The 109,592-nt window shown below is 30.7% G+C and overlaps 13 protein-coding genes, 1 long non-coding RNA gene and 2 other non-coding genes across 28 annotated transcripts; 9 read left to right on the top strand and 7 right to left on the bottom strand.

The window, feature by feature from the left end:
* Positions 1–965: 965 nt before the first annotated feature.
* Positions 966–6,137, bottom strand: LOC122523007 (proton-coupled folate transporter). Of its 4 annotated transcripts, none has more exons than XM_043644517.1 (9): positions 5,895–6,137; positions 4,269–4,365; positions 3,729–3,959; positions 3,287–3,638; positions 2,794–3,186; positions 2,565–2,702; positions 2,413–2,496; positions 2,185–2,341; positions 966–2,107 (listed from the first exon to the last, which is right to left on the bottom strand). In XM_043644517.1, the coding sequence occupies exons 2-9, from the start codon at positions 4,287–4,289 to the stop codon at positions 1,978–1,980; spliced, it is 1,506 nt and encodes a 501-aa protein (XP_043500452.1). In that variant the 5' UTR covers positions 4,290–4,365; positions 5,895–6,137; the 3' UTR covers positions 966–1,977. The 4 variants fall into 4 exon arrangements, with proteins under 4 accessions (XP_043500452.1, XP_043500453.1, XP_043500450.1 ...); XM_043644518.1 differs by lacking the exon at positions 5,895–6,137 and adding an exon at positions 5,125–5,441 and having other exon boundaries at positions 2,185–2,245; positions 4,269–5,050; XM_043644515.1 differs by lacking the exon at positions 5,895–6,137 and adding an exon at positions 5,125–5,440 and having other exon boundaries at positions 4,269–5,050.
* A 6,451-nt stretch (positions 6,138–12,588) lies between these two features.
* On the top strand, positions 12,589–16,827 carry LOC122523006 (cytochrome P450 4C1-like). The gene is made up of 13 exons (XM_043644514.1): positions 12,589–13,171; positions 13,787–13,945; positions 14,050–14,159; positions 14,242–14,332; positions 14,416–14,616; positions 14,693–14,786; positions 14,876–14,978; positions 15,077–15,194; positions 15,278–15,393; positions 15,465–15,533; positions 15,626–15,797; positions 15,862–16,041; positions 16,123–16,827. Exons 2-13 carry the CDS (start codon positions 13,792–13,794, stop codon positions 16,278–16,280), a joined length of 1,566 nt encoding a protein of 521 aa, XP_043500449.1. The 5' UTR covers positions 12,589–13,171; positions 13,787–13,791; the 3' UTR covers positions 16,281–16,827.
* A 10,451-nt stretch (positions 16,828–27,278) lies between these two features.
* LOC122522992 (histone-lysine N-methyltransferase EHMT2) lies at positions 27,279–32,808 on the bottom strand. The gene is made up of 11 exons (XM_043644480.1): positions 31,035–32,808; positions 30,403–30,959; positions 30,283–30,333; positions 30,108–30,211; positions 29,380–30,022; positions 28,954–29,286; positions 28,622–28,850; positions 28,307–28,513; positions 27,977–28,233; positions 27,639–27,889; positions 27,279–27,560 (listed from the first exon to the last, which is right to left on the bottom strand). The coding sequence occupies exons 1-11, from the start codon at positions 32,165–32,167 to the stop codon at positions 27,330–27,332; spliced, it is 3,996 nt and encodes a 1,331-aa protein (XP_043500415.1). The 5' UTR covers positions 32,168–32,808; the 3' UTR covers positions 27,279–27,329.
* Positions 32,809–33,532: 724 nt separating this feature from the next.
* Positions 33,533–39,417, bottom strand: LOC122522997 (dual specificity mitogen-activated protein kinase kinase 7-like). Its single transcript, XM_043644491.1, has 8 exons — positions 39,112–39,417; positions 38,144–38,634; positions 37,889–38,068; positions 37,668–37,802; positions 37,330–37,580; positions 35,505–36,200; positions 35,134–35,418; positions 33,533–35,031 (listed from the first exon to the last, which is right to left on the bottom strand). The coding sequence occupies exons 1-8, from the start codon at positions 39,278–39,280 to the stop codon at positions 34,896–34,898; spliced, it is 2,343 nt and encodes a 780-aa protein (XP_043500426.1). The 5' UTR covers positions 39,281–39,417; the 3' UTR covers positions 33,533–34,895.
* Positions 39,418–39,665: 248 nt separating this feature from the next.
* LOC122523001 (ATP-binding cassette sub-family F member 1) lies at positions 39,666–47,960 on the bottom strand. Its single transcript, XM_043644498.1, has 8 exons — positions 47,871–47,960; positions 47,245–47,492; positions 46,792–47,041; positions 41,710–42,168; positions 41,392–41,617; positions 40,677–41,322; positions 40,434–40,612; positions 39,666–40,359 (listed from the first exon to the last, which is right to left on the bottom strand). Exons 4-8 carry the CDS (start codon positions 42,060–42,062, stop codon positions 39,862–39,864), a joined length of 1,902 nt encoding a protein of 633 aa, XP_043500433.1. The 5' UTR covers positions 42,063–42,168; positions 46,792–47,041; positions 47,245–47,492; positions 47,871–47,960; the 3' UTR covers positions 39,666–39,861.
* Positions 42,211–44,804, top strand: LOC122523008 (adenylate kinase 8). Of its 2 annotated transcripts, none has more exons than XM_043644520.1 (10): positions 42,211–42,316; positions 42,608–42,734; positions 42,795–42,883; positions 42,955–43,051; positions 43,140–43,366; positions 43,426–43,603; positions 43,698–43,816; positions 44,103–44,212; positions 44,273–44,447; positions 44,525–44,804. In XM_043644520.1, exons 2-10 carry the CDS (start codon positions 42,659–42,661, stop codon positions 44,789–44,791), a joined length of 1,338 nt encoding a protein of 445 aa, XP_043500455.1. In that variant the 5' UTR covers positions 42,211–42,316; positions 42,608–42,658; the 3' UTR covers positions 44,792–44,804. The 2 variants fall into 2 exon arrangements, with proteins under 2 accessions (XP_043500455.1, XP_043500454.1); XM_043644519.1 differs by having other exon boundaries at positions 42,211–42,547.
* Positions 47,961–53,521: 5,561 nt separating the features above from the next.
* Positions 53,522–53,628, top strand: LOC122523710. Its single transcript, XR_006305359.1, has one exon. It is a non-coding gene; the product is annotated as a U6 spliceosomal RNA (small nuclear RNA).
* Positions 53,629–53,673: 45 nt separating this feature from the next.
* Positions 53,674–54,229, bottom strand: LOC122523049. Its single transcript, XR_006305236.1, has 3 exons — positions 54,168–54,229; positions 53,904–54,069; positions 53,674–53,711 (listed from the first exon to the last, which is right to left on the bottom strand). It is a non-coding gene; the product is annotated as an uncharacterized LOC122523049 (long non-coding RNA).
* Positions 54,230–56,049: 1,820 nt separating this feature from the next.
* LOC122523034 (barH-like 2 homeobox protein) lies at positions 56,050–58,805 on the top strand. 2 transcript variants are annotated; one of them, XM_043644559.1, is made up of 3 exons: positions 56,050–56,531; positions 57,202–57,529; positions 57,616–58,805. In XM_043644559.1, exons 1-3 carry the CDS (start codon positions 56,462–56,464, stop codon positions 57,884–57,886), a joined length of 669 nt encoding a protein of 222 aa, XP_043500494.1. In that variant the 5' UTR covers positions 56,050–56,461; the 3' UTR covers positions 57,887–58,805. The 2 variants fall into 2 exon arrangements, with proteins under 2 accessions (XP_043500494.1, XP_043500493.1); XM_043644558.1 differs by having other exon boundaries at positions 56,053–56,531; positions 57,199–57,529.
* A 3,525-nt stretch (positions 58,806–62,330) lies between these two features.
* On the bottom strand, positions 62,331–62,403 carry Trnam-cau. The gene has a single exon. It is a non-coding gene; the product is annotated as a tRNA-Met (tRNA).
* A 231-nt stretch (positions 62,404–62,634) lies between these two features.
* Positions 62,635–65,314, top strand: LOC122523003 (zinc finger CCCH-type with G patch domain-containing protein). The gene is made up of 9 exons (XM_043644503.1): positions 62,635–62,874; positions 62,979–63,209; positions 63,269–63,349; positions 63,417–63,557; positions 63,756–63,898; positions 63,965–64,143; positions 64,233–64,502; positions 64,585–64,773; positions 64,855–65,314. Exons 1-9 carry the CDS (start codon positions 62,824–62,826, stop codon positions 65,151–65,153), a joined length of 1,584 nt encoding a protein of 527 aa, XP_043500438.1. The 5' UTR covers positions 62,635–62,823; the 3' UTR covers positions 65,154–65,314.
* Positions 65,315–65,659: 345 nt separating this feature from the next.
* Positions 65,660–67,571, top strand: LOC122523020 (box C/D snoRNA protein 1). Its single transcript, XM_043644538.1, has 7 exons — positions 65,660–65,708; positions 65,811–65,992; positions 66,073–66,164; positions 66,235–66,413; positions 66,496–66,693; positions 66,784–66,908; positions 67,000–67,571. Exons 1-7 carry the CDS (start codon positions 65,689–65,691, stop codon positions 67,239–67,241), a joined length of 1,038 nt encoding a protein of 345 aa, XP_043500473.1. The 5' UTR covers positions 65,660–65,688; the 3' UTR covers positions 67,242–67,571.
* A 222-nt stretch (positions 67,572–67,793) lies between these two features.
* LOC122523035 (vesicle-trafficking protein SEC22b) lies at positions 67,794–69,189 on the bottom strand. The gene is made up of 5 exons (XM_043644560.1): positions 68,945–69,189; positions 68,644–68,753; positions 68,400–68,560; positions 68,171–68,317; positions 67,794–68,094 (listed from the first exon to the last, which is right to left on the bottom strand). Exons 1-5 carry the CDS (start codon positions 69,017–69,019, stop codon positions 67,946–67,948), a joined length of 642 nt encoding a protein of 213 aa, XP_043500495.1. The 5' UTR covers positions 69,020–69,189; the 3' UTR covers positions 67,794–67,945.
* Positions 69,190–69,902: 713 nt separating this feature from the next.
* LOC122522990 (protein transport protein Sec16A) lies at positions 69,903–84,290 on the top strand. Of its 8 annotated transcripts, none has more exons than XM_043644471.1 (19): positions 69,905–71,020; positions 71,124–71,802; positions 71,898–72,120; positions 72,204–72,632; positions 72,739–72,824; positions 72,902–73,112; positions 73,764–73,870; positions 73,982–74,138; positions 74,265–74,403; positions 74,474–74,738; positions 74,837–75,006; positions 75,087–75,671; positions 75,764–76,216; positions 76,467–76,499; positions 78,015–78,260; positions 78,620–79,001; positions 79,093–79,184; positions 80,734–80,820; positions 81,554–84,290. In XM_043644471.1, exons 1-19 carry the CDS (start codon positions 70,355–70,357, stop codon positions 81,560–81,562), a joined length of 5,019 nt encoding a protein of 1,672 aa, XP_043500406.1. In that variant the 5' UTR covers positions 69,905–70,354; the 3' UTR covers positions 81,563–84,290. The 8 variants fall into 8 exon arrangements, with proteins under 8 accessions (XP_043500405.1, XP_043500404.1, XP_043500406.1 ...); XM_043644473.1 differs by lacking the exon at positions 80,734–80,820 and adding an exon at positions 80,026–80,070 and having other exon boundaries at positions 69,906–71,020; XM_043644474.1 differs by lacking the exon at positions 81,554–84,290 and adding an exon at positions 80,026–80,070 and having other exon boundaries at positions 69,906–71,020; positions 80,734–80,819.
* On the top strand, positions 82,542–85,831 carry LOC122523204 (thymidylate kinase). The gene is made up of 4 exons (XM_043644859.1): positions 82,542–82,611; positions 84,278–84,595; positions 85,097–85,256; positions 85,329–85,831. The coding sequence occupies exons 1-4, from the start codon at positions 82,542–82,544 to the stop codon at positions 85,657–85,659; spliced, it is 879 nt and encodes a 292-aa protein (XP_043500794.1). The 3' UTR covers positions 85,660–85,831.
* Positions 85,832–86,619: 788 nt separating this feature from the next.
* Positions 86,620–90,068, top strand: LOC122523014 (gustatory receptor 68a-like). The gene is made up of 8 exons (XM_043644530.1): positions 86,620–87,180; positions 87,385–87,608; positions 87,711–88,033; positions 88,249–88,653; positions 88,757–89,011; positions 89,076–89,141; positions 89,550–89,642; positions 89,757–90,068. The coding sequence occupies exons 2-8, from the start codon at positions 87,575–87,577 to the stop codon at positions 89,805–89,807; spliced, it is 1,227 nt and encodes a 408-aa protein (XP_043500465.1). The 5' UTR covers positions 86,620–87,180; positions 87,385–87,574; the 3' UTR covers positions 89,808–90,068.
* Positions 90,069–109,592: the final 19,524 nt, after the last annotated feature.

Here is a 109,592-nt window from a genome sequence, read left to right as displayed (position 1 = left end):
TTCGTATTTTGCAGTTGCAATATATTTATCACACGCTTAATGAAACAAAATAAAAGTAACAAATGTTTATTGTAACCGTTAGTAAATATACATATATATATACGTATCGTTAAAGTGTATTTATCGAATTTAAAATTCTTCGAAGATACACACGATAGATGCAACTTGAATAATGTATTAATTTTTATACGCGTATTTTACCATGGTAATTTTTGTCTTCTCCGGAAGAAACTTTTCTTAGTAAGCAGACGTTGAACAAATTCTTCAATTTGTTCTTCTTCTTCTTTTTCTTCTCTTTTTTTTTATTTTCTTTTCTTCTCTATGATTACTTCTTCGAATATTTGTTACGAACGAATTTTACAAGACTTTTATACCTGCAATATAATCAGTTGATTTTTTGGGAGGTAGAAGACTCCTATTTAGGTCAATACCAATACTTTTGAAGGAATATATTATGTATATTTATTACATACATTGAAAAATAATCAAAGTGGGAGGTTGTTTATGCGTAGAAAAAAAAATAGATACGCCGATACTTTCATTTACATTGTAATCAGAGAAATGGTAAATACTATTGTCTCTCTAATGAATTTAAACGATCTATTATTGATATAAATAAAAATTTATATTCCAAAATTATTTTAAAAAAAAAATAGAAAAAAGAAAAGTAACATTTGATGTATAAAATGAACAGAAAAATTAGGCAAATGTTTTTTTTAATTTCGTTTGCATCGTTGTGATAGCTCAAAATAAAATTATGTATTTATTGTTAAATCGTTAAAACGCATTCAAGAAATCGTATGTTCGCGTGAATATATCATTTATGCAACGCGCGCTTTTCAATACGTCGATTGAATATGAAAATGTGCTATGATGAGGATTACCAAAATATATTTACTTTTCGAATAGTATTTTTATTAACACTGCTTTCAATTTCACTTGTAATATTAACATTTTATTCGATATTCACAATAAAATTTTTCTTTATTTTATGCAACCAAAAGAATTACTAAAATCTTAACATTTTATTTAACATTATTTACGCAATTTTTTCATTTTTTTTTTCAAAGTAAACTTGTTTGATGAATAATAAAGAACAAGTATATATAAATAATAACAATAATATTTTTTCTTATTTGTTACCGCAAAAATTTGGCAATCTAGAGAATAATATCTAAACAATAAAATATTGATGATGCCTTGACATACTTGAAATATATGAGACGCATGATGTATACAAATCGACTTCTTGATTTTACTTTTAATAATCGATAAGTAAAAAATAAATTTTTTATAAAATCGATGATACCAATGAACGTGTGTTGAAAAGGCAAAATCAAATTTCCAGATAAATCATCGTTCTTTGAATTACCGCTAATATCTTATTTTTTATCTCGAAACCATTTAATATTCACTAATGACATATGTATGTTGTTTCTTGTTACGGCGTTTACGTTAAATGTTTTTGCTCATTCTTCTGATTCATCCTAATCATTATTATGCGATTTGTTAAAACACTTTAAATCGATGATTCACATTTTACCGTAAATTAAATATCAATACGTGATGTATAATTAAGAATTATACCTACATAAAATTTATTAAGAAATCTTCCATTCATCTGGAATATTTGTCTGTTGTAATTTACAATTGATATCGTTATATTAATTAATTAATTGCTAAAAAATATATTCTACAGTTCAACGCTTTTCTTCTTAAAAAATTGTACATATTCATTATTCAACAAATCAACAATTAGTATTTAATAAAAATATAAGAGAAAACTTGCATTTTTACAATTTTTTTTCTTTTTTCGTGTTATATTAAATTTGATTTTTAATATATAAAAATAATATGATTCTCCGACTATATTAATCGAGACGTCAATGAAAAATTAAAAAGTCTCTTTATAATAGAAACATAATATATTAGGTAATATATCGAGACTCTAAAATCTATTTTTTATTGGAAAAATACTTATCGTAAATGAATGTTATGATTCAATACATCATTAGGAGACCTATCGACTTCTAAATCACTTTGAACAGTTGTTTCTTCGTCATTTTTTTCTTGTACATGTTCGTTTGTAGATGAAAAATGTATTATACTATATAAAAATAAAAAAAGTTAGTAATATAACCGATAATTCCAAGTGAAAGAAACGTGAATATTAATTTTACTTACGAGATCAATAAAAGCACCATAATTTGAGTAGTAAATGTTAACCAATAAATGGAACTAGGAACTGTGTTAATTGTTAAATTATAAAGTTGAGAATATAAAACACCACTGAAGAGAGGTACTGCATTATCGCAAACAGATAACATAGCGAATACTTTACCTAAATCACATGTTTCCGATTACAAATATATCACTATATTTTAATAAAATATATATTACAATTATAAGTACCTCTTTCTTCTACAGGAACAAGTTTAGAAGTCATTGATCTTAATACCGGTGCAACGATAGGTCCTAAAGCTGCAACAGCCGCTCCTAAAGAAAAGATCAGTATTTAATCTTAAATTATTCAAATATAAAAACATTTTATAAATATCACATACCAACATAAAATAATTGTGGTATAGTGGCTAAAGCAAAAATAATTCTGGCACTTGCATGCGCTATAGCACCAACTGCAACGATTAAAGTATCCCTCATTCCAATTAATTTACTCATCGTAGGAACACCAATAAGCATAGCTAGAAATAAATAATATGTTTCTCATTAAGATTTCTTGAAAAACCAAAGAATTAATAAATATTAATTACTATTAAAATTTATGTGACTAACCTATTACAAAAAGTGTAGATAGAAATGTTTTGAATTTACTGAAGTCTGTGACACCCCATTTAAATTTTAATTGAGTATAAAGATAGCTCATAGGTTTCTCATCTCTTTGGAAAGTGTATAGAGCCATTGCTAATAGTAAAATCCAAAGATAAGCTCTTCCATGATTTTCTCTTTTTCTCGTTAGCGTTTTAAATGTTTCTTCTACGTGTTTTTTGTCAAAGAAATCTATAAAAGGATTATCGTTCGATATCTGTTGGCGTTGTTGTGTTTGCCATTCAAGATTTAGAAAAGAGTAGATAATAGCAATGACGAGTAGAGTAGCATTTATTGAAAACATTATTCCATGAGAGGAATTTACGACGTTTGTGAATAGATAAGAACCCAAAGCTACGCCTAGAAAAGTAAACAAAAATAGTATAATGCAAAAATTGTTTTCTACGGGAAAAGGAATAAAATAAAAAATAAAATAAAATGATTTTTAATTTATTCTTACCGGTAGGCATAGTGCTAAGATAAATAACATCGAGTATAGTGATCCTTAGAGTCCTCTTTTCAACTGTTGTTATATCCGATATGTATGAAAAACAACTGGCAAATATAGCAACGTCTCCTCCAAGCATTCCCATAGGTAAACTCGCAGTATATATCACCATGTTTAAATTCCAAGAACTAATAAACGAATTAACGATCACCATAAAAGAATATAGAAATTTTCCGATCAATCCTATAATCAATGGTAATTTTCTACCGTGTCTGTCACTCCAATTTCCGAAAAACAATGCTAAAATGATCGGTACTACGTGACCAGCAATATTGTTCCATTGATGAAATTCCGATACGGTCACCTAAAATAATGACACGATTTAATTAATTAATAATATAGATTTTTCTATCATTTGATTAATTTGTATTTTTTTTTTAAAATAATAACTTACTTGAACTTCAGTTTTTAAAGTATCGTTAGACTTCAAATTTGCACATATCTCTTCTGATAAATTATGATCTACTCTGCAGGCTTTGTATATAAAAAAATCTTGCTCCACTACCGAAGTTATCATAAAAGCCATCATATAAAGCCACATTGTTGGTTCTACCGAAATTAACTTTATCCATTGGAAATATTTTCTGCAAAATTTGCAACTGTACTTCGAATTCGTCGACACCATCTATAAAAATTTCGATTTAAATTTAAAAAACCCGGGAAAATATTAGTTTTTGATTTCGTTTGAATTTGTGGATGTATTCATCTATGAAACTTGCACGATATATTGATTTCATAACATTTTTATCTCTACTCTTCATATTTTTATCTTTAATTAGTTTTACAAGATAATACTTAGATTAAAACATGTGCATAAACATTGAAACAATAATTTGATTCGAAATAAAGTGAGATCATTATTATTATAATAAATATAAAAAAAATATATATATATATAATAAATATTAATTATTAAAAAAATATAAATCCTTACTTTGAATTCTATGTCTTCCATGTTCACTCTTCCATTTATTTATACACCTAAACCAAAGGACAATATCAAAGATTCACGTACTGGTACATATCCAATTCTGCAAATATAGCTGTTTTAAGCAAATAGTTTAATTCTCCAGTTACATCCACATTCTTCGTCCGTCCAAATGAAAATTATTCGCTCGTATGATTCATTCACATTTATGTTGCTTATCATATTTCTTTAATGTCTTATTATGTGGCCGATTTTGTACTACTTTTAAAAAGACTTTTTATTCTTCAATCAACAACTCTTATCACTACTGTCAAGTATATGGCAATCGATAAATAAAAGAAAAACATGTAATAACAATATTTTTTCATAATCTTTAATTTTTCTTTTTTGCTCTTATTATTTGTCTGACAAACTTGTATGTATAGTATCATGAGAAGTTTTACATTATTACCCGATATCATATGTTTGATATTTCTTTTTGAACGTTATCCAATTCATTAATAAATATAATTAATATTTGCAAATAATTACACATTATTGAGAAATCTACTTATTTAGGAAGTGTTTCAGATTTATCTTAAGTAGTCTTTTCTTTCTTCGCACCGACATTGCAATTACTATTATTGCTAGCATTGTTTTAATTTATGTATTATATATTATTATCTATTCTCTTCGTCGTAGCAGAATTTTTAAAAGCTGCTAGTATAATAGACTTTCTTTTGCTATTTGTCTTTACCATTTTTTCTTCATAAGATTTATACACAGGTACACATGTTTTTTACAATTTTCTAGGAAAATAATAAATTGGTAAAAATGTGTATCTATTCTTAACGATTTAACAAATTAATCTTTTTTTACGTACATTTTTGTGTGAGCTATTTAATTCATTCTGTTCATACAATGATGTAATAAAGCAAGTTAAGATGAAAAACATTAAATGCAATATGGCATTATGTAGATATAAATGAATCAACAACAAGATAAAATAATCTATTTACGCAATTGAATCGTGTATGATAATAGAAATAAGTTTTCTCACAGATTCATTTTTCTACCACTTAGAAAACTATTTGATGATAATGTTAATACTGTTTAAGATTGAGGTTATGATTAGCAGCTGAGTGCTGCCATCCAAGATTGATAAAAACTTTCTGGAAATAGAAAGCACGAGGAATGCAAGCAAGTTTTTTGGCGGGAAAAACGTTATTAAATGTTAAATAATTACTACAAATAAATGATATATAATATATATAGATAAATTAATATATCATTTTTCTCAATCACTATAATCTGTAAATAGAATTATTTTGTTAATGGATTATTAAAAATATATTATTTAGAATGATTTTCTTTTATTATTGTTAATTGAAACTGAAGTTCATAATCTCTAAATAGAAACTAAAGTTCATAGATTTTAAATAGAACTTAATTTAAACTTTAAGCTCAATAAATTATCACGTAATTTATGTTACTCTTAAAAAACAAATATTGCACTCTAATAACCACACAAATAAATCATCCTTTATCATTTCTAACCTCTTCAAATGAAGTCAATTCATAGCGTGGATGTACAAAAAATACTACAAATGTATACAAAAGTACATATGTATAAATATATGCATATACACATACCTATAGTAATATACGTAGTTCGTTTATAATTCAATTAAGTTGATAAAAATCCCAAATCACCATATTCTCTGATCAATTTATTTACAGGAGGAAATGTTTAATCTTATTACATCATTTCTCTCGTCGATAATTATTATTACTTATCCTTTTATAATCGATCGTTAGCACGCATATACTACAAAAATTTCACTAAATGATTCAATATGATTTATATTTTCTATATATTACAGCGATCAATATTTCAGAGTTTTTATTAATAGATTATTCTAAAGAAAAATAAAATTGTCAACCACTTATCCATTTAAGGATTATTGACTGTTTTTTTAAATTTCTCATTAGAAAGTTAAAAAGTTTAATAATGTAGGTGGCGACATCTGTTTACAGATATGTATTCATCAATTGAAATGTTTTGTTAAATAAGATTGAATAAAATAAAAGTTATGTAAAGTATATACTTGATAAAATGTAATAAAAATATTGATGAATATATATTAACAAAATTCGAAGTACATAAATTTAGATTTTGTATAAATCATGATTTTTTTCAAGTCTTTATTTGACCGTAAAGTAGTTCATCAGCCCGTCGCGAAAAATTTAAAAATTATAAAAAAGAAAATCCTTGTGAGATTTAATTTTAATAATAATTTAAATCTTAAGCAACCGTTACACTATTTCTTCCTTTCTTATATTCATTCAGTTTTTACGTGTCAATCGATTTATTTCTCTATTTATTTTTTACATTTTTTCTCATGTCAAAGAATACAGAAGTACATAAAAGCTCACAAGTCCACTTTTTTCCTAATCAGATTCATCTTAGTTACTACCCTGACCACCAGTAGGCGATAGTATATACTTAACGCAATGACAGTACAATACTATCAAAGAACGGTACAATACTATCAAAGAATACAGTATTCTACCTACTACCTCCTATATGAATCTGGTTAGGAAAAAAGTAGACTTGTGAGCTTTTATATAATTCTGTATTCTTTGCTCATGTATTCTACCGATCTTTTCATACACTATGTCAATATCTATTTCATAGATATATGATACTTATTTTTAATATTATAAAATAACACGTGATCGCATAGGTGATATATGTTCATTTTTTATGATTAATTGCATAAATTATTATGTACATATTTCTTCTCCCAATAATACATATTCATGATTTTTGTATTAAGAATTCAGATTTACGAGAGTATTCTCAGCATTAATTAATCTTTAACATTACATACAAACAATGTAGAAATCGAATGATAATTATATAAAAAATGCTCTATGAGTAGGTGTGTTGTGTGTGCGTGTGTGTATGTGTATGTATGATTTATCCATTTTTTATTGATATAAGTAAATTACTATATGCAGAGCAATTCAAAATTTATGGGAAGATAAACGAATAGGAAATAGACAGGAGACAAGATATTCATGAAATAAATAAACCGGTTCGCAAGTTGATTGAAATGGAAATAAGATTAAAAAAAACGAAAAAATTAAAAGCATAGAGAAGTTGAAAGTATAAAGTGTCTATATTACTTTGTTACATCGGATATAACAGTTCTTCATAAAGAGTTCAAGTTCTTAAATTTTTATATATTGTGTAAAATTTGATATAAATGTTCGTAAAATTTAATGTTGATAAAACAGTTTACAATTTCGATATTGTTGTATAATTAAAGTGTGAGTTATAATCTCTCGGTTGGACATAAATATACGCATCAAACTAATTTATTACCTATTAGAAAGTTGTGTACTTGTCAACGCAGATTTAAAAAATAGATAAGTAAGTCTAATCGTTGCTATATACATTTTTTCGAATCGATATATGTGCCCATAATTATGAAAGTGGTCCAAGTCATATATCTCTTGTTTCGAGATGTTTGAAAAATTACATTTGAACACTGAATGAATTCCATATAATGTTGAAATAACAACCACTATCTAATAATTCATTTTTGACAATATCGTGCAAATTACATTGAATTAATTGATTTTAAAATAATGTGGTGTGAAATAATTAATAAACTTATTTTTTTTTTAATTTTCATTTAGACCACTTTCATAATAATGGGCACATATATATCAATTCAAAATATTATTGATTTTATTACAAAAAAATTAAATCAAATACACTCCCCAAGGTTCCTCGCATTTCAAACAAAAATTACGGTAAGATGTCGATGATATTCAGTGGTGATTTCAATGCAAATTATTCATCGGAAAGGTCAAAACGCCTCTAACTGCTTTATTATTTATAAAATACGTTCTCAACCTAATAATATTTAATAATTTCGTTAAAGCAACAACGTGATCAGAGTACAATAATCGATATGCGATACCTATTCCAAAAATATCCTGATCGAATTAAAACTAAGGTTTTTGTATTATATTTTACAAGGGCTTATCACACCTCGCGATCCTTATTAGATTTTTTTCGAAACTTTACACATTTGTGGGAGTTCCATTAGAACTGTACATTGTACCCCAGGAGTAGATACAAAGGTTCAATCTTTTTACAAGATATCGAACAAAGAATTTTAATAAACATTTTTATCTACCAATTCTTTTCAGCAGTCAGTACAAAGTATCAATAGCATAACTGCGCAAATTCGTTATCGCGATATCGCTTAAGTTATCGTTAATCATATTTTATTGGAGTTTACTCCTTAAGAATCGATTGTCATTTAAGGTGCCCGGTATGAAAAATGTAAAAAAAAAAGGTAGAAAGAATAATGAAATCATAAATCAAATGTCCTTGTTACATTTTTTCTGCGCGACCTATCGTGCGCATCTTTCACTTTTTTGCAATGTGTGTGTATAACTTGTATACTTGTGTGCCGCCGACGTACACAGGGATGCTGCGATGCAGCTGACACATGTAAGTATATGTATATGTGTATATACCTATATGATTTATATATATGTGGGATTGGGGAAAATTCGAGAAGTGTGCGTATTGAGGTTTTTAGAATGATTAATTGAGGATTTTTTTTATAAGTATCACCAAGTAAATGTTATTCTTTATTTGTCATATGTGTAAAAAAAATCCGAACTTAATTTGGATTTTGTTTCTGGTAGAACACTGGGGACGACGAGATATCAGACAACAATTGATGTGGTGTTTTCACGATTCGTAAACCACGTATCTACCGGCACACACACACACACACACACATGCGTTCATGTGTCGTATTTTAGTTACCATAAACTTCTTGTCACAGTAATTAATAATGACGACACTATTGATCTAATTAATATTATAATTAAATAAATAGAATAAAAATATATACATTCTTTAAGGATTTTAATGGATGCGTTTATTTACTCTTTTTACCTACTGCACAGAAAAAAAAAACGTTTAATTCAATCTGGAACAAAATTTTTAATTCAAGAAAACTTACAGAAAGACAGGTTTTTCTAGCTTCAATATGATATCGGTCTTTTTTTTAATCTAGTAAGTCTTTTTTCTGTATCTGTTCAAAGACAATCGTTCTGAAGGAGTAAACTCCATTCGTGCGTTGGAACTGACACACACACACTTTATAAATCATCAGCCGTATATAAATAAAGTTCGTATATGCTTTACGTAAAGATTCCTTAATAATTAAATTATAATTTTTCTTAAAAATATATTGTATATATATATATATTTAAATTTCAACATTTCACTTAAATATGAATGACTATGTTGACGATTATTTAATTCAAACAGTGAACAAGTAAGCTACTCGAGTGAGCCACTATAGTGGCTCATCGACCTGGAAAAAATAATCGCAAAAGCCACTTTAGTGGCAGGCCGGCTAAGGCCTATATCGGTAATTGCAGTGCTCTTCCTTTATCTTTTCGACCATCGGTAACTGCCACCGTCGGTAACTGCCACTGTCGGTAACTTCCACCGTCGGTAACTGCTACCGTCGGTAACTTCCACCGTCGGTAACTTCCACCGTCGGTAATAGTATATTCCTATTTATAAAACATCGACCGTTTTTAATGAGAGTTTGTACTTTAATAATATTGACCGTCAGGAACCTAAATTCAAAATATTACCGACGTAGAGTAAAAAAAACTTTAAGTTTACTATTACCGACGATGGCATTTACCGACGGTGGTAGTTACCGACGGTAGCAGTTACCGACAGTGGCAGTTACCGACAGTGGCAGTTACCGACGGTCGAAAAGTTAAAGGTAGAGCACTGCAATTACCGATATAGGCCTTAGCCGGCCTGCCACTAAAGTGGCTTTTGCGATTATTTTTTCCAGGTCGATGAGCCACTATAGTGGCTCACTCGAGTAGCTTACTTGTTCACTGTTTGAATTAAATAATCGTCAACATAGTCATTCATATTTAAGTGAAATGTTGAAATTTAAATATATATATATACAATATATTTTTAAGAAAAATTATAATTTAATTATTAAGGAATCTTTACGTAAAACATATACGAACTTTATTTATATACGGCTGATGATTTTAAAACATTTAGATAGTAAAGTACTGCTTTTATATACGGTAACTGTTTAATAACAGACTTCGCACATTAACTTCTATTATATTTTATTATTATTATATCGCGACAGTTGAATAATCTTTCTGAAGAAGATATACATACAAAATAAAGCGAATAAGAAGATGTTAATAACAGCTTATTTTAAATAGCACAAACATCAACTTTTGTGCTTGGGTGTTTTGTAATTGGTTCCTATAATTAGTATATCCAATGTATGTAAATTTAAAGGAAATTTCGATAATTTATCTTGTTTTTCATTTTTGTTTTTTTTTCCAATCTTTCTATACAATATGTTGTACTATTTTTATGAGAAATATAAAGAAAAATATGATACACTTGTATGACAGAGAGGGGACGTGTGCATATATATTTTATAAGATATAATAGCTTCACAATTACAACTTAGGGGCCGCTACTGTTGATATTAATATGTTACTTAATACTATACGCATTTGTTCAAACTATATTGTACCGGTAATACTAAAGTTCAGTATTCTGTTCGCAAACGAGTGATTTCTACGTTACCTCTCTGCTTCTGTCTGTCTGTCTGTCTGTCTCTCTGTCTGTCTGTCTGTCTGTCTGTCTGTCTGTCTGTCTGTCTCTCTCTCTCTTTCTCTCTCTCTCTCTCTCTCTATCACTTTGTTTCGTTGAATTATAGAAGATCAAGAAGATAACAAATATAAAAAATAATTTATTTACGAACGTATTTGAAAAAGCTTCGAAAAAATTATACTCAGATACGTTGAAAAGTACGTTACATAATCGTAAGTTTAAACAAAGATTGCATATATTATTCGTATTGTACTTTTATAATGTTCATTTTATCCTTTAAAGCATAAAATATCATATTTTTCCGAAATATGTGTTTTTCACTCCAGTAATTATTAATAATAAATCATTTTAAAAATTGTCTCCAAATAAATTGTCAACAAAAAAAAAAACAATATAGATTTACACGATTATAGATACTAACTATTTTATTCTATATCTCATCTCGTTATATCAAATAATTAAACCTTATTAAACATTATTAATTATTAAATATTAAAGAAATAAAATAAATGAAAAGAATGTACGTAATATACAACTTACTTACAATTGAGGACTCTCGTCCGGGATAGAATTGAAGTAACGAGCTTGTAAGTATCTTTAAGTGCAGTGGAAATGATTGATTAAATGCATCATGCAGTCGAGAAGTTCATTCCAAGAATATCTTGCAAATGCGACAATAGTTGCAGCCGAATCCAGATATCAGTGATATGAAGTAGGTATCTGGAATTGAAAATCAAATTTTCGTAAAAGAGGTGGGTTAAAGCACGAATGGTAAAATGAAGAAGCTAGCGAAATGCCTACGAGCAGCTAGCTAGCTAGCAAAAAGAAATTACGACGATTACGAAGACGAAAAATCGGAAAGTAGTGAAAACGAAATCCCTATAAGAACAATGCAAACGTTTACTTTTAACGAAGTAAAAAAATCGTTGCAAAACATTTATTGGGGACGGTACGTTCAACGTCAAATGTTGGATGAAGAAATTCGAGGATATGTTAGAAATATGTGCCAACGGATTAACAACACGAATAATTAATTGCAAACAGCTAAAAAAAAAGTTAGCGTTGTATGAGATGCCGAAGGAAAGAGTGAAACAAAAATTCGAAATTGTTGAAAGTGCATAAAAGTAAGGACAACTACTATTGTAAAAGATTGAATCATCGGAATCAAAAGTGTCCATCGAAAATCAATAGTATAAAATATTTGCTATACAACGAATTCGGCCACATCTCGAAGAACTGTCAGGAGAATACAAGATAACAAGACGTGTCAAAAGAAACGTGTTTAATGTAAAAGCAGAAATTACTCATTCAATTAAATGTTATCTTAAAAAGTTTTAAAAGATAAGATTTTCATCATCTGATATCCGAAACAATTGATCAGAAAGATAACAAAAAGACCTGTTATGCACCGTTTTCTGACATCGGTAAGAAAACTAAAATCTGATATCCAAAAGTTTAACATTAATAAGATGGAATTTGCGAGGTTATTCAAAAATTTGCATTTTTTTTTTCGTTTTTAATTGAATAAAGTAAAAAAATATCATATTTTATATTAATTTTATTTTTGTTTATAGTTAATACATTAATAGAATAACATATACATTGAAATCGAATAATTATTATAATTAAATGCAAAAATATGTAATGAAAATAAAAAGAATTCTGTTAATTTATAATTGGCATAAATAAATTTGAATTTTTTGACTTTAATTTGATGCGGTCACCAGTATGTTGGAACCACGATTTTATCACCGCTTCAATAGAAGCTTTATTATCCCATTCCATCGTTATGGATGAAAATCTAAATAAATCTAAAATAAATATGTAAAATATTTTGAATCTCATGTTAAAGGCGATAAAGATAATTCTAATATTCGGTCTCCTTAAAAGGAATGGTCTGGTGCTTGTTCCTCCATTATTGTAAATAAATGCAAGTTTGAACGTGTAAAATTTCTAGAACTGTGGAAGATATTCTCTCGCTAAGACGTTACAGGTGGTAAAAGAAAGAACTATCGATGACCAATAAAGATTCTGGATACTTCAGATACTTCAATAAGGATAAGAAACGCCCACTAAGATAAAAAGAGTCCTTCCCCTCCCACTATAAACGGAGTATAAAAGACGGACACCAGACCAGAGAAGAAGTCTTAAAACCAGATAAAAAGTCTTAATATACATGAGGTCTCAAGTCGTAACGTGTTATAATATTAAAAAGGTTTGGATTCCCATTTCAAAAGTAAAAGATAGAAGAGTTTTTTCTTATTTTAAGTATAACGCAGGGAGTTTTGTATTTTTGTTCTATTTTCTCGTGTTTAGTTAAAATATATGATCCATATTTTGTATTACTTCGTCTCAACTGTTATTCACCCCGACCTTTAATCGAACAGCTGAGTGCGAGGGTAAAAGAAACAAAATTCGATAGAAAAGAAACTTAATACGGAAATAACGAAGAGTGTTTAGTATTTAAAAGTGTGTGTATGTGTGCATCGATATTTTTTTTAAAGATATTTTATAGAAAATATATATTCTATATACAAAAATATAATATATATATTCTAAAGAAAAAATTCTATGAAAATTGTAAAAAGTTATTCTATCTAATTACAAATACGACTGGCAAAATTGCCACAGATAATTACAGATAATTATTAGATGTTGCGTTAGATAAAAATTGACGATTTTTTGCTCGTTTTGCGTAACATTCGTGGTATCAAGTTTCTCGTAATATGAAATTACTCGTCTACGACAATATCTACTTATTCTAATTATACTTACGTAATTATATACTACAAGAAATTTATTCAAATATTATTACTATTTCTTTTTACAGATACAATGTTTCTTACGATCTTGACAAGTTTGATTATATTTTTATGTATATTACACTGTTTCATAAGATACAGAAGAGAAGGTCGACTTCTCAATCAATTTCCAGGACCAAAAGAATATCCCATAATTGGAAATATGCATCATTTTCAAGTTTCCAATGGTAAACTATTTCAAAATGAAAATTTGTTTAATCGTTTAATAATTTTTAATTCATTTTTTATTCTATACAGTTATATAAATCTTCTCATTTTATTTTTACTTTAGAAGAATTAATGAAGAAATATTGGCAACTTGGCGAAGAATTTTATCCTATATTTAAAATGTGGTCCTTCTTTTTCTCGTCTATAATTTTACTTGATCCGGAAGATATTAAGGTTAGTAATTAATTAAATAAAATGTCACGGTTGAATCATTTAAATGAAGGAAGAAGAGGATAAATATTTTTTACGATTTTAGATATTTATGAAAAGTAAAGAACTTACGACAAAATATATCCCATACAATTATATGCAGAGTTGGCTTGCTACTGGATTGCTTACCAGTGGAGGTAACAGATTGAATTGAAAAAAATTGTTGGATCTTGAATATATTTATTATATAATATTCGTATATTCAATTTTTATTGAACAGGTGAAAAATGGCAACAACGTAGAAAAATATTGACACCTACCTTTCACGTCGATATAATTCAACATTTTCTCGTTACATTTAACGAGGAAGCCCAATTTCTCGTAAGATCTTTACGAGAACAAGCACAAGAACAAGATGATGGCTCTATCGTTCAAGATTTGCTACAACTTATTACGAAACATTCTTTAAATATAATATGTGGTAAATGAAATGGATTCAATTAAAAATTTGTTATTTGGATACTATGAAAAATCAATTAACATAAACTTATTTGTAGAAACGATTTTGGGTATCTCATTAAAAGAAAAGGGTCAACTAGAATCTGAATATCGTAATGCCGTTCATGGTTACGGAAAAATAATACCGTTTAGGTAATTAATCATTTTTAATATTAATAATTTATTTAATATCGTATAATAAAGAGAATTTATTTTATAAAGAAGTAATTATCGTTCGTTAGATTTGCGAGACCTTGGTACCATCTCGATAGATTATTTGCCCTCTCGCCAACAGGCCGACTGGAAAAGAAACTGTTGAAAACGTTACACAGTTTTTCCAAAAATGTATGTCACTCGTTTTATTTGCATGATATCTCCCCCTTTTATTTGATATTTTACGAGGAAATCTATAGATTTTAATAATTATTACTTTTATATTTTAGATAATTGCAGAAAGAATGCGTTATCACGAGCAAACGAATTATAAATATTTACGAAACTTAAATCAAATTAACGAAGAAAATGAGAAAATTGCTGAAAAATTAGAGAAAAATAATAAAAGTATTTTCACGGACAATTTTTTTAATCGTAATTATATACAAATAATGAAAGTATATCGATTAAAATAATAAATTTGATTACAGGAACGGGATTGAAAAAAAAACTTTGTTTGTTAGATCTACTTATAGTTTCTTATTTGGATAATAAACAGATCGACTATGATGGAATTCGAGAGGAAGTTGATACATTTATGTTCGAGGTAATATAATTCTAATATAATTCACCATTTGTTCTTAATGATGAAATATTTTCAAAGAAATATCTTTAAAGGGTCACGACACTACAGCTATGGTATTGTGCTTTGCATTGAGTCTTTTTGCAAAACACCAAAATGTTCAGGTAATATATTCAATATGTAAAAAAAATCAAACTAACGCGAGATGTATTTTGCATTTAATAAATCAATAATTATTAATTGATTTCATTTATAGGAAAATATAAGAAGCGAAGTGGACATGGTCATGCAACGAGAAGGTTGTTGTCAACTGACGACTTCGATGCTTCGAGATTGTTCATATTTGGAAAGATGCGTAAAAGAATCACTTCGTTTATATCCAAGCGTTCATACTATATTTCGTTATTTAAATGAAGATTTGCAACTAAGTATGTAACATTTTATAATTATTTATAATTTCGTTTTAATTATTATTTTTTTTATCATTTTTAGCTAAGTACGTAGTTCCTGCTGGGTCAAATTGTCAAGTGAGTATCTACAATGTACACAGAAATCCAATATATTGGCCAAATCCGGAGGTTTTTGATCCGGATAGATTTTTACCGGAAAATATAAAAGTACGTCATCCTTACTCGTTCATACCGTTTAGTGCAGGAATGAGGAACTGTATTGGTAAATGTTACATACAAAGAGAGAAGAAGAAAAAGAAAAAAGAATTATCGAATTAATTGATCTTTTTTTTCTTTTTAATAGGTCAAAAATTTGCCATGTTTGAACTGAAAGTATTAATAGCTCATATTTTGCATAATTTTCGTCTGGAACCGGTGGACGAAGTCGACGACGTCATAATAAGTGCTGATATAACTCTGACTCCTTCCAAACCACTTCACGTTAGGTTTATTCCAATATAATGGATATCTAGGATAGGAAAAAGAATGATATGTGATTATGAATTTTTACTTTTTAATATCTTGTAATAAAATAAATGAAATAAAAGTAATTAAGAATTTTTAAGAGTATTCCTGTACAAGGAATATTTAGGGGAAAATAAAACATTAAAAGGTGTAATAACATTAATCTCAGGAAGTTGCAAGAATTTAATTATTACCTTTATAATATTTATGGTAAGCGGGGGAGGGAAGGGTCTTTGGCTGAATTTCATTTGCCATGGAATGTATAGCATATAAAATATGATAAAAATTACATGAAAAATAAAATATCATTGCCCGGGTCTAACCATGTAACCGTAGTCTAACCAACCTGGTCTAACCAAGGTAACCGCTTCTGAAGACCCACAAGGGATGTGCATCCTGAAGATGTCTACATCCGAATTAAACTAAAATGAAAGAAAATGATCTAACAGAGAACGGTTTTTAAGGAACTCCATTCTTAGGCTCTGTCCTATTATTCTAGGACTGTAAAAATGCAATGAATAAATCCAATGCAATCTCTTTTATACATCGTAACTTTAATTTCAATAATTTTGGGCTACTCCCTGGTATGTTACCTGGTATCTGTAAATACATAAAAGTTATCAAAAAACATTATAAAGTAATTAGTTTCTGTATATTAAATGGATAAAAGGAACCCAGGAAAGGGGAGTAAAGAAATATGGTATTAATAAGGATGTTAAAAGAAACTAATTACTATTATAATGTTTATGGTAAGCGGTCTTTGGCTAGATTTTACTTGCAATGGAATGTATAACATATAAAATATGTTATACATTATATTGAAAGTAAAATACCATTGCCCAGGTCTAACCACGTGGAGGTAACCGCTTTTGAAGACCCGGGATGTGCATCCTGAAGATGTCCCCATCCGAATTAAATTGAAACCATAGAAAATGAAAGCCCCGAGAACGTTTTTTAATGAGCCCCACTCTTAGGCCTAACCCTAAGAGTTTTATTCGGAAAATCCTTTCAATTATTATCGCAAATGAAGAAAAAAGTGGAATACCAAATATCAAAATGATAAAGGAGGAGTGAAACATAAATAGAATCGAAAAAAAATGAAACCTATGAACAAATAAAATACATTAAAAATACATTAAAAATAATTATTTCATGCCTGCGATGCTAAGAGGAGAAAAATAAATAGATTAAAATTATTCATTTAATTATCTTATATTATACTTTATTATAACTAAGTCCTCTTGGTCCTCCTTTTGGCCCTCCTCTGGTCCTCGTGTGAGTCCTCGTATGGTCTTCGTGTAGTCCTCGTGTGGTCCTCGTGTGGTCCTCCTCCTATTGAACATGCAACAAAAAAAAACAAACGAGTATGGAAGAAGAAGAAAAGTGGGCCTGGAAACGAACCTGAAAAAGAAAAAGAAAAGATTATTTTAGATTTGCAAAGATGCAATGAATGATCCATGGTATCTGTAAAAATTTGGACTGATCCATGGTACCTGTAAAACATGAAAGTGCATTAACAGTGATTTTTCTTACGAGAGAAAGCGATGCAATATTAAAGTAATTAACATAATAAAATACTGCTGTCTACCATAATTCAGTCGCCTTCTGGTCCCTGTTTCACATAATTCATCCTACCAACAAAATATTAAAAATAGGATCGTTTGGTGTGGGTGGAATTTTAGGTAAGGACATGATTCTATCCTTGGGAGTAAGATAGAATCAAGGCTCGCGTGGGCAGGGTCGCATCCCTGAAGTAGACCTTTCTTCGAAAAGAAAGAATCTACCCGCTACCCATTGAAAAAAATACTGGAAACGAACCTGAAACAGAAAACAGAAAGATTAGTTTAGATTTGCGAAGAACCAATGAATGCATCGAAAGCATATTCCTTTTCTAGATCAAAATCCAATACTTACAAATGCATTGGAATTAATCATATCCTGAAACAAAATAAAACGAAAATTAATTAAATATATAATATAATAATTGAATAAATCTTGATACCTAAAACAATAAAAGAGACATTAAAAAACATTATAAGATAATTAGTTTCTACGAATGAAATGAAGAATGAAAAGTGGGGAAATTGTGTGTAATAGGAAATTAGAAAATGATATGATATTGGAGCGGGAATTCGGGAATGGTATTGTACTCTATCATGATTTTAAAGTATTTTCTATCTTTTTAATGAAATATCATTTATAAAATCAAATTTTCTTAATACTCGATTTATTTTAAGGAAAAATTATGTTTGGTCTTTGGTGGGTGGCATGGCAAATCCAACGATGGTCACCTGTAACAAAAAGCAAACTATTTTAATTATTACCATTCTTAATAACCATTATAAATTATTGACGAGCAAAACAAAAAAATAAAACAATAAAAATATCAAATGACCAACGAGCTATTCTCAAAAAATTCAACCATGCCGTTGAATTTGAAAATAACTCATTAAGTCTGTAGTTGCCCTCTTGAGCCACAATTAAGTGGGGGCCTCTTCGGCTTTTAGCCTCTTCTTTCTTCAAGCCTACTGTCGGACATTCCCTACGTGCGAGCACGAAAAGAATCTTTGACCAAAAACGTCAATCGTTCCAAAAAGTATTCGCATAATTTGGCATATTACAACGATTAATGATATAGAATTAGAATCGTCCCTGATTCTATATAATAAAAAAAACCTAACCGACCCTAACACAACCCTGAAAAAGAAAAATGTGATTAGTAAAACATCCTGAGCTTTTTACATTGAAAATAATTATTACCTTTTGGTCGAGAGATATCTCATCGCCGAAAGGAATATTATTAACTATGTAAAGTATCGATTCTATTCTAATACCAAACCGTTATAATATGCCAAATTATGGTCGTACAATTTAGAAACGACTTCAAGACATTTTCACCCAATTACTCTCAACTGCTTATAACACTAATATAAATGAAATACATTTCACATTACAATATATATGAAATAATTCCATTTATTTTCTTTCATCATACATCTTATGCAAATAATTCCGATGTTCGTTAAGGGGGTGACTCTATTTATTAATTATTACAAAATGCATTCGCGTTTCCCGTTAGCTATCCTAGCTCGTGGACAATCAACGAACTTAAAAGTTCATCGACTGTGCACATATTACACGAGCACATTTAATCGAATGTCCGAGCAGTTAATTATGCTAATCGATGACCTAATAACACTTCGCACTTTTACTATCGAGTAATATAATCGAATTGAAATAAAAATAATACTAAAAATGCAATGCATTTCTTTGCAATATTTTTATTTAAATTATTCTTTAATTAAATTATATGAAACATTTCAAAGATTAAATCGCGATAGTGCGAAGTGCTAGTTATAATACTTAAAACTAAGTATCAATTCATCAAAGGTTTTGCGGATTTGATTTCGACTCTATCTCGTTCGAGATAGAATCGAAATAGAAATGAATTTTTAAATGGTTGCAAATCCCTTTGAATCATGATACATAATGCATATTACAGAATTGTCACAAAAAAGATTTACAAGTCAAGCAAGATAGAATAAAAAGATAGAATTTTGTGACAATTCCGTATAAAACCCGGAGGTGGGGACTCGCACTGAAAAGTGCAAGTATGCCACGTGCCATTCCGGGGTCCTACCTACTTATAATTAAAGTTTCACATTCTCTCAAAAATACCCATCCACACACTCCACGGTTCTCACACATACCACCAGGGTGCAAAAGCCTAAACTAGAGAGAATGCCCCGGGGCACCTCCGACACCCTAGTTCAAACGCGTTTTTCTAAATTTATGGGAGTACGTACCAATTGCTGTAATCGTCTGTCAAGGCTAGTGATTATTGCATAAATGACTAATGCAAAAATACAAGTATAAACTAGTATATTTGCATACTAGTTATATACGAGTATATCATAGTTTCCGCAAATAAATGCGGTACTCTACTATGCAAAACGATTGTTAAAAAAAAAATTTCGTATCGTACGCGTGACTCTACAAGTTATTTTTATTCAATAACTTTAAAAAATAATAAGCGCGGTATTACGTATCGCGAAACGATGTACAATGCACATTCCTAACCGCACACACATGTGCAATGTACACCGTGCAATCACTAGCACAATGACAGACGCCAATGGGGGGGAAAAACTTAAAACTAAACCCATACTAACCGTTTCTCACCCATACGTGTAACACCTGGGCACACGCATAAATGAGAACGCAGAAAGTATAGGGGGGAGAAACGGGGATTAGTAAATTATTGCTGAAAATCCTAATCTAAATTTGATTATTATATAAAAATGTTCTCTCATTAAACTAAGCGGGCTATGACTCTACAAGTCATTTATAATGACTTTCAAAAAGATTTTAAGAATTTAAAAAAACTAAAAAAATCTCGGACGACTCTTTCGTTAAATGGCTGTTCTAATGAAAGAACTGGGCTTTGAGCCACCATATAACAGCCAGAGTCTATCCGTCGCGAATGGGTTTGTCTTCTTGCTCATTTTTTGATTATATCGAAAAATAAAATCGCGATTAAATAAACTAAGTACGAAGCAATGCATGTAAGACATTTATTACATGCTTTATTGGACGAAATCGAGTAAATTAATACTCGATTTCACCACTACTAAACGCGAACGAAACACGTAATAAAAAAGAAAAGTGCATTAATTAATTGCACTGTTAATTAAATGAATTTAATCGATGAGACAAGAAGACCTATCCTGATCTAATAATATAACACAATAAAATATACAGTTTCATGAGCAATTTCAAAAAAGGACTAATCCTTTTTTAAAATCACTCATGTGCTCGTCAATAATTTTTTGGAATAATTACAACCAGTAACTCGTGCCGATTGGGACCTTTCATCCTCGGCATGATTGAGCACCGGAGGGACTTTAAATTTTAACTCACGACTTGCTAAATGTTATATTACATATATATGGCATTTTAAAATAAAATGACACATGTATGCAATATGAACAATTAGCATTAGAAGTTCTGCGGTGGCTCCAAAACACTCCTACTTCGTAGCAAATGGTCCAGCTGCATCCCTCGTCCATCAGATCCATCGGAGAATTCCTCGATGCACTTTTTCCCGCACTCCCGTGACTCTAATATCGCGGTAAACGAATATAAGAAACTATAAAAAGTTTCTTATCGCGAAACCGAAATTTTTCTTATACGGCGAACAACACTGAATCTACATACGCGATACGATTTAATTTAATTTACGCCCGGTCACTGACTCTACTTCGCGATTAAAATGTTACTTTAATTATTCGTACAAACACTGATTCTACAATCTAATTCAAAGACTGCATTGCACGCAGTCAATGCAAACACAAAAATTCACTCCCGATAGGCAGTCACTTCACTGATGCACTTCACTGACTCTACTTCGCGAACAGTCTGTACGACTGTTTTAAAATTAAAAAACTATAATTTTATACGAACAAACTCTAATGCAATTAACTGCATTGCTCGCAGTTAATTTAATATATAAATCTCAAAAATAACGCGAACGCGAACGCGAAACGCGACCGAATTTATTATTAACGAGCGAACGTGCTTCTAATCCGTGATTTAATTAATTAAAACGATCAAACACTCCCGTTACATTGCTTCGCGCACGAATTGCAATGACGTTCTGAAACAGAAAATGAAAAAGAACGATTAATATCGTCGTCGTAATCAAAAACTATTGAAAATTTATCATAGAAAATGTTTCATAGAAAAATATACTTACTTCTAATCTTCATTGATGAATGCACGATGGGTCTCCTACCCTTAGGGTGACGATGACCGAATGCACTGACTCTACTTCGCGATAAAAATTATATTTTAATTATTCGAACAAACATGACTCTACTTCGCGATAAAAATTTTATTTTAATTATCGTACGAAAATGCTTCTACTTCGCGATAAAAATTGTATTTTAATTATTCGTACAAACGTGACTCTACTTCGCGATAAAAATTGTATTTTTAATTATTCGTACAAACACTGACTCTACTTCGCGATAAAAATTGTATTTTTTAATTATTCGCACAAACACTGACTCTACTTCGCGATAAAAATTGTATTTTTTAATTATTCGCACAAACACTGACTCTAATTTTTACAACTGCATTGCGCGCAGTTCAAAAATCAAACACCAACACTTGCTTACCTTTCTGAAAAGAAAGAAAATAAGAAAACTATTAGTATCATTGTTACCATTTAAAAATTACAAGTAATTATTAAAGAAATGTTTAATAGAAAAATGAATTTACCTTCTATCTTGATTGATGAATGCCCGATGGGTCTCCTACCCTTAAGATGACGATGCCGTAGACGGTTCCAACGAAAATCAGAAACTTACGTGTTTCTTATCGCGACCACGACACTGATTCTAATTTTTACAACTGCATTGCGCGCAATTCAAATATCAAACACTAACACAAACACTTAGCCTTCTGAAAAGAGAGAAAAGAACAAAACGATTAGAATCATTGTTATAGTTTAAAAATTATAAGTAATTATTAAGGAAATATATTTAATAGAAAAATTAATTTACCTTTTATCTTCAGTGATGAATGCCCGATGGGTCTCCTACCCTTAGGATGACGATGGCACACGTATAAACCGAATAAAAGAAACTTTCGGAGTTTCTTTACCCGAAAAATTTCCGATTTTTGTTTAACGATGCAAACACTCGAGTACCTCATTGCCTACGCGCTCGATTGCAATGATGTTCTGAAACAGAAAATGAAAAAGAACGATTAATATCTTCGTCGTAATCGAAAACTATTGAAAATTTATCATAGAAAATATTTCATAGAAAAATTATACTTACTTTTAATCTTCAGTGATGAATGCCCGATGGGTCTCCTACCCTTAGGATGACGGTGGGTGGATGGTAACATAAATAAAAAACTATAAAAAAGTTTTTTATCGCGAACGCGACCGAGACGTGCTTTACCGACCGCACTGCACGTCAAAAACGTCTGAAAGAATGCACAAGATTAGTGTTCCTAGAAAATAAATCGAGTATTTTAATGTGGGATATAATATGAAGGTAGTATTAAAGGGAAAACAATGTAATGAATTGTAATATGATATTAATTAGGAAAATGAAAGAAACTAATTATCATTATAATGTTAATGGTAAGCGGTCTTTAGCTGGATTTTACTTGCAATGGAATGTATAACATATAAAATATGTTAAACATTATACTGAAAGTAAAATACCATTGCCCGGGTCTAACCACGAGGAGGTAACCGCTTCCGAAGACCCAAATTTCAATAAATATTCATTAAATTTGAATTGCCAATAATACAAATCGATTTTAACACGACAGTAAGTAAAGACAGTCATATAGAAAAATCATAAATTAATAACGTAACTAAATTGTTTTCTATTCGAAATACTTTAATAGGTATGTAATGTTAAAAACAATGTATATGCGTTTAAACTAATCTTAAATATAAGTACAGTGTATTAGAATATTAAAATAATTGTTAATTAATCGATAAAAATGTCTATCGTTGTTAAAAAGATCGGAGTATATGTTCTGTGATCCCTCCTCCTCGAAATTCACCGTTGATCTGAGTAATTATCCTCTGTTAAAGTTTTTTTGGTGAAAGTTGTTTATGTGACTTTCCGAAAATTGCGCATGTGTATAAAAGAAAATCAATAAAATTAATCAATAAAATTTAATATTATAACGCTCTCATTTTATTATTCTTTTATTTTTTGTATAATTGTTTAAACTAATGTACATTTGTTGTAATGTTCTTGCGCAGTGATGACTTCGTTGGGAAGGGGTAAAATTTTCATCTATTAAAACATAAAATCGCAATTAATTAATATTTAAAGTACGTCAAAAGTTAGGTAATATTTAAATAAATATATATGCGTTTAAACAATCTTAATTATAATAACAATTCATTAAAATATTAAAATATTTGTTAATTAATCGATGCAAACGTCTATTGTCGTCTAAAAGCTCGGAGTATATGTTCTGTGATCCCTCCTCCTCGAAATCCACCGTTGATCTGAGTCATTGTTCTCTGTTAATGTTCTTTTGGCGAAAGTTGTTTACAGGATCTTCCGAATGTTGAACACGTGTATAAAAACAATAATAAGCCTATTGATTAAAATTTAAGATTAAAACGTTATGATTTTCGTATTTTTATTTATTTTAAGTAAGTATTTTATTGCTTCTGCGCAGTGATGACTTCGAGGATAAAATACTGCTGTAACATAAAGAGAGTGCATTAATGCATTATAATAATTGTTAATTATTCGATGCAAGTGTCTATCGTTGCTTAAAAGATCGGAGTATATGTTTTGTCATCCCTCCTCCTCGAAATTCACCGTTGATCTGAGTCATTGTCCTCTATAAAATGTGTTTTATTAAATTTTATTTATATCACTTTCCTAACGTTGCGCATGTGTGTAACGAGAATTTTATTTGTAATAAAGAGAAATTAAGATTATAACGCTCTGATTTTAGCATTTTTTCATTTTTATGTAATTGTTTAAACAAATGTACATTTGTTGTAAAGTTTCTGCGTAATGGTGACTTCGAGGGAATAGGGTAAAAGTTTCATCTAATAATAGTTATTTAATATGCATGCAAATGTATATACCGTTAAACAATCTTAAATATACGTAGAATGCATTAGATTATTAAAATAATTGTTAATTAATCGAAAGGAATGTGAATTGTTAACAGAAAACACCGAGTATATGATCGGAGTACTGTTTTCCTCGAAGTTCCCCTTCAAACTGACACTTTATTCTCTGTGAAAATACTTTTATTAAATATTGTTTATATGACTTTCCGAAAGTTGCGCATGTCTATAAAAGGAATAATATACCTAATAAAGAGAATTAAAGATTATAACGTTCTGATTTTAGTATTTTCTTCATTTTTATGTAATTTAATTAAATTACCTTATTTGGAAAGTCATGTAAAAAATATTTAATAAAAGTATTTTCATAAAGGACAACGACTCAGTCTAACGATGAAATTCGGGGAAAATGGGGAAGTTTCTTTGTTTATTAATTAAAATTTTTATCATTTGTTAAATTAATCATTATTGAGACATTAATTAAATATTCTAAATACTATATACGTTATATGAATTTTATATATAAATTACTTAAATGTTTTCATTATTTTCTAACTACAATTTCGAGAAAAAATATTACTTCGATGATAATTTAATATATGACTATAGAAATATAGAATAATAAAATAATAATGAGAGAATTACCTGCAATGTGGAGAGATGATTACGTTTCGATTCAAACGTTTGCGTAGCCAACTATGATGTCTGGCGTAAATCCGAGAAAAAAGACGATCAACATGTGCACTTCGAATTATTATTATCTATTATACATTTTAAATTCATTAAAAATATATATAAATTTAAAATGAAAAATATTCATTTTATATAACTAAATACATATGTTAAATATTGTTCAGAAAAATATATTTTATTTTGTTACGATAAAGATAAAAAATTAAATGGAAAAGGACATATAAAAACGAATCAAAGCATATTTTACAAATATATTACGTATGCAGATGACACGTATTACGTAACAAATACGCCTATATACATGATTATAGAACGAACCTTTAAAATTAGTCTCATGAAGGACTACAACTTTTATTATACACAAAATGTATCTCATTTGTACAAAAAAGAGTGCAACCTTGTACATATATATATATATATTAGTTTATATATATGTATATACATATATATCAAGTTTTGCCAAAAACTCGTTAACAATTATTTCACAAAACTGTGCTCCTGGACGATACGATCCGCAATTTAACAACCAAAAATAAAATATTCTAGAGAATAGAGGTTTAATTTCACGGACGTCGTACAGTTACATTTGATTTATTTTAATAATAAAATTCGTTCACTTCTAATACTTCTCTCACACAACATATTTAATAATCTATTATAATTACAGTTGAAAAAAGTCGTATCTCTCTTCTTCTTATGATTCGTACAATATGTACGGCAATACGCTTATTAACGCTAATGCATCGTTATATCGCTTGTATTTTATTAAATAAAATTGATAAGTGGCACATTCACCAAAGGCATTTATTCTTTCAAAAAGTCGGCTTAATAGGAGAGTATGGCCAAACCTGAGGAAAATATCAATGAACTGAAATAAAATTCAGTTCGGTTCTATGCTCGAATGCGAGGTATAACTGGACCAGTTATCCTTATAAAATCTCTATATCCCATCACCATTTGTACTTGTACTCTTGGGAAAGGGAAAAACATTATCGAAATAAAAATAAAAGAGAAAGGTTCTCCGTTTATACATAAAGATTTAAAAAAATGAGAAAAAAATATATATATATATGTATTCAAAAGCGTAAAATATTATCTCATAATATAAGAATATAAAATCAACTAGATTTTATCGCCATAAAATTACGGCGCTTGACCGGAAAGCATTTCTTCTTGCTGTATTTTTCTCCGATAGTTATCCAACGTTACTTGTATAGTCTTCTCCGAATATCGGCAGTTTTCAGCTCCACAGGTACATGTGAAAGACTTGCATTTTATTATCCAGAATTTTTCCCCATAATCGAAGCTGAAGGCAAACAATGTCAATGAATATTGATCTTTATTTTAAAACGTACAAAATTTTATATCAATTCATATTTAATTTGAAAGAAAATAAAGTAATATTTCAAAGACAAAATATTGAATCACATCGCCTTATAATCGTCGATAACGTAACAACAGTGTTTTCAAAGAAAATTTTCAATCAAAGTATCTATGAAAAATACTTAAAACTTTAGTTATACAAATAATAATCTTAAAACGTAATATGTATACATGTGCAATGTATAAATTGATAAAAAATAATAAAACCAATGAAATATACCGAATTGGTTCCTCAAATTAAAGATGCCTAATATAAAAAGCAACAAAGGTAGAGGCTAAGCAACTAAAACCAAACTTGAAGAAAATTTATTAAAGAAGTTTATATGAGACAGTATCTAGTATTATATACAAAGCCGTTTTAAAATTCGTCGGATGAATCTAGTTTTTCTAACATACCCGAGCTCTTCGTCGGCTTCGATATCTCGATTAGCAAAGAAGGCTATCCTAGGAAAATGCAAATCTTGATGTTCAACAAACACTCGTACTGGTAATAAATTAGGTGCGCAAGAATGATTAATAAATCGTGCAATATTTCCATAACGTCTTGCATCAATGCAATATGTTTCCCCATCCTATAAATATATATATAAAAAATATATTAGATGTTATTTTAACAACAATTAATGTTGATAAAAATTCTTTATGCTCACCCTATTATCCAAATCAAATAAATATGAATCATCTTCTCGATGATCAGCTTCAGAATCCGATATAATTTCTCCCACATATTCACAAACATATGTACCCTTTGGAATATGGCGTAGAGTTCTAAGACCCCAACCTTTACCCTGTGTCCTAAATAACTGAAATCTCTGTGTCAAACCGTGCTGAACAACACGATTGTTACAAGTTATCCTGTTACAATCACAAGCTGGATTGCATTCAAATAACATGGGAGGATCTGGATTGAGTATAAATAATTATTTATATATATATAACTAATATATAAACCTCCGTTTATAATAACATATTATGAAAATATATTTACCAGTGTAATTAAATTCTGGAATAAGTTTACCTTCTTCATCATACCAACATCTTAAACTTATATTTCCACAAAGACATTTTTCAGAACTACAATTATCTTCGCATCGACATGACTGCAAAGATGTTATTGTACGATCAACTTGTATATTACTGGTAAAACAATTTTCAGTTACATAAAGAAAATCTGTTGGTTTATCTTCAGTATCATAACCATTAACACATTGTATTGGATTTGTTTCTTTACCACGTGAAATGTCACTATAAAGACAGATTACTTTGAGTTGAATATTTTCTTTGCACCTAATATTTTTTTATCAACAAACACACTTACTTTGTTAATATTTTAACGGTTTTTTCCCACATATGTTCAGACAATTCATTAACTTTAGCATTTAATCTTAATGCCGATATAGTATCGCCATCATTTATGCAACAATTAACAGCTGTCTCTCCAGCTGCATTTATTTCTCCTATTTTTGCTCCTCTAGCTAACAATAAAACACTAACTGCATACTGATCTTGTCTTGCAGCGATGTGCCTACAAAAATATATATCAATTTATTAAAATTCACCCTCTTCTTCCATATATCATATAAAATTATTTTCATAACTAGAAAAATAATTATTCTATCAGAATTCAACTTACAAAGGAGTATCCCCATGAACATTGACTGCATTTACATCACATCCTTCATTTAGAAGCATTTCGGTAATCTCTGCACTTCCACTATAAGCGCTCCAGTGTAGTGCTATATTCTGTTCTGCATCCCTGATTAATGGATCACATTTCTTATCTAATAGAAACCTTGCTACATCAGTATGGCAAAATTCACATGCCCAAATTAAGCTTGTCCATCCCCCATCATCGACAGAATCTAATGAATGAAATAATAAATTTAATATAATAACAACAACAACCAAATAAATTCCAATCCATTTAATTTTAAGACGTATAAAATTAAAAGATTATTTGATTACCTACTAAAGTTCTTGGAACTTTACATTCAGTTAAAATAATTTGACATACTTCTAAATGACCAGATTTTGCAGCCATATGTAAAGCAGTCATGCCATCTTCACCTTTCATAGTTACATCTGCACCTATCCTAACTAAATATTTTACCACGTCAGATTTTCCTTTACTAGCTGCTAACATCAGAGGCGTCAATTGATTTCTATCCATCACATCCAATTGAGCACCAGCTTGTACTAAGACATGCACACAAGACAAGTGACCCTTGTCTGCAGCAATGTGTAAACCACTACGATGAGCATACTCTTTAAATATATGATTTGCATTGTATCCACATGCTGAAAGTTTAAAATATTTATTATTATTATATTTTGTTTGTATATCAAATAATTTAAATATGTGCAGGAAACTAAATATTTTGAGAAACCGACCTAAAACATTAACCAACTTTTCTAAATCGCCATTTTTCACAGATGTATAAAGACTCATAATAGTATAACGTTCTGGTCTTTCTGCATTAATTGATGGTTCTGGTATTTTAATAATCTCAGGCTTTATTAAAGGACTAGGTGGACGTTCTGCTAATTTTGTATTATCTCCTTTACCAGGTAAGCTCATTTTCGCGGATGGTAATTTAGAAAATTTCTTTCGAGATGGTATAAATACAGGTCTTCGCATTCCACTGACTGTGACGATTACATCATAAATTGTACTTTCACTTCCACAATGTGGACAAGCTGCTTTTTTATTTGGATATACTTCACATTCTTTATGATATTGATGGCCATTAGTACATCGAACAAATCTACCTTGTGTACAAAATAATCCACAAGAAGGACAACAATTATGTCTTAAAAGTCTTTCCTTATGCATCCGACATAATATAATAAAAGGAACTCGAGTACTAGGTCTTCTCATTGCAACATCATTACTATCAACTTCATTACAACATCCTACTATTCTATTATCAATAGAATCTATAGCTGTACAATAAAGAGGTGCACCAGAGCCTGTTATTGTCACATAAAGTTGAGATCGTACTTGACATAAGCACAGCATAGATTGTCCATATGTCTGAAAAATGATGGTAATGATAATTATATCATTATTATTATTATTATTATTATGAGTAATTATAATAATAGTAATGTAAACTTACTTCACTAACAACAGCTGTAGATTCTGGTTTTGAAGCTTGTCCTTCTGCAGGACTTGGACTAGGAGCCATACTTCGACGAGTTCTTTTCGCGGGTACAGCACCTTCTAAAAAATAATCTAAATATTATTAAATATTTTACATCAATAATAATATAAATAATTGAAATCTGATTTACCCTCAGGGTAATCATTGTGTTTTCCTGCTTCTGCAACACTTGGTGAACCATCTGCAATTAATATTCTGTTAAAAAGATATCCAGAAAAAAAAGAAATATATATTTTATAGTTTACATTACCTTCAAACGAATCTGCTTTAGCTATTTTTCGAGCGGCTTGACTTCCACGAGGACGACCTCTCTCTTTTCTACGTTTACCAGTAGCAGGTTTTAAAAAAGGTTTTTCTATATCTGCTAAAGGTGTTTCATCGCTCAAAGGACTACCAATAGAACTACCTAATTTTGTTTGTACATCCGAACTTCTCGTCATAGGAGATAATTTAGGCATACCATCAAATTCAGAGGAATAACTTGGAGATTCGTCCAAACTCGTATCATTTATACTTCCATCTCCTAAGTTAGTACTTCTAAAAGTCTCTGAATTCATAATTACCTCAAAAGCATTATCTATTTCTGGAAGAGGTGGTTCTGATTCTTGACGAGCCTTCCCTTGAGATAATTTTTTTGGTCGTCCAGGCTTATTGTACTTTCTTTGCTTTTTTAAGTTCAAATGTTCCTCTGTATAATTAGACTTTTCTTTTATTGCCATTGCACTTTCTAAAACTGTACTTTTAAAGGATTTTTTGCACAATCTTCTTGCAGAACGTTTTGGACCAGGATTTTCTTCTGTTGAATCACTAAAAATGTCACGGAATGTTTACAAATATCATGAACATATATTTATAAATATAAAATAACAGAAAATAAAAAACCTAAGCGTTCTTAATCTAGGTCGTCCAACTCTTCTCTTTCTGGTTATTGGCGTAGTAGATAAAGGCGGTTCAGGAACGTTGTCCGAAGGAACAGGAGTTTCATCAGTAACAGCCATCTTTTCGTTGTTCTTTTCATCAACTACAGGTTGTTCCATATTCTCACTCTTTTCCGCTTCCTTAACTTGTTTCTGTTCTTCTTCTTCTACTTTTTCTCCTTGTATTTTATCTTTATCCTGTGTATCTTCTATTGGCTTCTCTTCGATTTTGCATTCTTCAGAATCAGACTTCTCTACGATATCAGAACTTTCATCTGGATTTTCTATCTTAACGGAAACACCACCAATCTGATCACAATTGGCCAATTCATCTGGTACTAAATTGAGGTTGGAACAACTGGATATTTTAGTTTTCTTTCCATGATCCGTATTCTCGTCAATAGTTCTAAATGTTAAAACTATACGTGGAATATTGTTATCTTTCTTGATTAATTCTTGTTTTAGAGTACCTTCATCATCACATCGATGATTTTCTTCGACTACCGGCTCCACGTTATTGTCCTCTTGAGCTGTTATTGTTGTTGTTGCGGTCGTTATTGTTGACGCCATCGCCACCGTTGCTACTGGCGTTGTCAACGTTGTCGTAGTCGTTATCATCGTCGTCGTCGCCGTCGTCGTTGTCGTTGTCGTTGTCGTTGTTGTCATCGACGTCATTGTCACCGTTGCCGGTGCCGTTGCCGCCGCTGTCATCGTCGTCGTCGTCGTTGTCATCGTCGTCATCGTCGTCATCGTCGTCGTAGGTATTGGCGCCGCCGTTGTTGTCTCCGTGGTCGTTGTAGTTGTAACATCCTCAGATTTGTCCAGGTTAGAATACCCATCAATACCATTTGATATTTCGTCAACAATTGTCGTCGTTGATGATTTTTGGAGATCCTCATGATCCACATTTTCAGAGGGTCGATTAACATCCACGCTTTTAACTGGATTTACACTTTTATTAAATTCATTGGTCATACCCTCGAGGATCTGCTGGATACTGAGTTTATCTTCGACACCACCGGCCATGTCCGAATCTTCGCCCTCTTCTTGACTACCCTCTTTCGTATTAGCGGCATCCTGACTTTTACACTCGGACATGGCACCGTATAAGAAAAGCCGCGTGGAAACACGATACAAGGTTCAAAAAAATTGTAGCAAGGAAATGTCAAAGTTAAGAAATAATAATTATTAATTAGAATATCTATGAACTATTATCATGGCACCGGGTAAACGTAAAACGGAAATGGATATCGGTCCAACGATGAATTACACACCGATCTAGATGCACATATCTATATACGCATACACGTACAGATATATGTATGTATGCATATGTGCATCATGTATTATATGTGTATGTTACGCATGCAATATCTTACGCGCTATGTTCACAAACTATAATCATTTGATATTTCTTTTTGACTGAACACTGTTACTCAATTACTTATTATCACTGCGAAAATGAGCTTTACCAAATCGGTTAGCGTCTTGGCTAATTTATTTTCAAGGTAACACGTTCCTATCGATGGTATTTCGAGAAAAACCTGCTCTGCACTGTTGGGCCCCGCGTAGAACTGGAGGCCATATTGATTGCTCAGGGACGCGCTGATCCAAGCGAGGAATTTATTTTTAAAACGATCCTAAAGCACGAGCCCTTATCTTATTAAATTACTCGTTAACGTTAGTTATTTCTCAAGACCAACAAAGACCGTTTATCTAAATCAATCGATTAATTAAACGAATATATACTTCCTTTAGATTATTACATTTTTTAAATACGTTAACTGTTGAAAACGCTTCCGTTGTAATTCATATCTTTAATTCTTATAGCTCGGAATATACTGTTCACTTTAATTATACATCATATAATTCTTTTAAGTTATGATGCTTTCTTTTAAACGTGGTTTTTTTATTTAAATACAAAAAAAGGAAGGAATATAATTATACAGCAATCAAGATTTTTTCGTTAACATCTTACGATCTATTTCTTTCAGAGATTATTTTTATATTTATTTTTCCGATATTTTTTGAACGCACGTATATTAGCATACGTACTAATTTATACTGCCGTAATAGATCATGTTTTATAATCAAATTCATGGTTATGTCTCGAAGAGAAAAATATGAACTGACGAATGACAATATATACGTTAAAATTGTTATATAATTAATGACGTTAATTTGTTCTTTAAAATAAATATATAGTAGTACTTGGGGAAATAAAAATAAAATATTTTTATAATTTCCGGTACTTATATATATATATATCGATATATATATATATATCGATTATATATATATAAATACTAATCGATATTGGTAATATAATTTATTCAAATTGATAAGAAATAGATAAATAAAATTATTTACAGAATGTAATTATAAGATAATAGTATGAAAAAGGAGAAGAGAAAAAGAAATTAAAAATAAAGAATGAAAGAAAGAAAGAAATACGACTGCGTGTGCCGACAATAAAACTTTATACGATTCATATAAATATAAGTTTATTTACATTGCAACAGATCCTCCATTGTCAAATAAGCGACAAAAGAGTAAAAATTACGCGTGTACGACTACACGAAGTTAATGAATAAATGTTAATTAAGAATAATTACAACGCGTCCTAGCCCAAAACACACGCCTCTCTTAAATAATATACATAGATTAGAAATTTTATAGTCTCAGAGGCGCGAAAATTGTGCCTTTCATTTTTTTACACGGGATACATATATATTTTTCTTTTATTTTTAATATATATATATATATATATATATACCCGTTTAGAACGATACTTATTCTTCTTCTTTATCTTCTTATTGCGATTTGGTTTGCGTTAGATCGTTCCTAACTACGGCCGCAGTTCATTTGGTATATTACAAACGATAACAAAACGTGGAAAAATTCGCTGAGGGTTGATTCGATTAAACGAGCATCGTTGCAAGGCCGTCTAGGGAAAAAGAGAGCGATTACGATTTTCGCATATCATCAGTCTTTCTCCCAAATAACGTATGTATCTTGTGGATCTTTTTTTATTTTATTATTGTTGTTTTGTTTTATTTTTTTATTGTTGTTATTTTTTAATTTTTTTTCCCCCAAAAAAGAAGCGTAAACGAAGAGCAATAGGAACGGTTTACGCGTTCGGTACGTAAATAGATTCAGCCGCAACCCCACCCCCTTACAACTCAATCCTAATCCCAATTCCCTTCCCCTTCCTTCTCTTCCTCTTATTTTCCCTCTCATGATTAATGATTTTAGAAAAATTTCGAGAGTAACTTACGTTTTCCCCTATTATTTCTTTTTTTTTCTCGTGTTTATACAAGCGATATAAAAAGTCGAACATCGTATTGCATTTCTATATAAATATATTATGTCGATAAGAGAATCATTGACGATTGAGAATAGTTCACACGTTACAACACGTCATGGTCATGAAAGCTGTGCAAAGATTAGTTTCACAGACCGTTCCCTTTATAACGAAAAAAGAGAGTTTATATATATATATATTTTTTTTTTATATATACACGAACGGTCCTTGACGCCGTATTATTGTAAACGTATGTATGACTCGAATAACAAGCCCCTTTTAAACCGTAGAAGTTTTTAATTAATTCGAGGTGCTCGAGTATTAAAGATTTTTCATTTCTTTAACTTTTATCCACACACTATGAAAGAACACCATAAAGACAAATTTGTTTTGTACGCGAATCCTCGTTGAAGTACGATTCCCACCCTCCCAATTCTCCCTATATTAGATGCACGTGATTGCTCGAACGACTCTTTTCGTGTATGGCACCAATAAGGGATCGATTTTAATATTAACGGTGGGTTATGGTGGCGGAGGTCTTCTTTGAGGTTCGGGAGTGTAGCGTAAACGAGCTCGAACGTGCTGAGGGCTGCCAGGTACTGAATTGCTTTCTGACAATCTCCTAGGTGGAGGTTGGGGTGGAGAAGGTGATATGTACCTACAACAAAATATATATATAAATAAATATATGTATATATATTTTTGAAGCGATCTGTTCCTGATTAGTTTATGTGTTAAATTTATTAGATTAATTCCACACCTTCTGGAGAACGAAGGAGATTGCTGATCTCCTATATTCCTTCTTAAAGCAAGGGGTGATTCGCCACGATTCAATCTCGGGGGTGGCTCCGGTGAAGGAGCACGATCACTTCCGAGCCTAAGACGAACGTATGACGCAAAACGTTTCTTTGCAGATTCCTTGGATCCACCTTGAGACGGTGGCATCGGGGGTGGTTCTTGTGTTAATTGATGCGCGAAACGTGATATTAATAATTGAGGACTGGTCGAACCATGAGAGCCTTGAGTAGGTGGTTCCGAAGGAAACCTAGATTTTGGTAATAAAAATATATATATATTAGATGTGATACGAGATTAATTTAATTTTAAATATATATTTAAGATTATACAAACCTCTTACGACTAATCATAGGACTTCCATATATATCCTGACTTTGTGGATGAGTTTGAGGTGCAGTTGGAATCTGACCGAGTCTTTGCTGTAAGAATGGAGAATATCGACCACTTTCGCAAGGTGGTTGTATTACACCCGGAGGATCAACATTCTCACGCCGCCAAGGAGAATAATCTCGTGCGAAAGGACTCAAAGATCGTGAGATGTTTTGCCATCGATCCTTGCTATTATCTCGTTCTTCGTAACGTCCGCCGTGATAAGGAGAATATGGTCTATTTCCTGAGTCTGTTATATTCGTGTCTTGTCTATATGGTGAAAATGGTCTTCCCTCTGATTTTCCTTGGCCATTGGAACAACGATTCAAAACGAAATCTTTATTTTGTTCAATCGATTGTCTATAGGGTGAAAATGATCGTTGATAGTTCAGTTCGCTTTGTTGAACTTCGTTGTTCATTGGCGGGGAGAACGGCCTGGAAATTTCTTTTCTTCTGAGCACATATGGACTACAGGATACATAAGCTGCACCATTTTCGCTACTAGATCTTTGATGAAATGGTAGAAAACTGGAATTCTGTGTCTCTTTGGTGCTATTAGATTTTAAGAAAGATGGTATTTCAGACTGTACCCTTAAATGAGCAGTTTGTTTCAGGGACACATGACCAGTAACTCGTTGCTGTCCCTTTGGAAACCTGAAACTGAATGATATGTTGTTAATTTTCTTCGTTTTTTACAATCTTTAATTCATCAATACACTGACTTCCGGGAGAATGACAAATGCCACTATCATATCCATGAAAATAGTATCATATATATATATATTTCATCTTGAAATCTGTAAAAGAACTAAGTCTATATAAAGTTAATAAAAGTTAGAGCATTAATCAAATTCATGCAACACAGATAAGGATGAAGGAATTTCCTATAAGGTTCCAAATTATATGGACTGTTTACGCTTTTCTCTATAGACCTGTAATTGGAGGATAAAAAAAACAAGAGAGGAAAAAAAAAGGGAAAAAAAGAAAAGAAAGAAAAACAAATCAAAATTTAAATAATTAAAATCATAATAATAAAATCTTTTTTAACATATTGACCGTATACAGGTAAAAATGATATGTGTGTCACATTATCAAAAATTCGTTAAATAATATAGAAATAAATAAAAAAGAATGCTTACCATGAGCGGGGGTTGAAGGGTGGGGTGTGTAACTGTTGCGTGCACAAACCAAACAACTCGAAATGAAAATTGGGCAGACATTTTGGGATTTTTGAGGTGTGTTTTTTTTAAGTTTTGGGGAATTTTTTGGTAATTTTTTGAGGAAAATGGAAGAAAGGGTAGGGACGAGAGAGCGGGGATGCTACGCTGCGCTGCCTCCCTCAAGCTCAACGCTGTAACACAATTTAACACGCACGCAAACTTTTAATCGTAACGTACGTCAAAGTTTTCAAATGTCGTTTGGTAAGACTCAAAGATAATCGTATAAATACTATTATCCAATGAATACCCAATTTTTTAAACACAGCATCATTTTTGAAGCTGTTTAAATACCTACCCACTAACTTTTAATCAATGCTAAGACATGTTAACATTTTTAAAAACCATATTATATGCAATATGCAATACCCGGTTATTTTCAAACCAAACCAAATAATTACTATATTAGTTGGGAAACTCATGCTATATTTAAAAATATTTCAAATTTTTATACGTAGCCTGTCTTTGAGTAAAATATTATCACATTATTTAAAAGAAAAATATTTGCTTTTATGTTTAATACTATGTCATTTAATCAATTTAAATACAATTTCTTAAATAATAATGCTAACCTTGGTTCCAGTTGTCGCATAACTCTACCAAACCACTGCTGGCAGCTAGCATTAGATAAAGAAGAATTTATATCCTCATCTTGTGGAACATCATACTTGCGGATGAAAGGATGTTCCATAAGTTTATGATATTTGGGTCGATGTTTATAGTTCTTTGTAAGGCAGCAACTGACAAAACTTCGAAACTCCTTAGAAAAAAATGCATCTGAAGGGAGGGACGGAGGATCATCCTGTACCACTCTGCTCAATACCTAGAAAGATATTCATAGAAATGTTAGAAAAAAATGTTCATTAACGTTTACTTTACCCAATTGAGAAATGTTTCTTTTTTTAAATACCTCAAAATCAGTCTTGCAATCTCGGTAGGGAAATACACCAGTAGCTAATTCAACTAGAGTAATACCCAAACTCCATACATCAGCTCGTATATCGTAATCTGGTTTAGTCGGATCTGGGGGATCTATTCTTTCAGGCTACAAGAAATAAATGATCAAATATACTTAATAAAATAATTCATATAATTATTAATTGATTTTAAAAAATAATGAATAATACTTACAGCCATATAAGCAGCACATCCTGCACTCCTAGTTTTTGCTTTACTATCAACTAATCGACCAGATATTCCAAAATCACATAATTTTACTCCTCCTGATTCATCAAGAAGAATATTACTAGGTTTTACATCTCTGTGAATGACACCATGCTTTTCCTTCAGGTACGAAAGGGCTTTCACTGTCTACAAAATAAATAATCTAATTAATAAAAAATGAATAGGATAATTTATATAATTACGATGATTTGATAAACTTACAGCAACTGTAACTTTTCCTAAGAAATCCTCCGGTATAGCCTGCCTACTTCTTTTTAATAATTTATCCAAGCACGTTGCCATTAATTCCATACAAATCCAAACATCAGATTCGGTAATAAAACAACCCAAACATTGTACAATATATGGACAATCATGTGATTTCAATACGACGTCTAAATCCATTATAATTCTTTTATTTTCTTCTGCATTACCAGAACGTCTCATTTGTTTGACAGCAATGACTACTCCACTAGGTTTATGCCTCATCTTCACAACATGTCCACAAGTACCATTACCTAACTCTCCTAGATGTTCTAAGTCTTTCATTTCTGTTAGATATTTTTCACCATTTATATTTAGAATACCATTCATTTTCATGATTTCTTGCAACTTAGATTCAAATTCACTGTCGTGCTTCTTTGGAGGTGCCATGTGCGATACTGGTAAATCCAGCTGCCTTCTTAATCGAGTAGGAGTACCCATTTCACCAACTAGATTAACAGAAATAATAATAATAATCATCAAAATAAATTTCCTGGTTAAAGCAACATACAATCTTTACATATGATTGCATAACAATTAAAATTAAACAATTGTAACAATATTTGAATAAAGTCCAAAAGTAAAATTAAATGTTTATACTATGACATACACTTTCATCTTATTCATATATTTTAGAGACTACTGGTATTGAATTTTCAAGCAGACGATTATGTGCAGATAAAATCTAATTTTTTACAATTCGAATTTTTAATAATTATTATCAAGGATAAAGGAAACATCAAAATAATTGATTTTGCATAATGTTCATTGAAAATACATCAGTCTCAAAGTCAACAGAAACGCAATGGTCAACATAACCTCTGTAAGGAAAACAGCACAGAGATGGAACTTTTAAACGACAACAATTTTTTGGAAAAAAACGAAAGCTATTATTATTCGAGTTATTAATCCTCGTTATAACTTACGTTGCTTTGGCCTGCGTACGGCAGGACTTGAAGTAGAACCAGACGATGACGGTTGCAGGCCCGTTCCTAAGCCAACCTCGCTGCTTTGCCTATCCCTATCTCTCGATTCATTTTCCGCTCGAAGGCGCTCTTGCAAATCTAATATTTTATTTTCTAGAGTGCTGGACATCGTTAAGATTCCTTTACACGCTTAATCTCACAGCGGTATATTATCTCGCACAAAATATTTGACAATTTTCACATCACTCGTCTGCCCTTTTTGGCAGCGAACATTGCGCCGCCGGTCGCACGCACTACGCCTACGCTATCTATTGGTAATTCTAATAACTACCGTAGGCGATGATTACATTTAAATATCAAAGAACATTATTTTTTCATTTAATTCAATAATTCATTTAATTGATAAACATATTTACTACGTAACTTTTGTATTTTAATAGAAAAAAATATAATAAGCAATTAATTGTTTATTTAATGATATTACGAAGATTAAAATTTGAAAAAAATATACGTAATCGTAAACAATCTTTATTTTTACATTAATCATGGAAGAAATTTATTTTGTACAAAAGTCCAGTTCTCGTACAGTAATTTTGTATTATACGAGCAAGCTTAGATTTATTTAAATGCTTCATTGTTTTATCGGAGCGAAAATTGTCTTGTGTTTTGCTAAAATTATTCAGACGATTCCGAAGATGCTTTTGACTTGGAAAATATTTTCTCCTCCATGACAAATGGAGTTTATTACAGTTAATCCTGCAAAACAGCAGCATTTGCAGCTATACTTGGATTGTTTACAACTTCTCCCAAACTTTCAAGCAATTCTTTTCTATAATCATCGAAGTCTCCATCAATTTCATTGATTTGTTGATTCTCTATTACATACAAGCAACATTCGGTATCTCTGATAAGGCGTTCGTCGTGAGATACGATAATAACACCTCCTTTGTAATGATTTATTGCATCAGCAAGTGCATCAATGGATTCAATATCTAAATTGTTCGTAGGTTCGTCAAGAATGACAACGTCAGGTGCATTAAGACAGAGTTCAGCAAGCGCTACGCGTGCTTTTTGTCCACCTGATAAATCTTTCATCTTAATTGTATGTGCGTGAGAACTAAGTCCGAATGTACCAAGCTGTTTCCTAGCTTTCTCATATGGTAAATCAAATAAGCGCATAAGATATTCAGATGGAGTTTCTTCAGCGGTAAGATGTTCTCCAGAATGTTGATCGAATCTTCCTATTCTCTATTAAAATAAGAAAGAATTATGTGAGATATAATAATTAAATAATATAAATATATTTTATTTTTTAAACTTACCAATCGATGATTTCTTATAAGTTCTCCATTATGCGGAGTTAATTCTCCAAATAATAATTTTAAAAATGTTGATTTACCAACACCATTTGGACCTACTATAGCTACCCTAGAGCTTAGATCTATACCAAAATCAACATTAATAAATAATGGTTTTTGTCCTTCATATGAAAATGTAACATCTGAAATAAAATATTGTAGATTAGAGATATGTGACTGGAAATATGATCATTATTATATACATACTATGAAGACCAAGAATTGGTGGTTGTAACGGTGGTGGATCGGGAAAACTGAATTTAACAATATATTCTCTGGGCCTCTGCAACAATTCTTGTGGACCAGTATCTTCCTCCTGCTTTTGCATTTTTGTTCTATTTTTTTCTTGTTTTCTAGTAAGCACTTCTTTTTGTTTCTTTTCAGCTTGTTTTTTACTTTGACCAGAAGCTTTAAGATCTTTAAGGCGTTTTTCTTGTTTTTCATAAGCTTTAATCATTTCTTTTTTTTTCTGTTCGTACATCTTTTTAAACATACTATAATTTCCTTTGTAATAATATAATTTTTGTTGATCCAAATGGATTATATCTGTACACACATTGTCTAAGAAGCTTTGATCGTGGGATACAATAAGTAACGTTTTCTTCCATCCTTGTAAATAATTATCTAACCAGATCACAGCATTCAAATCTAAATGATTTGTCGGTTCATCAAGTAACAATAAAGTAGGTTCTACAAACAACGCTCTTGCTAAAGAAACACGCATTCTCCATCCACCAGAAAAATTTTTAGTCGCACGGTCCTGCATGGAACGACTAAAACCTAAACCAGCTAAAATTCTTCTAGCACGTGGTTCTGCAGAATCAGCACCAATGGCTTTTAATTCTTCATATACCTTTAAAACATATATTATGTTATGCTTTAATAAACATACAATAGAATAACGAATAAAATAAACTACTACCTCTTGTAATCGGTCTTGAACCGTATTATCTCCTTGTTCAATTAATTCTTCTAATTTTTTACATTCAACCTGTAACTCTTTACATTTTACATCAGCATTCAAGACAACCTCTACGGCTGGAGTATTATCAGCTATAACTTCTTGTTCGCAATATAATACATCTATATTAGGAGGAATTGCGAAAGCTCTTTTAGCAATATGTCGAAGCAAAGTAGTCTTCCCATGCCTGCAAAAATGTTCATATTGTTCATAATAATTTATAAATGCAGATGCACACTAAAATTAAGTCTAATACATACATTAAGTCTAATTACATACCCATTTGGTCCTACTAAGCCATATCGTCTGCCTTGAGCTATTAGTAAACTGGCATTGGTAAATAATTCTTTACCCTTAGCAGCAATACTAAAATTTTCAACTTTGATATCTACCGCATTTTCTAATTGTTGATTACCACGTTGTTGCGTTTGACTTTGTGAAACAGTAAAATTTGATTCTAATTCACTATGACCCTGACCACCAGGTTTCGTCAACATTTCCACCGTTTTTTCATATTCTTGTTGCTTTTTTAATTTCTTTTTTTCCTTATGCGTTAACTTCTTACCCGTTTCCTCGATTTCCATGTTCGAAAGCTTTTTGCTGACATCAGAATCTTTATCGGCTTTTGACATACTGATCGACTTGCACGCACCGCGTGGATTTAACCTTACTTTTTTGCCCTACTTTCTACACTAGATGCAATAAAGTTAGCAGAAGGACAGTAGCGCCATCTAACACCTAAAAATATTTATCAGGATATTAGAAAAAAAAAAGAAGGAAGAATGCAATTGATCCAATTAAAATCTAATAAAAATGTTTTGTTTATAAATATATAAATAATTAAATAAATAACACACGAGAGATATATTACTGTGTGCACATTACTGTAATTATCGTTTTAACGAGATATTGCAATTTTCATTTGGTGTTACCCTTATATAGAAATTTAATTTAATCGTTTTTGGCATTAATTATTAAAAGTTTATTATTAGAATTTACATAAGATTAATATATTCTAATAATGTGTGACTTTGTGGATGCAATAAAAAGACCACTTTCTATACCTCCACGTTTTGTAGCTTATTTAGAAAAGCATAAAATATATGAATTATTTCAGGTAAATTCATCTGTTTTAATTTTTAAAAAATTTATTACATTCTATTGATGTATTTTACAGGAACTTGCTAAACAATTAATAATTGATCAACCAGAGGACCATATTCTTTATATGAAACAATGTTTAGAACATGCAGTAAGAAAACGAGATATTCCAAGAATTATTCTTCTAGCACCACCAATTTTTGGTAAGAAATAATCCTAATCATAAGAAATTGTATTAATTATTGGTTTAATTATGTTTATAGACAAAATGGCTTTGGCGGAAATTTTTCGAAAAGAATTAGGACTTCAACCGATCACTGTGGAAGATCTTCGTGAAAAAATTATTAATAAGGTAAAAAGTTAAGTATTTAAAGAATAGTTTGTTGTTGTTAAATCTCTCAATAGTATTCTAATCTAATTTAGAATGTATGTTTATGTAACGAATCCGAAGATCTGGCAATGAATATGTGGAAATTATTAAAGTCTGGAACTTTACACAGTTCTGGTTGGATTTTAGTTGGTATATACAAAATTGTTAACTTTAATTGAAAAATATTAATAGCAAAAAGACAATACAATATTTAGAAAATTAATTTTATTTTGCTTAGATGTGCCAAGAACAAAAAAAGAAGCTCGAGCTTTTCAACGACTTGGAATAATACCCACGCATGTTTTTCAAATCATAATGTCGAATGATTTAGGTGAAATATCCGAAAAGAATTCTAATTACACACTCGATAATAATGATATACGCCCTAATATTAATAACGAAGAAATGCGGACGTATAAACGAAATCTTCGTGGACTACGGGATGCTTATGCTAATTTTTTAATTGTAAATTATTATACTTTAAAAAACTAATGCAAATTTTATTATCAATACTTTGTATTTAGGAAATTGAAATAGGAATTAGATCGATCGAAGAATTAGGAAAGGATTGCATAGCATTAACTAAATTAAAAAAACATTCTGGTGCACCTTCTCTTTTCCGAATTGCCCTAATCGGTTCTCGAGGTTCGGGGTGTCGTACTTTAGCCAAATATCTTGTGAAAAGATTCGATCTTATAGATGGTATATTGTTTATAAAAAAACATTCGATAAATATGACTTATAAGTTATGTTTGACAATCTCTAATAACTTTGAAAAATAATAATTAATTTATAGTGGACTTTAATTACATCATGAAACAAGCAAGTCTCCAAGAAACACCTATAGGTGAAGTATTACGATTATTTGAACATAATTGGAACCAAAAACTTAAAAAGAGAATACAAGTAGTTGATGTAAATAATTTTTAAATATATTTACAACAATTACAGAGTGGGCTATAAGTTTTCAGATGAACTGGAAATACTTAAACGATTTTAAAAATCAATTATTTTTTCCCCAGATCTTTTAGACTAATTCTGTTTTCAAAATATTAAATTACAAATCTAGATTGTAAAATTACAAGCCTAACTATAGGTCTAAAAAATATCAAATAGGAATAATTGATTTTAAAAATTTTGGCCCACCTTATATAATATTTAATTCTTCCATAGTTTATAATCGATTTTGTCTTCATTCTAGAACTACGTAAAAAAGCCTGAATGTTTAAGCAAAGGATGGGTTTTAACGAATTATCCAGTTACTGTAGAAGATTTTAAACTCTTGGATATGATTGATACACCCCCAAATAAGTATACTTGAACGATAATATTCGAATTTCTGACTAACACTTACAATTAAAAACTTTTCAGAGTAATCTTTGTCCAAGTGAGCGAAGAAATACGTAAAGAGAGACTTTTAAATCGTCGATACAATATTATCACCGGAAGCAAGCATAATCTTATTTCGTGCAATGATTATAAAAAGAAATTTGACTGTGAATTAGGGGTACACCCTAACGATTATGTTAATGTCGTCGCAGAAGAAGTAAGAATAAATGCAATGAAAAAATATATCTTCATATTTTTAATCAATCGATACAAGGAATTCTTTTGCAAATTTAGATATGTAAATACGACTATAATGTCGGAGAAATGTTGGAATATGCCGGAGAATCAGTTTTCGTAATCGATGGAAATGCTGACGAACGATCAGTCAGAGAAAGTGTGGAGGGTTGTTTGATGCAATCAAAGATGTACAGTAAACCTAGAGTACCACAACCAACGTCAAAAATTGATCTACGTGATGTAGAATTTGATCCATATGATGAACCTGATATAAGTATTTTTGATACAATAATGCCACCTGAATATAAATATTCTTTTATATAAATTATACTTTTTTTTTCTATCAACTATAATAATAATATAAATTATATAAATATAATAAAAAAGAAAGAGAGAGAAAAATAAATTTTAAAGAATATAAATAATATTGCTTAAAAATTTTTAATTTGACGAATATAGCTTATAGAACTACCCTTTGGTAATGTCATTTGTCTATTCGTGTACACATTCTGAATACATGTAGAAAGAGGGTGCAGCAAGAGAATACGTTCCTTGGTGATTCTACTACCCTGGCAAACGAAGCATCCCGTTTTCGCAACGTCACTCGACGTTATATGTATATAGGTAAAAACCCTCGTAGTTGAAGGAAATATGAACGATAGTCTGTTTTCCTGTGATCTTTTCTTTTGATTGAAAGACAAAAGTACTTTTAGAATTAGATTTGAATTTCAATCCCTATATAATATTTCTATCATATCGTTCAAAGCAATATTATTTCTTTTTTCAAATAATTTAACGAATTATTTTCTCTCCAAATTATTATCCCAATTCATTTCTACGTTTATTAAATAATTTTCGTTGTTATTTTCATACTTGATATTATTTTTCATTAATTAATTAAGATTAATAGTATATAATTCTGAACATCTAGAGAATAATTTTATTGATAAAAATTCACACGTTAAATAAAAACGTAATCATTATTATTTCTATACTGATAGATATATTGGAACATACGATTAATGAATTTTTAAAATATACGAATAAGACTGTAGCATTAAATAAATAATATACATGCGCGCGAAGGAGTAAAATAAAATATTTAACTAAATTATATATCGTTTGTCATATGCATTTAATTGCCTCAAACGCGAGGCATATTTCTAGATCAAGGACTCATAGAATCCTGCTGGTTATTCTACTGTAAAACCTGCTCAATAGGATGTAATCCTAACAAATGCGCCCTCCGAACATTAGGATCACTGTTATACAACTTGACATTTGACCGAATGGAATATGGTGTTCAAGTTACTGGGAGAACATCAAAACAAAGAATATCCTTACATAGATAATACTCGTTCTAACGAAAATTCAAGCTATCTATATACACCTTGAAAGCAACACAACGTATGGTGTAGTACATAAGTGATGTGAATCAAACTCGAAACTAACACGTAGAGAATCAACACAAGATGTCAGGATACTAGCACTATTCAGAAGGCTACTGCTTCTCTATACTATCATCTTACCACTATATCACTTCTAATGCATATCGCCATAAATTAGATACTGAGCTTACTAATACTTAGAAATATAACATAACTTTTGATACATAAGTTTAGAAATATTTTAATAATATCAAAAAGCTAACGAGTGCAAGCCCGATTAATTGCATTACAGGATTGACAATTAGCATATAAAACGCATTAATTAACAGACTCGTTATAAGCTTTTCAACAGTACACTATACCAAAGTATGTGAGATTTCTAAAGTTATCAAAGGACTTCAAAAGCCATAGCAAACGTAGATACCAGGATACAATAAGGCGAATAGATTGATGGTGAAAACGTATCCTTGGTCCTTGATATGCATTCTACTAACGCTGCGCGCCTATCACCAACAAATGTCACGAGTATGCGTTTCCACGAGACATATCCTTTATAATTATCATATAAATAAAAAAACATATTTTTTTTTTACGTGTATCCCCGAAACCATTAGGCTTGTATGAATTAGCAACAACTCTTTCGTATAAGTAATTAGAACGAATACGTTACATCGATTCGATCGTATATTGCGCAGCTATAAAAAAAAGAAGAAAAAAAAAAGCAATTAACGCGTTGCTAAACATTGAATTTCCTATAACCTCGCATTTTATTGACGTTCTAGAATGAATTTATAGCCCAGAAATATTCGCCGTATCAGGATACCATAAGGAAGAATATTTTTTAACGTCGTAGAGAAGTAAAAACACCCTTGTCGTATGGAAAATATTCTCTAGACCAGGACCTCATGCAGGAAAAATCATTCTCTTATGACATACCACATCTTTCCACGCGATTATCTTGATTTCCTTCGTATCCTTCCCTTTCGTGCTCGTCAATGTCCTGTCATTCGTCAAGAGAGTGGCGCCAGAAGCATTTGCAACACCAGGCTGCTATAACTCAGAAACGTAACCTGGAGGATCTCTCCTCAGCTTTGTATCCTTCATACTCTGAAAACACCCCTGGCGTTTTCGCGACGACAGGGTAGCAGGACTTCCAGATGATTTATGGTTACTTGCTGATACACACCTGAAATGTATTCAATCCTGTCACTCTTAGAACTACCGAGGTGTCTCCGGTATTTTTCGTTAAAATAAAGATTAAGATATTTTACTTGGAAGATTATACGTGAAAACAACAAAAAAATAAATAAAGAATCGTTAGAAAACTGAATAGAAAGGAATAAGAAAAAGGATGGAAACCAAATGGAAACCTTGATTAATTCTATGTACCTTGATTGTTACATTCTGACGATATACCTCAACGTATTCTAAGTTATTTAAAATACCGATCACTTAAAGAAATCATCTAATGGTTTTATTTTATTGTATTGCACACTATCGACATGATTGCGTCTTCTGTACATCTTAATTCTAGTCGTGGATCACAGGCGATCATAAAGTAGAGCATATATCCTCCCGAAAAAAATTCCCAATATTCGTTTGGCTAACGGAAGGTTTGATTGGTAGTCGTGCGTATACTGCAACAAACATGTATGCAAAGCCAGTTATTTTTCTTTTTTCCTTGTCGTTCAATACTCCATTTCATTTTCCTATACAACCAAGCTCCCAGGTATCTATCTCAATATTCCCTTATAGAAAATAAAGATTTACTTTCTATATATCCTGTACGCAGAATATTTCCATGTTTAAAATATTTAATTACACACTCCATGCATACTTAATAATTGAAAGATGTTAATGATTTAATATTTTTTTGTTCATAATTAAATATCTCTTTCTTTGTAACAACAATAAAAGCAATATTTTTATCTTTCAAACCCAATTAATTACGTTCAAGATATATAAATTTAAAATAAATTAATTAACGACTAATTGTAAGTGTTAACATGATTTACCATATCTCGAGTTTCAAAGAACAAATTTGATTTTCAATCAAGACACCAAGCGTCAAATGGAGGAAATCCTGTTTTCGTTATTTATCGAGTTCACGTAAGAATACAGTACAAGAATTTGTATATCTCTAGGATATAAAATTGGTACAAATTGTCTTAGATAAAATCTGAAACGAGAAGATTTTTTAATTTATTTTTCCTTGCTTGAGAATAATTCTATTACTTCAACTACGTGCTAGAGAACAATGACAAAGTTTCAAATATATGAATATACACATAGATATTTGACAATACGTCATAACTTGCAGTAGTGAGTGGTAAGAGAGATGTCAGAACGTCTTTCACGCGCTTAGGGTATCGTTTGCATTATTGCTCGGAGAAACAATGCTTCCATGTCGACGTTACTGCATCCTTGCCTCTTAAAACCCGGCAGCCTCTGGGCGTTTAAGTCCTCAAACCGTTCTAATTGAGGTTCCTCCTCGTTACCGCGAAAGAGTTACCGGAAACAATGGCTGGAACAATGAGAAGACAATTGCACGTAGCGTACAACTTCGCTAACAAAAGGGCGAACCCGTCTTTCCCTTCCTTTCCTCTTACCTATCTCTTTCTCTCCCTTCCACCTCGTTTCTCTCACTTTATTTCCTTCTCAATTTTTTCGCTTTCATTGTTATGCCGACACTGTAGAGTAAACTAGGGGTCGTGAAAATGAAACACAACAAGCGAACCGGATGCAAAAGAATAGTGCTCCTGGATAGAAGAGTAGTAGTAATAATATTACTAAAAGTAATATTACTAGTTGTAGTAGTAGTCGTGTAGTAACAATTTCCAGTAGTTAATATCAACGCTTGACTCGACGAATTTATATGTTCCGTGTTTTACTATTGATAACTTTAACAAAAAACGAATCGTATTTATTCATTTCAATAGACGTTTTGTGTTTCACGAGAGAAGGATGGAACGAATAATTAATACGGCACAGAAAGATTCCAAATCTTGAAACGATGTGTTGGTAGGTGGTTGAATAGACTCGCGTTAAAATCGATGCCAAGTAGAGAATCGGGCGCGATGGAATTGCTTAAAAGGAAAAACGTAGCTCATCAAAGGAACTAGTACTTAATTCTGCGAAAAGGGCCGAAAGAATGGAAAGAAAAATGGAAAAATCGTGGCCGCCTATCCGTCGGTGAACGAAAAAAAAGAAAGAGAAAGAGAGAGAGAAAAAGGAAAGGAGTAACAAAAAGAAAAGAAAAAATGAAAAAGAAAGAGAGATAGAGATAGAGAGAGAGAGAGAAGAAGAAGAAGAAGAAAATATAGTCGAAGCTGTCTCAGCTGAGGCAGCACCCGCGTCTCATTTTGCTCGAGTGCCCTCGCGAACAGGGAAACATTTCAATTAATTACTGCGTAATTAAAATATGAAAAAGTAGTCATTATCCCGCGTTTCCGCGTCGGTTATCCAACAACTTTGGCTTTCAACTCTCTCCACTCGTATCGTCCATTCGAAAGAATCGTTCCTCCTTCCTCTCCTTCGCTGTAGTTTTCCGTATCCTCGCAACAGCCCGTCTCCGTCCCTTCCCTCTCTACCTTTTTCTCTTTTCCTCTCTCTCTCTCTTTTTCCCTTTCTCTTTCTCTGTAGTCGCGATTTCCACCTTTCGCCGTCTTTCTCCTCGTTCTCCATATCAACCCTCGTTTTTCATTTCTCTCTGACACAGATAATACGAATAGGATGTGCGCGTGTCTGTGCAACGCGAGAGTCGCACCCTCGTCAGAGGCATTAATTATGCACGTGTCAGGTAATTCCGGAGTGCCTGCCAGTCGGTAAGCAGCGTAGACGGGCGTCATGTGTACGCGGATGCAGAAATAAACATTTTCAGGTGCGTCCTCTCTCACACGCTTGACCCGTCACCGGCATCGCGTTGATTTTTTTCAGAACTTCGTTCTGAGAACGAATGAACGAACGAACGGCTATATCTTTTCTACAGATATTATTCATCTATCCATGTTGATTCTACGTTACTAAAACATATGTACAAATAATATTATTAATTTACAACATTACGAGCGTAAATATCTCTTAACGAGATAAATTCATTAATATGTCGTTATTCGTAAAGAATATGATCGTTCGTGGATGTTGTGGTAACGATAACGAAGCTATCGTCGATTGATTGTGAGAAACAAGCTCGAGTATGATATCCTATCGACGCGTCTATTCGAGTGTCTATCGACGAGAGAAGGTGAATCTTAATTCATCGTGTTTAGTTGATTCGGGGGAAAGCGACGCTCGAGGGGTTCGTTCCTTCGTGCCTCCCATCTATCAACGGAGTATAGACCGGATGGAGGCACGAAATCCTCCCCGCCCCACTTCTCCTTCAAACCGCACGTCGCTAACTTTTCAATCTCGGTCGAATAATTCGTCGGAAAGCCCCGCGGTTACCTCGGCAACGATCTGGCCTCTCATTGGCCGTTTCACATCTTCGTTTTCCTCCCTCTATCTCCTCTTTCTCTCTCTCACTCTCTTTCTCCAACCTCCCTCCAACTTTCCATCCCTCCAGCAGCAGGAGCGGCAACAGCAGAGTTCCCCTTTCAGCTTACCTAGCCTTTACTCTTCGTATTCTCCTTACCACGAGCGCCACCCCTCCCTCCTCCGCGCACTTAGCCCCGTGGTTAACTTCAATGAGCGGATAACAAGCCACCCCTCAACTACGGCTTGTAATATTCACTCGTATAAATGGACTCGCGGCTTTGTCAAATCAACTGTCGTTTGTAAACAAGTAATCCTCTCGACTTTGGCGACGCTGCGCTACGAAACATCCCTCGTCTTTGCTTTCCTGGGACGATTATCCCTCTTGGACCTAGCATCTTTGATCAACCTTGAAACCGAAAGTGGAACTTTCGTATATTTCGTCGTCGGTGTTAAAGTTTCCAAGCCGTATGAAATCCATTTATGTTGTTAAACAATCCAATCTTTTAACGTATATAATAATACTTGACGATATAATACAACTTGACAATTGGACGAATGATGAATCTATTAATGGATTTCTACTAATTCCATCAAAACGCTTCACTCGTTCGGTCCACTGCGGAGCGAGAAATTTTCATTTAATTCTATAACAAAAATACGACCGTTCTCGTGAAATCTCGTTAACGAGAATACAAGAGCCCTCCACTTATCGAGGGACTCTACTTTCCATCTCGTAGTGTCCCGAGTATTACCATAACATAAACGAGCCAATCAAGCAGCTTTGTGACAGCAATCGTCCCTTGATTACCCAACTCTTAGATCCAAACCAGGGATATGATTATATCGGATAATCGTTTCCCTTATAGAGATTCCAATGATAACACGCGCGTTAGTTTTATCTGTCATATCTATTCTGCTAAAATAATATTAATCATTAGTTAACTCGATCGAGATAATTATTATCGTATTGAAATAATTACTTCGTCGTGATAATTGTATAACGTATTTACCTCAAAAGATGAGAGATACTTTCTTAGATACATTTTTTAAAGATCCAAGAAAATTTATAAGACTGTTATCACGTAGAAATATTTTGTGGAAAGATAAGCAATGATCAAATCCAACGAAATGGCACCATTTGCCATGGAAACACGCGTGTCGAAACTCGAAAGTGGTCATGGGGGTAAGAGGGTACCCCGTACGAAGTCCTGAAGAGTCCGCAGTTATAGGAGACGAACGAACAGGGCCGCCTTTCACTCGTAATTGGAACCGCGGGAGTCTGACCAACGTCCGTGTTCAAGCACTCTTTTTCCCATAACCACCATCCTTCGAGAGTGTCTCCGCTTCCCTGTAAAGAAAGGAACACAATAGGCAACATACTTAGTCGATTCGTTCGAAGCGTGTCTCAGATATTTTCTTGTTTAACTTTCAATACCGCAAAAAATACTCGTTCGCGTAGAAATGCATAATCTTTTCAACGAGAAGTCAATGATACTTTTACGAAGTCAAAGTTTTTTCTTATTTTCTTTCTAATCATCTCTTACAACAGTGATATTAGAAGAACAAGTTGTCAACACACGTACTATAAAAAAAAAGAACACTGTGTCAATCGTGACTCGCTAGACTGCATTCATCAAGTGAATTCGTACTCTTAGCCATAAATTGACGGGATCGTAATTATTTTCTTTTCCAAAGCTAGAAAATAATAATAATAATAATGATAAGAATAAAAAAAAGGGAAGAAGAACCCCTACCCTTTGACGTCTTAAGGACGTTACATCGCGTTGTTAACCGGAGACATTGGAATAAGCAAAGGATAAAAGAGTGCCGTTCATAAACGTGGTAAAACAGTGAAAAGAAAAAAAAAGAAAATTCAAATGAATAACCGTATATAGAAGAAGAAGAAGAAGGGCGTGTATATGCGTCTTTTTTCTCACTTAATGCGTGGGATTTGTAGAAATGGACTGAACGAGGAACATGTCAATCTTTTTTTCTTGCTCTTCATTTTTCAAAGAGCATCCTACGGCTCGGATAATATCACGTTGGTTTGTTAATGAAAACTTGCAGCGCAATCGTATCACCGAAAATTATCTGTAAGAAAGAAATCGTTAGTATTATTAACAAATAATAATCTTTGTACAATATGTAAAATATAAAAACAATGAATTAATTGTTAAGTTTTAATTACTTCTTTGTTACCTCGTGTTTTCTTTTTCTTCTTTTTTTATATATAAAGGCCAAAGCAATATTGTGACATAGAGAAATTAGAGACAATGTTTACGAGGAAAAAATTTTACAAAGCTCTTGAATCACGAAAGAAAAATGCAAGTTGAAAAACGTGCACATGCATATTTAGAGACCGGAGGGTCCTGTTCATTACTACTATACAACACCGTACATTACAATCATCGACAAAATATTCGTGTATTCGCAGTTATATTCATACGCACGGTCGCACGTCAATGGATTTTATATTTGCTGTGATTGTTAACGGCTTCGAAGTTCTTTGCCTCGCGATTTGATCCCTGCTCTCTGCCCATCACTGTTCTAAATCGTTCCACCGTGATCCTCTTCACAGTCTTTTATCCGTATTTACCAATTCGTGGCAACGATCGCTATTATTATCGAGTCATCGATTTTTACAAGTCCTATTGGAGGAATGCTATCACCTTTTATAACATAAAAATGAAAACTACAAAATCATCAACTATCATATATTGCAATACAATAAAAAAATAAATGTAAATGCATACTTATATAATAAATGATTGTCTACTCGTCGTTATAGAATAAAACATAAAAGTCAAAAATTTTACAACACTATGAAATATTACAATATAATACAAAATTAATACAAATACATAGATATAAAACAAGTTTTTGTAAAATGTCTATCATGATTTGATAAAATGATAGAAAACAAAAATTCTTTTAATTCTAAAATGATAAGATAATGCATACTCTTATTTTCATTACTTTTTTATAAAATATAATTATAAAAATTATATATAATAAGAAAACGTTTATAGTATTTATACTTACAACATTTTTGTATCTGAATCTGCAGGTGTTATACTAAAATTCCGCTAGATGGCGCTTTAACGATATATCACATTATAAGTATATAAGCTTTCTCGCAAGTACTATTTATCGACTTAGTTTCTATATATATCTTCCTTTGAGCTACCCTGTCGTACTTGCTTCGGCAGTACATATACTAAAATTGGAACGATACAGAGAAGATTAGCATGGCCCCTGCGCAAGGATGACACGCAAAATCGTGAAGCGTTCCACATTTTTTGCAATTGTAAATTAAATTCTTAAAAAAATTCTGCATATGTTCTTCATCTTCTTATTCTTTTTCTCTTTACAATGGCGAATTTCTGAAAAACATTAATTTTACATTTTAAATTTTGTTTAAACTTCTATGATACGAATATTAACGTATTCATTTACGAAGAGAATACCAACAATTTTATTAGAATAGAAATAAAGAAAATTATCGATAATGATCATCCGAAAGAAAGGACGGTGATTCGAAACCAATTCTAACACAACAAACCCTCTTTTCTTACTTCCATCAATTTAGCTTCGTCCGGATCACGACAGATGCGATAATAAAACGAGCTTCACATACACGAAACACATCCCCTCGTAAAACATCCAATTTAAGGGTGCGATACTGTATATTAGATGGTATTAGGTGACCTGATTCAATCAAGGTATACATTGGTATTGGTTCTGTAAATACAAAATTGACAAGAAATGTACTATCCTTTAATCATTTGATAGAAACATAATTATTGATTATTCATTTTAATAAAAATAATTGAACGAACTATAATCATTTTTGTTAATTATTCTAAATAGCAGAATGACGATAAACGATATGGCCTTTCAACGATGACAGAGATACCCTTTGTTTTTTATTTTCGAAGTTGCTCAACTCTCTCACTCGTTCTTATCTTATCTTCTATCACTCATTTATTCCCCTCTTTTCAGTGTTCTCGGCGCCCTTTTCTGCGCCCGGTAAGAAGACGCCTAGCCGCTTTGCCGCCCCTTGAATTAATCTCTTGCATACGTTAATCCTAATGAATTCAGAAAGGCGTTCCGATCCATCGCATTCACTGCTCAACATCGTAAAGAAAACTTTACAGGTGTCGATATGGTATAACGATGCCCTATAAAGAATAATTTAAATAAATACATTTTAAAGTAAGAATCTTGTTGTAGAAAACAAGATCATTTTTACGTGTAGTAGTGGAATAAATTTTCTAATAAAACAAACCTACACAATATTTAACAGAAAAGTAGAATACGTCAATATACTGTTAAATAATCGATACGTTTGAGATAAATCAATATAAGCGTATATTACATAAGCATTTGTACACCCCATTGACTTTATCGTCATATTTTTATATTTTATAGTTGATGGTGAATACAATTTCGTAAAAAATATAAAATATATCTACTTATAGGAGAGCAAATCTATGTATAAGATGTATCCTATGTGTAGGTGCTTACAAAAGCTAAGTAGTGTAGTGTAGTGAATAGACTAACAGGGTGCTGTTGAGCTCAGGGCCACGAGAGAAATAGTGGAAGCATGAAGGCGGTTGAGAAAGTAGAGGCAGTTTGAGGATTTGTGAGTATATGCATCATGCATATTTACGCTCACAAACTACCCCTCCAAAGGGCACGGGGAGTGAGAAGATACGGTAGGAAACTCCAAATAGCTAGGAATGTATTTATGTAAATATGGTGCACATCAATTTCTCCTATATCTGGCACATCTAACGTTATCCTTTCTTGAAATTGATGGATATAAATCGACTTGATTACGATATCATAACGATTTGATAAGTTACTCTAAAAATGTTAAATATTACTCGAATAATCGATACGGTTACTCTGTAGATATATTTAATAAAATTACGTTTTTATATATATATATATATGATTGGTAATAATATAAATAATCTAAGTTAATTTAATTAAATTCGATTATGAGAGAGAAAAACTTGATCCCCATCAATTTGTATTCAATCTTACTCAGTCTTGTTTGCAGAAAGTAATCAAAAGGAAAAAAATCACGAAGATTGAACTAAGTTTGATAAAAGGTGGTAATGGATCTTTGCTTCCCTTCGATCGTACTAATTTCTTCCTCGCGTAATGATTATCTCTTTAAAATTGAAAGGGTTGTGGGACGATGAATAGAAAAAAAATCAGGAGATAAGTTTGAAATTGAGATAGAAAACAAGACTGCATCATAATAAAGCTACAGAAACGTTTCACATCCAATTTGCTCCTCTCCTTCTACGGTAATCGCTTGCCAATTACTTCCTCCCCTATCAACCCACCTCCGTTAGCCGACGCGGCTCTACGTTTGGTAGTCCTTACCTTACCAACTCGTGCGAGCCCTATTATATATCTTGTGTTCTCGTCTGGATGCATACAAAAGGAAAGTGAGGCGATAGGTATAGAAGGAATGAAAGATCGTGGAGGGAGAGAACCAACCTTCTCTCGCGCAGGGTGCGTTTATCCGCCCAATAGCATCCCGCGGAAGAGACTTTTCATCCCTCACTCGTCCGTACCACCGACCAATGGCAGAAGCCCGTGGCAACCGTTTTCGAACGGGAATACGCGGGGTACGAGGATGGCGCCTCCACCCCCAAAATGGCTGCGAAATCGCGCGGGCATTAGGCTACCCGTTCAAAATAAACGGGCGGATTAATTCGAAGGGGTGGCAGGGCTTGGAAAAGATATAGTTGGAGAGACGATGAATGTTGTACTGTAGTACTACCCCTCACCCTCGTATCCAAACTTCATCGAGTAAGCCTCCGCCTCCTACAACGACTCGCCTTCGCCCGCAACGTGGGTTACGACGACGAAGACGACAAGAATGTCTAGGACGATGACGACAGTGGAACGTCGGCCAGATACATCCGGTCATCCCCGTGCTCGCGGTCGACGCAGAACGATGTCGAGCGTCCGTACGATAGCATGAAAGTTCTTGTCTCTTTAGATTAATCGGTGATAACGCGATATACGTGAAGTAAATCATTCATCTTGCACTCGAGTTAGTGATATTGTTTAGTTTTTATAACTGGTTTGCGTCGATTTATCAGTGGGGATGATGCAAGAACACAAGTCTTTTTTGATAAGAGATCTTTTGGGCGACGTTCTAGCGGATCGAGTTCAAGGTAGGTGACCTAAACAATTATTACAATATGCCTTGTTAATCGTGACAATATCGATAAAGTATAGAAGTTATTATAGTTTAATAGGAGAGATTTTGTTCAACTTATTTATTGACTTCTCGAATGATCCAAGACTTATTGTTAATAAAAGACCTGACGATCGATGAATTTTTATAAATTATTAGTGTTTTATATACGAAACCGGAATTAGTCGCGTGTGCCACCGTCAGGATTCTCGTTAAAAGATACCCCCCGAGGACTCTTCTATTATTTCTATCCACTATTCAGGGTCCGAAGTACGACAATCCACCCTACAGAGTGTCGTTCCGTTAAGGGTGATCCTACAGATGGTTTTAGGTGCGAAGTGACTCGTTAGGCTTCGTTAGTCCACAAATTTTATCCGTCGCTTATCCCGTCCCGCTGTGTTTCCCAGTTTTATTGGTCAATCGTGGCATGACACCACAGGATCTTGATTGAGATCGTTTACCATGAACTAGGACCAATAGTAAATCGATTTCAATTCTTCTATCATTATCTCAATAATAGGCTTTCATCGTAAAGTCGAATCTGTTGAATTAATGAGACAACTGTTCGTACAAATTGTACTTGTACTAACTCATCAATCGATCATAGTTGACAAGGCAATGTTTCTTCACATTGATATTTACAGAAGATTCCGAAGATGATTCGGCCGTTCATTCGGATTCCGAAGATACGATTGACCCTGGCAGTAGCCCTTGCACTCGACTAGGAAGTCCACCACCTGTTCTATCGCCTCCACCAGGTCCGGCAACGTCCGGTAAATCTTGCGGAACTCCTAGTGGTCCACCGAGTGGAAGAAAGCCACGAAGAAGACGAACAGCTTTTACACATGCCCAACTTGCTTACCTAGAAAGAAAATTTCGTTGTCAAAAATATTTAAGTGTAGCGGATCGTAGTGACGTAGCGGATGCATTGTCTCTGTCAGAAACTCAAGTGAAGACTTGGTATCAAAATAGAAGGTCAGCGAGACTAAGTACAATCTTTATGAATATATTTATTATAAGGATTCATATTTTTAAACCTTTACTACTTGATTGTGTTACAGAACGAAGTGGAAGAGACAGAATCAGTTACGACTTGAACAACTTCGTCATCAAGCAACAGTAGAAAAAGAACTCCTTGTAAGAGGCGTGGGTCTTCATCATGGTAGCATAGATGCCTATTGCCCATCTTACAATGCACAAACACAAGTGACGAACCATGCACCTCCACCACCACCTCCACCAGCTCCATCCACAGCGTCCACGGCAGCGTTCCTTTCGACGGCTGCTGCACTCTTTCGAAACGTCACATACGTACACGGTTGTCCACTCTAACGCGTGCGATATCATGATTTAAATATCGTTTCAAATCACCTAATAGCTCCTGCCTAACTCGAACACTCATATGAGCAACAGATAAAATTCGTGTGGAAGTAAAAACGGCGAGTCAAAGAATTCCACTCGATGTTTTCTTTTATTATCTTCATCGCTGCAACAGACAGAAAGTGATATGATTTTAGTTGTAAATTTTTAATCGATTATATTTTTATTTACATTTGATCAAGAACATTCTATTCTTTATTTCACACGTGAAATATTATTTTAGAGACACGCGCGTGTAATATTTTAATATTTTTATTGTTGTCGTTGTGTATTATCAGCAACATGCGATAAATTTGTAATTGATTATTTAATTTTTGTATTCTGAAGTTTTTTCTCGTATTTGTTTTCGTTGCAAACGGGACAGTTGATTGACAATGTAAATATGTAATTATTAAATAGATCGGCAAAACCGTATTCGGTTGTTTCTTGCAAATGATCCTTATCTTGATAGATAAACGAATGTTTTTCATTTTTAACTATGAAAACATTTAACAATCAGCAGTGATACGGTACAATCTTTATTGTGGAAATTACGATAAATTACCATTCAATAATGAAGATCTAATAATTCTCTGAAAAGAACGTCCGATCAATGAGAATAACGATTAGAAGATATAATGATATTAATACGTAGCTGTTTCATCGTACTTAAATGATCAATTTGAAAGATGAAAAGGGATATATTTATTACCGAATGTGCAATGCTCGACTAACGTGCGTATTTTTCGTGTTTTAACAGCAACTTTATAATTTAGTGATTTTAATCGACGTTCACTATCGATATGTAACTTTAACATCTTTCACTAGTTGACAATTTTGTGTAAGATGAGGAGTTCTTGTAGATAAATAAATTATTATGAAATAACATATATAAAAATGTTTTTGGATGTCGTTATTATTCAAATTGTATATAAAATCCTACAATATTAATCCACGAAATAATTCATCCCCTTGGTATCTATATTTTTCGTTTAAATGTAAAAAAAATAAAATTGATTTCTCAAGGTTGAAATATAAAATATTCTTTTATCTGAATATATCATTAGGATGTATTTATCTTGTATAGTATACTCTCGATTACCTCCTTTCATTCGAAAAATGAGATAGTATAGTAAGCTAATTCATAGACGACAATGGGCACGTGTCCAAAACGCGCGACTCCTGCCCCGTTCGAAGTAATTGGCTGAAACCGATACAAGTTGAGTGAGTTGAGGCCACTTAGTAAAGGAATTGACTTACGTATTTAATTGAATGGAATCGACGAGAGAATGTACACCAGTTGACGATAGAGCAACTACTATCTTTCCTCGATATTTCGCGTTGGATCGATTGTGTTAATTAGGGCGAGAACGAGTAGAGAAAAAACGAAAACTTTCATACGAATAAATACTTTATCAGGCAACGCGTATAATACCTTCCGGATAACGATATCGTTAATGATTTCTTTCTCATATTAAAACGTAAAAATAAATAAAGAAAAATACATATCAATTCCGTTACGCGAAGTTTCGTATATTTCAACATAAGATAAGCGAAGAGGAATCGTAGAAAGGAGGATACTCTTTTCGGGTTTATTCAAAATGGAATAAACCGTGGTACTCTTTCTTTATTTATTTCTCTTTCTTTATCTCTTTCTTTTCTTACATTCAAAGTCCTCGAATTATAGGAAAAGCAGATTCGTCTCACCGAGCGTGAAATCGCTCGAACGAAGGAAAAATTCTTCTATTCTTCTTCAACCTGAACCCTCTCTTTTTTTTCTTTTCTTTTCTTTTCTTTTCTTTTTTTTTTGTTAAGACTCACCGCAGCATAGTTGAAACGAAATCTCAACGATATTCCTACGTAATTTCTTACGCGTAATTACTTCCACATAATCATTCGGTACAGTATTCACAATGATATCCAACGGCATTCGCTATTCAGTCGGTTACTGTTCTTCGACCTTTACTTACTACATTCGTTTCTTCCATTTTCTCTCAAATGTTAACCATTAAACCAACGAAATAATTAAAACGCGCTAGCTATATAATTAGAACGTTTTATCTCTACGAACAAATTTAAATTCATTAGACCGTTTCTAAATATAATCGCGTTAATTTAGATTCTACTAGCTACTCCTATCTCGTTTTACATATTACATATTCGTATCACGTATAGATATAAGATATATCATTAAATATCATTTAACAAAAATGAATTCTACTTGTATCTTAACAAATTTGCATCATTAACGCAGTACGCCTATAGCCAATAATATTCAAATTACTTCTTCAAATATTATTCTACTCTATTTAGTATTGATGAAGAAAAAACAAATTTGATGGATACATTTTTCATTGTATCGTAAAAAATGCAAATGAGTTAATTAATTAATCGGATTAAATTCAAGAAAAAACTTCATGCGTTAACTTCTGCTAATGAGCTAGTGATGATATTAATAGCAAAGTTGTATTTGTTACAGGGTGTCGTCGTCTCTCATAACTTTGTTCAGTGGTGGTGCAGTCTAGAGATCAAGGACGAAAAGTTGACCCGAGGATCATTCACGAAGGGATAGAAGGAATCGAAAGTTGAAGTAGACAAGTGGTGTTGCGTGTGCCCAGCCACGTGCGCATTATACTCCAGCGAATATCCGTACACACGCGCGTGCATACGCGCTTGCAGACGCTCGTGCATACGTGCGTAAGTCCTGTTGGCACTTGGGCACGCGCTTCGTATTCCTCATCGTCTTTTCCTCTCCTTAGGCTTAGGATGTGCCTTCGTTCTGCGGCATCGTTAAATACTTCATGGGGGTTCCGAGTCGTACGTGCGCGAACATACGCCTCGAATTTACATTTGTTCTTCGGGCGTAGAGGATAAAAACAACAGCTTGATTCGCCGTTTCCCATGCCAAAGACAATTACGTAGAGTATAATCCAAAGATAAGAGCAAACGTGTTCTTTGATAAAGAATATCGACGAAGAAATCTTTTCTATACTTGAATGTATATATCATATATTCCATAGATAATCTTTATGTTCCTAAATAGTAAAACAATAATTAAAAATAATAAAAATATAGAGATGAAATCGGAGTCAGGGTTTATATTAGAAAGGATTGACGAAGAAAATGGTAGAAAGAGTTCTTTAGAAAGGGAAAAAAAAAAGATAGGAAAGTGGAAGAGAGGAAAGAAGAAAAAGCGGAGAAGTAATTGCTGGAGAAACAGCGAGAGGGAGAAAATGTCTGGTTGGTCGAGCGATAGGAAAAAGGGATCGCGTCGTCGGTAGGGGCGGAAGGCAAAAGGCAGAAGTAAAAGGGGGTCGGTGGTACGGGATAGCGGGGCGTAGACGAAGAAGAAGGGCGCTCGAGCTGGCGCTTGAGCCGGTGTTTGCTTTCTCTCTCTCTAACTTTATTTCTATCTCTGTCTCTCTCTCTCTCTTCTTCTATCTCTTTCGGGGGATGGGGCAAAGGCAGGAGGTGAGCGGGCAGAGGTGAGGGCAACGAAGCTCCGACTTTTTAATTGGAATATATTCAGAAAACGGAACGCCTTTTCATCGCGAGCTCGATGCACTGAATACGGTCTGAATCAACGCGGAATCAAGCTCGCTCCCACCAACGATCGCTCAACCTCCGCGAACCGGGCCGCATTTCTGCATTTATACGTAACAGCTCCGCAGTGAACGGATAAAGCCGCCCTCTCATCGATGCAGACTTTTTTCCTTGAATCACGTACTCTACATACTTACTTTTCTCTATTTCCTTCGCAGTATCCACTCATCTCCACTGTCCCTTTCCCTACGTCTTTCTTCCGGAAGAAACGCTATGTTGATTTTTTCACGATGACGACGACGATGCTATTTTCATCTGTCCTCTCATTATTCTCTGTTCAATCATAACTGAACATCGATGTAACTTTTATCCGATCTTCTTCCAAAAGAATTGAAAACGTCCACGACAATACAGAGAAAATCTTCCTCTTGTAAAAAGAAAAACAGTCGGTGGTCTTCTCTTAATGGGCTGTTTGCTTGCAAATTGCAGTATCGCTAAAGGGCAACAAACAATTCACAACTCGTTTTAAATTCCACATTTCAATTTCAAGAGAAAGAGAACGTGCCCTTTGGCATACGTTACATTTACATAATTGTCTCTTATTCTCTTTCCTTTCTCCCTTCCACGTTGTCTTTTTTTTTCTTACTATTATAAACATCTTTTAAGATTTAAGACTTGTTTCCTTTGATTATGTTGATACACGATTAATTTTATAATGCTATCAATAGAATTCATTTTAATAATTAATAATGACAGATTAATAACTTAAAAATAAATACAAACCCACAAAATATAGAGTGCATGTAAGCATTTAGTGTTATTATATTCATTATTATAAAAAATAAACTTACATCCCTTGAGTATGCAAAAAATCTGCCTCGGGTGAGGATCGAACTCACGACCTTAAGATTATGAGACTTACGCGCTGCCTACTGCGCTACCGAGGCGCTGTGATGACTCGTTCTTTTTTAATACATTTTCCCTAAAGTGATATATTCTTTTACTATAATAAAAAGAAAATATATATACATATATATGTGTAAAAATAAATATCATTTTTCTTAATAACAATTGCAGAAAATTTGATATATTTTTTTAGACTGATAATATTACTTATTATTTTATTATCATAGTAATTATATTCAAGGATATCAAACTACTTACGAGAGGGCGCAAGCATATAGTGATTTCTTTTGTATTCTTTCCAGTTACTACTAACAGTGAATTTGATTATTTTGTGATGCGTTTTGGTTGGAATGTTTGATTTTCTCATCGAAGAATTATTATATAATAATATTTTTTGATATAAGTCTTATTTTAATAATAGTTTTTACAAATTTAATAAATATTTTTTTATTTATATCTCAATGGCAGATGTTGCAAGTCTGAAAGAAGCAATAATTCAATATGAATTTCAGGTATAATACTTAAATTATTAATAAAAAGAATGTATACCTTTATAAAAATATATCTGAGGAACTATACATTTATTTTCTTTACATATGGTGTCCACATGTTACAGCTATCCCAAATTGTATCTGCGCTGTCTATGGAAACGAAGGAAAGTGATAAGAATGATTTATTAAATTTAAAATCAAATCTTCAAGAATTAATTGATTTAACTAAAGAAAATTTAGAAAAGCTTGAAGGGATTGATGCTGAAAATTCAAACATGACTGAGAGCAAGGAGAATGACGAAGATGATGAAAATGATGAGAATGATCCATTGGCGAATGAATATGCCTTATTTAAGGTAATTGTTCTACTTACATATTGTTTGAAACAAAATCAATAATTGATTGTTCTTTGCAGGCAGAAATAGAAGATTGCTCAAACAATTCAAAGAGTGTTGAGCAAAATAGTGAAGCTGCAGGTGCTTGGAATGATATAGAAGTCAGTACGCTAATATGTGGTATGGCATAGCAATGATACAATTATACGGTTCAAGTTAATCTTCTAGGATGAATTGAAGCAACTTGAGGGAATGAAATGTAGAGCTCGGCTTAATAGCAGTTGGGATAGTGGTGGTTACCACAATGCTATGATATGTTCAGTCGATAGAAGTACTAATCCAACGTTGAAATCTATGCATGAAATCAAGGTTAATCAACATTATTATAATAGTTCGTTAACTTAAGAAATAATTTTAAATACATTTTCTTTTCATTCAAGTTTTAGAATAATCTACAATAAATCTTGAATTAAGAGATATTTCAGGCAGACCGATATTTGGTGCACGTTTGTTTCAGAATCATGTTCTTAACGTTCTATTAATAATTCTTACATCATTATTAAATAGGTCAGAGTGCTCTTTATTAATCCAACATATAAAGAAATGCTTCCATGTCCATATTTCTTTGATGGAAATTGTAAGTTCTCAGACGAACAATGTCATTTTTCACATGGAGAGATAGTTCCATTTTCCAATCTGCAGGAATATAAGTAAGATATTTATTTTATCAATCAAAATACATTTTCTTTTCTTCTTAATTTTTTTTTGCATTGCAGGGAACCTAACTATGAAAATATTAAGATAGGCAGTAGAGTACTAGTTAAACAAAACAATAATTTATGGTATAGATCAATTGTTATTAAAATGCCTGACGAAGTTGAAGAAGTTGTTCGTGTTAAACTAGAAGCAAAAGGTGATATCGCAGAAATAGGTTTGCAAGATCTTGTACCTCTTGGTATGTATTATAAATATGTATATACATATATACTACACATACATTAATTTATATACATATATATAACAAATTATTTATTTATTTTATAGATACTAATGATTCAGAATTATCTGATGAATCTGACGATAGTGAAATTGATAACAATGAGAAAGATTATACTACGGAAGCATTAATAGATAAATCTTTACTAATGACACCGACTACTCAACCTTTAGGACATTGGGAAAAACATACACGTGGTATGGGTAGTAAATTAATGGCAAAGATGGGTTATGTGAGAGGTACAGGTTTAGGAAAATTAGCAGACGGAAGAATAGAACCTGTTGAAGCCTTAGTATTACCACCTGGTAGATCTTTAGGTAAAAAATGACTTTGACTGTTTTAGTACAGTTTCTTATTAATGACATAAAAATCTATCTATTATATGATTATATTTTATAGATCATTGTATGGAGTTACGTGAAATAGCTGGCAATGATAAAAACTTATTTTCTGCTGAATTTAAAATGCGTAAGAAGCAACAAAAATTAGAACGACAAAGACAAAGAGAATATGAAAGAGAAAAAGAAAAGGAACAAAGTAATATATTCAATTTCTTAAACACGACATTAAATACAACATTAGTTGAAAGTAAGTGTGTAAAAAATATAAAATATATATGATGGTCCACAAGTTAAAGTATCTAAATTTCTATTCCTTTAAATTTTACAGACAAAAATAAGGATGTAGCCAGTACGTCAAAATCTAAATGTAATTTGAAAACGGAATCAAATTGGAAATTAAATGTTGCAAACTTTCAAGTAGGCGAAGATATCAACCGGTTGGAAAGAGAATCATTGAAACTTAAAAATTCAATGACGAGACATTCAAAAGATAGCACACCTTACAAAAATATTCTTGCGCAATATAATGAGAAACAAAAGAAACTTATTGAATTACGTGCTTGTGAGAAAAATATTGCAGCCGAACAAACTCAAAGAAAAAACAAAGCTAAATTGTCCATATTTTAAAAAAGATAATAAAAATATATAGAAGCATGTATGTTTGATACTTATCCAAAGTAAATAAATAAAAAATTCTGTACAGAATAAAAAAATATATATATATAAATCTACGTACAAATAATCGCTAAACTAATGTAACTTCTATTTAAATAAATAATATTTCAAAATATTGCTTTACTTACGCATATACGATAAATAGTAAAAATGTTTCACATTTTCTTCCCATATGCACAATATATATATATTTCTATTATAATTTAATTATTACTTGCGGTAAAATTACTTACAATGGGATGAACAAATGAAGATTCAATTTGAGACGTTACATTTCAAATATAACATATAAAGTCAAAAAATATTTAAGTGACTAAAAAATTTAAAAAAAATTTATAAAATTATTTATGAATATGTGTAATATTCATATTAAGAGTGTAAATAATTTTTGCTTGTTTTAATCTTAAATGATATCTTTAATTTTGTAATAAATTAGAATATAAAAAAATCACGTAGTGATTGTTATTGTTATGGACATATTAGTAATATGGCGGCCCCCGATGTGAAGTAAGTGCATACAGGTGACTTAATAGAAATATTTATTATTAAAAATAAAAAACAAAAGAAGAAGATTCAATTAAAAACATAACTATTTCTTTTTATTTATAGATTAGAAAAATGTGAAGTATGTAATGCAAACAAAGCAAAATATACTTGCCCAAAATGTGAGGTTAGAACGTGTTGTCTTGCATGTGTAAATATTCATAAAAAAGAACTCGAATGTGATGGAATTCGAGATAGACTGAAATTTAAAACATTAGCATCGTTTACTGATTTAGATTTGTTAAATGGTACGTTACTTTAAATTATTAAATTACTTATGTTTTAAAACATACTATATTATAAGAAATAAACATTATTTAAATTCTAGATTATCGATTTCTTGAAGAAATTGGCAGATCTGTTGATCAATTAAAAAATAATCCATTAAAAAGATTTTCACGACACTCTGAGTTACCTTTGGTATGTTGTCAATATTTTTTTGTATGCCTTTTTATAAGTATAAAATTATAATTTATGAATAATATTGCAGCATTTAAACCGACTCAGAACAGGTGCTTATAACAGGAAAGTTAATCTCTGTTTCATGCCACAACATTTTACTAAACATAAAAAGAATACAACATTTTTAAAATGGAAAACAAATGAATTTTTTTGGAGAGTAGAGTGGATATTTCCACAAGCAGATAATATAATACAGACCACAGAAAGGTATTTTAATATTTTATATATAAATAAATATAATTTAGAATTGTTTTATATATATAACAAAAATTATTATTATTATCATTAGAGCTTTAGAAACAGTTCGTTTGTCAACACTTTTAGAGCAAGTTTTGTATCCTCTTAATGCAACGGAGGAAAAAAGTAATATTGAAGAACTAAATTTAAAATTAAGTTTAAATAACAAATTACAATTTTATCAAGCTGCTGGTTTTAGTGGATTGAAAGTTCTTCTTAAAACTGAGAAGATAGCGAAATCTAGTAATAGGTAAGTAAAATATATAAATTTTGTGTATGTGATTGTATATACTGTGAATCAAATATTGAATTACTTCAATAACAATGTGATACATTTCAGATACCACGAGTTAGATATATCACTTACACTGAAGGAAAATTTAGAAAATAAAACTATAGTAGAATTTCCGACATTATACGTAGTTTTGCAACATCATATAGATATGTATGAAATTGTAGACACAGGTAAATATTATAAGATATTTCATATATTCATATAATTCATATTTAAATAATAATAATAAATAGATTATAATTCTTGGATATTTCTTTTAAGACGATGAGGAAATTTTTCCTAAGAACAAATTTCAACAAAAAAGTAAATGGTCGCATACAGACAAAGGCAATAACAAAAAACAAAACACAAATGAACCTGTAAATTATTTTTTTAATACTACTATAGAGTCTGATGAAGAATTAGATATTGCGAGTAATAAACAACAAGGTAGAGAACACGAAAGAAAAAATTCTAGTTTTGATATACCTAAATATGATGAACTGATCAATACGGTACAATAATATATTAATATATAATTATTTATATATGGAAGTAATTTTTTAATAATAAAAAGAAAAAGTAAGTAAATTTATATGCTCTAATAATTTATTTGTGCAAATGCACGGCTAGAATTTAGTTATCGAATTCTACTATTTTTTTTATAAATACTATTTTCAGTAAACTGGCACAATTCGGATTGATTCTTTTTCCATTAAGTTTAATATGTATACTTATATATATTTAATTCCTTGTACATTACCCAAAAATACTGTAATTATTAATAAATAACTTAAAGATAAGAATCCAAAATTGTAGGAAATGCGATGAAAATAAATTTTCATAAATTGAAATTATAATGAATTTACAAAGTGATAATTTATACATTGTATCTCTTTGAAAATTGATTTATATATATATTTATATATATATTAAAAACGAAGTTAAATCATCTCTTGTGTTTTCTATTATAAAATTTCTATTATTTTATTAATATTAAATTAAAAATCAATGTATAGTACACAACATTGTGTTGATAAATACAGGCTAACAAACTTGATAATAACAATGTAGCCTGATTGTGTAATTTCTATATATTTAAAAAATAAAATCCAAATATGGTAGCCGCAAACCCATTTTTCAACCCTCATAATAAAGTGTGTTCCTAGTTTTTAGATTGGAACAATCTTCGTTTATGGATAAATCATTTTTTCAAGTTTGTGATCAACTAAAGAATAAAGAAATATAACAGGAGGACCAGAAATACGACGAGAATAGCAACTGCTTTGACATACATAGACTTGCTATTTAAATGCGTTGCATCTTTCTTATACTTTTGTGACAACATTGACAAATTCTGCGTTTTTGTATCCAATTCTGCAAAGGATGAAAAATATAGTCGTATGTATGCATATATATATATATATATATATATAAAATTATATTAATTTACCTGAAAGTACCGTTCCTCTTTGTAATACATCATCAATGTTTTGAACCATGATCCTTTGAACATCTTGTAGTTGAGTGTTAAGAGCATTCATATTCCTACGTGATCTACCATCTGAGAACACTTTTTTAGCTTTTTGAATGTAAGTCTCTAAAGAAACCAAAATTCATATTACATTATATCAATAAACAATGAATATATGTGATATATTGTTCAAATTTTGATTACATACCAAATTCAATAAAAGCATAAGGCCTAGCAACGGTATTGACACGTTTACCATATTGAGCATAAAATTCCTGTGCTATATCTTCTAAATAACTGTAAGCTATTCGTTTACTATAATTCCTTTCACATAATACTAAGTAACATACCTCGTTTTCAATTAAATAACTATAAAAAACAAAGACATTAAGATTAAAGAAAATGCACACACATATTTATTTGTATTATTTATTTAATTATGATAAACTTACTGAAAGAGGTATGGTCCAGTTTCTATAGTACATCTTGTAGGTGACTGTATACCCAATTTTCTAAACAACATTTTCGCTTGATTTTGATATTCCAAAGTACTTCTTTCACTCTAGACAGATGCAAATGATAAAAAAAAAGAATGCAAAATTTAATTAACATTTTCTATTTTAAATATATTGATAATACTTAATTATACTTAATTATTAACATCATTCGACAAAGATCTAATTATTATTGTAAAATGATAGATAATAAAATATTATGGTTTAAAATGACATTTCATCATAACAGATTTCTAACCTGTTCATCTTCCTGCATGGTAGCCGCCAATAGCAGCCCATCTGCTATTCTTGCTATCATTGTTAGTAATACCATTTTATTATAAATAAATTAACAACTCAATCTGAAACAATAATAATAACACAATATCTTTGTTTTCACGTTCGAAAGTTCAGTATTCAACATCCATTTAGGCGCAACTGATCGTGGATGTGGCCGATTCACTAACGTCCAATTGCAACCTACCACGTCAGTAGGCAACTTTTCATTAACTACGTGCACATTTTTCAATTTCTTTAACATAAAATATTTAATTAATTACTAGCGTTCATAATATATATGTATATACATATACGTCAATTATTTTATATAGTTTACGTAGAAATTCTCGTAATAAACAAATAAAGAATTAATAAAATAATGTCAATAACAACAACAATATAAATTTATTGGATAGGTTAATAATTGTCTTCTTCCTTTTGGACTACAAAAAGCGCGAGATTCATCGTTATGGAATAAATCAATGATATAATCTTCCTTTATACTTTTTTTATCTAATTACATTTTACATAAGGAGTATTCTCCAATCGTACAACAGCTAGTGATTATTGAATTGCATTATAATAAGATGACAATCATTTTATTGAAAGAAAACACAAATAAGAAGGCATTTGATTTTCAAATTTATTTCTAAATCGCGACATCTGATCAGTTATCTGATTATTACAATTAATTTAAATTTTTAAAAGATAAGAAATGTTATTCAATGTTTTGTTCTATGTTGCTTGAAAATTCATCTTTATAAAGCGCTATATATATAATTAATAGATTTTATTCAAGATAGTAGAAATCTAAAGTCTGACAAGACGTGCATTTGCAAAATTTATGCATATATTTATATATATTTTGTGCAATATGCAATATAAAATGCATTGGTGAAGCGTACAACTAGCGACGTCTAGCAACAAATTGAAAGAAACTTTGATAGACGTTTGTGCATTATTCGTCCAACTACGATGCGTCTACGGTTCTGCTCACGTGGAAAGTCAACGAGGAAAATTTGTGACGTGCTTAACCCACATCCACACCGATGTAAGGTATCCGTGAATATATAAATGTGTGCGTTGTGATTCCCTTTATCTGATTTTCGGTCAAAAACGTCTACACTAAACTAGTTAACGAATTGATTATTTTTCCCTTATGCGTGCAGTATTATTTTGACAGTTGACCTTTCGTATTCGTATAATGTGTAAACTTGTTTATGGAAAAAAACGTGAAAGACTATAGCTAGGTGAGTGAACGTCCAAAGGTCCATGAACGCAATGGGGCCCCTTTGAGTTTCACCAGCTGGTACACTGTCTCTATTCGAGACACACACAAATTTCGTTATTACATGATCACTTTTTACAATCGAATAGCATAATTACTGGAATGTATCAATTAAATCTTTCCAACAAGCAAAGGAATAACCCTGAAAATCCGAACCACCCGAAGGATTATTTTTCTTCAGGACTTTCAGAAGAACACACGCAACAAATACATTCAGGTTATATTGGTGATGTTCAAAATATTGTTACCCCAGATAATATATTTATGCCAACTGCAGATTATACTAAATCCATGGAGAGTTTTCAATCTGTCGATGCACAATCTATTCCTCCACATGAACATGCAGTTTCGAGCATGTATCAGACAAATACCAATAAAGCTGCTACTGATAATGCACCACCTAATATGTATGATCAATGGTATAACAATAATGCTATACCACCACCAATTGAAAACTCGTGGTTCTCGAAAGATAATATACGTGGATCAAAACAATGGCCTGAACAAAGTGTTGAAAATTACGAAAACATTCAACAGCCTTCCGAATTTGTTAATTTAGAAGTAGTTATTCCTGCACTAGAAGAACGTGATATATATGGATCTCGAGATTCTATAAATAGGGAAACATTAGATAATGATCCTAAGGCTCTTGCAAATCTTCAAAAAGAAGCAGTTAATGTACGTGAATATAGACAAGAAGTAAATAATATCGAAGTTCCTTCTATACAACAACACACGCAAAGTCACCGATCTCTACAACAGGAACAAGTATGTTTTGTTTATATGTATTACAATATTTTTTCTATTAATAATATAATATGAACACACACGTGCATTGAGTTTTGATTATAATTATAAATTTGATTTTTAGGCCTTAAACAATTATGAATTTGCTTCAAACGATAGAAACACATTTTTAGAAACAGGAGAGTTAACAGATTCTCATACCGATCATGAATTATCTCCACCGAATCAGGATGATGAGAACGATGAAGTCCCTAACGATATTCCTTTTCTACGTGAAGTTCCTGGTCAATCTAGTTCCATTGATCCTAGAAATGATAGAAATGATCCTGCCGGGCAAGAGCAATATATACAATCTGGTCAGCGATTATCTGATCCAAGAAGAAATGATCCTTCTGGACAAGAACAAGGATTACAAATTAGAAATATATCTGACAGATCCGAACGTCGAGATGTTCCGCCTGGTCAGGAAAGAAGTATATCTTCTCTTTCTCGAAGCGAATCAGATACATTAGAACGTCAGAATGACCCTTCAGGTAGAGAACGTTCTTTGCCTCCACAACAATCTAGAAATGATCCATCAGGGGAAGAGAGATATCAGGTACAATCTCAAATAATGCTAGAATCAAGTGAAATACGTGAAATACCTGGAAGAGGCAACGAACTCGAGGATGTTGCACAGCAATCGGATGGAGGACTTAGACAAATTCCAGGAGGTGCATCTCCTAATGAAACCATTCAATCTTCGGATGATAGATCTACAGGAAGAGTAGTTACAGGATCTCAAGAAGTTCCTTTATCTATTCGTAAGCATATAAAAAATGTTTACAAACATATATCGACATTATATGTCGATCATTTGATTATTAAAGTTTTCACATTTCTTAACTGAATGTTTCAGCCTCTGTTTCGGATCAACCCAGTGATTCTAGAAATAAACGGGAAGAAGCAGTTGGAGCATCTGAAGGAGGTAATCAAAGTGTTCAAGTACCATCCATACGTAAAGATTCGTATGAAAATGAAGATGATGAAGGATCTGGTAACAGTAGAGAAGATAGTAGAGAAAGACACAGAGATGCCAGTCCTGATCGTAGACGTTATGATTACGAAAGAAAGAATGCATAGTGAGTTGTCATGTTAATATTTGTTTATAAATTAATGAAACGTCAAAAAGTAATGTTTAAAAAAAAAAATAAATTTTTTACAGTTACGATCGTGAACGTGAATATGATGATGATTATTATTACGATCGTCGACGCGGTGTAGATAATGAAAGACCGTACAATGATTTCGAACGTCGAGACCTTTCTTATAGAGACGATGATCGTAAGCATCATAGTCGTGATGATTTAGATCGTCATCCAAGGGATGATATAGAAAGAAGAAACAGAGCTAAAGATGAACCAGATGATGGGAGAAGAAGGCAAGATGATCCGCGTAGGAGAGATAGGGGCGATGATCCACGTAGAAGGGATAGAGAAACTAGAGACTACGATTTGAGATATCCTAGAGATAGAGAATACCCCGGTCGTGAAAGAAGAAGGGACGATAGACCTTCTAGACCTAGAAGATACGATGATTATGATATTAGAGATTCGTATAGAAGAGAATATTATGAAGATCCTTATAACAGAAGGTATTTTGAAATATAAATAGAAATGCTACAAATGTACAAATTCTTTTATTGCTACATTCGAAGAATGAAAAGCTTTGTATTAACTTTTTAATATAAATATTTTCAGTTCTAGACCTTCCAGCAGATCTTCTTACAACGACAGAGATAGGGAATATTACATGCGTTCTAGAGATCCTTATTATGCTTACAATGGCAAGTGATATGTCAAAGTAAAAAAATATATATATTTTTATCAGAAAATTATATGTGTATTTTTTTATTTTCTTCAGGATATGGTGGATATGACTATAGTACTCATTATGGTAACAATTATTACGCATATCTTGAGAATTTACGTCGTACCAATCCCGCTGCTTATTCAGAATGGTACCACAAATATTATGCTAGCCAGCATCAACAGCAGCACATATCTAGAGGTGTTAGTAATTATCCAGAGGATAGGGCTAGTGTACATTCAGGACGCAGTTCTTGTGAGGAACGGTAAGCACTATTGATTAATCTTTTGAATCTAATAAATGTATAATAACTGAATGCATAAGTGAACATTCTAAGTCCTTTTATAAATGTCTGAATCTTGTAATATATCAGATTTTGTACAAATTCAAGTGCATGCTTCCATTCACCAAACAAAGCTCTATACGTTTCATATTTTGGTTATCCTGAATGGGGGAAGAATTTTCCACAGAGAAGAACTTCTAGTCACAATTTGAATAGGTGAGACCGAGAGACCTATTTCTCTCGGTTTAGCATTAATATTTGCCAAAATATATAGAATGTACTATTAGTTATTTAAAATGAACTGTAGTCTGTAATGTGATAAAAGTTAGAATTTGTTTATCAATATAAATATCATGTTACATAAATATATCTAAGAATTTAATTTTAGTAGATAATATTTGGTGAAAAAATTTCTTTTATTTGAGCTTTAGTATATATATTTTTTGTCACATTATAATTATATGTTGTAGCTAGGACAATGCTTTTTATAGGTTTTTATTTTTTATAATGTGAATAATGTATATTGTATACGCTGCAATTTATATATTTTATGTATATTTTTTTTATTTTTTTTTTTTTTAATAATGAAAAATATTGTGAAAGATATAACAACACATTAGGTATTATTTTTAGAACCACTGGAGATAAACGAACCTTAGCTCATATGTCACAGTTTGAAGATTCAACAACAACATCTGCACGACTAACACCAACAAAATTTTCAACTTGCCATGTATATGGTAAAGTTATTTTATTATTTTGTAGTGCAAATATTGTATTAATATACTTATCGATAGTTTAGGTATATAATATACTTCATTATTTCTATTAACAATACATCTTTCTTTCAGGATCTTTTTCTGTCGGATCAATAATACATGTTCAACCTAGTTATCCAGCTGATGGTGAGAGAGCTAAAGTGGATATTTTACGAATGGAAAATCTGCTCTTGCATGATCCTGTTGCACGCGATTTACGTGCCTATCCGGGACCTCTAATTAAGCAAGTGTAATTAATAACATTACATTTTATTCATGTATATCTTGGATTAATTTAATGTGTTTCTATTTTCTATTTTTCAAATGTGCACATAGAAATAATAATTTAATAAATTGTAATGTTTATTTTTTGTAGAGGAGTAACGCACAAAAAAACCATAATTAAATACTGTGAAAATAAAATTAAAACAGCAACAGCGAACGATGATATGATTGATCGCGCTTCTTATATACTTTTATATGAATTAATGATTATGCTAATCCAACAAAATGGCGTAAGTAATTTTTATGAAAAATAATTATTAAGGAAAAAGAAAAGTGATTTAATTGTAAATTAATTTTCAGAATGTTGTCGGTGTTGATATAGCAGCACTTTTACTTAGAAATAAAGATGCTTATCCTTATGATGTAAATAAACAAAAATTGCAAGATACGGGAAGAAGAGAGTCTGTGATGTCACAGCGATCTGGAACAAGTGCAAATGGAAATAATGCAGATAATCTATTAACTGCTGAAAAAGTAGAAAATATCAAACAGCAGAAAACTGTAGAACAAATGACAGATGAATTTAGAAATACACTTCTTTATGGATTAGTTCAAGAAGCATTAGGTATATTATTTTGTATACGTTTATATAATCGTATATATATATATATTTTGTTAATTTAAATCTAGTAGTTATTAATATAAATTTATAATATTTTGCAGAATATGCTATGAATGAAGGATTATGGGGACATGCACTTTTTTTAGCTAGCAAATTAGATAAGCGTACTCATGCATCAGTAATGACACAATTTGCAAATAGTTTATCACCTTCTGATCCATTACAAACTTTATATCAGTTGCACTCTGGTCGCATACCAACCATTGTAACAGTAAGGATTTACTATTTTTAATGTAATTGGATTACACACATAATACAATTAATACATTGATATTGATTTCTAATTTGCAGAGTGTAGCAGATCCACGATGGGACGACTGGAGACCTCACTTAGCTATGATTATTTCAAATACATCTGCTAATCCTGAAATTAATCGACGATCAATAACAACACTCGGAGATACTCTTTTTGCGAGAGGGGATATCTATGCTGCTCATTTTTGTTACATTCTGGCACAAGTTGATTTTAGCGCATATGGAGTAAATTCAGCAAAACTTGTTTTAATAGGCTCTAATCATCACAAACCATATTCCGAATTTATGACAACAGAAGCTGTTATGCTAACAGAAATTTATGAATACGCTCGTAATCTTAGCGAGCCTGGGTTTACTTCGGTAGATCTTCAAACTTTTAAATTTGATTTGGCAGTCAAAATGGTTGATTATGGTTTGATAGAAAAAGCATTACTTTATATAGAACAAATTGCAGTTAATATTTTTAATGAACCGTCAAAATATAAAAGGTCTTTTATTATGTCAGTTTATGCATTGGGCGATAAAATTAAATATCATGATCCTGTTTGCAAGGATTCTACTGAAGATGCTGCTAATCTTATTTGGTTAAATAATTTAGCAAAGATTGTGAATAAATGTCAGGTATAATATTTCGTATTATATTATTTTAATTGACAAAATTATAATATATTAAAAAAAGAAGAAGAAAATAATTATATTCTATAATATTATAGATAGGAGAAATAGTTGAAAGTAATACATATGAGTCACAAGTAAACGAAGATCTACAAAGTCAAGATACCCATGATAATAAATTACAATCACAGCAACAACAAATACAACAACAATGGGTATCTAATCAAACTGAGTACAGAGATCGACCAACGTCTGGGATGAATGTTATAAATGCAGATATGCAGTCAGACTGGGAACCAGTATCATTACCATCAACTATACAGCAAGATACGTACGATCAATCTACGCAATATATGCGGAATAATAGTGAAAATAATCAATATCGACAACCTCAGCAACAAGATTATTGGAATCAGCAGCAAACATATTATGAAAATAACTTTGGTAGAAGTGGTACAGTTAATTGGCAGCAACAATCTACTCACGTTCAATACGCTGACGATCAGCCTGACATGGATAATTCTCAACAACAAGAAAAGTGGAACTATGAGGTAAACTGAATATTTCTTAATAATATTTTATAGGATAAATAGAAGAGTGCATTTCTCATATAATCGTTTACATATATACGCATATATGTAATATTGTTACATTATACTGTAACTATTACTCATTTTACTTTTGTCTGTGTTTGTCCATTTCGAGAAGCTTTTATTTCCTGATTTTAAATATCAATGCTTTAATTAAAATTAATTAGGAATATAATATCTTATCTATTTCTTAATGCTTGCATATGGACAGACGGAAAGAGAAGAAAAAACATCTACTCCTGAAGTAAGTAATTACACGCTTACTCTGGGTAATAATCTCAATTCTGAATGGCCATTGGATGGCAAGAGTAATAGCACCTTACGTCGCCGTAAAGTACTGACTACATTAGATTCCTGCGCCTCTTCTGAAACATCACTTTTAAATAGTATATCACAATCTAATTCTACTACAATGGTTTCACGCTTTCATACCCCCGCAAGCTCTGAAATTAACATCGAAAAGTCTAAAAAATTTATTAAATATCCTAAAATATCTACCACTTATCCAAAACTTTTACATGGTAATAAAATTCATCCAAAAGACATACCAAAATCAAAGAAAATTGATCCGAAATATACTAAGCCACCTTCTTCGCAATCTCCCGTTTTCTTGAAATGTAAAGTAAAGAAAAAGACTACAGATGATACAACCGAAGAAGCATCAAATCAGAACATGAAAATTAATTCACAAAAAACAGATTTAGATATTCAATTTGATATTGCACAATTTAATTCTTTTGATGATTCACTTGACACGTTATCAGAAAGCATAAATTTAAACAACAATAATACTAACAATAATACTAGTAATAATAATAATAATAATGGTCAGACATTAGAGCAGTATTGTACTTTTGAAGAAAGAAAGGTTGTAAGAGTGGCACCTCACATTAAAAGAAAAGATGTAATTTGTGATACAGTAGATGCATGGTCATATTCTAACAGTAAAGATTTATCTCAATATAAACCATTAATATTTAGAGGAACTTATCCAATAGATGTACCAATTTCATCTGAAAACAATCATTATTCATTAACAAATACAGATTCTGTTCAGGGACATATTTCTAAAAATTATGATATTGATGTTCCTACATATTGTGAATAGATTATATAATACCAACAGAATATTTAGCGAACTTCTTATAAACATTATCATTCCATTTCTATATAATAAAATGAAATAATGTTGTTAATTATACTGTGCAGTGTCGTGGCTAATATAAGTTTTTTTTGTATAAGAATATTACTACTATTTAGTATCATATTATGTGTGAACAATTTGTATAGAAAATGTTTTCAAATATTTTATTAGAAGTTGCATTATACTACAGTTTATGTATTCGTTATCACACAATGTGTATGTGTATATATATAATAACATACATTATATATATATATACATATATGAACACACAAATATGTTATTATGGTAAGCAGAAAATAAAAATTATTATACTATGTGATACCACTGTGTCTTTAAACATTTATATTTGCCTTTATTCTTAATTAAAAAAAAAAAAGAATGATATATTTGTGTTTCTAAATATTATTATTATATTAGTAGAGTACAAGTAATATAAATGATTTATTTTTAACTGATAAATATATATCAAATATGAGAAACAAGATTTTCTTGTTATTCATTGCATAAATAAATAATATTAATACTTATGCAAATAATCACTTAGACATTAACTTATATACGATGAAATTTAAAGAACAAATTTGCGATTATGAATTATGTATTTCATTTCAGCAAATGCAACCAGCAATTTCTATGACACCTTCCTCGGGTAAACAATATGATCCATTAGAGGAGCTAGATGCCTTAGAAACACCAAGACAAGGTGCTAAATCTACGACAGAAACTAAGAAGACATCTGACAAAAATAGTGAAAAGAAACAAACTAATGGAGGTAGTTCATGGTTCGGAGGTCTTTTCAGTAAATTGGCCCCGAAACCACGTAATCAAATGATACTACCAGATGATAATAATCCTACGGTAACGTATCTATGATAAACTATTTATTTTCTTAAATAATAGAAAAGTTACGATAGACAATTTTATGTTTTATGTAACTAAGGGCTTACGCGGATTTTTGTGGTAATTGATCATCAGTGATTAAATGGAAGATAAGCAGGCCAGTATTATTTGGCTTTGATAAAGTGATTGATTAATTACTAACTTTTTCATTGTTTATTTATCAGTAGAAATTGCATTGTTAACGTGTGAAATATTGCAAGATTTAAACTTCATAAGCCCTATATATAATTGAATAATCAAAGTTATATATAAGCTACAGCATGTTCTACTATAATTAATAATATACATACAATTAATTGAAATACTTTCTTTTACAGATTGTTTGGGATCCTGTTGCAAAAAGATGGATAAATAAAGATGAAGATGCGGATACTAGTACAACATCATTGCCTCCACCACCAAAAGCAACTGACATGGGTTTCAGACCACCATCAATTGAACAAGTTAATACACCGAAACCTACTTTACAACAAAATATAACATCTATAGAGGCAAAGAATATAAATGATTCTAAAATACAGACTAACTACAATATGTTCAAACTACAGAAGGGAAGAAATATGCGTGCTAATTATGTAGATGTAATGAATCGAAATGGTGGAAAAAGTAGTGCAGCATCACAGAGTGTACCAACCCCTGCAACATCTCCATTTGTACCTATGGCTGTATCATCTCCTCAATTATTCATTCCTGCACCAGGTAAAACGAAATTAATCTATATTTGTTTATGGAAATTTTAAAGATTCATAAATTTAATGATACAAATACATTTCATTATTTGATATTGCAGTAAATGATCCAAATGCACCCGTTGACTTTTTAACACCAACTCCAGCACCAAGTATACCTGTTACACACCCCACTGAAAATGTAAATCAAGGAGTAAGTTGGACATAATATTTACATTTCTGAATATTATCTTTATAAATTATTTTAATAGTTAACACATATACAATAATAACAGTACAGTTTCATACAAATTTTCCATCTTAAATAATTTCCATTTGAAACACAACATACACAATACTATTTCTTGTTCTTGCGTTGTGGCTGCAGTATGCTGGTATGCAGCTTAGTTTTTTCTTTAAACATCTTCTGGGAACTGTAATGTTAAAACACTTGAATACCCTTCTTTCCTGTTTCTTTAGAAATTATTTTGTCTAAATCAGCTAAAATGAGTCCTAATTTTCCTTTAGACCTATGTATTTGTATCTGTGCACAAAACAGAGCAATAATGATTTAAATATGAATGAAAAATAAAAAATTAATATATATTAAAATTATATATATATCTCTTTGGTCTAAATTTATGATGTTTTAAAAATTAGAATATAATAAATCATTATAGCTCTGTATAAATGTGTTAACTTCTTTTAAATTAATTGTTCCTGTTGATAGTCCAATTACTAAGCAAACAATTTGATTACTAAGCAAACAATTTACTTATCTTGAAATAGAAGTAAATAAGATACACAAAGTAACAGGATAAAGGTTGAATGTGATAAGCAAGTATTGGGATACTCAACATTAAGTTTTGCTAAAATTTTGTCTCTAAATTTTTATTTATTAATTAAAAGAACATATGATCGAAAGACGATCTATTGTTTCAATGATTATATCGCAGAGAAGAATAATATTTCATCAAATCTCTAACTATTCTTATAGAATATTTTCTTGTACATGTGTTTAATCAATCTTTCTTTTTGTTTCCTTTTGCAAGCAGTCGGGGAGGCAAAATGATGTAGCCAAATAATAATTGTTGCTGATAGTAAGAATATCTATTTTATTAATTTTGAGTTATTTCATACCTAACACGCATGTCTTGTCACAATTGCTTGATGTATATTCACAATATTGGGAACTTGTTTTCTTTGTATATTTAAAATTTTAAATGCTTCTTAAAAATGCTGTTATACAAATAAGTGTCTTTACTCTTCTATTGTTGCGCTAGTTTATTTAGTGTATATTTCTGCCTATATCTTTCTTTTTAGATATTAATCGATCAAATTTATCTATTATTTTATTATTAATTTCTTTTGCACGTGTACAAACAAATATAATTGTTTGACGTAAAGCATATTGTTTTAATAGGAATAAAATAATTAACGTATCAATTTAGTATAATTAATGCATGTACACCTTTCAATAGTAATCAATCTTACATTCCACAACGTAATGAATTGATAAATATATTGAATTCTTTTGAAAATGTATTTACAAAGATTTTGAATTGACTTATTATTTTGTTAGAAACAATCTATTGAAGGGTCGTTAATAAAAACTTATAGAAAGAAATTACATGACATATTTCCTAAAATAGTAATAATGTGCATAATATAAAGTAAATATATATATATATATATATGATACTTAATATTATGACAAGTATTAGTTAGTGAGACAACATTATTATGTTGTATATGGCAAATAGCTCTCTCGATGGAGCTCAACCAGCTCATTATCGCGAGAGGTGCAGAGCTACACAATGAGGGATCCGCGCCTTCTTCAAAGGAATAAGGTAATACAATACGCTAACTTTAAACAGTTATGAAAGTGTGTTCATAAGAAAATATTTATAAAAATAATTATGATTATATTTATACTAAATGTTATTGTATACAATTTAATACGAGTCTGTTTAAATTACTTCTTACAAATATAATTCATTAATGTTAAAACACAGATAAGCTACAGCAATAGAGATTAATCTTTTCTACGTATTATAAAGTCATGTAGATATATCATTTTTATATTATCAATTAATATGGAAAGCTTAGGGAAAGCTTGGTGAAGGATGTATATTTGGTTTTGGTCTTGCAATGTATGGTTATGCATTAAGTAATATATCATTTTAATTTAACTGCTTTGTATCACTATTTTGCACATACATTATTTTATATAAGTTATATTCAAAAATAAATAGACAATTCTTCATTGTGTTCATATTTTTGTACTATGTTGTAAATACATTTAAAAAAATAATATTAATAGGCATTAATATATTCTGCATCGAATCATTTATTTAATTATCAAACATATTCATTTATTTTCATAATTTTAGTATACATATGAGTACTCAGCATAAAGCTATGTTTTAGTTCATTACAAATAATAGACATGATGCCGAACGTATTAAAAATATTAAACGATTTATTAAATTTAATGTAATTGTATTAATGTTTTATATTTTTAAAGGTTTACTTTTAAAAATGTCTATTATAAATTATACTAAAGATATTTTTATTTTTAAGGACCAATGAACAAACTCGGTAATATCAAGAATCGTGTAATGAAGAACGTGCAACATACTGGATATCCATGATAAGTTCGATTACTTATTCTTATTGGAATAATTGTTAATTAAACGAATTTCTTGTGTCTCATACAAGTTGGATTTATTATATAAAGTGTATATTATTGGTGTACGGCTGGCTGAAACTCTGTCAACATATTATAGATTTTTAACTTACATTTCGAAACGAATCCATTTTTAATAGCATAATAATCAAGAATTATATGAAATTTTATTATAGATAGAAAATTTAGATAAAATTTCAGAATTATTATTAAGTCTAGTTATATATTAGTAAAATACAAAAAACAAAATAAGCAATTACTTTTAATTTTAGGATTGAAACATTCTGACAACTAGTGAGCAATGCAATATCTTCTTAATTAAAGGGAATATATTATTCTGTTTAAAAATATCCTTTTGTAATATTCCCTCTTAGAAAATTACTTTATACTTTTTGATGAAAGCATAAATACAATACTTTTTACTTTCCAATTGGTAATGCACATTGATGGTTTAACTCTTAAATATTTTAAATATATTTTTTTTTTTGAAATTCTATTCTTCTGTCAAATAATATCGCTATCTTTAAAATGAATGGATATATTATCTTTGAAATCACTATGGTACTTTTGTCATCTTGTTAATATCTATGCTCGAATATTATTATATACATTTATTTTTAAAACATTTAAAAGAATTAATAAATTAAATGCAAACTATAAATAAAAGATTCCTCAGAATGCATGCTTGCAAAGGACTCATTTATTTAAGAACAAATTATTACAATTATTAATGAAAAGCAAAAATAATCTTTTTTTTTCTTGCAATTATATATAATTTATATCAAATATAAATAATTAGTCCTTTGTGAAAACTATGTAATAAATAATGGAAATGCTACAGAGTTTATAACATAGTGATTATACAAATCTATTATACTAAACATGGCCTTGGGTATGTGCTACAATTCCAAGTCTGATTTTATATGCTGGCAAAACTACATGAATGAAAAGGGTAAACTGAAGGATGTTAACAAACAGAAATGTTATGAATTTTGTCTATTAATGTGTAAGAATGAATAAGTATTGTTAATAATAGATAAATTATTAAGATATTGATACACCAATGTAATGTAACTGCCATCCTATAAGATTGTAAAGGAGAGGAAAAAGGCATAGTATAATGTAGTTTTTATGGCGGAATAATGTTGTAGTTCAAAAAGTTTTCCTAATACTTTCAATACAATTTTAAATATCCTACAGGTTGTGAAATTGTGAAATGAGGAAAGTAGAAAGATTAATTTTTTGTGTGTTGTTTCTTTTTTTAATGCATATTCGTGAATTTTATTATTTAATCGAATTACGCGTGCGTCTTGTTCTCATTTGCAAGATTGCTGTTATTATTTGATTGTCAAATTATCATAGAGGTTTAATAACATTATTATCAATAATAACAAACAAATCTGAACTCTACATTACATCTGCATCCATTTCCAAGTAAACTTGCATTATGATCAATAATTATATGCTGATATGAAAGAAAGAAAAATCAATATGTACAAATATAATGTAAATTTTGAATTGATAAAGTGTATGCATAACTTACTACGAATACAAAATTACTTTAAGATTATTTTATTAATTACTGCTGGGTGTTTATATTTAATGAAAATGTATATTATTTTTCGATCACTGTTTGAAACTTTGTTCATCAAAGTATTATAACAAAGCGAATATGACAAAATGTTTTAAGGTTCATCATTTTATCGATCTCATTCTTTTTAAATAAGATATTAATGATATATCTCTCTCTCTGTATTATACTTGACGATTAATGGTGCGCTAACAATTTTTCTCTTTTAATTGCTATATAAATTCCTGTACACATTTTTATTCTTACGACATAGTAATAAATTGAAATACTACATTTACGAGTTACAAGAACATGATTACAATAGAATATGTGAAATGCCGTGTACTTATATATACATGGTATTTAAAAGATTTGTAAATATTTCAAATATTATAAGTTGTGTGCTTGGAGAAAAATTCGAAAGTCAATTTTACTGTTAATATTTAACAGCAGATTTAATATACAATTCTCCTCGTATTACCTAAAGTTTTAAACATTTTCATTAGGACAAATCCTATATATACCATTAATAAAAGTGCACTGCATGTCTAATTTTTGAACTACGCATTCAATGATATAACAAAGTAGAGCGTCAGGTTTGAATTGCATTGAAATAATGAGTTATTATATGTTAATTTGAATATCAACAAGAGCTTAAGATTATTAATATTATGTTTTTGGTATATAAAAATACGTTATAAAAATAAATTTATTTTAATGCAATGTCTATACCTAAAATCTCTAATGGTGATACATTATCATATGTGGAGAAGCAAAATGCAAAGATTTTAAGATTAATGTTAACAAGTTATATTGAAGTATTAAGTTGAGCTGGTATGTTATATATGTATAGGATGGTTGAAAAATGATACGAATGGGCTTGATTTAAAATGCTAAGTATAAATATATATATATATATAAATACATAATTTAGAATTCAACAAAGTTGTATGTTTATGGGAAATATGGATAATATTAAATGTATAATGTATATTGATAATATAACAACGGATGTCATATTGCTATTACTATAATAATAAACTATAACTGAAGGAATATAATTTTGATAATTGTTATATTTGTAAAAATTTCCATTCAAAAGCTTATCTGTTGATTTTACTTATAAAAGAGGACGCTCTATGTAAGACATGTCACAACTGTAGTTTCATTCTTACTCATCAATCTGTTCCCTTATTTTTCTTTTTGTTCTCAACATTTTCTTTATTAAAATTTAAAATAATGAGTGGACGCGGAGCTTTATTAGTTTTAGAAGGCTGTGACAAAGTAGGAAAATCGACTCAAGCGAAATTATTAGTCGAGGCATTAAATAATCTTAACATTCCTGCTATAGGTAAATCATTTCCAGGTTAGTATTTTATTTTACGCCGATATCGCTTAAATAATATAATATTAATTATTAATATATTATAATGTCATTTATTAGTTTGTATTTTAGTTGTACATTCCTTAAATTTGTCATATAAGAGAATTTTTACCTTATTATCATAGTGGAAATTTTTGGCGGGATATTGCGTTATTTGGTAAAACAGATATCATTTATTTTTTCTTTTTCATCACTATGAAATTAATCGAAGAATATGCTAGAACAAGAAAAAAAATTTAATGATATTTATATTTATAACAAAATACACGCTATTTATTTTAAACTAATTAATTATATGTAAATAATAAAAATACCGTCATTACCGATAGATACCGCTCTCTGGTAAACTTTATAAGTAGAGCGCGCTAAATTTGAAATTTTTTAAAATCGAATATGCTAATATGTTATATGAAAATTGATAAAAATCTAATTATGAATGAAGAACTTATTTCTAATTTACAACTGTATTTTTGTTTTTTAAAGATAGGACAACTGAGATAGGTGAATTGTTAAACAAATTTTTAAGGAAAGAAATTGAATTCCCGGCAGAAGCAGCACACCTATTATTTTCAGCTAATAGATGGGAATGTAAACAAAATATTATAAAAACTCTTATGGAAGGCACTACATTGGTTCTCGATAGGTATACATTATTGATTAACAACATTTTTCCTTGATAGGAAAGAAATGAAAGAACATATTTCTATTTTTGTAGATATGCATTTTCTGGTGCAGCATATACAGCAGCTGCTACTGGTAGAAGTTTGGCTTGGTGTCAGGAAGCAGATCGTGGACTTCCTTCTCCGGACTTAGTAGCTTTTTTCAAAACTAATGATCGAATAAAAAATTTGTCCACGTGGGATGGAGAAAGATATGACAATATGGCATTTCAAGAAAAAGTATCATATAATTTCGATAGACTTAATGACGGCACTTGGAAAATTATAAATAGTAAAGAAGATATATATACAATACATAAAGAATTATTAAGAATTGCATTAGATACTATTCAATGTGTTAAAAATCGGTTTATATGTCAATTATGAATTTTCATTTATTTATCAATGGGATCATCATAATATATCGATATCTTTAAATCTTTCAAGAATATATGTATAAATCAACCACGGAAGTATTTAACAAATTGAATGATCAATGAACGATAATTATACGAAGCAGTTGTACTTGCCCACTTAATAAATCTTGTACAACTGTTTATTTTTAATAACTATTTTTTTATGACATATGTAACATTTCATTGTAATAAAAAGTATTAGTAAATATAATTAGCATTTTAAGCATTTAACAAGATAGTTAGCATTGTTAAAAATATATAATAAATTTGATAATGCAAATAATATTTATTTATTTATATTGTTCACACACACACATACACACAAGTCTCTTCATCACGTGAAACCTGCTTTACGTGGAGATCCTCTATTGAATAAAATATAATATATTTAATAAAAAAACGTAAACATTATATAGTAGAAATATTTGCGCTGAGCTTAGATGTTTATACGTACTAACATCTGAACTGATTATAATCAAATGACATATCGCGTAGCATGGCTCGAAATTACATGCCTGGCAGTAAATTCTGTTTACATTACGTTTGTCAACTTCGTGTTAGTAATGAAAATTTGTCACATTAATTATTTAAAAAATAAATTAATACAGCGTTGGTTGGAGGGTTGAGAAGCGGCGTTAGAAGAGAGAGAGAAAGAGAAAGAGAGAGGTATTTTATAAAGGAAAAAAAAAATACTAAAATTAATTATTCTCAAATTGAATAAATGAGAAATATAAAATGACGGTTTAATTCTTTTCTTTTTCCTTAAAAAACCAATATAATTGTTTTATACAAAATGAAAAAAAAAAAAAATAAAAGAAAAATATATCTTTCGTATAGAACGCATTGAAATGTATGTATACGATAAATTTTTTATCATTGCTATTATTTTTTTTTATTGTCATTACTGTTGTTTTCTGTGTGTTTCTCTTATATTCTTTTATAGAATACTTAAAAGAAGAAAGTATGTTTCCATCGTAATAGAATTTTGTATCAGGTGAATAGGAACAACACGTTATATCGCGAAGATCGAAACATAAAATAGTATATTACTCGATGGTGGTACCAAAAGCGTCAATTTTTCTACCACTCCTCCGGTTATCCTGTCGTTCATCAAGGGATATACTGCCTAGAATAACACATACATATGCGAAGGATTTGTGCTTGTATCACTTAAGTAAACATCGGCTGCGCAGGTGCGCAAATACATACTTGTTTATGCTGTTTGCATATTCGCGAACATACGTAGAACGTAATTGTAACGTTACTTCCTTTGGATGCAGTCGTCCGTGATTAGATTCATGTGTGCTCGCGTCATATTTAGAAAAAATATTATAAAATAATAATAATAATAATAATAATATAGATTATATTTGTTTTTAATATATAAAAGAGACAAAAAAATAAAAACAATAGCGCGTGAACGTATTTTTATATTAAGTGTACACGGGGGCAAAATCTTAATTACACTGTGCGATTTTAATATCATGAAAATGTAAGTACGATTTAATATATTCGTAATTTTGCGCGAGAATGAAAATTCGTCTAAGAAAAAAGTTTTCTATATGCACATTTTCTCTTTCTCTCTTTCTCTACTCGCACGTATTATTCTTTTTCACTTGATACAAAAAATAAAAAAAAAAAAGATACACAATTACGAATTCTTATAATTTGTATAATAATATTGTATTGATCTTAGATTTATTTCGAAAAATCGAAAATAAAAAATAAATCGAAAATAAAATAAAAAGAAGCAGGATAAGATACTCAATATACGATTTAAGACAAATTCTTCAACGTATATCATCATTTCTTGCATTCCTTCTTGGAAAGATTCGTGTCTAAGAACCATTCTGTAAGATTCTTATATAACTCTATCCCGAAAATAAATGATTTTGTATCCGACCATAAACAGTAACAACGGTACGTTTTGTTTTTTGTTTTTCTTATACCCTTACAGAGAAAATATTTCTAATTGAATAAAATATAAAGAGAGAAGATCACTTATATCTTATTATTTTGTAGATAAAAATAATATAATGGAATTTAAACCAAAAACGTTTGATTTGGAGACTGCATTCGAGACATCTAAGAGAAGACAAATGAAAAAATTTCGTGGTCGAGATTCACCCCTTTACACTGCCATTTATCCGGCAGTTTATATAATGCGAATTTTTGGATTCGTACCGTACACGTTTTCGAAAGATCGTTTAGTACCTTCCAATACTAATATGATATTTACATTTCTTTTTTTCTCCATTTATAGTTACAACATGTATACTATTATTATGCAATTTGTAACTTCGGCGAGACAAAAACCTATCGTCGGTTGTACTGGATATATAAAGGTAACAGATTATATTTAAAAAAAAAATGAATATTATATATATATATATATAGAATAAGATTCTTTCTCATCGATTATCCTTCTTACTCTACGACAAGATTAATCGTAAGCTTGGATTCATGACCTACTACTTGGAACGATCATTTTTCATATTGGCAAGGAAAAATGATGTAAAATTATTATGTGAATATCTTTATTTTTGTGTATTAATTACAGGTGATATGTAATTATCTAACTACGGTATATAGTTTATTGTTAACCGTAATGTCGAGAAATAAATTCGTACAAATTTGGAACAATATGCAAGATTACGACGACGCTGTTAGATTATTAGGATATCCGCAAAAGGAAACTAAAACTAAAATAGGATGTTGGATGTTAATATTGCTGAATATTCTCCTATGGACATTGGTCAATCAAAGTGGGATGTACGCTTTTAATGAAACCTGGTTTTCCAATGTAACTTACATGTCCGTGTATTTCGGTAGTTGTATGGCCGTGTACAAATTTATTGGAATGACATTTTTATTGGGTCAACGATTTCATCATCTCAATCAGTTAACAAAGAAATATATATCCTCGAAAAGATGCAATTCTCAACAAATAAAAATTGACATTAAAGTATAAATATATATATATATATATATATGAAAGATTTTTATTTTTTTTTCTAATAATATTTTATTTTTATATATTTTTAATAATTCTTTTTCTTTTTTTCCAGACTATACAAGCTTGGCATAACGAGCTTATGATTGACGGAGAAAATTTGAATGCTTTGTTTACGTGGGCTATACTCTTATGGTTAGCCAATTTGAGTATTCATAGTGTTAGCGATTTATATTTTATCATAGATAGATTATTAAACACTTGGGATGATTTTCATTTTCCATCGGTTGCTTGCTTAGGAAGTTGGTTTTTAGCTACCACTTCTCAACTTTTAATATTACACATTTCTTGCGACTACGCTTCTACTCAGGTAAAAATATTACCATTATAACATTTGCATTTTTATAATTTCATACAAAATTCGAATGTTACAGTCCAGCGGAATAGGAGAACTTATGATCGAATGGCAAGCTTATTTAATAACAAAAAATTCTCTAGAGGTGAATACAAACATTTATAGGATTCGTTTCCTAAAAAAAAATTCTTTCGTAACGTGAATCCTTTTTTTTTCCCTAACCTGTCGTAGATCTAGTCTTGAAACTCGGAGTTGGTTTTTTTTTCGTATAAAATATATCGCTGGGTACGAAACTTTTACAAAAGGAGCCAGTTTTATTGTAGCTAAACAAATTCCTTTTCCTTTCGTTTAAAGAAAGGAAAACCTTTCCTTTTCTATACAGGTTTCTTTTTCTATCTTTTTCCTCTTCCCTATTTCTTTTTATTTTCTTCTTCTTTAAAGAAGTAAAAACAAATAAATAAAAAAGAGATGTAGGAAGAATCTTTTATCTCTACTTGTGTTCCCAATACTTTCTAATCTTTTGTTCTTTTTTTTTTCTCTTTTTTTATAAAAGGCACCGATAGAAAGATCATTGAATTACATCAATCGAAAATTACAGTTCACCGCTGCGGGATGTTTTAGCATCGAGTTACCATTGATACGTTCGGTAAGTCAAAAAGAAAATCGAGGTGTTGATTGTTAATCAACAAATTGTATTGCAACAAAGCATCATTACAAAAATCATTTCTAATAATATAATAATAATATATTATAATTGCAGATAGCTTCATTGGTTACCACGTATTTGGTTATACTATTGCAATTGCAATGAGTAATAATATCGATTTTATTTATACCTAATTCTTTTGTTTTTAATATTACCGTCATGATATTATAAAACCAGTCGAATCGCATTAAATGTAACATTGTTTTTAGCGAGAAGGTATCGAGAACTCGAGATTATAAAGGTTAAGAGTAGTTCGCGATATTGATTTTACGTTCTACGAGTGAATATATTCACACACTTTACCGAGAACTTCTATTGTTTTATATTTAATGAATTGAAATATAAAAAAAATGAGACTCATTAAAACGCATACTATTTGCATTTATTATCTTTCCTTAAATTAATCCATTCGATGTTTGAATAACGAAAGAGAAGGGGGTTTTTTCTCTAAATTGAAAAGGCAAGGACCATGCACGATAATAAATTAAATAAAAAGTATAAAAAAATGAATATAAGAAACATAATAATTATCGAACGACGACGAGATATATTTCTCGGATAAATTCATTGTTTAATATCTTTAGGAAAAAAAATGATAAATGTAAAATTGTGTAATTGCAAAAACGAATTTGTTAATAAATAATTTCTAACAGATAAGAGTAACAATCCGAACGTTAACGATAGCATCTATCGTAATGGAATGAAAAATTAAACGAGTTAGAATATTGCAAGAAGATAATCAATGATCGATTTTTAATCATATTTTGATGCACGATTTTCGTCGAACGATAAAATAAGATAAAATAAGAAAAGAAGGAAGAAAGGATACGAAATAATTGCAATGCAGAGTATTTTAAGAAAAAGAAAAATTGTGTGGGTAAATGTAAAGTGTATGTGAATGTATTTAAAGAGACCTAATCTCTTGAAAAATATTCAAACATTGCGTGAAGTTAACAAATTAGTATGACTGTTTACAATGAGAGTATAAAAAAAGAGAGGCAGAGAACGAGTGAGAGAAAGAAGAGAAATACGAAAGAAGAGATGATTATTCGAAGTGAAAAGTGAAAGAAAAGCTTTAAATAAAAGCAGAGAGCATTTATTTTTGTACAATTAGTTTGCTAAATTCATCTTGTCTTTCCCAAAAAAGAAAAAAAAATAAAGAAGAAGAAGAAGAAGAAAAAAAAATAGCAAGATCCAGAAAAGATCTGAAAGAAGGAAAGAAAGAAAGAAAGAAAGGGTGAAGTTCATTGACACTCTGCGATTTGCGTTAACGTTAAAGTGTTGCATCTATTTTCTACACCATTGCTCTGGAAAATTGCTTTTTCCTCTTTTAAATTCTTCTTACTCTATTTTTTTACATTTTTCTTTTTTCCTTCTTTTTTTTTTTTATAAAATAGTACGAATTTTACTTACCTACCATCGTAGAATGAAAAATTAAGTTAACGTACTACAAATATTGGATATATTCTTTGTTTTTCTTTTTTTTGTGATTTAACGAACCGAAACGATAATCTAGCACCTTTTTTATAACGTTTCAAAAGCAAATAAGAAATATTTAAGAAGGAATAAAAATAAATGAAAAGAGAAATCATTTCGTTTGTATATGTGAGAATAAAATAAAATTAAAAGATAAATTATATTTAATTTTCTATGAGCTCCGCAGCATAGGAAAAATTACCTTCGATTTTATTTAAACGATATTTTTATGCGATTTTCTTTAACCCTTTGAATGCTATATGGGTGCATAGATATATTTTTTTATCTATCTATTATCATGGTTCGAAATTCTTTTCTTTTTCTTTTCGTTTATTTTATATCAAAATAGTTATCAAATTAGTAATAAAATCATCAAAGGGTTAATAAAAAGTTTAACAGGAAGCAAGCTTCGACACTTTCATTTTTACAAAACATAATAAAAAAGTACTATATATGTATAAGTAACATATATAAGTAATATATATATATCAGTCAACCCTCCTATAACGCGGTGAGTGCGTACCGCGTTATATGGAAACCGCGCTATAAGAAACTCGGATTTAACCGTACAAACCAGGCTAATTCGTAGCGCGTTCTATGGAAACCGGCTACCGCGTTGTATGGAAACCGCGCTATAAAAACGCAGAATTAGTACAAATCACATTATTCGTACCGCGTTATATGGAGACCAATAAGGACAAGATAAATTATAAATTATTTTTATTGAATTGAAGAGTTTATATAAAGAAATGATATCAAAACTAAACTGAAAAACTGTTTTCCAACAAAAACAAGAAAGACTTTGTAAAATTTAATCTTTCAATACTCATCCTCGCTGTCAGATAATATGAGTCGCCTAACTCGTCTTCTTTTAATAGGCAGAATGTCTTCCTCACTTGGCTCATCTTCACATTGGTTTTCGATTGTAGCTTTTTTTTCTAACTCCACTAAAACCTCTCTACAGGGAGCCAAGCAATTTCTTAACTCTCTTTTAAACTTTGCTCTACGCACCGTTGAATGATCAGTTTGAATGAAATGGAGTTCTAATTCTTTAGCCAAATTTAGTCCTTTTTTCACACCTTGTAAATCGACATTTGGCACCCATTCGTTCCCTTATAATTCAAATAGGCCCTAACGAACTAAACATAGGCTAAACATTCTTAGGCTACGCGGAAGGAACTTATGGGATGCTGTTGACGGAAACCGCGCTGTAAGAGTATCGTGTTATAGGAGGGCTGTCGCATTTTCAGCTTCGCGTTATATGGAAATCGCGTTCGCAGAGTGCCGTGTTATAGGAGGGTTGACTGTATATATATATATATATATATATATATGTTTCTTACTTATAATACTTATTTTAATATAATATATATATATTACTTATACTTATACTTATATATGAGTATACTTCTATGAGTATACTATATATGTAGTATATATATAGTATATTATATACTAGTATATAAGTACTATATATATAAATATTACACGTGTGCATAATATTGTTGAAACGATAATACACAATCAATTGGTTTATTCGCGATCATTAATTAAACGAAATCGTAATTCCGATCAAAACCTATTTATCTATGTACATACCGTACATAAGTATGTATCTAACGCTTACGATTAATAGATCTACGAATATACTAACGTCAAAGGATATGATCTATCGTGTACGATCATTGCTGATTTATCTTTACTACGAACGAACGAACGAATGATAATGTTCTTCTTTGTACCAGTGACAAGTAGTTATGTTAACGTTAATCATCAGACTTCTGTACGTGTTTTCAAATAAAATTCTAATCAAAACGTTAGCATACACCTTTTTTGACATTTTATTGTCATACGTTTGCAGGTATAAGAAAAAGATGCGTAAGAAAATATATTACTATACTTTTTATTCTTTTTTCTCTCAAAATGAAAATCATTCCCTCTTTTCTACATTTTACTATTTTCCTTATCAGTTTTTCTTTTCTTGCGAAGGGAGCAACGCCGTGAGACATTTATTTCATAGATGACTATAGCAATCTTTTATGTGACTCGGCTAGCTTCCGTGAAACAACGATAGCGTTGGCGACGAACATAACGACGTCAACGACGTCGTCCTCGAGGACGACGACGACGACGACGACGACAATAATCTACGTCACCAGAGGGGCTTAAATGATCCTGCGTTACGGGACAACGCTTTTTAATAACTTTTCTCTACGCAGTCGTGGCATGCATTTAGGATCATCGCACCATTTACTATTCACGCGATAAGCATTCCTTTATTTCTTTGTATGAATTATTTCAAATAGGATTTTCTTTTCTTTTCTTTTCTTTTCTTTTTAATAAAATATTTTTTCTCTAATATATCAAAATAACGAATTTTATTTATTAGATTTAACCCGGAGAGAAATTCGTGCGTATTTAAATTATTATTTGAAAAGTTAATTTTACTAGAACGATCAATTATGCAATTTCAAAGTTACATTTCAAGACGATTCAAACGCACGAATTTTTGGGTTCATCTCTTAATATCTATCTCATAGATTATTTATAAATTATTTAAGAAAGAAATTAGGAGAATAAATGACAAGAGAAAATAATTTTTTTGTATTTATTTAAAAAAATATAAAAGTAGACATGGGTAACTATGTAATTTGATTGATTAATACTGTAAGAAGTTATAAGTAGGTAAGTATAAGATATGATCGGTAAAATATGATATTACATGGTTCTAAAAAAAATTATTTTCTACAAGATTACAATAATGCGTTTTTTTTTCATAATTACAAAAAAATTAAAAAATCATCCTAGCGTAAAAGTATAAAATACCCTTTTATAAAAAATAACATTTAATATCTTAAACACTAATATTTCATCTATATAATGATTAATTGTTATTGCTAATGGAAGTGTTACAATTTATGCTCTAAGTGTCTTTTTCATATTGTTAAAATTTCAAATAAACTATCGTTTAGAGATATTTCGTAACTATTTAGTTAGATTGGTCCATCAGAGTCCATTTCATAGTAGTTCAGTTTAACTGTTGTACAAGATTTTCTTTCCTATGGTCTATGATTAGTCATTTTTTAGAACATTCTTGTAGGGGTTGGAAATCCGTAATGCAATTCGGCTTAAGTTATTATCTTTTTCATCACATTGATTCATGAGAATATTTCAAATCTCCTTCATTTCTACATCATCATTGTCGTCATTATTATCATACTCTATCTCCATAGGTTCTTGATAATTACTTTTTATTTCTTCTAATGGTTCTACTTCCATCTTATTTAAAAATTTTAATGGAAAGATTTCAATATTTGTTATAGTGAGATTTTTAAATTTAATAATTGCGTCGTAGTAGTCTAATTCATCATTTCTGGATTTCAGCTTCTTCTTCTTCTCCTGGTAAATATAACTTCCTTCTCTCGATATTTTCCATTCGAATTGTCTCCCTCTTTGTAATGTTATGAATAATTTTTTAGCGAATATTTTGAAAGATTGCTTTTTTCGAGTGTTTATTTGATCCTAATACATAAAAAAACACGACAAATTAGATAAATTGATCTTCATTAGAATGAAATATTCACACAAAAATGAAATAAAATTGTATTATATATAATACAATAATAATAATTAATAATTGTAATATTAATATAATAATATAATAATATAATAATATAATAATATAATAATATATTAATAATGTAATATATAATAATATTATATTATATAATATTAATTGTATTATTAATACATACCTCTAATATTCTGGCAACGATGTTTTCATAATATCCCATTTTCATGATTGAATAATTTTTTTACTCTCTATTATAGAAAAACTCGAAACTCCAATAAAATTAAACCTTTCTTTTTTGTTTTTTAAATTACTCTTTTTAAGTAATTTGACAAAACTGCAATTAACAATATTACAGAGCGAATGTGCTTTCGATTCAAAATCGGCTTCGAGAATGAGGGAACAGATCAGATCTTTTCGAATATAGCTAACCTGTATCTAACAACGCTACCTATTTTCTGAGTAGGATCGAATCGAAAGAGCAGGGACGATCTTAGGAACATTGTCGTAGGACCTTTCTATTTATAATAGATTTGCTTTTGTATAATAACTAACGGCAGGGAAAAAAAAATTTGAACGTCTACGACTATGCTTTGATACCCAAAGTCATTCTAACGCAGCTTCCCTGCGCTTTCCCTGATGCGATTCAACCAATAAGAAGTGCGGGTCAAGAGAGGCCGGCTGTAAAAGGTGGGAGTTTCCTCCGTAGTTCCGAGGGAGCCCACTCTTCTGGTTTCGGGGACTAATCCCCACTACCTGCGTATTCTCAAGACTTTCTCCTGGCAAGGGAGGCCATGTTGATGACGTGCTTAAGGCACGCGTAAATGGCGCTCATGAAAGAACTGATGCACATGTAGAAACTCTATTGGCACGTGAACGATATACAAAGTTAATTGTTTTATCGTTGAAAACAATTAATACGATGATTTTCGACCTAACTGTTAACACTAGATTGATGAATGTTATCTATTTTGCATGAAAAATGCAAATAGGAATAGGATACAGGAATTCCTAGAATTATATTCCCCTACACCCTCCTATACACGGATTCCTAACAAGATTCGACTGTAGTAGGAATTTAGAAATGTGTAGTTTTGCAGAAGAAAAAATATCTAATTCTAAGGTTCAGTAGATGACTTTAGAAATCTCTTTCCAGTCCTTTTCTATTAAGAAAAAACCTATAGAGACTAACTCTTAACCATACAGAGAAACAGAGAGATTTCTATGGACCAGGTGTTCTAAGAAATTGGAAATAGAACTTTCTCCTTTTGTTTTTGAAAGAGACAGGAAAGTTGCCGAAAAAAGAATAAGAATTTAGAAAGAATAAGAATTAACAATGTGAGACTATTACTCACTTTCCAACGATTTTGGGGAAATATTTTTAACCTTTTGCGGTCGGAAGGCGCCTCTCGTGGTCCACGGCTATTCGTGCCGCAGGTCGGATGGCGCATGAGACGCGACAACGTAGGCTTGACAAAAAAAGCCAAACTAAAACGAAGCACTATTCGATTCAGCGTCATTAATTTACCCTTAGATCCAAAAATCAGATTGTAGCCCAAAAAAATTCTAGTTTAACTATTTTTGACTTGCCTAAACGGTGTTTATGTTTGATTGCGTTATTAACAATAATTAACAATTGCGGTATAAACAATAGGAATGCCGTATAGGTATTTGAGAATGTTCCTTAACTGTTGATACCCTTTCGTATCAAGTGTCAAATAAAACATCTTAACAGAGATAAGATTAGAATTAATAAACGGTTCTTTTGAGTCTTGGACAATGTTTTGTAAATTATCATACAAAACTAAAATACAGAGATTAAAATTACAAAATTATATTCTTAATGGTATAAATATAGATAAACTATTAAAATATAACAATGTTTATAAGATAATTTATGTAGAAGGTAATTTTATTGTACCTATAACGTGCCCGACACGTGCCCGACACGTGCGCGAAAATCGCGTCTACCTGCTATTCACCCGGCCGAAAATGTCGCCGACCGCAAAAGGTTAAATGAAACGAAACACTCGCAGCTGAAAAAACAGTCAAGAAAGAATACTTTATTTGTACGAGAAGAAAATATGTCCCGTTAGCCCCATCAAAAGTGTATATTATAAAAAGAAAAACGAAAATTCTCTCCCTCTCTTTCTCTCCTTACACTGGTTAACAATGTTCTACCATAAAATCGAGAAAAACGAAACGAAACAAAACAAAACAAAACAGAGGAAGAAAAAGGAGAAAGAAATTCCATTCCGCGATATTCAAATCTCATCTCGTACAATCACGTTACGCGAAATGAAAATCTAACGATTGCAAGCTCGCAAGCTCGATCGATCAACGCAGTTGCTTTATTGCCCCGTAACTTCAACTTCGTTTTGTACCAAATAAAGCTAGTAATCTACGGTTTTTTTTTTTCTTTCTCTTTCTTCTCTCTTACTATTTTCTATTTTTTTTTTATCCTTTATACTCTCTCAATCAACTCTGACAATTTTTTTTGATAAAGCCTGATTGTTCGCGTACATCGGTGGGGTGGGTGGGTGGGTGGTTGTTTGGTGGGGGATGGTAGTGGTATAATTGATATTAAATTTTATACGAAACTTTTCGTTTCCGCGCGACAAAGGATGAAAAAAAGGGAAAGAAGACGATTTCTTCATCGAAGAATGATGAAAAAGTTTCATGCTAAAAGAATGGGATGATAAATGTGTCGCTTTTGCGTTTTTTCTTTTTCTTTTTCTTTCTTATTAACGGAAAACATTGATCTTTATAAAATACAACGTTCGTTTTCTTTTTCATTGGTTATCAAAATTTATCAGGGATATTAATGCGTTTAATATTTCTTTTCATGGGAAGGAGGGGGGGGGTGGTTGGACGTGGGGGTGGAACGATAGGGATGAAATAGGGAGACACATTGCAGATGATGAGAAAAAATAATGGTATCAATATACGATAAATATTATATAATTGTCGTAGGGAAGGGAAAGAAATATATATTTATATCTGTATAAGTATATATCCCGATGATTATATTATTATAGTGACACCTAAGTAACAAAAGAAACATTACATTTGTTCAATTGTTTTCTTTTTCTTATAATTAAAACACTTTTAACTTTGCCTGCATGATCGCTGGGCGGATCGAGATCAGCGATCATGTCCTAATGACCCATTGCCGGTCCTAAGCCCGGGAAAAGGAAGAAGGTTGTTGGATCAGGTCAGCTCCCTACCGAGCGTAAAAAAAAAAAATTGCGGCTCATAGAAACGACACTCGCCTCGGAATAGGACTAATCCACGGGTGACGACCCGTGCAAGGAAAAGGACATTAGCAGAATGGACAACAAAAGAATCGTCAGAATTGCACGGGATGGGTCACCGATTGGTCGCATAACTACGGGGCGCCCACGAAAACGATGGTGCGACAATTTAATAGCGCAATAGGCAGAAAAACGTCGTTACGAAACAGGCAACTTGCCTAAACTAAAGAATGAAGAAGAAGAAAACACTTTTATAATAATTACCGGTAAACATATATGTGGGCGCATACGTAACACGGTATTAATTATTAATATCTTATTAATTGCATTTCAACGTTAGAACACGCATATACGCATGTATATAATATATTTCAATGACACAATTTAATTAATCGTGCAACGTAATTAATCTGATAGAGTATAAATTCTATCGCGTTGAAAATTAAAAAAATAAAAAAAAAAAAAAAAGGAAAAAAAGGAAAGGTCGAAGCCTCGATGGTTCGTTTGTTTATTAACTTTTGTCGTAGGGTTGGAAAATTGTCGTGAAAATTATTTTCTACGTTTATTAGGAGACGGTGAACGAAAAGACGATTGTTCAAATTAATTAGGTATGCAACTGTCACCTGATATCTATTGGCCATCGAGTGTTATAAACGATAGGGTTGTGAAATTCGAAAGGGGGGTGGGAAACTAGGAGGGGGGAAACTCTAGCTATCGCATCGATACGAAACCGAGACGTTATTAATTATCGAAATTATCGAAGGCTGTTACTAATCTCATTGCTGAGAGGGTGCTGGTGATGGGGGAGGTGGGTGGTTGGTGAAGGGGGGAAAGCTTTACGAGAAGCCAAATGATGTTATTGCGTCTGAGAACGTCTCTCATATATTTGCATCGATAAGATGGACCGTGCAATTTGCATTTTGAGATTTCTCAAGCGTATGATCGAGTATAATTATACTCGTGATATCCGAACACTTATCTAACACCCATCATCCTAAATGTCGACTATGCTACGTGATTTATTTGCATTTCTACTCGATGAGTCAAACGTTTATCAAATACCATCGCGAGAGGCACGTCCAACGAATAATTATTATATTCGAGTATATTTACTCTTAAGAAGAAGAAAATGTATCTTTTTTCAAATGGTAATTTGAATTTAATGATCCTATGGAAAAAAAAAGAAAGATGTTTGTTTTCTTAGGACGGATGACTTCATTTTCTTATTATACATCTTTAGCATATTTTCTTTATGTTTTTTTTTCTTCTGAATACATCTAACATCCATGAAGGATTTTATTGTAGAAAAAAAAGAAACAAAGAGAACAAAATTTCTTTTCGAGGACCCGGTACCCGGTCCAGGGACCCGGAAGTCAGAATTTTATGGGGTTTTCGAATAACAGGGGGTATTTTTAATGGTTTCGAGATCGGAGAGTGAAAATTTCCAAATACATTTCAACGGTTTCGAGATCGGAGAGTAGAAATTTCCAAATACATTTCTACGCTTCGTTTCTATCTTTGCTTGAATATAACATGTGAAATATATAAAAAATAAAGGAAAAATAAAAAAATCTATATATATATATATAGTCAAACAAATCAAACGATATCGAAAACATACATTTACAAACTGTATGAGATCGGGATGACTCTGTAATTAGATTTGTTTTCCCCATACGCGGAAAGGATAGTTTTATTCTATCATTTATTGATTTTTATTTTTGTGAACGTTTAAAAAGTAAAGCAATAGATTGTTATAATAATAAAAAAAGATTTACACACATTTAAGCGTAAGTTGTCTCGTTGTAATTTCACATTTTATTGTAATTTTATTTATAATTATATCAATTATAATTAAAATTTGAACTATAAACGGGCGGTAATCAGATTTCAACCGATTGAAATAATACAAGCGATAAAGTACTAGTCTTGTGTTTTATCAAAGACCTTCGGGTAGATAATCGATAGTTTGTCGCCATAAAGACTGACTTCCTCTGTACGAAAGTCCTTTATTTTCACTTTAGCGTACACCCACGCACGAACGAAGAAATAGGACGGCGGATTGAAGTTTGTTCGTTCAATGCTATAGCAGCTTTAATTTATATATATATACATTTTTTAACTCCGCCTGCATGATCGTTGGACGGATCGAGATCAGCGATCATGTTGCCGGTCCTAAGCCCGGGAAAAGGAGGGAAGGTTGTTGGATCAGGTTAGCTCCCTACCCAACGTAAAAAAAAATTTGCATAGAAACGACACTCTGTCTATTAGCAGAATGGACAACAGAAGAATCGGCAGAATTGCACGGGATAAATCACCGATTGGCCGCAGAAGTACGGGGCGCCCACGAAAACGATGGTGCGACAATTTAACAGCGCAATAGGCAGAAAAACGTCGTTACGAAACAGGCAACTTGCCTAAACTAAAGAATGAAGAAGAAGAAGAATGTACATTTTTTATAAAGTATTCTTTCCTTTGTTATTTGTATATTTCAAGTATTGCATGTTGTAATTATTTGAGGATTAAAACAATGAACGAAATACTATGTAAAAAACGTAATCATAATAACGCTCACAACATACCCCAACTCTCGATTTCCCGTCTCGAAGACCAATCTCGTTCTTATAATAAAAAAATAGATAGTGTGTTATATTTCTTCTATAACTTTATTACAAAAATTCATGCGTTTCGCGTTAAAATCGAGCACAAACGAAATTAACACTTTTTGTTTTAAGATACAATATACTCTATTCTGATATTCACGGTAATTATTATTATAAAATTAACTCGAATCACCGACTCAATCTCTCTCTCTCTCTCTCTCTCTCTCTCTCTCTCTTTCGTTGCCCTTGTTTTTCTATTTTCTACGTAACTTTATTTTTTAATTGAGAACATTAAACAAAACGAAATCGTTTGACTTTATTATCCGATTTAACGAACTTATCGATAGATGAGTTTTTGTTTACTTTTTATTTATCGTACAAAGGTTATCTTTAAACACGAAGCAAGATATGATACAATTAATCTTAATATAATAATATAAAACAGTTACTTTGCCTACAATATTGTATTCTTCCTTATTTTTATCGTTTATCTATTAGAATGGTAAAGAATCATCTAAATTGTGAATTCTTTTAAAAACACGAGAAAAAGCTGATTAGTTGAATTATTAAATTGGAGCAGTTACGATCATTCGAAACATTAAACATTTTAAATATGAAAAAATCATTTTTTATTTATCATTGCATTCTGAATAACCTAATAACTACATTGATGAAATATGAACGTAGTGACGTACATGAAAATTCATATTGAAATTATTCTCGATTTGTGCAATATATACATATATAATAAAAATAGTTTTTATATTCGCATCTATGTAAGATATCCACTCATAGTTACGCTTGGGTGTGGTACTCCAAGTGGTGAGTGAAGGAACCAATGAAATCTTTGGTTTAAGGAGGGCCTTAATAGGTGGATGGGATGTCGGAAGGGAATGTAGAAGGGATGTAGGGGATGTAGGAGAAAAAGAGTCCTACAGAAGCCCAAGTGAGTTTAGTTAAGAGAAGACCAAGCTAACAGACGCATTACGTGTAAGAATCCTGTTAGAGTAAAAAAACCTATCGTCGTGGAAGGTTTTTACGGATCATTGATATTTTGAGTGAATTTAAGTTTTCGTTCCAAATAAAAAATATAAACGCCGATAATAACGATAGTCATCCTCATTTACAAATAAACGAAATGATGGAATGTGTGTGTAGCAGAAGAATAAAGAGCGATATAACAAATATATTGTTAATATATAACTGTCCAGACAAAAATTGCCAACTCCAGGAGATGTATAGACAATATTACGTTGCAAGAGGAAGACGTACAAGAGTATATAATTTAGATAGAGATGGTACAATATTAAACGAAGTAAATCGCCAATACCCGCTAACTGTGGAAAACGCAGGATCTTCTAACGCAGGATCTTCTAACGCAGGATCTTCTAACGCAGGATCTTCTAACGCAGGATCTTCTAACGCAGGATCTTCTAACGCAGGATCTTCTAACGCAGGATCTTTTAACGCAGGATCTTCTAACGAAGTATTAGACTTAGAAGATAGTGCTTATGAATCATATATGGAATCAACTTCTGATGATTTTGATTTACATTCTAATGATTTACAACATGCGATATTAGAAGAAAGATCCCCTCAAGAAATGACTATTGGTCGCGATTACTTCGTTGCGGAGTATAATTCCTCCGAGGGGATAGAAATAGAAACGACAGTAGATACTTCTGAATAAAATAATTTGACTTAATATTACTGGTAAGTACCAATATTACATAAAATCTACATGAGAGTAATATATTATATATATATATATATATATAATATCTTAATATTGTACCACTAATTGTTTTAATGAAAATCTACATGATTTTTTTGTTTCTAGATCAACGAAATAAATATGCATGGATAAAGAGTAGCGGATACAGAGAGAAATAGTTATGAGATGGTGTTCCCTATTGAACACAAGCGACGCCAAGATGGTTGACCAAATACACAACGCAGATGGTGACACCGCTGACTCCTTCACTTCCTGGAAAAAAGACTTTGACTGATAACAATACGTATATTGTCGGTACAATCTATATTTCTGTACAATTTTTGTGTGAAACGATGGTTTTCATTAATTTATGATTAAGTATTAGATTAGCATTAATATAGATTTGAAACAATTCTTTCTTCCATGAAAACTCACATTTTTGTGAAATAGTTTAAATTTCTAGTCAAAAAGTCAACTAACAACTTGTCCAACTATTCTCGTTTTATATTTTTATAACTAATATTTCATATTCATGCATAACGTTCATCGATTTCATTTGAAGTTTCTTTGTAAATCATGGCTAATTTTTTAATATTCATATATATTCTTTTTAGTATTAAGATACACTGATATATGACAAAAATGATTAGGAAACTCTTTTTATATATACATACATATATACCAACTTTATATGTTCAGTTTTATTCCTAATCGTCATTATTAATAATAACATCACTTTTATTACAATTATACACATTTTTATAGATATTAAGATACACTTTATACACGAGATAAATTAGGAATAATGAATACTACATAGGTATTATCACAGAAAAAATTCCATTTATTTTTTTTTTTGTAAATTATTTAATCATAGCATAACATCTAATTAAACAAGTATACATTTTAGACACCCTCGAACATTGTTACATATTCTTTTCATTATTCCTAATTTTTTAATATTCATATATATTCTTTTTAGTATTAAGATACACTGATATATGACAAAAATGATTAGGAAACTCTTTTTATATATACATACATATATATATATATATTTTATACATATTTATATATACATATATATTACCAACTTTATATGTTCAGTTTTATTCCTAATCGTCATTATTAATAATAACATCACTTTTATTACAATTATACACATTTTTATAGATATTAAGATACACTTTATACACGAGATAAATTAGGAATAATGAATACTACATAGGTATTATCACAGAAAAAGTTCCATTTATTTTTTTTTTGTAAATAATTTAATCATAGCATAACATCTAATTAAACAAGTATACATTTTAGACACCCTCGAACATTGTTACATATTCTTTTCATTATTCCTAATTTTTATAATAAATGTAACACACATACATATTTTGTGAAATAAATTTTTTTTTTTTAATAAAACAGTATTAATTTTATTCATGGCTCCCATAATACCTTTCTCTAATAAAAATATTCTAAACGAACATTTATTAAGTTGTTATTCCATACTTTCTATAAATTAAAAGTTGAAAATCCTATATTATGTCTTTTGCGTTATTTTGAACAAAACAATTAGACTACCTAGTTTAAAATAGTACTAACTATGCAATATTATCTATATTATTGCCGAATATTATAGATTTATGATAAATAAATGTGAAAGTAATAATAACATTCAAATCGTTACTTTGCTTTTTGTTTTTTAAAACGTCAGTATATAAAAGTGTTCTATTAGATTCATAAACTTACTATTCTTTGCACTATTGCAGATTCATAAATCCGTTCATTCATAATAATATATATGTATGCATGAATGTATTTTATATATATATAATACAATCATAATAATATGGATATATGTTATATACAAATGAATTAATAAATGAAATTTTTCAGGACCTTATTTACCGGATCATTCGTCAACCGTTTGTAATTTTTTAAAGCATTTTTAACAGTTTTCATTAGCTAAATATGAAAATGAAGACAGGCCCAAAAGTCTCATATGATAAGTTATTAATTATGAAGATCAGAATTTATTTAAAACAGGCATCTATTCATTACAAACTCGTTGGTAAAACTGTATTGAAACAAATAGAATTTATTGTGATTAAATAAATTTTTTTTTTTAAAATGATATGCAATTTTATATATACACTTAGAAATTCTACATTACCGACACATCAACTTAATAATATCAATTCTATTTAAACATTGAAATAAATAATAGGGAAATTAAATCGTTCTAATAGTTTTCACTCCCATTTATATATATATAAATAAATAAATATATGCAAATATATGTATAAATATAAAAATCATTCGAAACATTTAAAATTTTAAATATAAAAAAATTGTTTATTATCGTTGCATTCTGAATAACCTAATAACTACATTTATGAAATATGAACGTAGTGACGTACATGAAAATTCATATTGAAATTATTCTCGATGTGTGCAATATATACTTATATAATAATAATAGTTTTTATATTCGCATCTATGTAAGATATCCAATCATAGTTACGCTTAGGTACTCCAAGTGGTAAGTGAAGGAACCAATGAAATCTTTGGTTTAAGGGGACCTTAAGTGGAAGGGATGTCGGAAGGGAATGTAGGAGGGATGTAGGGGATGTAGGAAATAAAAGAGTCCTACAGAAGCCCAGATGAGTCTAGTTAAGAGAAGACCAAGCTAACAGACGCATTACGTGTAAGAATCCCGCTAGTATAAAAAATCTTGTCGTCGTGGAAAGATCTTAACTATCGGTGATATTCGAATAATCAGTTTCCAATTTTAAGTTAAACAGTTTTTGCTTAACATCAAAAATAAGATGTGGTTTGATGATACCGACATTGATGATGAGTTAGAGAGAATAGCTTTGTTCATTAATGATCGTAGAACTAAAAATCGTATCAGGATTCTTAGCGAAAGGGCGATAAAAGAGTGGAAGAATATAAATGAAGCAGTAAGAGGTTCGGTGAAGGGTTCACTGGAAAGTTTGAAAAAAATAAAATTACAAAAAATATTTAACGAGAAATTGTGCTTAATGGGACATTATGTCCTAAAATACAATAACGATGGGACCAGAAGAGTTATGAGTAATAAGCAGAAAAAAGCTTTAAGGAAAGTAAAAACCGAAGACGATTTCCGCAAAAAAGATATACCATTTTTACAAATGTCAAGACATGCAGAGTCATACCTCAGTGACTTAAGATTTGGGATACCAGAAGACCTACCACCACCACCACCACCACCATCATCACCACCACCCTCTTTTAATTACGATGTTGGTCACGATGTTGGTCATGATGTTGGTCGCGATTACTTCGTTGCGGAGGATAATTCCTCCGAGGGGATAGAAATAGAAACGACAGTAGATACTTCTGAATAAAATAATTTGACTTAATATTACTGGTAAGTACCAATATTACATAAAACCTACATGAGAGTAATATATATTATATATATATATATATATATATAATATCTTAATATTGTACCACTAATTGTTTTAATGAAAATCTACATGATTTTTTTGTTTCTAGATCAACGAAATAAATATGCATGGATAAAGAGTAGCGGATACAGAGAGAAATAGTTATGAGATGGTGTTCCCTATTGGACACAAGCGACGCCAAGATGGTTGATCAAATACACAACGCAGATGGTGACACTGCTGACTCCTTCACTTCCTGGAAAAAAGACTTTGACTGATAACAATACGTATATTGTCGGTACAATCTATATTTCTGTACAATTTTTGAAACGATGGTTTTCATTAATTTATGATTAAGTATTAGATTAGCATTAATATAGATTTGAAACAATTTTTTCTTCCATGAAAACTCACATTTTTGTGAAATAGTTTAAATTTCTAGACAAAAAGTCAACTAACAACTTGTCCAACTATTCTCGTTTTATATTTTTATAACTAATATTTCATATTCATGCATAACGTTCATCGATTTCATTTGAAGTTTCTTTGTGAATCGTGACTAATTTTTTAATATTCATATATATTCTTTTTAGTATTAAGATACACTGATATATGACAAAAATGATTAGGAAACTCTTTTTATATATACATATATATTACCAACTTTATATGTTCAGTTTTATTCCTAATCGTCATTATTAATAATAACATCACTTTTATTACAATTATACACATTTTTATAGATATTAAGATACACTTTATACACGAGATAAATTAGGAATAATGAATACTACATAGGTATTATCACAGAAAAAGTTCCATTTATTTTTTTTTTTTAAATTATTTAATCATAGCATAACATCTAATTAAACAAGTATACATTTTAGACACCCTCGAACATCGTTACATATTCTTTTCATTATTCCTAATTTTTATAATAAATGTAACACACATACATATTTTGTGAAATAAATTTTTTTTTATTAATAAAACAGTATTTTATTCATGGCTCTCATAATACCTTTCTCTAATAAAAATATTCTAATCGAACATTTATTAAGTTGTTATTCCATACTTTCTATAAATTTAAGGTTGAAAATCCTGTATTATGTCTTATGCGTTATTTTGAACAAAACAATTAGACTACCTAGTTTAAAATAGTACTAACTATGCAATATTATCTATATTATTGCCAAACATTATAGATTTATGATAAATTAATGTGAAAGTAATAATAACATTCAAATCGTTACTTTGCTTTTTGTTTTTTAAAACGTCAGTATATAAAAGTGTTCTATTGGATTCATAAACGTCCTATTCTTTAATAATAATTGCAGACTTATAAATCCGTTAATACATAATAAACGTTAATGCGTTCTATAAAAGCTTAAATGAAGTACGTGCTTATCCAAAGAAGGGTACTTACAACTAGCTCATAAAAATCGATTTAACGGTAAGTATAGAACAAAATTATTTTATGTAATATAAGAATAAATAATTAATATATATATATGTGTGTGTGAGAGAGAGAATATACCACGTTAATAACTGTTTTATAAACTTTCTGTATAATTTTACCGAGCGAAGGGATTCTATTAATATTAATATTATTATTATTTTATTTATTTTATTTTATTTTATATATATATATATATATGTTTTTCTTTTTCTTTTTTCCTGAGTTATGAGAAATAAAGTTTCATCGTTCAAGCAGAAGCAGTTCGCATACTAACAACGAATTTATATATATGCCTTGGGGGACAAAGTTCTCTTGTGGGGTTTATGTAAGGTTAAAGTTGAGGGGTAGTAGGTATGTCGCATCGATAAGAACTATTCTGCATTGACGTTGTACTTCTGCCAGTAAGGAAGAAGAAACCTCGTGGATTAAGGAAGAATATCAAATAGAAAAATTATTCACATAGTTTTAAACTTCTAAATACAATTCTTTTCAATTATAATATATTCCTATTATATATCTTTACGTGGTAACATAACACCCCATATAAAAATATATTTTATTGAAAATTTAAGTAATAATATAAATAATCATTATCTTATTTAAATATCAAAGTATAATAAGCATTAAATGATAATTTGTTATATTTACAAAAAATCTTCATACGAGTTCGCCTTTATTCAAAACATGTGACCCATTTAATTATTTTATACTTTTCCTTATATCACGTGAAAAAAACCATTCATTTGAATAATTGATATTTAAAAAACCATGAAGAGAGAAAAAGTCGAGAGAAAAACAAAAAGCAAAGAATAAAAATAATATAGGTGCAGTTTGAGGTAGGAAGTTTAACAGATGCACGTATCCAGCCACACGTTAAACGTAATTACACTCATATGGAATACGTGGCAGGTGAACTTTGTCTTCTTTCTTAAAACAAAACTACGAGACTATTTTTCTATAATATTACTGAAAATAACGTAATAATATATTCTACAAATAAAAAAAATTGTAGGATTTTTTTAATAAGAAATTCTTGAATATCTCATAGTACAATTCACATTTTCTCTTAGTAAAAGGGATAGGATCGTTATAAATGAATTCGTCGACACGAGAAGAGCTTCCCACTTTGGTCAGTGGAAATACTACAAATAGCTTTCGTTTATTTAACCGAATAGTTCCGTGACAATGATGCGAACGAAGAACTTAAACTTAAATGGATAGCTTAGATAAGGTGAGCTTACGATGCCCATTGATTCGATCCAATATACTTTGTGTCGATCTTTTAATCAAGTGATCAAATAAATCTCTCTATTTTATTTTATTTTATATTATTTTATTTTATTTTTCTTTTCTCTTTTTCTTGTTTTTTTTTTTTTTTTTTTTTTTTTTTCATTTTCTTTCCCATTACGTTGATTTGAAAATAAAAGATACAAATAATTATTATACGATAAAAGGAAGATTTAATACTAATCCTTAAGTACTAACGTTAATTTGCAACAATATATGATTTTACATTACTAGTATGTCGTATTAACAATAATATAAATCATGATAATAAATTTATTCATAAATCCAAAATCAATTCGACGTAATATATTACGTTTATCTTTTGAACATTGATTATAATATTCGTATAAACTGTTACGTATTTTAATATTCAACTCGTCGAGGTTAACGAGAGAAAAATATAAAAAAAAGAAGAAGAAAAAAAACAAAAAAAAAAATAAAAATCCCTGCTCGTTCAACTCATAAATGCAAATAAATATTTACCAAAGTTAGAAAAAACCTATCCTATACTACCACCCCCACTTCTTCTTTATCTAGCAACTTTTTTCTTCCCATAATTTAATATAAGTAACCATGGAAGAATTTTTTAATGCTTCGTTATCCAAATTTATGCTCCAGAAAGTTTTATGACTGGAACGAGGCATTGTGTTATCTTCGTCGTTGATTCTTCAAAGAACTCGTTTATCAAAAAATTTCCCTTATTATTATATTGTTAAATCGTTATTACGATTATTTTGTGGTAAATATTAAATATCTTGAAAATGTCTTGAAAATCTTTTATTTTTTTTTTTTCAAATGAAAGTACCATGAAATTCGTTCAATTTAATCGTTACGATTTTGAAACGTTCAAAAGCGTTTCATAATAATCCTTTAGCAATTTAATCGCTAACGAGATGATATAATCAATTCAAATATTAATCTTCCTTATAATTTAAATTCTCCTATACGATTATCACGTATAACACACATATATTTTATAATTTAATACGATATTATTGTTATTACATTTACACACACATATATATATATTTCATTCGCATTTTATGTTTCTTCCTAACATACTAAATAATATTCCGAAAAAAAAATTCTTTT

This window comes from Polistes fuscatus, unplaced genomic scaffold, assembly GCF_010416935.1.
Source record: "Polistes fuscatus isolate 324 unplaced genomic scaffold, CU_Pfus_HIC Scaffold6, whole genome shotgun sequence".
Classification (NCBI taxonomy): Eukaryota; Metazoa; Arthropoda; class Insecta; order Hymenoptera; family Vespidae; genus Polistes; species Polistes fuscatus.
Note: the sequence above shows the minus strand (reverse complement) of the source record. Positions and strands in the feature narration are given on the sequence as shown.

Coding starts and splice junctions, on each gene's coding strand:
- LOC122523007 (XM_043644517.1), bottom strand. CDS start 4,289: ATGGAAGACATAGAATTCAAA. Junction 2,703..2,793: donor ATCTACACTTTTTGTAATAG/GTTAGTCACATA, acceptor ATTTATTTCTAG/CTATGCTTATTGGTGTTCCT. Junction 2,342..2,412: donor TGTTCCTGTAGAAGAAAGAG/GTACTTATAATT, acceptor CATGTGATTTAG/GTAAAGTATTCGCTATGTTA.
- LOC122523006 (XM_043644514.1), top strand. CDS start 13,792: ATGTTTCTTACGATCTTGACAAGTTTGATTATATTTTTATGTATATTA. Junction 14,787..14,875: donor GGAAAAATAATACCGTTTAG/GTAATTAATCAT, acceptor ATCGTTCGTTAG/ATTTGCGAGACCTTGGTACC. Junction 15,798..15,861: donor AAATGAAGATTTGCAACTAA/GTATGTAACATT, acceptor TATCATTTTTAG/CTAAGTACGTAGTTCCTGCT.
- LOC122522992 (XM_043644480.1), bottom strand. CDS start 32,167: ATGTCCGAGTGTAAAAGTCAGGATGCCGCTAATACGAAAGAGGGTAGT. Junction 30,960..31,034: donor CCTAGATTAAGAACGCTTAG/GTTTTTTATTTT, acceptor TGACATTTTTAG/TGATTCAACAGAAGAAAATC. Junction 30,212..30,282: donor ACACAATGATTACCCTGAGG/GTAAATCAGATT, acceptor ATTATTTTTTAG/AAGGTGCTGTACCCGCGAAA.
- LOC122522997 (XM_043644491.1), bottom strand. CDS start 39,280: ATGTCCAGCACTCTAGAAAATAAAATATTAGATTTGCAAGAGCGCCTT. Junction 37,581..37,667: donor ATTGCAAGACTGATTTTGAG/GTATTTAAAAAA, acceptor ATATCTTTCTAG/GTATTGAGCAGAGTGGTACA. Junction 35,032..35,133: donor TCTCCTTCGTTCTCCAGAAG/GTGTGGAATTAA, acceptor ATTTTGTTGTAG/GTACATATCACCTTCTCCAC.
- LOC122523001 (XM_043644498.1), bottom strand. CDS start 42,062: ATGTCAAAAGCCGATAAAGATTCTGATGTCAGCAAAAAGCTTTCGAAC. Junction 41,618..41,709: donor GGCTTAGTAGGACCAAATGG/GTATGTAATTAG, acceptor ACATTTTTGCAG/GCATGGGAAGACTACTTTGC. Junction 40,360..40,433: donor TTATAAGAAATCATCGATTG/GTAAGTTTAAAA, acceptor TTATTTTAATAG/AGAATAGGAAGATTCGATCA.
- LOC122523008 (XM_043644519.1), top strand. CDS start 42,452: ATGTGTGACTTTGTGGATGCAATAAAAAGACCACTTTCTATACCTCCA. Junction 43,052..43,139: donor TTCTGGTTGGATTTTAGTTG/GTATATACAAAA, acceptor TATTTTGCTTAG/ATGTGCCAAGAACAAAAAAA. Junction 44,213..44,272: donor ATTGATACACCCCCAAATAA/GTATACTTGAAC, acceptor AAAACTTTTCAG/AGTAATCTTTGTCCAAGTGA.
- LOC122523034 (XM_043644558.1), top strand. CDS start 56,462: ATGATGCAAGAACACAAGTCTTTTTTGATAAGAGATCTTTTGGGCGAC. Junction 56,532..57,198: donor TCTAGCGGATCGAGTTCAAG/GTAGGTGACCTA, acceptor TGATATTTACAG/AAGATTCCGAAGATGATTCG. Junction 57,530..57,615: donor ACTTGGTATCAAAATAGAAG/GTCAGCGAGACT, acceptor ATTGTGTTACAG/AACGAAGTGGAAGAGACAGA.
- LOC122523003 (XM_043644503.1), top strand. CDS start 62,824: ATGGCAGATGTTGCAAGTCTGAAAGAAGCAATAATTCAATATGAATTT. Junction 63,899..63,964: donor TCCAATCTGCAGGAATATAA/GTAAGATATTTA, acceptor TTTGCATTGCAG/GGAACCTAACTATGAAAATA. Junction 64,144..64,232: donor GCAAGATCTTGTACCTCTTG/GTATGTATTATA, acceptor TTTATTTTATAG/ATACTAATGATTCAGAATTA.
- LOC122523020 (XM_043644538.1), top strand. CDS start 65,689: ATGGCGGCCCCCGATGTGAA. Junction 65,709..65,810: donor ATGGCGGCCCCCGATGTGAA/GTAAGTGCATAC, acceptor TTTTATTTATAG/ATTAGAAAAATGTGAAGTAT. Junction 65,993..66,072: donor TGATTTAGATTTGTTAAATG/GTACGTTACTTT, acceptor TTTAAATTCTAG/ATTATCGATTTCTTGAAGAA.
- LOC122523035 (XM_043644560.1), bottom strand. CDS start 69,019: ATGGTATTACTAACAATGATAGCAAGAATAGCAGATGGGCTGCTATTG. Junction 68,754..68,944: donor CCATGCAGGAAGATGAACAG/GTTAGAAATCTG, acceptor GCATCTGTCTAG/AGTGAAAGAAGTACTTTGGA. Junction 68,318..68,399: donor TTATGCTTTTATTGAATTTG/GTATGTAATCAA, acceptor TGGTTTCTTTAG/AGACTTACATTCAAAAAGCT.
- LOC122522990 (XM_043644469.1), top strand. CDS start 70,355: ATGTATCAATTAAATCTTTCCAACAAGCAAAGGAATAACCCTGAAAAT. Junction 74,739..74,836: donor ATTAGTTCAAGAAGCATTAG/GTATATTATTTT, acceptor AATATTTTGCAG/AATATGCTATGAATGAAGGA. Junction 75,007..75,086: donor GCATACCAACCATTGTAACA/GTAAGGATTTAC, acceptor TCTAATTTGCAG/AGTGTAGCAGATCCACGATG.
- LOC122523204 (XM_043644859.1), top strand. CDS start 82,542: ATGGCCTTGGGTATGTGCTACAATTCCAAGTCTGATTTTATATGCTGG. Junction 84,596..85,096: donor TATAGGTAAATCATTTCCAG/GTTAGTATTTTA, acceptor TGTTTTTTAAAG/ATAGGACAACTGAGATAGGT. Junction 85,257..85,328: donor ACTACATTGGTTCTCGATAG/GTATACATTATT, acceptor CTATTTTTGTAG/ATATGCATTTTCTGGTGCAG.
- LOC122523014 (XM_043644530.1), top strand. CDS start 87,575: ATGATTTTGTATCCGACCATAAACAGTAACAACG. Junction 89,012..89,075: donor GCGACTACGCTTCTACTCAG/GTAAAAATATTA, acceptor CGAATGTTACAG/TCCAGCGGAATAGGAGAACT. Junction 89,643..89,756: donor AGTTACCATTGATACGTTCG/GTAAGTCAAAAA, acceptor TTATAATTGCAG/ATAGCTTCATTGGTTACCAC.